The 144,179-nt window shown below is 42.6% G+C and overlaps 1 protein-coding gene across 3 annotated transcripts; it reads left to right on the top strand.

The window, feature by feature from the left end:
• The first annotated feature begins 28,441 nt into the window (after nt 1-28,441).
• PTCH1 (patched 1) lies at nt 28,442-132,025 on the top strand. 3 transcript variants are annotated; one of them, XM_063129420.1, is made up of 24 exons: nt 28,442-28,585; nt 30,224-30,416; nt 64,788-64,977; nt 66,844-66,913; nt 67,022-67,113; nt 69,856-70,054; nt 71,451-71,572; nt 73,367-73,514; nt 74,614-74,745; nt 75,223-75,378; nt 76,097-76,195; nt 77,185-77,310; nt 89,200-89,318; nt 91,010-91,412; nt 93,566-93,875; nt 96,769-96,917; nt 99,832-100,006; nt 103,765-104,045; nt 106,249-106,386; nt 107,368-107,510; nt 111,269-111,368; nt 123,302-123,556; nt 125,123-125,654; nt 128,047-132,025. In XM_063129420.1, exons 3-23 carry the CDS (start codon nt 64,847-64,849, stop codon nt 125,651-125,653), a joined length of 3,879 nt encoding a protein of 1,292 aa, XP_062985490.1. In that variant the 5' UTR covers nt 28,442-28,585; nt 30,224-30,416; nt 64,788-64,846; the 3' UTR covers nt 125,654; nt 128,047-132,025. The 3 variants fall into 3 exon arrangements, with proteins under 3 accessions (XP_062985490.1, XP_062985491.1, XP_062985492.1); XM_063129421.1 differs by lacking the exon at nt 28,442-28,585 and adding an exon at nt 29,924-29,969; XM_063129422.1 differs by lacking the exons at nt 28,442-28,585; nt 30,224-30,416 and adding an exon at nt 53,123-53,498.
• Nucleotides 132,026-144,179: the final 12,154 nt, after the last annotated feature.

The raw sequence follows: 144,179 nt of genomic DNA, 5'->3' as shown, positions 1-144,179 counted from the left end.
TGTCTGTTATGATATTAGACTTGCAGATTGGCAATACTTGCTAATGAAACTGTTTCAAATGTAAGTATGCGCAGGTCTTTGTGCCAGTAAATGTGTAATAATTGCTAATTGCAGGAAGGCCAGGTCATGAACTTTCAGCCAATTCTGAGATTTTGCTCAGCTCATTCCTTTGAGGCAGACTGAACGTGATAATAAAAGTAACTCATGGGCCAAAGTCATACCACACCTGAGATATACCCTCTTCCTATAGCGGGAGCAGGAGCAGAGTGTGCATCTGTAAATCTAACTGGAGAAATCAATTATACATTGTACTGTACCAGTGATTGCTGTGCAGTCACAAATGAGGTAGTAGAGCTCATGCAGACCTATCCCAGAACAGTTCCACAGTGCCATGGTTCGACATTGAAATGTGTGAAGCGGCAAGTCTGGCCCAAGATATTTTGCTGCTTGTGGTGGAGCAGCAAATGGTGCCCCGGAGTACCCAAAGCCAGACACGTTCATTTGGCACGAGGCAGAAAATCCCTCAAGCATCACTCCTCGTCCCTTGCAGTAACACTACAATAACAAATTAAATCACTAACAACTTGCTGCTCTTTCATGACACCCAAAATCTGCTGCCTGTGTTGACCAGCCACCTCATGGCCTTTTGAAGTGGTAATAAAGGTAAAGTACTTTTGGAAGAAACTATATACTCTAAATTATATACTCTAAATAAAGTGGACAATGCAAAAGCAAAAAATGCCCAGGGATTAATTAGTATCAGGTAGGATAAAATAGATGTGGCTGTGTTGGTCCAAGGCTTGTCTAGACCAAGGGTTTGCCTCAGGCTGGATTCGGAGCGGCGGCAGGTCATTCTACATGATGCAGTCGCCATTGTGAAGCCATGCAGGGGCAAACCCCGAAGCTCCACTTTAAAGAAGTTGGTCACTTACCCCGACTTTTCCCATTCAGCAAGGCTCAGACGTGAATTTGCTGTCTGTCACCTTGCTTCGGAGCTGCTTCCGAGGTGTGACTGAGCAGATGGCAAATCCTGATTGGTCACCGGGGGGGTGGGCCAGCGAGCCAAATGGCCACTACCCTGCCTCTGCACTTCTCCGGCACAGAGAGAAGCCAAAAGAAGTTTGAAAAAAGAAATGAAGAGGGATACCAGGAGGTGCGGCCTCCCCATGCCCTGGGCGCCCGCACCTCCTCTAAAGCAAACAAAAACAAAACGAGGATGCGAGGAGACACAGCGCCCTGTGTACGCGCACTCCTCCTCGCTTGCAAACCCCCGCACTCGTGCTCCTTTGCATGTGGATGATGCGAAGTAATGCAAATGTGGGGGTCTGGGGGCTCGCAGCACTGTTTTACAGCACAGAGGGAATTGGCTTCCTAGAGTAGTAATGGCGAGCAATTGTCAGTATTAGTTGCCCAATGAGAAGTGTTTCTCAGAGGTACGAAAACGTTGGTATATTCTAGCAGGGCAACATATCTTCTTGAGACGATTTTGTGTGCCTGAGGAAAATTGTTGAGCAACTGACATGTTTATGAAAACTCATCCTGTATTTCGGCACCATTTTGGGACTTGCCTCTGCTGTTGTTTTACTGCAGTGATTTTCTTTCTTTCTTTTTTCTAAAGTAATAAATTAATATGAAACTTCTCACTAGACAGCAATCACCCGCCTTTATATGCACATACATAATTTTATTTAGATTTATGAACCAGCAAGCTAAAACATTTCGGAATTTGGTCCTGAAAGCAAATGTGTTTTTCATTCACTGTACGTCCTGTATTATCTACAATCACAGCAACCCCGTTAATTTGGTTGGGACAAAAGAAGTCAAGAATTGGGCTTAATGAGTTTCCATTCCTCATCCTTATAGGGTTTATTAACTGGAAACTGTTAATGAAACAATACTACATAGATCACTTAGGAGCCAAGTTTGAAAGGGTCTCATTAGTTGACAAGGAGTTATTGAGAACAAGTACAAAAGAAATACATTCATAAACGAAACATGCTTGCAAAACTGAAACTGGCACTAAAAGGGAAGACAACCATTTTGTAAAAGGCCTTGCATGTGACTGAGTGAGCTCATTCTCTAAGAAAATTGTTGCAGCGGGTGTCAGCAAGAGAAAACCGTGCTCTGCTTCAGACATCAAGACCTGGCAGCAAGCGCAACCAAGAATGAGTGCTACGCCAGCAAAAATGGGACATATTCGCATTAGTGTTTACAGTATGATCTGTCAATGTACGCAAAGATGTTGCCACCTTCAGTCACCACCTCTAAAGCCTTTCATTTGAAGAAAAACCATAATTGAAGAATGTAATTTGGGATATGCTGTCTAGTACCATAATTGCAGACAATGGAGAGTTATAATGAACGTTTAAACAGGAGACATACTGTTCTTTGCTGAGAATTATACCCTTTTATGAACTCTTTTCCAGCTGATATTTTAAATCGTCCTTTATACTATAGGCATGCAAGGGAAGTAAATCAATGCAAGTGACTTGATAACACTCGACTTTCGCTGGATTGGGCCCTGAGTTGTTATCTTTGTGGACTTGGGGAAAGGTCTGCTTTTCATTTTCTATGGGTGTTCCTAGCTATAACCATCAGAGAGTATGTATTGTGCAGTATTCTGACTTTTCCCCCTTAGATGACAAGGTCATCTGAACCCCCCCACCCCCATAAAATTCTGTGAATGAGGCAATGTGACAGCAGAGAAGATAGTCTGGCTGGCCTTCCTACATGGCTAGAGGCTACAGAGTACTGCTGCTATGCATGCTCTGCTTTTATGTGGTTATTGTGTGGTTACCAATCTTATGTTTCCATTAGAGATGTGCAATCGCAATCACACACACACACACACACACACACCTTCAATTTGGGCCCCAGTACGGCACTTCAGAAAACCACCTGATTCAGCTCGGAATGATTTGGAGTTCATCTGCTTCCAGTGTTGTTGTTTTTAATGTCTATAACTGCTTTCTCTTAGAATTCGATAATAATTTCATACAGAGTAGACCCTTAGGAGGAGATTACACCTGCTAAATGTAAGAAAACTAGGTGCAGAGGATGTTGTCCAACATGCCATTATATTTTTTCCAAGGGTACTGCGCAGAAAATGTTGTTCATATCTTCTAAAGTATTAGCTAGCCTACCCAATTCTGTGTCATCTGCAAATTTGATAAGCATTTCCCCCACCTCCTCCTCCATGTCATTAATAAAAATGTTGAAGAATACAGGGCTCAGGACAGAGCCCTGCAGCAGCCTGCTCAATACCTACCTACCTCCAGTTTGATGAGGACCCAGTGATGAGCGTTTTTTGAATATGGTTCTTTCCCCCTCCCCCCCCGTTGTAGATGCACCTACTAGTAATGCCCTCCAGCCCACACTTAACTGGCTTGCTGATTTTGCCACTACCCAATCTCTGTGATCATCAGAAAGAGTACCTCTGAGGGTACCACACACTCCTGGCGTTTGTCTTGGGACCAGTTGCAATAGAGCATTTAGTGTTGCAACACCGACCCTCTGGAACACATTACCAATTGACATTAGCCAGGACCCAACAGTTCTGCCATTCAGACATCTTCTTAAAACCCATCTTTTTACAGAGGCTTTCCCTGATTTGTCGCAGCCACCTAAGGTTTGCAGCACACAGAGTGTACGGTTTTATTGCTGATTCATTTGCATTGTGTTGTTTTTATTGTTATATTTAATGTTGCTTCTGTGTCATTGTATTTTATGTTCACCACTTCAATACTTCTGTGGAAAGTGGTATACAAATTTGTATCATAATTATCATAGAATTATAGAATAGTAGAGTTGGAACAGGCCTATAAGGCCATTGAGTCCAACCCCCAGCTCAATGCAGGAATCCACTTCAAAGCATCCCTAACTGATGGTTGTCCAGCTGCCTCTTGAATGCCTCTAGTGTGGGAGAGAACTTGCAGGGCATGTCCGAGGAATTGTGCACTTTCTGGAAGCCCTGTAAATAAGGTTTTGCCTTCCCCCTTCCCTGCACCAATTGTGGCCTTAAAGGCCCTCAAGAGGGCCTTTAAGGCCATGATCGACATGGGGGGGGGGCATCTGTGGCCCTTGCAGGCCGAGGCAGATTTTCGCCCCATTGCTAATCATCACCATCATCATACATTAATAATTAGTCCTGGGGCACTTTGTCAAATGCCTTGCTGAATTCAAGATATATTATGTCCACAGCATGTCCACAATCTACTAAGAAAATTACCTGATTAAAAAAAGGGGGGGAGTTTAGTCTGGCAGGAGTTGTTCTTGACAAATCCATGCTGACTTCCAAAGATCATTGCATTAGTGTCAAGGTGCCTACAGATCAAGCACTTTATAATCTGCTCTAGAATCTTCCCAGGTATTGACGTCAGATATTTTGGATTACAATTCCCAGCGTTCCTGACCACAAGCCAGGCTGGCTGAGGCTGATAGAAGTGCCTGTAGGGCACCAGGTTAGGGAAGGCTGAGCTACATAAACAGATGCCTTTCGAGGTTATCATATCGAACTAATGAAGCATAGTGGGGTAGTTCCTCGTCTGTGAGATCCTACCGCACTCTTCCTCATGTGTTCCTTCTGGGAAGGCCAAACTTTCCACCATGACCTTGTGGGAAGAAAAGGACAAAGACATTCTTTCTTTCCCATAAAAATAACCTTTAAAAAGAAAAGAGCCTTTAAAACAATTTCAATAACATTCCATTAATCCCACATTTATTCCAGCACTCCATCCTTTCAGTAGGGCTTTATGCCTGCTGACTGTTAAAAAGCAGCCTTTACATTTCAAAGCTGCAGTTTAGTTTCATGAAGCACTAAGGTGAAGCAACTATTGAAAGTCACTCAACCAATGCTAGCCAAATAGACCCATTAGTCAGAGCTATTTGCCTCTTAATGTTAGGAACTGAAAGTCCTAAGAAGACCCTGGTGTATTTTTCGTTTAGTTTTGCTTCCTCATCCATTATTGTTAACCTGTAGTGTCTTCTGCTTCTTCACTGGAGAAAACTGTCTCCTTGAATTGTGCCAAATCCCAAATGATTATATACAGTGCTGACTCCAGGTTTTGGAGCACCCTTGGGCAATGGGCCCCTCCTTCAGTGAGTCTACCTTCTCACCACCATTGTGAGCAGCTGCTATGGTTCCTTTATTTGGGATGGCTTTAAAAGTGGGTTAGATAAATTCCTGGAGGCTATCAACGGCTACTAGTCGTGATGGCTATGTGCTACCTCCAGTATCAGAGGCAGTAAGCCGTTATGCACCAGTTGCTGGGAAACATGGGCAAAAAGGTGCTCTTGCACCCATTTCCTGCTCGTGGGTTCCTGGTCGACAGCTGGTTGGCCGCTGTGTGAACAGAGTATTGGACTAGATGGACCCTTGGTCTGATCCAACGTGGGTGTTCTTATGTTGTCATCCTCCTTCTCAGCATTGCTATCACTATTGAGCTATGGAAAAGCCATTCCTCTTCTCGATGCCGCTATTGTCTGAGCCAAAGTGGGAGGCAGGATTAGGATTAACAGTATGAGGTTTAGGGCAGGACCTGATACTGCCCTAGAGGGAGGGAGGAGGGAGAGGAAGTATAGCATAGCAGAAAATCAACGTTCAAGAAAATCCAATGAGCCTGAGGCCATGGCTAGACCAGGCCTATATCCTGGGATCATCCCTGTGCATCCAAGTGACACACAGGGGATCCTGGGAGCAGGCAGGGACAACCCTTCCATTTGCCTGGGATAATCTGTAGGTCTAGCTAAGGCCTGAGTCACAACATCAGGAGTGTAGTTTGATGCACAGCAAGGAATAATGGGGTGACTTGGAAATAAACAAAAGGATTCCAGGCCACCCCTTGCCAGTCAAGAATGTCTCTACATTAAATTAAAAAAACCACACTCTTACCAGGCTTTCTCCTTCCAGAGTCTTTCCAGTAGGGGTGTGCACGGACCCCCCCGCTCCGCCCCGCGGGCCGATCCGAAAATTTCGGATCGGCCCACTCCGCCCCGTGCCGCTCCGCCCATACTCTGCTCCTCTTCACCGCGGAGCTCCGGCTCCGAATCGGAGCTCCGCAGTGGAGGGGAGTGGCACCAGGTAAGGCCGGGAGAGGAGGGCGGGGGGTTTACCGGGCCCTGCTGCCATCGCCGCCCGTGCAGCGATGGCAGCAGAGCCCTGTAAGGGACCAAGGGGGAGGGGGGCCTTACCTGCCTCCGTCTGCGGTCCGTCAGCTTCAATTGAGCCCGTGGTCCTGGTTGAACCGCAGGCTCAATTGAAGAAGCCGACGGACCGCGGACGGAGGCAGGTAAGGGAGAGGAGGGCGGGGGGTTACCGGGCCCTGCCGCCGTCGCCGCCCATGAGGCGACGGCGGCAGAGCCCGGTAAGGGACCAAGTGGGAGGGGAGCCTTACCTGCGTCCGTCCACGGTCCGTCGGCTTCTTCAATTGAGCCCGCGCAGGCTCAATTGAAGAAGCCGACGGACCGCGGACAGAGGCAGGTAAGGGAAAGGAGGGGGGGTTTACCAGGCCCTGCCGCTGTCGCTGCATGGGCGACAGCGACAGCAGCAGGGCCCAGTAAACCCCACTTACCTTTCTGGCAGAGCTCCGGATCGAGGCGAAGGATCCGCCTTCACCTCGATCCTCTTCGCCACGCTCCGCCGGCCCCCCAATCCTCTTCGCCTCCGCTTTAAGGGCGGGCAAAGCCCCCTGCTCCGCTCCTGCTTCTCCGGTTCGAGGAGAAGCGGAGCACATCCCTATTTTCCAGGTTTATGACAGGCTCCTTTATATGGTGACCACGTGATTTGGAGTTTAAAACCTTCCCTCTTAATAATGCTCTATATATTCAATGAAACATTGCCATCTAGTGGCTGTATTATAGCATAACACCGGCTTTACACAGTGCAGATTTCCCACAATAATTTTAATTACTGCATTATCTCCAATATTTTTAAATGCAAGATTACAAGGGGGAAAGTGCAGCAGATGTTCCGGAGGTTGACAATGTCTTGTCAAGGACCCACAAACTTCCATGAGTGGCAAATCATGTGCATACAATAAATCTCTCATGTACAGAAGCTGTGAGTGTTCGCTACCTTTTGACTGGATTCACATGCAAGCATGACTGAGATTGTAGAAGGAAGATCACAGCCAAGTTTCCTTCCAAGGGGAAGGTGTACAAGAGAAGATGCTAGCATCATTTAAAAAAAAATATTTATGTATTGTGGGAATTTATTTATTTATTTATTACGTTTATATACCATCCCATAGCCGAAGCTCTCTGGGCGGTTTACAAAAGTTAAAAACAATGAACATTAAAAACAAACATACAAAAATTTAAAAGCATAAAAACAGCAATATCTATTAAAAACAGCTATTCTGGGGTCAGTTAAAAAACTTAGCATATGTTGTTAACTGCATGGGAGAAGAGAAAAGTCTTAACCTGGCGCCAAAAAGATAACAATGTTGGTGCCAGGCGAGCCTCATTGAGGAAATTATTCCATAATTGGGGGGCCACCACTGAAAAGGCCCTCTCCCTTGTTGCCATCCTCTGAGCTTCCCTCAGAGTAGGCACACGGAGGAGGACTTGCAGTATATAAAACAGTAGTAAATGTATTCTTAAACTAAGGGCCTTCCTAGACGAGGGTTTAGCCCGGTGCAAGGCCCGGGCTCCCTGCTGTACGTGCAGATGACGCACAGGGGACCCGGGGTCAGGCCGGGCTAAACCCTCCCTTGACCCAGGATAACCGGATCCACTTCTGGCCCGGTTTTTCCGCCGCCCCAGGCTGAGCCCGGGAAAGTCTAGCTGGTTCCACAGCTTTTCCCAGCTGCTCGTTTACTCGCGAGTAGCCAGGAGAAGCTGTGCCCATCGGGTCGGGGGCGAGGGAATTGCGGGGGGGGGAGTGATGGGGGCCAGGGGGGAAAGAGCGGACCCGGCAGGAGAGATGGGGGGGAAGAGCGGAGCCAGGGTGGGGAGATCACGGCCAGGGTGGTGGTGGAGGGGGCATTGGACATGGTGAGCGGGGGTGGTGAGGGGGTCGAGTGAGCAGGCGAGCAAGGGGGTGAGCAAACGGGCGAGCGGGGGGGGCATCAAACATTGGGGGAATCAGGGGCAGGGGGAGCAGGAAACCCTTTATTTTTTTAAAAAAGCCACTTACCTTTTCGTTGGTGCGCTCCTGCGCACATGGCCCCTTTAACTTTTTTTAAAATGCAGCACGCGACGGGGCTTTCCTTTCCCCATCGCGTCTGATGTCTGGATAGGTGCGACGGCCCGTGCTAATTGTAGCACGGGCTCGCCGTGCCTGAAGGCCGGATTTAAAGGTAGGTATAGCAAGGCCCTAAATAACGAGAAACCTGTTTTAAGAGGCAAGATTGATAGTGTTGCCTAAAACTAATGAGACAGCTAGAAAATGAGGAATTCCATTCATTGATGATCCTCTGGGGGAAGTTCCAAACAATTACCACCAAGACCACCATTGAAAAGCCCTTTTCTATAATCTAGCTGTTATGGACGGGACCTAGAATGAGGCCTTGACATGCCTATTGAGCCATTCCCAAATAATCAGTACCCTGCCAAGGAGTAGGTGCACAATATTCATGGATCCTGGCCTTGTTTTTTTAAAATAATAATAATAATAATAATAATAATAATAATAATAATATAATGCCTTGTGCCAAAATTAGAAGAAGAAAATACAAAGCATGGCCTTTCTTTCCAGTAATGAAGCATAACGTTTGCTTTGGTTTCTACTCCATAGTTTTTACTATTCTTTTGTTTCTCTGTTGATGTTTTAAAATAATTTAAACTGTTGTTTTGTACACTGCCTTGAGGGTTTATGGCTGAAAGGGGGGCTATTAATATTTCAATAAATAAGCGTTGAATTGCAAGTCCTTGAGAAAAACTGTCCCGTCCCTCAAAAAGTGCATTGCTACAAGATATCTATCTATTATCTGTTGACTTAAAGGCAGGCAGATGTTTTGACTAAAATTGTTTAAGCCATTGACAGTTAATTTGTATAAAATTATTTCTACTTAAAGTGCACTTGATCAAGATGCCAAGATGATTTCAAAAGTAATAAATTCAAGTTATAGCCTCCTAACTAAGTGTTTAGGATAGAAGGAGATTGTTTTAGAGCAGGGATGGGCCCTGTTTCTCTCCAGAATTGACTGGTGGCGGTGGCAATGCCAAGGCGGAAATTAAGAACGGGGTGGGATAGCAGATCACCTGTGGAGACCTCCAAGAGCCACGGGTGCCCCTCCTGCTGCTACCATCACCAGCAGCCAATTCTGTTGAGAAACAGTGCCTGGGGCTGGCTGTACTCATGCTGGGAAATAGAGCATGCAGGGATGGCTGTCCTCCCACACCCTGTTTCTCAACAGCAGTCCTGTGTGTGTGTGTGTGTGTGTGTGTGTGTGTGTGTGTGTGTGTAGAGAGGGGGGGGGGAGAGAAAAGCTTCAATAGCACCAAGAAGGCACTTAAAAGAGTGGTGACAGCCCAGATCCAGGCACATTTCTAGATCAATTTCACTCTGAATTCAGAACTGGTTTTGGTACCAAATTGGTCTTGGCTGCCCTGGTGCAGAATAGTTACCTTGTTACTCTTGATCGAACTCTCCATGGCTTTTGATACTATTGACCATGGTATCCTTTTGGACCATCTCCATGTTTTGGGGGGTGGGGGTAGGGGACATCGTTTTACAGCAGTTCCGCTCTTACTTGTGGGGCAGTTGCAGCAAGTAGCATTGGGTGATTACTTTTTGTTCCCCTACCACTTGTGCCAAGGAGTGCCACAAGGTACTATCTTGTCCTCAAAGCTACTGAACATCTGTATGAAGCCATTAGGAGATTTGGATTATGGTGTCTCCAGAGCCCCTGGTAAAATGTGTCCCAGGATTAGAAGGTGGATTTGTCAGTCACTCAACTGCACTCCCTCCATCTGTAAATGGTTAAGAGAAACAGAAACAAAAGATGCTATTTGGAGACATAGGGCTTTTCTACATGAGGAATTTATCATGCATTCATCATTCCCTACTCGTGGTTATTTACATGTTCTTTAGATGACCCTTCAGTATCATTTCTGTGTCTAACCTGCACTTTCCATGGGTTTCTTATATCAGGGAAAATGCAGCATTTAATTGTGATAATGAAAGAAAGTACGGTTTTCTCTTGTGTATTTGTGCTATTCTGTTACACCACAGTGCCTCTTAGAGGTTATGTAACAGAAAGGCAGGAAAGGAAATACTCCTTGTGTAGTGTTCAGATCTCACTTCTGTGATGAAGTTGAAAGTAGATACTGCGGATTAACAGCTGATTAACATCCTAGTAAATAAAAGCTCATAAAGTCTGACACTGATGAAGCTTTGTTCTGGGGCATCTTCTGTTGGCTTTACAGAGAAACCCACTTAGTTTCAGGACGCAACAGATCCAGACCAAGTGGTCTTAACTGCTGGGACTTTGGACTTCATCCAGTTCTGATGCACAAGGGGGTATTCCACTTACTACACTTGTGTAATGTCACAAGCTGCAATTTAGAAAGGACATAACAGTGGTGCCCCAGGTAGGTACAACACCATGCTATAATACTCCATGCACAAAACAGGAGACCTTTAAAATGATAATATAAATATAAACTGTGCAAATTCATAACTGTATTAGCTGTACATTCAATTCTTTATTGACATAACACATATATGTATGACCATTAAATATTGCAGGAATTTTTATATATAATATCAAAGCAACTTTTTTGCTGTAAGAACAATGCACAGAGTGATATCTATACATATAAAAGCCCAGAAGCCTCCTCCAAGCCACTTATGCAAATAGGAGAGAAGGCAGAGGCAGTGGATTGGCCTACTGGTTGGTGATGTCACAATGACATCGCCAACCAGTAGGCCAATCCACTGCCTCTGCCTTCTCTCCTATTTCCATGTTCTCTCCTATTTGCACTTATAGGCCAATCCACTGCCTCTGTGTTCTCTCCTATTTGCATGTTCAAAAATTCTGAGCTCACAGGGCCTTCTATGGAAATTCCAAGAAAAATAACTGCCATCTAGGGAAGTTCCAAGATAGAAGGCCAGAGGGGAGCGCTCCTCCAAGCCACTTCTAAGTTTTGCCCTCTGGCGGCATCTGGCGATGTTTCTCGGAACTTCAGCCTTCTATGGAAGTTCCAAGTTCCGAAGAAAGATAACTGCCAGGACCTTCGGGCCTAGCAGAGGGGCCAAAACCCACTAACCTCCTCACCAGACTGCTCCTCTACACCTGTTGTATGACGGGCTTTTTTGCTAGTATTATTATAAACCAACATATTTGCTATGAAAACACTGCACAAAGTGAAATGACTACTCCAGGTTACATTTAATATTTCATTACTTCATCAGTCAACTCTGTTACAAGAAACTTTAATTCATATAAGGTGCTCCATATCTTTCTCACTTCCCTCTCACTGAGCGCTGTAGATAAAGCTACAAGCACAAAGGTGATAATTATTGAGCTCATTCCTGCAAAACTTACTGAAAGGTTTCTTTAATCTTTTATTAAGGTATTCTGAAACAAGTTACCTTCCTACATTAGGACTTTTGAATTTCTGAGAACCAAGCTTCAGTAATGTTCTGCAGGATCTCACCTACAGGCAAAATTAAAAGGTGAGACAATTATAAATTTAACCATTCTTTTTTAATGCATTATATATCAAATAACTTGCCTGTAAAATCCACGATGTGCTGAGCTAATCTTGACCAACGTTAGGGAGGAAGTGAGTTACTGATAGGAAGAGGCACCAAAATATATAGTGTGATTTATTGCAAACAGCTGCGTTAATAAGACCATTTGGTCAGATGAAATTATTTAAATTTAATTACGGTCATAGTGAGGGCTGGAAATTAGCTAACAATTAAAAGGACAATAAGATATGTGTATATATTTAATAATTAAATAAAGTGAGTGCATTTAATAACTTACATACTTTTAATAATTGATTGAAATTTATAATATGTCCAACGGGTACCAATTATACCCTAAATGAAGTTCTGTTACAAGAAACTTTAATTCGTACACCTGGGAGCTTTTTGTTTGAGGCTTCTGTAACAGAGGTGGGCAGACGGTAGATCTGCATGTTCAGGAATGCTTGGAGATCAAGTCTAAAACATTTGAATATCTACTTTCTGCCTATCACTGTTCTATAACAATATTTTTTAGAAATTCACTAATATTAGAATCAATTCAGTTGGCCATTTTGAAGTAATTAGCTGGGGGAGTGGGGGTGCGTGCAGTTTGACTTCTTTCTCCTATAGGTCCAAGGTGACACATAACACCTTCAATATCAACCCAGATCCTTAATTTGTATCCTGCTGTCATACTTGACCACTCCTGTGAATGGGGCAATCACATTAAACCCATCTTAAATACATGGAAACAAATGGCATAGAAATCAATAGGTTTACAGTCCATTTCAAACTCGAGGATTTGCTTAAAACCAGGATCACAGTCCAGCATACAAATATGAAAGTTTAAAGGCCATTACAATCAGTGGGCTGTGGCCTAAATATTTTAGGTTCAGGATATTAGTCCTAGATTATTTATTTAGACCCAACATTTGTGTTTGCTCGTGAAGTTTTAGAATAAGAACAGGGCCAGGACTGACTAGACATCCACCACAGACATTGGAACATAGGAAGTTGCCTTTTACTGAGTCAGACTATCGATCTAGCCCAGTTTTTGACACAGGCTATTTATTTATTTATTTATTTATTTATTTATTTATTTATTGCATTTCTATTCTGCCCAATACCCAGAGCTCTCTGGGCGGTTCACAAAAATTAAAAACATTCAAAGTATAAAACAACAGTATAAAACCATAATATAAAATACAATACAATATAAAATAAAATAAAATATAAATACTAGCAACAGTTTTCCTGAGTTTCAGGCAGGAGCATTTCCATCCCTACCTGGAGATGCTGGGTACCGAACCTGGGACCTTCTGCATGCAAACCGTGTGCTCTGCCTCTAAGCTACATCCTTTCCCCAATACTAGGGATATTCCAGATGCCAGAAGTATAGCATGAGTCTGAGCTGTCCCATTGCTTCCAGCATGGCTGACCCATGCAAACAGAGGGGGTATCCCAGAATTCACGGTAATGATCCAGAAGGTTCTGTGGCACACTCCAAATTCATGTGGCTACCTACAGCAAGAAAAGAAAAGAAAACCTTGTGGTGGCATTGTAGCCAAAGGAACTTTCCAACTCCCCCCCCCCCCTCTTCCAGTGAGGTAACCGTTGTTCTCATTTTACAGATGGAAAACTGAGGTGGAAAGGAACTGCCATCTTTCCCATCTCCACTCGCTGCTGCTATCTCTTTCCCAGAGGCCATTGGAACCAACTGTTCTGAGCCTGTCATCTGCACAAGGCCATCCATCCCTGACCCGAGGCCTTTCCTGCTGTGGCAATGAGAAGGCAGCAGGTTCCAACAACGCCCCCCCCCCCCCCGGGTGGCTGAAGCCCTACCCTATAAGGCCATCAAATTCCAGCCACTTCCACAGGCAGGGTACCAGACTGTTCCCCGAAGGCCCACCTAGCCCTGATTCTGAATTGTGAGCAGCCCATGGCAACAAGTCTATCTGCTCAGACCAGCATGTCATCTTGCAACTAAGAAGTAGTTCCTGAGTTTGCTTTTTCGCTTTTTCTTCCTCCCTCGCAATCCCTTTTCTTTTGTGTCATGTCTTTTAAAGTCCCTGACAGCAGGAACTGTCATTATTGATCTTTCTGTGTCCCTCTGGGAGCCTTTTTCAGCTGAAAAGTAAGGTAAAAATGCTTTGATTGGTAGGTAGTTAGGTAGATAAATAGATAGACCTGACCTAAGCTACCTAATGAAAGTCCTTTTACCTGGGAATACCTGTCCAAATTCATCTACAGGAGTCCATCAGTTCACTGAGAAGGACTAACTGTTACTGCCAAAACAATAATTCAGCAAAAAAAAAAATAATAATCTTATAAAACTTTTAAAACAATTTTTGTTTAAAATCTTTTAAACAAATCTTTTTAACAAATTCATGCTTGCAAAAAAAAAAAATCAGAACAAAGCTTTATGTTTTCACATTTCTGAAACAGCAACCTTCTACATTTGAGCCACAGAGGTTTTTGGTTTTTTGGTGTTTTGGGGTTTTTTATCATAAGGATGTTGCTCCCGTTGAACAAAGCACACGAAGTTTGTTGTCTGTGATCAAACTAAAAGGAAACATACTGCTGAAGTGGTACCTCAAATAATCCCTTCCAGATTTCAGAATGATATATTGCTACCAGTTGCCACAAGACAGTTCTGATTCCTATATTTGCATCAGTGAAATAAGATGTACTTCAAAACACAAACACACGCTCACACACACCGTCTTATCATAACAGTATTGTAACCTCCAAGTTAGATTACTACAAAGTGCTCTACGTGGGACTGCCTTTGATGATGATTCAGAAGCTGCAGCTTGTGAAAATGTGGTGGCCAGATTGATAACAGGGACCAGGATGTCTGAACATATGATCCTGATTCTGCCCAGTTGCACTAGCTGCCTCTAAATTTCCATGTCCAATTCAAGGTGCTGGTTTTGATCTATAAAGCCTTACAGAGTTCAGGACCGCAATACCTAATGGTGTTCCTCTCCTGGCATGAACCTACCGATATACTATGTTCATCATCTAAAGCTTTGTTCTGGGTGCCTCCTCCAAGGGAAGATGGGAAGGTGGCAACAAGAGAGAGGGCCTTCTCAGTATTGGCCCCTCAATTGTGGAGCGATCTCCCCTATTGGGTCAACCTGTGTCAACATTGTTATTTTCCACACCAGGCATTTGACAGCATATAAGGTTTTGAATAGTATCCTAGGATTTCTTACTGTTGATGGTTAAAATTGTTCAGATGTGTGTCTGTCTTTTGTATGTTTATATGTTTGTATGTCAATGGTGGTGTTGTTGTTTTAATATTATGTGCAATATTGTATTTTTAGGATTTTTAATCTCTGTAAACTGCCCAGAGAGATTTGGCCATTGAGTAGTATACAAATATAAGAAATGCAATGAAATGCAATTGTACATCCATTTGCTGCCAACTGAACGTTAGGCAAAATATATCATACAATGTATTTTTCTTCTCTCCCCCCACTCTCAAATATCAAAAACGTAAATGAATTACTGGCAGAACAGACAAAAAAGTCATGATCAGATATCTTTGATCACTGGGCTAGCCATTTTGCTTTGTATTGTGTGTTTCCCACCTTGGAGGCAAATACCTTCCTAGTGAACCTTGTTGGGGGTGGGGGTGGGGGTGGGATGGCAAGGATTAACAAAAATCCTGCAGGGCCAAAACATTTGTAAACCAAGCGCTGAGTGGAATGGGTAAACATTTCAACAGAGGGAAAACTCTGGTCCCCCTTTTCTCTTCATTTTACATTCAACCCTGTATTTATTTTAACAAGGGTACTGCATTCCAGCACCTGCCCCCCCCTTCAAACCACGCAAGGGGGGGGAAAGGGGGGGGACCCAGCACATTATTTTGCTTCCCAACTGGACAAAAAAGGAACTGAGGAGCCTAACATGAACTATGCACACGAATGAAATAAAATCTGCATGTTCTGTTAAGATAGGTGATGATTTCAAATGAACATAGAGAGAAAGAGAGACAGAGGAAGGACTGTTGGAGAGAGAGAGAGAGAGAGAGAGAGAGAGAGAGAGAGAGAGGCTGTTGCGGCCACTTGGTCGATTTCATGCCCGGAACCCGCTCCAGGGACCGTCTCAGAGCGGCTGCCTGGCTGTTTACCCAAGCGGGGCTGTGCTGATAGCACGTTACTTTGGTTTACTTTGCTTTCCTTGAGTTTATTGTAAAAAGGGTAAAGTTTTTCGGATCCATCACGTGACCCTGACAGGTCCTGCCTATTGAGAAAGCCAAGACCACCCACATGGAGAGGACGATGGAGCGCGTAATAGAAACAGGCATGCAATTGTGAGACTTCTCAGCACTCTGCACACTGCCTGCAACCCAGAAGGATTATTATTTTCATTATTTTTTATTATTATTGTACACTTTCTGTTCCAGGGTGGTGGCGGGGGGGGGGGGGAGGGAGTCACGGAGCGGCAGGAGAAAGGTTTGAGGGCAAGCAGGAAAGGATCAGGAAAAAAGCAATTTGATGTACTCCTATGAACGTCCTCTGCCTCCGCGGCGGCGGCGGCGGCGGCGGCACTGAATGAAATTGACCAGCCCCACCAGGAGCTCACCCTGCCCCATCGAGGGGTTTAGGGGGGAGATGGTAAGTAAAAGATGCAACGATCGCCGGGGGAGGGGAGGGGAAGGGAGGGAGTGCGGCCTCTGATCCGGAAAATAAGACAGAACGGGGAGGGGAGATGCGTGAACCGACGTGGAGATCCTGGCAGATGGCAAATCCTTGAGCGAGGTGGCATCGGATTCAGTGGGATAACGCATGGGGAGCTGCTGGGGGGGGGGGGGGGGGGGAATGTAACAAGAGGAAGGAAATCCAGGGCGGCTTTTTACAGGGGGGAGAGAGAGAGAGAGAGAGATGCTTCGCCTCGCTCCTGTCACCACACACGCACACACGCACACACACTCACACGCCAACTTCTCTTTTTCCGGCTGTGGTGAGGGCTGCTGCTGCCGCTGGGGGGTGGCAGCAGGGATAAAATTGATCGGTGATAATTCGCGTCCAGGAGGGTTCTCTTGGATCCCATTCTCACGCTCGGAAGGGTCGCCACCTTGCCTTCCGCTAACCAGCCCCCTACCCCCACCCCACCCGGGCTACTGATTCCGGGCGAGGAGGAGTGTGCGCGCGTGTGTAAGCGAGAGGAGGGGAGAAGGACGGAAAGCAGAGTTTCTTTCTGGCAGTGAACATTGTTGGCCTGAGCGTTGGATTTTTGCGTTGTTTACGGGGGTGGGGGGAGTGTGGCAAACAAACAACGACAACAAAAAGGCGTGTGTTTCTCCTGGCATTGCTTCTCCTCCATCCGCCCCCGTCCTCCAATACGCTTAGTATTAGGTCTCTGCCTGCGGAATACTACAAAATGTGTACCGGCCAACTTTGGGAGGGCTTCCCCATGAGCTGGCATCAGCCCCTCAGACTTCTCTGAGACGACTCTAGAGTAAGCAATTTGGAGCAGCCCGGTTTTGTCTTTCCGAGGGGCGCGATCCACAAACCACGCGTTTGGAAGTCAGATCTATTCACACAGAAGGGGGATTGAGGATTGAGGCGCTGCTGCCACCATCACCAGACAAATATGATTCAGGTACACTTTCCGGACGGCCACTGGGAGATCCGCAGGCTGGTTGGAAGCGGGGACCGGTGTGTGTAGAGGGGGAGGGGTTGATCCAGCCACGGTTCACTGCTCGTTAGTGGCAGGGATCTTTTGAACTTTATCTTTAGGAGCCTCCAATGCTTTACAGCTTAGTACTTAACAACCTCCTCCTCGACAGAAAGGAACATTTCATCGTGAAACCTGAAGCCCAAGTTTGTGAGGTAACAGAAAACCAGCGATTAAAAAGAGAACCTTACTGGTTGTTTGAATTCCTCTTATTTAATACCTGATGCCTTACTCCCCAGCCTCCAATCGTCACGCTACATACAGAAGATTCGTATTTTATATACCTTAGTCATGGTAACATGTGAAACTGCATTTATGAATGGTGAGGATTGGGACCCCCTGTAGTAACAGCAGTACTAGTAGTAGTAGTAGTAACAGCAGCAGCAGTAGTTAACACTCCTTTAGCAATGTTGATGTTGGCCCTGAGATGAAAAAGGTCTTGAATATCAGCCATGCTTTGGTTTATTTTTGCACAGCCTATTGTGTTCAATAGGACTTATCCCCAGGTAAAGATGAGTAAGACCTCAGCTTGAAACCTTTTGAGCGAAAAGAGCTTTACAAATACAATGCAGTATTTATTTGTTTAATCCTGACAACAGCCCCAATAACAGGTCATTATTCCCATTTTACAATTGGGATGCTGGGGTTTGGGCTAACCAACTAAGCATACTTGGTAGACACAGTCAATTCTATTGAAATCAATTAGAATCCCAAGTGAGTATGTTTAGGATGGAGTGTTAGAGGCAGTGATTTCTTCTGGGCCACCCAGTGAGATTTGTGGGTGCCCTCAAGGCATGGAACCCAGTGTCCTCCTCCTGGGTCCTAGTCCAACTCTCTGGACCACACTGTCAGTGTGGGTGGTTTGGGAACCATTCAAAATATGTTAAATATTGGAGCCTCACAACCAGACCTTGGCTTCAGTGAAACCTGTCTTCCTTCTTGGCTGTTGGTATCACTGCTAGAGCAGGAAAGTTTTGAACACTGACTTGTATTCCCATCCTGATTTCTGTTTTCCTCAAGCAAACTGAGTGTCCCCAGTTTACAGGGCCCAGTGTGTTCAGTGGGTGTCCCTGCATTCCAAATCCATCAGGAATCAATGGATGTTTTGTCTGTAGAAGCTTCCATAGGACAGTCTGGGCTTTCTTGCTAGAAAATAGATTTTTAAAAAATACATCTGGCATTAGATTCAAAAGTAGTTAAAATAAAACCAGGTCAGGGGAGCATCCTCATAGCCTTTGGTTAATGGACAACATACACATTCCTATGTAAGGGCCACTCTAAACAAAGTTTCTAATTTCTGGGTTTGTTTATTTGCAAGCTGTGACATGGAATTCTAATAATCTTACAAGGAATTGGAAAGGGAGGTTCCTTTTTACATGGGAGCATGGGGGAGGGGGAGGGAGGGAAGGAGAACTACCCCCCTTTCCCTTTTCCTAATTGTTTTCAGGACACAGCAGATGGGAAATGACAAGGCAGATCCTTATGAATAAAAATATATCAGTCTCCTCTGATGTTATCCTTATCGCACAAGTGTGTGCATGCACACACCCCTACCTTTTATTTCCTCTGCTTCTACCACAGTGTATATAAAGCCCTATTGAGAGATGGAGGCGTGATGTGTAAACCGGATTAGCAGCCGTATGAAAGAAAGGCAGACACTGTGTCTGAATTGTTTTACTTCCTTTTCATTTCTCTTGCCTGTATCTCTCATAAATGTGTTGATCCTGCAGTGAGTCAAAGAGATTGTGTTGCTAGGGTCCTCCCCAAATATGACTGGACTCCATTAAAATTAATAACCTGCCTTTTGCCAAATGAGAGGCAGGGTGAGAAAGCAAAACAGAAGAGCTTTACCCAGGAAAGTTTTAGCCCACTGGCTGGTAGTACTTCTAACTTCTCTTTCAGCCAAGCTTAGATCTAGTGTTGTTTGGCATTACTAAGTGAGCCACAAACACTTCCTCCCCTGCAGATTTTGTATTTGCAAAAAACATGGTACTAGAATTCTAGACTGGATTGTTTCTGACTACAGGTGGTATGTATCATATTATTGGAAGGCTTACATAGCAGGGGACAGGTAGAAACATCTCCCCTCTTTGTTCACCTAATTGCTTCCAATGCAATTAAAGGTGCAGTTTCGGGAAGCATTAAAAATGGGACCACCGCCACCCACATGCAGTGTGAAATTATACAAAATGCTGTGCCCATTTAATTGACCACCTTCATTCTGTGGGGTGCACAGCTCAGCTCAGCTCTGGGAGTTGATTGGCCCCAGGAATAGAATGTGAGCCCACCTGCCCCTCAGCCTGGGTAAACTGATGAGGGCCACTTTAATTTATACAATCAGTAAGGCAGTAGATCTGTTCCTGGCTACAGATAATGGTATTTTGTGTTTGAGAGCTTTACCATCCAAAGGAAAACAAAGGGGAGGGGGGAACTCACTAACTTTCCCTGCGCATAAAAAAAATGTATGTCAGGGGGAAGATGGGCTGTTCCCATCACTTTGACATCTTACTTTTCTATATGCAGTATGATTCCCCCACCTCTAACACAAAGTGGTACACTCCAGGGGAAAAAAAACACATTGCTATTTAATTCTAATGACCCTGATGGTGCTGGAAAGCACTGTATAATTTTCATAGCCTTTTCACTTTATTAGGGACTTTAATGTGGGCTTTGTTTCCTCCTTCTCTCCCTTTTCATTTTATTCTTGCAAGCCAGGAGATAAGTGACTGCCTGTGACATCAGCTAAGTCATCATTATTTAACTTACACTTACAAGTTCAAGCAGGGAGGCCCAGGGTTATAAAGTTTGGACTAACAGAAGATTGGATCTACCTCTCTTCTCAATTTTATTCTGGTGTGCCTGAGTGAGTGAGAATGTGTGAAGATTTGTCACACTTGAGGCATGCAGGGATAGTTTAAAATACTGACTTTCGATTTGGGTTGGCCAAATATATACCCATCCCACAAACCCACACATTTTTCTATGGGTCATATCTCAGTGCTTATCATGTGAAGACATATCATGTGAAGGATTTATTTTTAAGTAGATAGTACCTCTGAGAATTTGCAGAATATCTAATAACCACAACAAAGTAGCCAAAACCATCTTTTGGTCCTGGAGATTAGGGAAAGGAGCTCTCAAGCCTGAAGGCTAACTTCTAGGATGACTTGGGTCTGGATCTTCTCATACAGGAAACAAGTACCACAATTTATTTCTTAATACAGCCTAGAGACATCAGACTTTTTTTAAAAAAAAAGACTGAGCTTCTAGTCATCATGGTAGCAAGGCCATTTTGTGCAACGCAGAGTAGCTGAGGGAGGGCTTTGCACCTAGGCAGAATATATGCTCCTGTATGACACCCCTATGGGGGTGTGGTGTTACATCCTAGAGTAGCAGCCTTCAACTTTTTCGGATCCCATCTGCCTTTAATTCCAAACAACAACATGTTCCTCACTGTTTTGTGATAGTGGCTGGGTTCACATGTAATGCTAAACCATGATGGATTGCTAACCACTTTACATTGTAGATTATGCAAACATAATCTATGCCATTTTGCAGAACATGGGTTTTCAGAGTAGGGTGTTTGAGTGGATTAACCCATCATAGGTGGTGGAAACATCCCACAGACGACATACGAACCCATCCTGGGTTTCTCCAGAAAATAAATCATCATGGCTTAGTGTGTTGTGTGAACCCAGCCAATATCTTTCACCTCCTTTCCCTTGTAATCACATGCAAAGTGGGATGGCACTCCTGTACATTAAACATTTTCACAGTGGAGTTGATTTGGCCTGATGCTACATGTTATGAATATGTTAGAACAGCTACAGTGGCCAAAAATCCCAGCTTCCACATAATCTAATACAAAGGAGCCCTGTCTTCCTTTCTGTCTGTATCTTTTCTAGTTCCTCTTTTTTATTTATTTGTAAAAATCTAAACATCTTGAGGACTAGAAGCTCCATTTTTAAAATCAAAATCCAGCACTCCTTTGACTATATGAAGTACCAACATTTTTGTTGCAATGATTTTATTGAGAAGAGCCAATCTCAAACCTTCCTGGAAACCCAGCTTAGATCAGAGTGAGATACTCCTGTGGATCCTGACTCACCATCCCCCATGGGTTTCAGTAACGGATATCTCCACCTTAAGGCCTTCTGATGCCGTTTCCCATACTCCTTAGCGTAGGGGCCTCCTATCCTGATGAACCCCCTCCCACCTTTTGGTGAACCTGGGGCTCTCTGGGACCTTGGTGGCACATTCGCCCACAGATCTCTGCAGGGCGACATGCCTGCTCCCCTGCGTCTATGTGCTGTAGATCCCTCATTTGCTCCTTTGTGGCGTGCGAAGCAGCTCTCTATTAAAGGAGATCAGGGGTAATTAGCCGCATTATTTTGACAAGTTGGCTCGAGCAGTTCCCTTTCTTGCACTCCCGAGGAGGGGACAGAGAAGGAAGGCGGGAGGGGGCTGAGCCGAGTGTGGTGTGATTCATGCAGTTTGGGGGCCTTTCCCAAGCCCTGGCTTGCACTTTGCAAATGCCTCTCTTGAAACTGCATCTCCATCTGCTGCTGCAGCCACTAAGGATGATGAAGTAGAAGCCAAACAAACAAAGGTGGAAGACGCAAGCAATGTTTTTTCATCTGACAAACAAGAAAGAGAACATTATTTGGACTGTACTAAATGATACTAAAAAGCAGTTATTTGCTTTGGAAGTGTGTGTGTACATATGTGAACAGCAAAGACACACATGCACATAGAGGCATTTCTAAAACTGCCCAGTACACATTTTGTTGTCTTAAGCCCATGATATTAGTATGCATGCTTATTTGGAAGAAAATTTAATCCTAGCTGATGGACCTTGAATGGGGGAGCAACCAAATTTACTTGGAATCAATTTACTATTGATTTGAATGAAAGTTACTTTTAAACTGATGTGGGACTTATTCCCAAGTTAAAGTATGTCTACTTAAAGGTAGCCCTTATTGGTCTGATTTAACTCACCCACACCCTGTAGCAAAGGACCACAACAATAGGTTCCCAATTTATGTTCACTTACTCAGGAGTACACTTCATTGAAATGCTTCCAAGTAAGCAGGCATGGGAAGGAGCTGCCAGAGTTATCCATTTGCATACAACCTTTGGATAACAGTAATGTGAAAGTGGAATATTTTTTACTCCATCAGGCAGTAATTATTATTTTTAATGAACCACGCTAGTCTGCAGCAGGAAGACCAATAGCATGGTGCTTTATGGATGATGTGATGGATTGAGGCAAGAGCTTTTCTGAATAACAGACCCTACTCTGTCCTATGCCTTAAGTAGATTGAAAGAATGGTTGAGCCAGATCACTTACTGCTGGGTTCAAATCTGACTAGACAAAAGCACATCTAATACTGGAAGGCCTGCCCACACATCCCATTGTGTGTCTGATGACACACAATGCAGCAGTCAACCTGGGTCTGGCCAGTAAGGCCACTGAGAGACTCATAAATAAATCAGTGAGAGAAATACACTCTGCACATGCTCAGAGGAAATTTGGTCTTTATTATTCCCGAGTATATTATCTTCACTTAGCCCAGGGATATCCTGGAGTTGCCAACAAGCATTGACCAACCCTGGTGCAAAGAAACCCCTGAGAAGAAAGAAAACAAACTCTTCATGATGTGAGAGGCCATACGGCCCAATATTTATCACACACAGGCATTTTGTTGACCCAGATCTCTCTTCTGTCCCATCTCTGCCAGGGACCCACTGGCCGTAATCCACTCAACAAGTAGAGTGATTTATCCATGGTTATTGTTGTAAAAGGACTTTTATTGTTATTTTTTAAGCTGCCTGTAGAGAGAGCTTTGCAAATTACAATATTAAAGATCAAAAGAAGAAAAATATAAATGAAATAATATAAAGAGCAATCTTACACACAATTAAATACAGTGGGCCTAATTCCCAGGAAACATGCCAATTGGATCAGGCTACCCACCTACCTATCCGACAGTACACAATATATACACAAGCACAACTAAATGAGATATCCAGGCATTCTAGTCAATTACTTGTTGCAACTGTTTCATGTCTTGCCTCCCCCACCCGCTATTAAGGCAGGTGGTTTATTTCAACGACGTCTGGTGTATGAATGTAACCGGATGCTGCAAGGCCCTGCTGCAACGTTCTTTATGATCTATCGAAACCCAGGCAGCATCGTGCCACCTAGGAGGACTTCTCTATGGTGGTACATGTGCGTGCGTGCGTGCGTGTACATGACGTTGTTTATTTGCGCGCTGCTGGAAGGGTTATTGTGGCGCCAGTGCTGGTTTCTAATGACATGCAGATACTATATATGTATATATGTGTGTGTGTGTGTGTGATCTACAGCGTGAGCCCTGGAAGAAGAGGCCTACTGGTCCATACGCGCGGAAGGCTTCCTTTGAGGGCCTCTGGCCACGTGGAAAGGCAAGGGCTAAAGAACGCCAGGCGGATCCTAGGAAACCAACGCGTACTCCGACAGGCCTCCATCCCTACATTAAAAAAAAAAGAGGTATTTCTTAAATCCACAGGATCCTGGTGATTCGGAAGCCGGGGGAAAAAAAACCCTGCTGTCCAGGCGCAGCCACATGCATATTAAAGGTAACAATGCTTACAAATGTAAATAAGGAGGACAGATTGATTAGGAGCAACATTATCGCTGTGAATGCTGCAGCCCCTTTTCGCGTGCATCAGCAATGAGGCAAATTGGGGGCATCCCCCACTCTGACCACCCAAGTTGAGACGAGACTTTTACACTGACACTTCTTCCTTCAGAGAGAGAGAGAGAGAATATCACAGAAACAAGACCAATTAGATCCCCTCGGTAATTCATCTCTTGTGTATAAAACGAACCAGACCACAGGGAGTGATGGGGCCAGCGTGGGGGGAGTGATATTAAGATAAAGCTTGTTAAATCTGAGCCTCCAGATTGAGTTTTGGAACCAACTTTTTTCCTTTTTTAAAAAAAAAACACATAGGAAGAGGGCTTTTTAAAGGGAGGAAGGGGTAGAAAGGGTGCTGCAACATGGAGCTACGGGAAATGAGCCCAAGACGGCAGAAGCGTGCCTGCCCCAGTCCGGCTTTCGAGCTCGACCCCTAGCTGTTTACTCTGAAGTAAGCCCCTTTCCAGGATCGGAAATACTTGGATGCCTCAATACGCTTTGTGATTGAGGATGCATCTTGTGAACCATAGAACAAAAAATGAGAAAAGAATGGGACACCGGACGATGACATCACCTAATGGATACAAAGGCTGGTGTGTGCCCACATTCCCATGAGATCATCCCGCTTAATGCAACTACACACGAACAGTTTCTACCCCGGGTTCTTCTGTATCTATCTATATCTCCGTGCAATTCTCGGTGTGCTTACCTGGTCATAGGCAGACATAGGAATAAACCACATAAGGAGCTGCTCTATACCAGTTCGGACCAGCAATTGTGTCGAAAATGACTTGCAACGGCTCTCCAAGGTTTCAGGCAGGATTCTTTACTTTCCCTGTCAGGATCTACACTACTGCTTATAATGGTTTATAAGGATTATGACAACTGTTCAGGCCCAGGACACATTACATATACTGTTTTAAAAGTGCTATATCCTGCTTGGTGTAGATTGCCCCCCCCCCCCCCCCGTCTGGAGATGCTGGGGATGGAACCTGGATGCATCCCTTTTCCAGTTAAAACCACTTTGGGGTTGACTGTAGAATCAATGCGAACAGGATCGGGGTGCACAGCTGTGAAGTTTATACGGGACTCATCCTGATTCCAATAGGCACCCGGCAGATTGTTGAAAGTGGCTTTAGTCCACCACAGTGATACTCACGACTTCTAGACACACCGTTACTTCATTCGACAAGCACACCTCTCTCTCTCTCTCCAATTCAAGTTCCAGTGGGAGAACATTGTAGTCAGTTAATCCTACTTAGAGTAGACCCACTGCGTGGGACTTAAGTTACACTAACATTGGAGATAACGAGCTTGTGGGGTACTACTACCCACTGTTGGTATCTGCTCCGGCGTAAGTGGTTGCGGATCGTGGCCTTAGTGCGATTCCCACCGCAACGTTAACGCCTCCCTTGGGACAACGTTTGCCAGGCCGTGTTCGTTTGTGTGTTGCGAGCAGCTGAGCATCCGCCTCTTCTCGGGGCTCACAGGTGTCTTTGGAAGGACCTAAACTCCTTTGGATCCCAGCGCGCTTTTTACGCGTCTGCCCCGGGTGTCGAAGCGGGAAGGATGAGACCTCTACCAGAGAAACTTTTATCATGAGATCTGTCATCCCCACACCGATTACATTTCAGAGACGATGTCTAGGGTGAACCCGTGTGTATTTTGAGAGAGCGAAGGCGGCGAGGGAAACTGGTCCTCGGGGCACGTCTGCCGGGGGCGGCTAATCACCACCCCTAAGATGTGGCCCAGATCTGAATGGAAACGTCCTCTCCCCTCCCGCCATTGGGCAGCCGGAATCGACGCGACTTGCTATTGGGCGACGTAAAGGGGAGAGACCTCCTTTAGGAATGTACTATGGCTTGTCTGGTATTTTTCTCCCCTGGCGGGTGGGGAGGTTCGGTTAGTAGCGGCGCCCTTCCCTTGCGCTTCGCGGCTAAGCCCACGCTCTTGCTCGGAGCTGGATTAGGCGCTTGAAACTTCCTCTGCCTGGCTTCGGCTCTGTTTGGGCGCCGCTAAGTCAAGGGGCGGCCGCGGTAGCAGCGCCAGATTTCGTGCGGAGGGGAAGCCCGGCCTTGTTTGCACAACCCACAGCCAGTCACGTGACACCCTTAGCCCGCCTCTACGGCCTTCCCCCTTTTCTCTGAATGTGCGGTCCTTTCACTCTCCCTCCACCACCACCACCCCGCCCGCTCCGATTTTCCTTCAATGAATACACACAAGCTTTCTCCTTAAAGCGACACTCCCTCATTTCACTCTTTCAATCAACACCAAACTCTTGCAACTTTTCGGAGCGGAGAACTGGGAGAGAGACAGAGAGAACGAACTGATGGAAAGAAGAAAGCTCACGAAGGCGGGGAGGCAAGAGCATACACACGACACGATGTTCTTGCATTTTCCCCGAGGCAGAATTCTTTCCGCCACTGTCTTAAACATTCTTCCACGGGGCGGCGGGGGGGCAAGTAAAGATCAAAGAACCAGGACAGGCACGTGCAAATTTCACTCATAATTAACATCAATACTGTAGCGCATTAAACTTTTGACCAAAAATGGGAAACATACACACACGTTTACGGGTACGGCAATCGTGTTCCCACTGTGGGAAATATTTAAAGTTACACTAAACTCGCTAATGAAGCGCACACGACCAGCTTTCAACGAGTCTGTTTGTAACAACAACCGTTGCTGATTTTAAATACACGGAAATACAGTTAGTGCAAAATTTCTAAAACGGTCTAAGCGTTTTAAAGTATCCGCCAGCCCCACTTTTGCTCTTAAGGCTTATTAAGCTGGAATTCCTCTTGAGTTTAAGCGAACAACTTGGGTACTTCAGGATTTAAATATCTTATTTCAAGTATTAAAGTTTCATTGTGGTCTTTTTCTTAATGCAGCTGGCTGTTTTCTTGTTCGGGAACGAAGGCTTCTCTTTGGTTCAAAAAGGGGGAGAGAGAAGGTGGGAGGGAGTTCAGGCTCTGCGCACCGCAATATCAACCACCCTGTCATTATTTGTGCAACCCTGGGAATTCAGCTTGGACCTCCCAGTATTCGTTGCAGCTTGAGGCCAAAGTGCCTCTAAAAGGATTTTCTTTTAAGGGCTTCGGAAATCGTTCCGTCTGTCTCGCCCCCCCCCTCCAACTTTCGCCTTAATGAAAACAATAATCTATATTTTAGCATGTCGATCGTGAAGAAATTGTGTATGTCTTGTCGAGGGGAAGCAAAAAAACAGCGTCTCCCTCTCTTTCACGCTCTTCTCTTAAAAACACACACCAACAACAACCCGTTCTTGAAAAGGAAGGGAAAAGAAATGAGGGGGTGGGGAGAAAAGAGAAGCATTCCTTAATGGAAGTATTGCATGGAAAGAAGGCTGGATCTCTTTAAGGCTCCCCCGAAGTTGGAGATGCACACACAAGGGTTGCCTGCCTGGGTGGTCTCTCTACTTTGGTGAGCTGTTGCTAAGCAGCTAATAATAGTCATGTTTGCTGAGTAATTTCTGCCCTCTTCGAGCCAATCGCAGTCCAGAAACCCAAGCCATCTGACAGCCCCAGGGGCGGGATTTCAGCTCTCTTTTCTCTCTCTCTCTCTCTCTTCCCCCCCTCTCCCTTTCACCCCTCCTCCTCCTCTTTATCCAAATGGAGAGAGTTCTTTTTTTCTCTCCCCCTTCTTCATCTCATCTATTGAAGCGAGGGAGCTGCTGCTGGCTGCTGCATACACGCCGAGGAAGAAAGGGTGAGCGACACACGCATCGAGAGGCGAGAGGGAGCCCGGAGCGAGCTTCAGAGACAGCTCTGCACTCAGACAGAATGATAGAGCAGCACGCCGAGACGGAGCAGCAGCAGCAGCATTGAGATCAAGGCTCTCTCCAATCTTCCTTTGCTTTGGCGAGAAAAAGCGACCGGGGGGGAGTCTGGGTTTTCTTCCAGCGGCCGGACGGTGAAGAGCCTGGAGAACAATCCCAGCCCGAGAAGCCGAGAGGTGGGGGGAAGGCGAGCCCGCTGAGATTCCCTGGCCTCGCTCGCACTTTCGCACACTGGATGTGGGAAGCGGCCGCGGCGAAGACCTCCGGATCATCACGAAATGTTGCAATGGAAGGCTCGGGGTCTGACTCGCCGGGAGCAGCTACCGCAGCAGCAGCAGCAGCCGGAGCAGCCAACGCGGTATGAAGAAGTGGTCTGTCAGCAGCAGCAGCAGAGAATCTCCGTCGAGCCAGCCAGCCCCCGGTCCCCCTGGATCCCCCCAAAGCGGCAGCTCCAGCGCGCTGGGGCGAACCGCAGAGGACCCAGCCTCTGGGTCGCCAGAACAACAGCCGCGGCAGCCCCGGCTCTGCGGCGGCAACATGGCCTCAGCTGTTAATGCCTCGGAGCCGGAGAACAGCGGCGGCGGCGGCGGAGGTGATGGTGGCGGCGGCGGCGGCGGCGGCGGCGGCTGTTGTAGAGAGCCAGATCGGCCGGGGAGAAGCGGCAGCAGGAGGCGGAGAAGGACCGGCGGCGGGAACAGACGCGCCGCGCCGCCTGATCTGGAATATCTGCAGCGGCCGAGCTACTGCGATGCAGGGTTCGCCTTGGAGCAGATAGCGAAGGTGCTTGACCGAGATCTCGCTTCTTCCTCGCCCGAATCTCTCTCTTTTTTTCTCCTTCTCCCAAACGGTGGCGGCGGCAGCGAAAAAGGAAGGACCATCAGTAAAAGGCTGGGAGAAAGTTATGCATGTGTGCAGGGGGTGTGTGGATATCCGCGTCTTCTTAGTGGTAGAGAGGCCAGTCTTCCTCCTCCTCCCCTCCTGTACCTACTTTTCCTGGAGTGTGTGTTTGCGCTTTGCAATCCCCTAATTAAACTTACCCGGGATAGCTTAGAGAGAGACTTCCTATCCGTTCCCCTTTCTCTCCTTTGATTCCCTTCCGCTTTGCTTTTCTGTCCAAGCTCTGCAAAATTTTCGACCAAGAAAAAGAATCCTAACGCGTTGCCTTTCTCCGCGCCACACACACACACACACTTACTTTGCTCTGATATTCTCCCGGGTTTCAGTGTAAGAATCTGTCTTTTCCTTAGGAAAGCAATCACACCGCATGCCATGTCTGACCTCCAGCGACAGAGAGGAGAGTGAAAGTTGTAAACAAATTGCTATCTTAAATCTTCCCCATTCTGGTCAAGAGTGAACATCTCCTCCACCACCCCGCTCCCCAACTCGGCTCCCCGCTTCGCCTAGATCCTCGGGGAAAGTAACAAGTCTGGCAAAGTTAACTTTGCAGGAGACAGGGAGAACCAGAGGGAGATGTTCAAAGGGAATAGCACTGCTTTTCTTCATCGATCGTTTTGTTTCAGTGAGCAGACCTTGTTGTTGTTGTTATTATTTAGGCTGTGGAGTTTGGGGGGATGTAGAGAGACCAAGAAACCCATGTGGCTACCCTCTTCTGTTCGCAAATATTGTAACTTACAGATGTCTGCTCTGCTTCGTAATTCAGATCACACCGGGTTTCCAACCCGTATGGCAATGCATAACTATAAGCTTAGGATGTTAACAGCGCGGTGGACCACGTGGGCCATGCATTTCCTACGAAGGTTGGGGCTTAAGGGCCGGGAACGCAAGCAATGGCTGGGGACCATTTGTGATAAAGTTGGCTTCCTCTCCCCTCCCCCAATAAGCCCTCCAGAACAAGTGATGGAGGGGAGAGCGCCTTCTCCCTCCCGCCCCCCATCTCCGCACACCCCCACCATAGCTTGACAGGTCTCTTTAGATTCACGTGCTCTGTTTATTTCTCCCAGCGTTCCCTCGCTTTTTCGGCTTGAATGAGTTTTTGGCCAATGGAACCGGCAGGGGTGACTTGGTCTGGAGGAGGCAGGGGATAGGTTGCTTTAGATAAGGGAGCGTGTACGGGCTGTCTTATTCATACAGAGCTCCAGCTGTGATGTAATCCAGCAGTCTGAGCTGATTTATGAATAAGGAAAGCCATCAGCAAAACCACACCGTGTTTTTGCTTTGCGAGTCAGGGCGCGAGTGGCCCAGTGGCTGGGCGCTGCAGCTGAGTTTTGCAGCCATGATCATCCGATGCCCTGGTCTGTCGTGTTACCGTCACTGGGATGCTTTTTAAAAACCCATACTGTTTTGTGCATGCGTATGAGTCCAGTTCATTTGCAACACACGCACAACACAGGCCAGCGTGCCTTGTGTCTGCGATGCTCCGCAAGGCCCTTCATTTATAAACCTTTCCTTTCATTGCAGGGAAAGGCTACTGGAAGGAAAGCACCGCTGTGGCTAAGAGCAAAGTTTCAGAGACTGTTATTTAAACTGGGCTGTTACATTCAAAAAAACTGCGGGAAATTTTTGGTGGTTGGCCTTCTGATATTCGGGGCTTTTGCTGTGGGATTAAGAGCAGCCAATCTCGAAACCAATGTGGAGGAGCTCTGGGTAGAAGGTAAGGTTTGATTCCCCCCCCCCCTTGCTTATTCTCCCTAAATTGCAGTGTATTACGTGTGTGTTTTAGTTTGCACCTTAAAAAAAACACCCCAAAAAACCTTTCCCCCCAGAAAGGGGGAATGGTTGTTTTTTCAGAAGTGTTGGCTGGGCGCCAGATCGACTGCATAGAGAGCGGTAATCCATTCTGGAGGGTAATGTTTTGTGAGGTGCAGTTGGAGGGAGGGAGGGGGGGCTACAGTGTGTGGTAAAATAAAGAAGAGACCCTCACTGTGTACCCCACAAAATGCACCCACCACAATCTGCCTCTGTCTCTGCCTGTGTGTCCTGTGAGAAGGAGATCATGGTGTCAGGGCAGGGGTGGGTTGTGTGAGTTGACTATTTCTTTCCTCTCAACTGCATGAAAGGAAAGTCTGTCTGGAAAGCAGCCCACCCCCTCCGCCATTTTGTGTGTGTGTGTGTGTGTGTGTCCGTTAGCAGCAGCAGGAACAGGCGGAACGTGATCAGCACAGCTCGGTAGGGCTGTGCTTGTGTGTGGTCCTGTTTTTTTGGACAACTTTCAGCTTTGAGGGGGGAAAACATTTGTCTCAAGGTAAAAAAAAATGGAAAACTGAAGCACAGACTGGAACACATGTTGGAATGTTTGCAAAGCAGATTACTGGTTTCCCTCAGTGGGGGCTGGGGGGGGCAATAAACGGGGGGGTTTCGTTTTTTATTTTTAAAGGAGAAAGATTATTTTTAAACAAGATTAATTTTGTTTAGAGCTTTTTTTTTTTTTTACAAATGTTAATTGATCTAAACTTCTTTTATTTACAGCGAGCAGGGCAGAAACATAGGCTAGGTTTAGAGTAAAATTGTTACATTTGTTTAAAATTCTCTGATTTTCATGAGTGGCATTTGCAAACTGGATTAAGAGACTGTTTTGGTAGCCTTATTCTCTGAAACCTTCCCTGGCAATATTTTTAAGAAAACATTTTAAGGGATTCTTTCCTCAGTTACAGAGTTTTATACAAAAATAGGCATTTGGAATGAATGGCATCTCTTTGGATTTGCATCACAGGAATAGAGTGCAGACCTTTTCAGTACAATCTTAGAGTATTTATTCAGAAGTAAATTCAAGTGGGTTCCGTGGAATGTATTCCAAAGTAAGTGTGCAGCCGTGTTTTTCCGTGTTTGAGTAAAATAGTATTAGCTTAGTAAAGACGTGTGCTGTCTTTTGATCACCATGAAGTTGGCATGGACTTATTAAAATTATGAAAGAGTCTGGTAGTGCACAATGGTAATATGGCAGTCTAATGATCATTCCAGACAGGGTGTGTGTGTGTGTGTTTTCAGAAAGCTGTGGTAGATCAAAAATATTCCTCCCCCCTCCCCCAGACAAAAGGAGGAAGCTTTCCTTGCTTCATGAAGAGAGAGCTAGATTCCAATGGCAAAGGTGGTGTTAATATTAACAAGACCCATTTTAAAGAGTTTTTAGAAAAGAAAATGATGTAATCTTGTAAATTTATGCAGAAGAACCTTAATGTGTACATTCAGGCAATGTTAATTGCAATGGATCAAGTACTGCAGGCCTAGTAAGTGGTTAGTTAATGTAGGCATTCTAGAAATAATAATTAATGCAGGAATTAAATCAGGATTTTCTGAAGTGTGCTGGCTGACACATATTTCCACTCACTTCCTTGTGAAAAAGAACATGAAAGATGAGAACAGTCAGGAGGACTTTCGCCCGGATAGTCTATAGCAACCCCAAGCCTAGTTGCGTGAGTGGCAAATAGTGTGTGGGGGTAGACTGCACGAACAGTCTGGCCAGTACATGATGGTGTCTCACACTGGGCCTGGATCTGTAAAGAGCTATGAGGACATAAACTTTGGGAAGCCCTAGCTCAGAAATGAAGGTTCCCCCAATGATCCAAGGGTAAGGATGAGTACTGAGGTGGGCCAAGTTTCCAGATGACACCAAATTATTCAGGATGATGAATATCCAACGAAGACTGCAAGAGCTCCAAAATAATATTTTTCAAACTGGGTGAATGGGCAATAAGAGGCAAATGTGTTTCATTGTAAGCAAGTGTAAAGGGATGCATCTAGGGGTAATCCCTCCCAACTTTACCTATAAAGTGATGGGCTCTGAACTGGCCATAACTAACTATGGTGGTCATGGTGGATAGCTCAATGAAGAAATCAACCCATTATGTAGTTACTATGGGAAAAGCAAATTACATATCTGTGGAGGAGGAAGAGGTGTCATTAGGAAAGAGATCAGAAATACAATTGCTAGTATCATAAAGCACTTCAGAAAATCTATGGCATGGCCAAACATGTTGGAATATTGTGTACAGTTCAGGTTGCTACAACTCAAAAAGTATATTGTAGCGCTAGAAAAAAAAGGTACAGAAAAGGGCAACCAAAATGACCGAGGGACTGGAGCACTTCCACTTTGTGGGAAAACAACATTTTCAACTTTTCAGTTCAGAAAGCAAGGCAGCTTAGAAATAGGGACATCATAGAAGTTCATAAAATTAAACATGGTGTTCTGCTTGGGTATCCCAGAAGCAACTGGTTGGCCACTGTGGATGCTGGAATAGATGGACCAATGATCTGATAGGACTCTTCTTATTTTCTTATGATTAGTGTGCAGATAGAATGTGGGTGTGGAAGCCATGGTAGCAGATGGCCTTAGAATCCAATTAAAATGTTGCTCTTATTATCAGTTTGTAGAGTCTGTGCTTTTTATTCAGACCGCTTCAGTGGAGCCTGGACAGTAAATTCATTCAGTTCTTAATTTACAGTAGGTTAATATTTTTGGCCAAATGTTAAAATGCTATTTCTAGCTATTTTAGATTGTGGTCCTGAGCTAATTTGCACATTCATAAATCTAGTTGACTGCAATTGGGCTTGCAAGAATGCAGATCGTTTTAGGTCTGAAGCTGACTTGTCTTGGCTGACTTGAATAATCCATCATTCAAGATAGATGGCCCCATCTCTTACCACCTACTTTTCCTGACAGTTTAATGCCTGCAACATCCTGATTACTGTAGTGACAATTCCTCTGTGATTGAATGTATAATATAAATATTACTCTCGGGAAAGAAAAAAAATGATTTACAAAATAGCTGCTTGGTTTGCCACTGTTCTGACCTCTTTATGATACTCCTCCACTTCTTCTACTATCAAAGTTAGATGAAGTTAGCTTTAATAATTTCTGTTCTCTAATGCATTAAGGTGCACTCCTATGCACCTTTCAACAACAGCAAAAGTCCTACAACTCCCAACATTCACCAGCCAGTCATGCTGTCTGGGGAATGCTGGGCGTGTTAGGAACATTTTTCTATCAAAACTTGCATAGGATTGCGCCATTAGTAATGATGTTTTTTGCAGTTTATTAAATCTCAATATGCCACTCAGCATAAAAATTGTAACTCTAAATTTAGAAGTCCATATGTCTCTAAGAGAGTTGATTTAGGAGTCCATATGTCTCTAAGAGGCACTTAATTTAAATTGGTTCCCAGTCCCTTTAGCCTACTCTGCCACAGGTAGCAATAGCAAAATGTCTGGTGATATTGTGTGTGTTTGTCCTCAGTGGAGAGTACTATATAAACATTATGGCCATGAACAGGGGTGATATGCAAATAAACTAGATGAGTAGCAGTTGCATATTTCCATGAGTAAAAGAATAAACAGAAGTGAGTATGAAGTGGAGAACTGAGTGGGAAGAGTTGGCTTAGAAAATATGGCTCTTACTTTGCATAAGTGCTGAAAATGATAACATCTATATTTTTGTTGCTGTCTGTATGGATGCAGAGGGTCTAATCCAGCCTTTCCCAACCTGGTGTCCTCCAGTTGTTTTGGACTTCAATTCTCATTAGCCCTTGCCAGCATGGACACTGATCAGGAATGCTGGGAGTTGAAGTCCAAAACATTTGGAGGGCATCAGGATGGGGAAGACTGGTCTAATGCACTGGAAATGTCTTGTTCTTCTCAAATGAATGGAAACTCTTACATAGTGTTCATTCTTTTGAGCAGGAATTGCATTTAACATGCTCCTGTATATTGAGCTCCATCACATGTGGGAAAACACGCTCCCTGCCGCCACTTCTCTAATCCTGTTTTCGTTGCTCGTTTACTTCCTGTTTCAAAACAGGAAGTAAACAACGAGCACAAGCCCCATTCAGTAGGCTGTTCTAATCTCGCTGCTTCTCCTGCACACAGCAGGAGAGAGCAGCAACTTCCAGGTTTAAAATTATATTGGACTTTCTTGAGAGAGTTTTTGTCACGCAAGGAAGGCCAGAAGGGGTGGAAGGTGCGCGGGAGGCAGACAACGTAATGTGAGGGACCTGCAAAAAATTCATAAGTGCCCAGTAACAAGCGTGTAATAAAACGCTTGTCTGATGGAGCCTATTGTGTAATATGAAGGATGATCATGATTGCATTAAGACAGAAGAAGGATGTTTTGTGCTTCACATGCCCAATGAAGCTGTTCAGTTTGGACAGGCGTTATAGTATCACTAAATCAGTATTGGACTAAAGTAACATACTGAAGATAACAGGGTGATTTTGTACATTACAGGGGGAAGAGGGTAGGAGAGGAAAGGGTAAGTGCTTTTAGGCATGTATCTTCTTCCACATGGTAAAAGGCATGACTCCAGATGCAAAAATAAGTAAATTATTTTGCCAAGGAAAATGAAGAAGTTACTCTTTTCCACCAGAAGTCTGAAAAGGGGAAGCAAAGCTTATGGCCATGGCAAGACCAGGGCCTGCAGGAGGGAGGATCTCGCCATATGGTGATTGCGAGATCCTCACCCCAGTCTACATGTGGTGCGCGACTTCCCGCCCACCATTTAATTATTATTATTTTATTCAAGATGAGCATTCCAGCGTGAACAGTGAGTTTAAAAAACAAACAAACTTCCCGCTCCCCCCACCCCACTCTCGATGGGCACGGAGTCAGGAGCTCTGTGCCCGGCTTCTCACAGTTACTCACGAGGAGCTGGGACAAAACTGGAATGGGTGCCCACATGTTCCGTGGTCGTGAGATCATCCCGAGACTGCAGGAAAAACTGGGACAAAAGTGGTGCCCATTATCCTGGGGCAAGGGGGGGATCATCCCTCCCTGCCCCTGGGATCCCCTGTGTGTCATGTGGATGCACAGGGATGCTCCTGGGGCAATCCTCAGGATAAACAGTCATCTAGCCATGCCGTACATGTATGTCCTCTCCTTTTACAGAGTGTGGAATGCTGGCCTTTGGGTGGCTTAATTAGCAGTTCTCAACAGTATTGTATTCATAGGAGAGTTAAAAGGATGGATTTTTTCACCCTTTTTCAATTCTTGCTGTTGGGCAAAGTAGGGATTATGGAATAAGGGGATATGGGGACTGTTTGCATTAAATGATCCAGGTGTACGGAATATGATGATGTACAGAAAGAGGAGAGCTACACTCCTCAAAATCACCTTAGTTCCACTGAAAACTCTAGAATAATCCAATAGGTAATAGACCAATCTTACTAACATTATTTCCAAAGAAAATCCTATTCGTTCCAATGGGACTTCCTCCCAAGAGAATGTGCATAGGATTGCACTGGAAATTGTTTAAACCTGTAGTGACTTCATAGGTGCAGTGGGACTAATCTTATCTAGGTTGCTGTCCTTGAGTCACTTTGAAATTGTCTTTTTAACACTATGGGCAGCCGCTAGCTCTGTCAGAGTGAGAGTGGGTTATCATGTTGTGTGAATCCAGAGTGAGAAGGCCTTAGAGGGCAGTGGGATGAAAGGCTGAACTGATTTCTCCTGTCCAATTGCTATTACTGCTTCTCACCTCCTGCTGCCTAGAACCTTCTTTTACCTCTTGTTTAGCAGTTGAAAGGCAGGGAGCACCCTTCAGAAGAACAGAAGTTTCTGGCCTCAACTCTTTCCTGGAGAAAACATATTGAGGCTAGCAGACTTTCTCTTTTCCCTGTCTGAAAGTCTGAATTTGCTGAACAGTATTAGCCAAATAAGGTAAATACTTCAAATGACTTAAAATAGATGTCCATGGCCGTTGCAATAAAGACACTTTATTTTTGTTGTTAAAGCTTTTTCAAAATCATTGCCTCTCAAGAAATTGTCAGTATTTATATTAGAGACCAGTCTGTTTCTTGTAATGTCCGTTGGAGTATTAGGGAACACAATGTCAGAAGGTATCACACCCTTAAAGCCTGCCGCAAGTGAACTATAAACTTACAAAATCCCAGCTGAAACTTCATTGTGAGAATAAAGTTTGAATGTGTTTTAAGATCCTCCAGACTCCAAAGTGAATGATTAGCAGTGTATGTTTAAAGCTATTAGAGTTGAAATATTTATATAAGGGCTGCAAAAACCCACCTGGTGGGTAAATTCTCAGAAGAAGGGGCGGGGGAGGGAATCAGAGACTGAAAAGAAGCGATACTCAAAACCATTTTTCTAATGTTCTTTTCCTACTTTCCAAGTTGGGCCAACACTCTTGGACTTCTGTAAACCTAGTGGTGCTGAGTGGCTTTCCCTTGAATCACTTTTTGGCAGTGTCTTGGATGGAACATATGTTTGTTTATATAATATTCTATGGAACCCTTTTCTTGATCTTAAATCTGCCACTCAAAATATTTCATTTCTCCCCCTGCATGCCCCAAGGTTGCCTTTAATTTGGGCTGCAATCCTAAACACAGTCTATGGAGTAGGCCCAATGGGCCACAGTGGGACTTGCTTCTGAGTAAAAACACACAGGTTTGCTCTGTCAGTCACATTGCCATACTTGGTAACTCATAATTTATCATTTCATAGTTCCCCACATTAAGGGATCATCTTACCTGCCATCTCTTCTCACGCTATTATTTTAAAAAATCAGAGACCTTTAGAAAGATTTATGCAAGAATCTGCATTTTTGTACCTTTGAAAGCTTTTGTATTAACTAAGAGTGCTTTCAAATGCCACTTTCTCCCAGTGAAGGTAGTCCAGCCTTGACTACTGCAATCTGTTAGGCTGCCTTTCAGTGTTACCCTTCCAAGGCAACTCACAGCATGTTGGAACACAAAACTGAAGACCTTTCAAAAATGTCAGTTGCTTCAAAATGGAGTGACTAGGTTACTGGGAAGACTTGTTGTCAGTATTGAAATGGCTACATTCCTGAGCTCAATTTGTGTTTCTTGGTGTTACCCTGGTCCTAAACTGTATAAAGCTTTAAAGGCTATCTCAAAGACCACCCAGTCCTATATGTGTGTGCACTTACATGTGCACACACATTAAGTTCATCCAGTGAGGCCTTTCTCTGTGTCCCCTACCTTCTGAGATACAGGATTGGGGATCTGACACCAGGCTTCTCTTCTGCGGTGGCACCCTGTTTGTGGAATGCCTGCCTTATCTCCGTATGCCAGCTGCTGACACTTACATCCTTCTGATATCAGGAAAAAAATTTTTTCCTGGCTTCTACTTCATTACAAGACTTTCTATGCTAAGCTTTTATTGTGCACTCATGATTGCTCATTCATGATAGTTTTGCAGGTCTTTAACATGACAGCATCATCCAGGGCCTCTCATGTGCTTTGCAACCATTATTGTGTGTTTTCCCCCCTAACAAGGGAAGTGTAATATTTTTTCTGAATGGTGGTATAGAACCCTCATGTAGTTGTGTAATTCTGCTATTCCATACTACCACCTAGTGGTTGTCTAATGGAACATATAGAAAGGCAGAGAAAAAACCCAGGGGGGGGGGACGACACACGTAAAGTAGCCAATCTGGAAGCAGAAGCCTTGCTAAAGGTGTCGGTTAAAAGCCCCATGTAGAAAAGCCTTATGTCAATATATTTAGTGTTTTATTGCTGCTGCCTTTTATTTAATTATATGGATTCACCCCCTGCTGTTGCAATATTATATGTGATTATCTAATTGTTTGGGAACCTAATGGGCATAGAGAATGGGGGGGGGGGGAAGAGAGAGAGAAAGGGGTGGCCATGGCAGAAAAAAGAGAAGGGAAAGTGGCACTGCTCACCTTTGGCTCTGGTCTCATCTACTGTCGGCATGGACTTCCCAACAGATTACACTTGAGCTAATGTTGCCATTGACAGAAAATAGGTTCCCCAACCCTGTCAAGATTCACCAGTTGTGTTACCAGTTGGGCTCACTGGACATTGGAGCAAGTTTCCTTTTTATGGAATGGGACAGAAAAAATTGACTATTTGTTTAAATAGCATTTTTGCCCAGCTTTCTCAGAAGCTTCCAGCGATTTAGCCAACAAGGAGGAGGGCACAGTCTCTGAACAGACTATTCCTGGTAGACTTGTATGCAGTCCTTTTGGCAAAGGTCTGCTGCTGCACTTTACAACTCATGGAAGACAAGCTGGAAGTTGAGCCTAGGAACCACCCTTGTCTGAAAGGAGCCAAAGCAGTGTTTCCCCACAGAGCTTCAAAGAAGTCCACCCCTTTCCCTGAATGGTCAAAAAGATCTGAAGGCAGAATGGGCTAAGCTAGCCAGGATCAAGACAGGCAATTTCTTGGCTAATGAAATATATTTGCTACCTCACAGTATCATGGACCAGCTTAAGGTGTGTCTGTGGACACCATGGATTTGAAAGGTGGGGCAAAGCTGTAAAAGTAAGTAGGGGCAACTAGAGGTCATCAGAAAATCAGTTGCAACTCTGTATTTGCTGGAGCCATTTATCTTTGGATGGATAATTGGCAGCGTTGGACCCATCAGCCAAACAACTCAGGGACTGGCTTTACAAGTTCTCTCTGTCAGCAGCCCTACTGGCTGATGCTATCCAGTTGTAGTCAAGACCAATAGAAGCCAATGTGGCAGCTTGCTGGAATTGGGATGTCAATCCAGGATCCTAGATGGTTAGCCAGCACCTCTTTTGCAGGTGCCACTGCCAAACTGCTTAGAGCATCGCTGGAAGTGGTACAACATTACCTTAGCTCCTGCAAGCCAACATCAATTCAAATGGATATATGGGATCCAGGTCCAAATAGCCACAATCCAGAATACTCACAGGAAGTCAAACCAACCAGCATCTACCTCTGCTTCCTTCATTAAAGTCTCCAAGAAATGATAGTCCTCCTGATGCTAGTCAGGCAAGCCCCAAAGGGCCTATAAGGTTCTGACTTCTTCCTTTTACCCTTATATGGCAGAAGACTGCCTCAGTTGCCTGGGCTTAGCAATCAGTTACCTGAGGCAATGCACTCAAGCTTGAACATTGCTCTTGGAACAAGTTCATGGCCGCTCCAAAGTCCAAGAACTCCACCAAACACTGAATGTTTCAGCATCTACTGGACATTCAGGCTATAGAGCCTGTTCTACAGGACCAAAGGAGATCAGGGATTTATTCATTTTTTCCTTGGGGGTGTAGAAGAATGGAAACATGAGTATTATTTTGAACTTGAAGTGGCTAAACAAGTTCCTTCTCTAGAAAAGAGAACTTCAAAATCCATAGCAAACTGGTATAAGGAGGACTTCTTAACATCCTTAGACCTCTTTGAGTCATACCTTCATGTCCCAATCAGATCCAAACATCAGAAGTGCCTACAGTTCACATATCAAAGGAGGCATTTCCAGCACAGAGCAATGTCCTTCCTCACCTTGGCACCCAAGATCCTGATGCCAGTAGTGGCTTATCTGAGACAAATGGAAACCTGGACAACGATCTAGCCTGAGACAAGGCATTAAGGTATTTCAGTGTCTCTCTCAGGGAACATAGGTTTTCAGTCAATATGTCTTGGGAAACACAGGTTTGCAGACAGCATGCAGAAGAGCTTATTAGAGCCATCACAGCATCTGGAGCACTGGGGAAAGTTCCTGGACATATTGGGACAAGATTCCCAATGGAAGTCCAGGAGATCAAGATCTGCCACCTAGTCTTGGAAGCATGGAGAAAACAAAGGATGGACCTTGTGAGCTTAGGTCAGCTATAAGGATTGATGGCATCCTGCCAGAAGTTGGCTGAGTGGGCTTAATTACACACCAGGCCTTTACAATGCTCTCTACTGTCCTTCCAGGTCACATTAGCATGCAGGATGCACACCAAGATGCACATCAGAAAGACATCTGAACAACCATGGCTGATACTTCCATTGATTGTCTTGGGAAATGTTGCTCTTGACTCCAGAAAGGACTGTCATCTATCAGTGGTTCTGGTTCACCTGGCAGTTTTGTTATGTATTTTATTGTGACATTTTAAGTGTGTAAATGGCTCTGGAGCCAATTTTGGTGGAGGGCAGTTCATTGTTTTGAATATACCTAGTTGTAGTTTATCGATTCAGTTTCCTTCGTACTTTTACACAGTACAGGAATGATGAGGGACTTGGCTCTAAGAGAGTGGAGAACAGTTGTAATGGAATTTTTTAAACAAATATTTCAGTTAATTTAATGGTTTGGGTTCTACAATAAGGTATCAGATTTGATAGAAAGACATGGAGGGGGTGGGGGAAAGAAAGCCAGGAATAAATTACAGAAATTGAGTTACCAGAAAGCAACCTTTATAACTGTTCACAGTTGATATGGAAGTAAAAACTTCAAATCCTATCTGGGGAATGTTGAGCATCTGTCCCTTTGGTGTTCTTAATGTAGCCAGTGGCACCTTTACCATACTTCGTGCAAGTTATTGAACTATTTTCATGATTAGGAAGCTGATTCCCATTGTGGGATAAAGGGGCTGATTCGGCAGTGGCCAGGCTAGGGAGATCTTGATCAGACGTTACCCAGTTTGCACCTCCAAAACTGAACACAGCTTGAACACAATCTGTGGTTGATGTCCATACACTTCCACATTTGCAACGTGATTTGCAGACCCAAAAAAATGCATATGTTTGAAAAATGCACAGTTTTTGAAAAATATGCATAAACATGCACATAAACATGCTTTAATCAATTGGAGAAGAGTGCATACATTTCAAAGATGCACACAACTGATGCATACATTTTGGAAACTAGACATGAAAATACACACAAATTTTCATATGAAAAGAAAAAAGCGCGATCTGATATGGACATGAGATGGAACAAGCTTTGTGGTGGAATCTGGAGCAATCTGAGAAGCTCAAGGTTTGTTTGTGCACACATCCAGGGCTAGACACGTACCTGTTATTGATCTCTCCCACCATTCCCATTTAAATTAGCAATGTAGACATACAATAGTATCAGAAAAGTATAGAAAAGTGGGGTTCAGCACACTGCAGCAGAGTGGAGCATAAAATTTGCCATTTACCTACATTTTCAGTATAGGGCGGATGGTAGCAGTCAGTGACTAATGTAAAAGACGGATGACAGAGATGTTTAGGCTGTCTGAGCTGGGATAAAGAAAGCTGTTTTGGCTTGCAAGAGGATTTCAGTGGGCAAGCAGTGACATATGAGAAGGGGAGTTGGGAGCTCAGGCTGAGAAAGGGGAGGGTGCTGTTGAAGGGATATGGGACAAGATATGAAAGGGTAGCAACTGGAGTTGGATGGTAGTTGGCCACTGGTCCTCCCACTTTCCTTGCAAACAGAATCCTTAACTGCAACCCCAATTGATGGTGGAATTTGGTCTTCCAACCCATTAATGTTTGTCATGCCTGCCCAGTACCAAATGGCGTTGAGTATTATCCAAAAGTTGAATATATGCAGACACTATTTCCTGTTTATATTTCAGAGTAGCAAATACTGACTGTTATAAACTGATAAGACTGGAAAGAAATACATAAATACACTGAAGTTTAGACTGCATACTTGAGGTTCCCAGGTTGTCTTCGGACACAGCTAGACCTAAGGTTTAACCTGGGATCATCCAGTGTTCGCCCCTGCCTGAGCACTGGATCCCCTGTGTGTCACCTAGATGAACAGGTTTGACTCCTGGATGATCCAGGGATAAAACTTAGGTCTAGCTATGGCCTTACTCTCAAGTAACGCCCAGATTCAGTACTGCATCAGATGCCTCCAAGCCTTAAGCATCCAAATAAACAGGGGTCTGCAATGTCATTTACTACAGTGAGTGCTCGGATAGCCTCTGGCAATCATGATGAGCCCTAGGCAACATCCTAGGCATGGAGTTATAGTGGAGAGGGGAATTATCAGAGGAAGCCTGGGATTTGTTTTATGTCTATGTTTGCTGGGTCTGAGCTGGTGTCAGTTTGGCTGTGCACTTCCTAAGTGCTAGTCATGACTAGTAACTGTAGAGCCAAAGAGGGATGTGAGCTTCCCCTCCCCCTCATTATGCACAAGTCCCCCACCCTTGTCCTCTTCCTGAAGCTTGAAGATGGACAGGGCAGCAAAGGATTGTCCTTAAAATTTCAATGCATTTCAGAGGAACAAATCCTCATCCACATGGGGAAAGGGCAAAGTCCTGGCAACCACAGGTTTATTTATTTATTTATTTTATTACATTTATATACTGCCCCCCAGCCGAAGCTCTCTGGGCAGTTTACAACAATTAAAAATAGTAAACATTAAAAGTACACAATTTTTTTTAAAAAACATAAAAACAGTATAAAAACAACAACAGTATCCATTTAAAACAACAATTCTGGGGTCCATTAAAAACAAACTTAACATTAAATGCTGCTTAAAATGGACTTCTAAACTTATTTAATGCATATATATCCCCCCTTTTCCTCCAAGGAGCTTAAAATGGTATACATGGTCCCCCACCCATTTATCCACCTGACAAACTGTGAAGTAGATTAGGCTGAGAGACAGTGACCTGATTCAGATATAACGACAACCCAGAGTTTGGGTTGTTCCCTTACCCAGAGTTTACCCATAATTTATTTAACAGACAACTGTACAAATTGCAGGTTGGTTTTTTAATTCCTGAGTTGTTTTATGCCCTCCTCTTTCATCCACCCCCTCCCTGTATGCAAATATCTTTACAGTGCTGTAGTACTGATTCACAGAGCAGTAAGGTTTTTGTTTTGTTTTTACTATTCTTGCCCACCACATCTGTAACCTGGCAAAATAAAACCATGAACACTCCATGGTTCTGGGTTAGCATGTAACAATAACAACAACAACCACCCAGAATTAAAACAATCCAGAGTTCACAACCCAAGAACAAGTCATGGGTTCTCTTTCTGTGTTGTTTGTCATTAACAACCCATGGTTAACCCAGAGTTCTGGGTTTCCGCATAACAATGACCCAGGATTCAACAAAGCATACTCAACCCATATTCTAGGTTGTCATTATGTGTGACCCAGGTCAGTATGTGGCTGAAATGGTTGGCCTGTTGTTCTTCATATGCCATCAATTGCTGAGAATAATTTTAGCACTGACATTCAAAAAGCTGGGATTGTTTAGGATTGGAGCAGGGGACTTTGTTTACACACACACATTGAGGTAAATTAGCATTTAGAAACAGCATGGACACAACTACATTTAAAGGAATGGGAGCTGGCCTCAGGGCTGCATGCTCTCTTTCCTGAGTCATTAATTAAGAGGATTTATATTTCAACACTTGTTATTTGTTACATTTTATACCCCCCATTAGCCAAAGCTATCTGTGCTGTTCATAAAACAAAACATTAAATCATAAAATACAATGATAAGCAAAAGGTATTATAAAAACCATACATTTAAAATAGAATAAAGGCAAAGATATAAGGCAGCAGCAGTGCAAAGACCTTAAAACACACTAATGCAATTTTTAAAACTGAAGGACTAAAAAGCCTGGGGGGAAAAAAAGATCTTCACCTGATGCTCAAAAGACCACAATGTAGGCACCAGGGAAGTTTCTCTGGGGTGGGCATTCCCCAACCACGATGCCACTACTGGCACGATGCCACTTCCTTAGTAGCCACCTGCCTCACCTCATTTAGTGTGAGTACCTGGAGAAGGCACTGTAAAGATGATCTTAGGATCTGGCAGGTATAGGAGACAGTCCTTCGGTAACCACTTTAAGTGGCTGCTAACATAAAGCTTTAAAACAATTTTAAAAAATCTCTTTCCTCTTCACACATGAGTTCCCTGCTTCCTCCCCTTTTTAGCTGTAGGTTTTTGTTCTTATGTCTGTACCTATAGTCCTATTCATGTGTTACTTGTGCATAGTGCATTTCTTTGTTGAATCAGGAGCAGGGCTGTGCCTTTAGCTTCGTTCTGAAGTCACATATACTTCCTCCAACATCCATGTTGAGCGCAGTAGTCTGCAAAGGAACCCCAACGTGTCAGCCACATGTTGGGGTTCCTTTCCAGATAACTGTGCTCTATATGCAGATGTTGGAGGAAAGAGACACAACATGGGGGAGGAAGCGTTGCCCCACTCCTGCTTCACCATGGAAATGTCCTCCATGTGAGTATCACATGAACAGGGCTTATATTAACTATGATTAACATATTAACCAAGACTTGAAGTTGATTAAAAATCCTGGTGAAAAGTAGACCCTTGCCAGTGTAAGCTGTAGTTAATATTGGTGCAGGCATATCAGCCAACTGTGGTTAACACCAGAGGGTGGGGAAGAAATGAAAGGGAGCATAGCTCATTGAAAGAGCACATACTTTGCATGTAGAGGATTCCAGGTTCAATCCTTGGCATCTGCAAGTAGAGGATCAATGGTATCAGGGCTCAGAAAGACCTCTGCCCAATGTCTTGGGGAGTTGCTTCTAATCAGCATAGTACTGAGCTAGATGTGTTAATGGTCTGACTCTATGTAAGGCAGCTTCCTATGTTCATATGTTAGGAGACAGCTGCACCAGCCACTGGTAAATGATCTACAGTTTACAGGTGGAGATTTTTAAAATGGATCATTTACTTCCACCACTTTAAGCATCTGTTACAGGAAATTACTTAACAATGGGAGTTAAACTGCAAGATGATATGGTGGCTATCATTTAAACTGAAAAAGTGAACGTTAGTTTATTTTCTATGTCTAGTATTCTGTAGTCAGTTTCTGGAACAGACTGGGTAATGTAGATCTATGCATTGGCTTCCTTTTTTGCTTTCAGGAATGTAATTGTTTTTGAGACAGAGGAAAGTAGCATTGCCTTCAATACATTCTTTCACCTCTGCTTTCTGTGCTCCTGTATGTGGTACTTGTGTTTCACAGAATATTTGCAGAAGGCGATTGAGAGGGCACTTTTTATTGTACTGTTTTCTACAGATTAGATACTTGTATGCAAAAATGTACACAATTTAATCAGGACAGAAAAAGTGGTTTCTGCTTATTGAGATATCTGTGGTTACAGAGAAGTCATTGGCCCAGTTCAAATATCATGAACCCAAACCTCTAAACCATGGAGGCCATGTGTGTCACTCCTCCATTTCATGGTTTTCTCTAGCCACAGTTTGCTGCAATGCCCAAATTGGGAAATAAAGGTCAATGCCTTATGTTCCAAGCATGGTTTGCAAACCAGATTTGAAGTGTTTTTTAAAATCCATGCTTTGGAGGCAAGGACTAGCCATTGTTAGCTGCTTGGGATGACAGAGCAAATTAGGGTTAGAGAAAACTAGGAAAGTGGACAAGGAAATCATGTGTGAAAGGGGAGGGACCACACAAGCCTGCATTATATTCACAAACCTTGAAACCATAATTAGGAGATCAAGTCCATAACTTCTGAGCCAGGCCGTTGTGAGATCTAACTCTTTTAAAGGGTATACCAGCTGGTTATTTTTTTGTTTCTGATGCTTAACAGCAGCATAATATCTGCTTGGTTGCCATCTCTTCCTCCTGCCCCTCCTCTCTATATGCAGCAGTCTCCTCTCTCATGGATTCTCCCTTGGAGACTTTGTGAAAACACCTTGTCCAACCCTACCAATCTCATCTTAATGCATCCCCTCTCCCCCGCGTGACACCTTCTATTACTAAACACTGTGTTTGGTGGAGCTGGGGATTAGGATACTTCTCTGTTTGTTCCTACTAGAGTCTTTGACCAGCAGGTTTGAAAGTGCAACTGGATCCTTTGGTTATATGTTCAACTGTTAGGAGACTCCAAAATATGACAACTTCCAGATGTCTGAACTGACTGATCCTTTTGTTTAGATTATGCTCCAAAGCTGATGCCTAGATTAGTGCTGGCTGGATGAAGCTATGGGAGATTTGTCTGGTTTTTCACAATGCCATGTTTATATTTCATATGGATTTCTCCTTCAAAGCTGACCTTTCTGTGACCTGCTAAAACCATGTCCACTAGGATGCCAACTTGGCCACATCAGCTTTCTTTTTTGCATCTATGGGTAGATTGGGGACTCATAATCTTGGATATGTTACCCTACTGATATGAGTTGCATTTTTAAACTCATGGCCAACCAGTTGAGATTATGTTGCTGTAGAGACTCACTCATCCTTGGATTCCATATTGCTCCAAAATGCTGGCAGCCTTTTGTTTCACAAGTTTGCAATAGACTGAGATAATATGATGTTGCATTGTATTAGTCTTTTGAGTTATAAACTCTTGATAATAAAAATCCAATATCAGATAGAACGGTTTGCTGGGTTATGTTGGTAGGAACTACCAGGTGATATATAGTGAATTCAAATATTTGACTGAATCCAGATATTTAGGAGATGTATATAATGGAGGGTTCAATAATAAAATCATGTTCTGATTTACATTTGGCTTCTTTTGATTATTTCCTTGTACATTAAGCAACATATTACTGTTTCTGCTTTGTGTGCATCATACAAGTTATCTAATTGGCAAAGAGTATCTAAGCAAGTTGTCTCTTCGTTACTAGATTTGCATATTACTTTGTATGCCAAGAGTAGAATAGCCCCTGTTTATGCTATGGCAGGAGTAGGCAACCTTGCATCCTCCAGATGTTACAACTCCCATCAACCCCAGACAACATGACCAGTTGTCAGAGATTATGGGCATCATAGTCCAAAACATCTGTAGGGCAATGGGTTGCATACTTTATGGGCATGATCCAGACAAAGCTGAGTATTTTAAAGAGTCATAGGCCGTAGCTAGACCTAAGGTTTATCCCAGGATTGTCCTGGGGTCAAACCTGTTAATCTAAGTGCCACACAGGGCATCCAGCACTCAGGCAGAGATGAACCCTGGATGATCCTGGGATAAACCTTAGGTCTAGCTACAGCCATAGATTCCAGTGGGTGACTTAAGATGACGCTTAAATATCTCTCACTGAAATGGGATGTGTGCGTGCGTGCGTTTTTAAAAAACCCTCTACTATGTCATGTGCTTCTTTTTTTAGCAGACTTGTTCCCTCCATATCAGTTACTCCAAGCATTCCGATAGGAAGAATGAGATCTAAATTTAGGAAAAATTGGGAGGTGGAGGGTGCAGGATGATTAGCAGATTCACGAGGAACCTGTTGAGTTAACAGAAGAACTATACTGGTGTTATTTAAGTTCTTGTTTTTGTTTGGTAATTTCAAATAATATTGTTAATAATATTTCAGTCTTTAAACAAATGTACCAGTTGGGACGGATGAAGGGAACTGGCCATGATGGCTACAGTTTTATTGAACAGAAGGCATTATTCCATCTTTAAAAATACAAGTTTTTTTTTATTATTATTATTATTATTATTATTTATTTATGAGACTTCCATACACCATACAAGCAGGTATCCACAAGTAGAAGCGGATGTTTTTAAGATGCATATTCAGTGGCACGTACCCAAATACTTGTAAATTCTTCTTCATTCAATGGACAATAAAAAAAAAATCAGAAAGAAACAGATTCTCCATTCCCATTTTTGTTTACTGAAGCAGCATATTTGTGCTAGTTCAGTCAATAATCAAAAGTGAAGTGCAGCACATCAGGAACAAGCAATATTAAGTCAACTTGTAGGGTTTCCCCCCTCCCCTTAAATCATTGCTTAAGGGCTTCTGGCCTCTAGCTCAGGAATCCTGCCCAAAAATGCCAGATGTATTACACAGTCAAGTCTTGCAATGTAAACAGTGCTCTGTGCCATGAGAGCAGGGTGGTCCATCTCCCTTTTTTTTTTTAAGAGAAGGGGGGGGGAAATCTCTCTACTCTGAAAAGAGCACAGTAGTTGTAGTGTTGTTTGAGTTCTTGGCTGCACAGCTAGGTTTCTGTAGCTGCAAAAGCCCAGATAAATTAATACTTTGGACTGGCAAGGAGTATCAACTGAAACTGAGATGCTGGAAAGCAAAACGTGGCATTGATTGTGCTCAGTTAATTCAAACAATGATATTTTTAGGATTTTTTTTAGTAAGATTAAAAACTAAACATAAATAAATCGACTATTTAAAATTGTAATTACAGTGCAGACATATGTGTAATCATAATGCAGCAGTCCAATTACAGATAATATGTAAGCATAAACAACACTATTCTTTTGAAGGGATTTTATGTGGTAGTGATGAGTATTTATTCCTGGGCCCATATTGAGCTTACCCACAAAATCAGAAGACTGCCTTTTGCTTACATGAGTTAAACACAAAGAAGAGTCCTTCTGGATCAGACCTAAGGCGTCTCTAGTCCAGCCTTGTTTTTCCTGCAGTGGCCAACTAGATGCTTCTGGGAAGCAGAAGTCCTCTTCTGCTGTGCCTCAGTGATTGGTGTTCAGGAGGTTCCATCTAGCCACCATGACTAGTTGCTATTGATAGCCTTATCCTCCATGAATTTGTCCAACCTCCCTTTAAAGCTATCTAATTGGTGGCCATCACCACATCTTGCAGTAGCAAATTCGTCCATAGTTAAATGCATTTTTTCTGTATTGCAAAGAAGTCCACGATTTTTTAACATATCCTTTTAAAATTACATTAAACCGATATAAAAATTTAAAAACATCTAAACAAATGAACTGTTTTGCTTCATTGACAATTAAGAATTCTGGTAATTTCAGAAGGAAATAAGGCAATGTAAGGGCAGTCATAGGATTTCTCACAGCCTCATGCACATTCGTGAGAAACCTTGGATGCATTATTGCATAATCTGTATCTGGGGCCATATTAAGTAATCCATTGATTAAATGGTTTTATATCCTACTTTGTGTCTAAGAAAGATGTCCTGCCTCCAAGCTGGATAACAGCTTAAAACAGGGGTGAAGAGCCTCAGGCCCAGGGGACAAATCCAGCCCTCTGGGATAGCCAAATTCCCCAGATGGCCATGACCCCTCCCACTCATTGTTGTTGTTTCCCAGCTTTTGTGCAGTTGTTCTCCCATTCCAAAAAGGTTGAAATGCCTCTCCTAAGGCTTAATGACTGGCAGTAAGAGCTTTAAACTAAAATATGCTGGTGTTTTAGCCCCTGCCTCTTTGCCTTCAACTCCACCCACCACTGTGAAACTAAATTCAGTCCTCAGGCACAAAGAGGTTAAACACCCCTGATTTAAAACCATAATCAGACATCCACAAATCCATTTGCCAACGGCGAGTGCCTCCAGGCAAGCAATACCACACCAGATCCCCACGTTGGAGTTTCCATTTCCACTGCAGTTTTCAAGGAGAAGAAATGGCAGGAGCCCCTTTTGAAGAGCAGGAGAGACTCCTGTAGTTTCTTACACTGAGTTCCTTTGCTTCTCTATACTCTGCGCAAAGGGAAGATAGCCCTGTCTCTCTTCCCCAAGCTCTTAGTGCATTCTAGAGCGCACAGGGGAAGAGATTGGTGATGACCACAAATAATAGCTAGGTAGTCAGCCAAGCCAACGTTTGTGAACCCTTGACAACAATAAACAGCTACAACTAATAAGAACCTGCAACACATCACGATCTTTATAAACCATGCAATGGTTAGAGGGTTAGGCTGGGACTTGAGGGATGTGGTTTCTAGTCCCCACTTTAGGACTGTCACTGACTCTCAGTCTAACCTACCTCACATGGTTGCTGTGAGGACAAAAATGGAGATGAGGTGGATCATGTAAACCACGTTGGGTTCCCTGCAAGAGGAAAAAGGGCAGGATATAAATGTAATAATAAATAAATAAAAATGCTTTACGAAAGAGTCACGTCTTAACTACATGGCAAAAGGCAAGTGGAGATGGAGGCACAGCTGTGGTGCCATGACAAGGACAGTCCAGTCCCCCAAACCTGCCCACTGCACCTCAGATGGTGGAGGGCCACTGAGAAGTGCCTCTGTTGTTGACCTGAGTCTTTGAGTGGGCCTATATGAGAGAATGTAGTCCAGAAGCTATCCCAGTCCCAGACCATTTAGGGCAGTCCTCCACAACCTCTTGCCCTCCAGATCTTTGTTGGACTGCAACTCCCATTGTTCCAAGCCAGCATGGCCATTGGCTTTGCTGCATGTTGATGATGAGAATTATATTCCAACATAGTGCGAAGGGCACCAGATTGGAGAAGGGCGATCTAGGGTTTTAAAGGTAAAATCATTTTGAATTGGGTCTAAACTGGTAAATACAGAAGATGATACAGGACTGGAGTAGTATGCTCCATATCCCTTACTCCAGTCAGAACTCTGATCAAGGCTGGTGCCAAGGGTAGGCATGGTCAGGACCTGCCGAGGGCCCATACCCTAGCAGGGGCCAACTGGCAAGAGTCCCCTGGTCTTACTCCTCTTCATCACTGTAACCTGCTTGTTAATTTGCCTTTCACTCTGGCCAGACAATGGTGGTGGTGAGACGGAGCAGTAGATACCACTGCCTACTTGCTCACTGGCTGTCTGCCTGTCTAGAGCTATTGCATGCATTTGGACACTTGTAATATAGTATCTTGCCTTATGAAAAAGTGGAGGCGAAGAGTAAGCAAATGCCTAATATATACATCTGGGGTGAAACAAGCAAGTGTGAAATCATTTTCAAATCAGTTTCAGGTTATCTAATGGGAAATCGCTAGTTATATCAGAGCTTCCTTTGGGGAGTGGAAACGTGAATGGGTTTGTTGGAACATATTTGTATGTGATTAATTATATTAAATACCTGAAGGAAAGGAAGCCAAGTGCCAACTAGGGTTTAGTCATCTCAAATAAGACAGCTTTGGAGGGAATTAGCCCTTAAAATGAAATCATTTTACTCTGTTTTTCCCCTTTCCGTCACTGTTACTATGACTTTCAAAAATGTCACCCCAAGTTTCAATTTCACATTGTACAAGGCCATTCAGCAGCCTTTATTTCTGTTGTGAGAAGGAAGAGTACCATTGTTGTTGTGTGAGTGTCCATGTTTTGGCCTTGTGCAATTGTTGAATTGCATCTTATTCCAATTTCACTTATTTTCATATTTAATTCTGTTTTTAATTCATTTGAGTTTTGTACCAGCTTCAATCAATTACCTTCTGTAAAGTTACTCCCAGGTTACACTAGTACAAAAGGCCCATTATGGTTGCACATTGGTGCACTCCAGGAAAGTAAATCCATGGGAAATGATACTGGGGTGTCAGTTTGAAGCATGCATAAGGTTTGAAAACAAAAAAAAATCACACACACTTGGAAGCTTGTAAAAAGTATCAGTTTAGGAGAATTCTGATCTGGCTTAACTATCTATTAACTGCTTTTTTCCAGAAATTTGGAAAACTAGGATGACCTTCCTTTCTTCCTTTTTTTCTTCCTTCCTTTCTTTTTTTTTTTTAAATAGGCTACAGTTTCACATGCCTTGCAAAAGAAATCTCTCTCCTGTTTTGTTTCCCACACCAATTGATTTATCATTTTGCTTGCAAGCAGACTTAGAATGTTAGGGCAGGAACACACTCACTTTTTTCTCGTAACTTTTTTGTTGCAGACCGAAACCAGTTGACTTGAATAAATTTTTCTGTGCACTGAATGAAGCCAGCAATGTGGAAAAATCTTGCCGTTCAGGGCTGTCTGAATGTACATTTCAACCACACAGTAAGCTGCATTTGTAGGCAGTGGACTGCTAAATACAACCATTTTTTCGCAGCAGAGAGTTAGACAGGTGATTAGCATAATTAGCACAGAGTAGGCTATACATATGGTAATGCTAAGTGTGTAAATGCCAGCTGCGGTGTAAAATTTATGTCAGGGGTCGACAGGGCTGTGCGAAAGTATTGTGTTACAGCTGCAGGTCAAAGCTTCCATTGCTTGGCTCCTTTTCTCTTGTTGGTGAATGTGCTAAACAGAGGAGAAAGACAGGCAGAAATATAACAGATAAGGCTTTGATTGAACAGCCTGGTTTTGTGCAAGTGGAGGTTGCTCTTTAAAAAAATGCACACGTGCGCAGCACACACACACACACAATCTCTCCACTTTTTTCTATAGGATTGTTGTTGGTTTTTACCTTTCTGTACACAATTTTCAAATATGTTACTGATTTGGTTATGTCATGGCTTATGGGGAGGAGTAGAGAAGAGAATTTCATAATTCTAGATTTAAACATAGTTTAATGTTTACCTTCCTCCTCTGGCCCTCACATTCCAGCCATCACTTTCTCTCTCTTTAAAAGAAGTCTGTGGTAGTTACTGCACTTAAGGGGGTTGGAATTAAATGGTCTTGAAGGTGACAGCATTATATGCAATAAAATCTCAATAGTGCAACAATCTTCAAGCTCCATGACTGGTTTTTAGAAGAAGTGCCAAAAAAGTTCCTCTGTGGTTTTGTGTGTGGGTTGCTATATTTATTCCCCAGGTTCCTCCCACCTCCTAAACCACTAAATTCTTTCTAAATTAAAAATGACTAATGCAGGTTCTGTGTGTGTGAGTGTGTGTGTTTTTAAAAATTGTTAAAGGAAACCTGTCCTGATTGCATACATTGATGGGAAAATCTGTAAATCTCTTTCTTGCTGTCAACTGTTTCATTCACATATTTCAGATTTGCAACTTTCTTCTTTTGTGCCTCTTTTTTGTGTAGTTGGCTATAAGGAGTGGTGGTGTTGACAGAATATAGTTCACACCACACTGACCTTGTGATGAAACTTCCTCACAGCCACAGGGGGTCCTTATGAATCGGCCCCTAATCCAGCTAATCCTGATCGCAACAAAATCATGAAAGTGGCTCCCAGTGATGTGTGTTTCCCTGCACAGATGCAGAGAGAAGGAACAGTGCTGAAAATAAATCAGTCCAGTGTGATGTTCCTTGCAGGCTGGGGGAGCCTGTGTGTGAAGCTGAAGACTTCCATTGTGTTCTGCCCCATGCGGCCTCAAGTGGAAAGCCAATGAAAAGGGGACTTGGCTGTATAATGATGAGAAGAGTGCTTAGAGCTAAGAGGTGATGTCAGTTCCACAGAAGCTGAGAGAAGGGAGCTGGGGTTAATGTTATGCAACAAGCTGAATGCTCTGGCACAGTGTGTGTGAGTACTTATCTTGTGTGTGTGTGTGTGTGTGTGTGAGAGAGAGAGAGAGAGAGAGAGAGATTCTAAAGGTTGCAGCTAAGAAATATAGCTTTGTATATTTTTCCTTAACAGACTCCATAGATGGGTTGCATGCTTTGTGGTTATACCTAGGTGGATTCATTTAGTAAAATAAGTGTTTGAAATCCATATCACTTTTTATAGTAGGACTATCAGTACCTCATTGGTTAATAACATGAACAAGTGTTGGTTTATAGTTAATATTAGACTGTCTTACAATGCTTCTGAAAAGAACTTTTGTAATACATTTTGCATTAAATGTAAGATACACACACACATACACTTTTCTATGTGATTAGTTACTAAAGTATGAAAGATTGGTCCTTTGGCAGAAACACGCTCCATCCTGGGAGATGGTGCCCAAGAAGAAAGATCAAGATGGAGGGAGCTGTGACAGGCCACAGGTTGGGGGTGAGAATGGGGGTGGGGGACTACTGACCTGACCTGATTGTGTCCAACAGTGAGAGCAGTTCTGCTTCAAAGCCATTCAAAAAGAAGCTGCTTAGGCAACAACAGATGGTACAGCAAGCAGCTGGTAGAGAATACTTGAAAGAAACTGTACCTTGTTCCATAATATGCTCATTCCTTTTCATTTCCCTGGATGTTAAGTTTTCCTGTGTTTTTCAAATGCCTTTTTGGAAATAGCTATCCTTTAAAAAAAACGGGGGGGGGGGGAATAACCTTCGTATTATACTCTGGTACTATGCATCTTTTAAAAAGTATTTTCAAAGCCTCTGCTATTTGCTGTAAGTATCCTAGTGAGCACAACTTTGAAGACTTTAAAATACTGCACTTAACCACTCAATAAAATAATTACACATTCACAGAAAGGCCACTCAGAGGTTGGGTCTAGGGAGAATCTTATTGCTATGGTACAAAACAGCATTTCCCCCGTTATTTTTCCTGAAGGATGTGTATAAATTTCATATATGGTAGAACAGATTAATCCTTCTTTGTTATTAATTTCTCCCAGTAGTCAATGGAAAAAAATCTTCAGTGGATTTTCCCCCCTTAGAGGTGAAGTTTTCGTGTATAATTGGTGGCACATATAACGCTATTGAAATTAGCATATTTATATACCAGGAAAACCTGGCCTCAACTTGCTGGTCAAAAATTCTCATTAACTACAGGGAGAGTTTGGAGCAAATAAGATGAATCTTTCTACCACATATGAAGCTTTTGGGTTAAAATTGTAAAGATTTCTGAGTTGTTGTTTCACTAAAGAAAATGGACTCCCCAGTTTGTACCAGAATCATGTACCAGAATCATCTCCAGTTAGCCATTCTTTTATGCCTTTATTATACATCCCAATATGCACAGTATTAAGTGCAATGTGGCCTAAATACTACTACTGTATCATAATATCCGTCTCAGTTTACTTTTCAGGCATTTACCGCTCCCAGAGTGGGCCAACTCAAATAGGACCCTTCTCTTTGGAAAACGAATTTGCTCTTTGTGATTCTCTGTTCGTTCTTAATTTGCTCCAAATCCCCAAGCACGTCCTAAGTATACACACCTAGGTGTACACTTTGGCACATGCCAGAAGCCTAGGCGTAGGCTGCTGTAGCTGAAGATATAGGCAGGCACAGGAAGTAGGACTGTGGAAGAGTCAGAGAGTGCAGTGCAAATATTATGCCTAGATAGTAACTTTTTGGAGGACACCTTTGCCAGGTAAGCTGCAATTCCTAGGGAGAAGCGGGAAAGGGTCTCTACAAGAGCGAGAAGCGCTTACTGGAGAGAGAGAGAGAGAGAGAGAGAGAGAAAATCTTCCTCTTTACTCAGTCACTGCCATGCAAAAGCTCATAGGATGCTGTTGCTTAAGATATAGGCAGGCCACAGGAAGCAGGTGGGTGGAAGAGTCAGGCCTAATCTACACCAAACAAGATATTGCTCTACGAAAGCGGTATGAAAGTGGTATATGGTATGTTTCAATGGGCTCCAACAGTTGTCAGTGCACTTCAGTACTGCTATAAAGCAATAGTGTGGCTCCTGCCTTTTATATACCGCTTTCATAGTGCAATATCCTGCTTGGTGTAGATTAGGCCTCAGAGTGCCAATGTTATGCCTAGATAGTCTCTCTTGGAAGACTCTGCATTACCAGGTAAGCTGGAGATCCTAGGGAGAGGCAAGAAAGGGTCTCTACAAGAGTAAGGAGGGATTGTTGAGGTGGGGTGGGGGACCTTCTCCTTCTCCCAGTCATTGCCTAACTCATTTGGAATTAATTGATTATGTAATTTATATCCTGCCTTTCTACCAAAAATAGTGCCCAATCTCTTGGACATATTTGTTCCTTTATGGGTCTTAACCTAAGTCATCTTTGCAGTGTCTAAGCCAGCACTTCCCCCAGCCTTTTTGGACCTGTGAGCACATTTGGGAATTTGAGAAACTGTTGTGGCTACTGTCTCCCACAGAAGATGTGGCTAATCGCGTAATGGCTGCTATGGGGGCCTGGCAAGTCAAAAGTGAGCTCAAGAGGGACGGGGAGAGAAAAAACAAGGGTAGTAAGGGAGAGAAAGAAGACTACCCTAGCATTTTCCAAGGATTTTCTTAAAACATTTTTTTTGAAGGGGGCAGGGAGGGGAAAGCTTCATGAGCGCTGTTGGAGGTCCCCGCAGGAGTCATGGTGCGTCCATGTTGGGGAACCCTGATCTAAGCATTTAAAAACTTCTCATGAGCTTTTGTAATGTGTCATGCAGAGCCCCAACCACTTCTCCATGTCCCCGCCCCCACCAAAATCAAACACTAAAAACTGGTAATAAGTAATTTATTTAGAAATTACAACATACACTAGCAGATATTTTCACCATTTAATAATTATAGCCTGGAATAGGAAGTGGCTAAGGTGGACAGTTGTAAAATGTTGTAGAACCCATGAAAGCTTATACCAGAATAGATGTGTTTGTCTTGAAAGTGCCACAATAGTCATTGTTGGTTTTTCTGGAAATGTCTGTCTTATAATTTCCCCCTTCTTTCCTGATCTTAGAATGGTGTAGGGTGGTGTGCTGAAATTTAGGTAGTGCAAAAGAGGTGATACTGCAGAAACAGTTGCAGTATGGATTTCTTGACCTGGGAGCTGTCTATATGCACGGAAAGCCCCAGGGTGGCTGTACGGTGGCGCTGCATCAATTATATGATGCAGCAGCCACCTTGCAGCCATCACGGGGCTTTCCCACGAAGCTGTGAAGCAAAACAGTCAGGGACTTATCCTGACTTTTTTCTCCATTGTGTAGCAAGTATGGCACATCTGCTGTCTATCCTTGCTCCGGAGTCCCGGCAGATGCTGACCCCTGATTGGATGCCCTCTACCTGGGCAGGGAGCAGGTCCATCCGCCCGAAACCCTGTGCTTTCGCTGCTGCATCGGGATTAGCTGCCGCCACCCTGACGCAGCAAAAGTGCGGGGTTTTGCTTATCACAGCAGCAACCCGCCACCATCTAGGCCGCCCCATGCAAAGTTGCACTTTTAGATAGCTACTCCATCTTTCCCATGTTCTGTGCTTGAAGACTGCTTCAAAAGGAGTAATCTGTTTACTCTCAAAAGGAGGTAGTCATATACAAGATTTCTTGTATTGTAGAAGTCGCTGACATATTCCAACTTCTTCATAAGAGCCCTGCCTGACGGAACTACCTATGATTGGAAAGTCTGAGAGCAAAGCTGCACAGGAATGGGATGATTTGCTGGGGCACAGTAGTGGGCAAGAGAAATGGTGTGTGATCCTTTCCCACAGCTGAAGCTGTCTACCTGCAACTCTAGGGTTCCAGATGGCCTGTTTCTGCTAGCAGACCTGTCAACTGGTTAAAATGAAAAGCATGTCTCTGCATGTCTCCCTGAATGTCAAGCAAAAAGAATACCCTGAATTACAGTCTTCTATCATTTGTTGTGGCGGTCCTTAAAGATGCTGCAAACAGAAGTACCTACACAATGTTAAAAACACTAGCCTCCAATATAAAGTCACTACAGGCAAATATTTTGGATCATGCTATCAGTCACTTTTAGAAACCCATCCAACATGCTAGTTTTCTGCATCTACAAACATTCAGAGAGGGTAGAAGGCCGTTGAGACCTTTGGTTGAGTGACAAATAAGAGTTTCATGCAAGAAATGGAAAACAGCTTTCAGATATTGATGGTTATTTGATCCACCAACATGCATTTACCTGTGTGTTTTATATTAATCTTTAGGCACTTCATAGGTTCATATAGCAAGAACCAATACAAGTTACCTCAAGAGAAATACTCCAGTCTTCTATTAAAATATGCTGAACAAGTTAATTAGCAATATGTATTTTTCTTATCAGTCGTTTTGTATTTAAGGGTTAAGATTTAATGTTGAATGAGTGATGATTCCCCCTCACATATACTGATTTGCTCTATTCATAGACACCTCTGGCTTTTTGAAGCATGTTGTCGAGTTCCTTATGGCTTTAACACTACATAAATGTTTGACAAAATTTGTGAGGCAGCTGGAACTATGACAATGAAAAGTGATAGAATATAAAGGAGGAATGAATTGGCAATTAAATCACTTGCCATTTGCAGTTTCCAAATGATTAAATAGAGAATATAAAACCAAAATTATTAGAGCTTGTATGTATTCTGTAATTCAGGATTTTGCTTCTCCTTGATGATCAAATATGTAGGGTGCTTCCCATTTATGGTATTAAAACCATAAAAAACACTTTTTATGTGTCAATAAGGTACTGAGTGTGGCTGTAGAGCTTGGTAATGGGACACAGAGCCTTTCACCTCTAGGTCACAGGTTCAAATATGCCTCAGGTTAGAATGACTAAAAGCTGTTGCCACCTGGCAGCTGTTCAAGCGCCTGGGAAATAATATGATGGTTTTAATGCAACCTTTTGTGGGCAGGTGTCCACATCATACTTTGTAATCCTTGTGCTTGTTGTAGAAGAGAGGGGTGATATTTAACAACTGGGCCTCCTTTGGAGAAAGAAGAATATGATTGGTTATTTGGTAGCAGGAGATGGAGTTGGAATGAACATCACTTATTTTTTAGTAATAGATTATTACTCGTGGATGTACACAACAAGGTTGCTTGTGCTTGCCATTTGCTGAAATATTCTTTTAGAGCAAATATATCTAATAATTCAGCAGCAAAATGTCTTTGCATGCATGAGTTTTTTGTTTGCTGTGTGCAGTAACTATTTGCATGGTGCCTATTTTACGGTCAATACACAGTCACCCTGCTTTTTTCCAGAATGGTACCCAGTTTCCACCACAGTTGTAGAAACAGATACTCTGAATTACTTGAGCACAGGCCATGAGTCTCCATGCCATGATGAATGTTCCAGTTAGTATTGGGGCATGGCATGCTTGGGCCTAGCAATTCACATCATTCATTTGCCATGGGCATGGTATATTCCAGCAGGTAGAAAAGCAATGCCCAGGATGGTTGGGTGAATTGTATGGATAAGCTTCTATATTAACCTTCCATATATTAAGATCTTCCTTAGTATCTCAGCTTCATGTTCCCCCACTGTCTGAGGTATGGTGGGAAATTAGTTACTTGGGACAGGAATTTCTCAGTAGTGGAGCTCCTTGCTGCAGGGAGGTTCACTCTCAGCTTTATTTTATTCCAGAGAGTGACTGAGGGTATTTAAATTTTCTACTAGTTTTCTGCTACTTAGTTAACTCTGGTGGCTGTATTATAGCTATTTAATGTTTCTCCTGTTTAAATTTTATAACAGTTGAGTTAACCACTTTTGAATGTTTTTAATGAATGGTAGGTTAGAAATCCTTTAATCGTCCTAGAATGGTCAGAATGTGTTGAATTTGTGTGTGTGCGTGCGTGCGTGGGGAGATGTGTTAGTCAGTTTGGATGTATAATAATCTCTCTCTTCACTGGAGGGGTCTGGATGATTCTTTTGCTCTTGGAAAAGTAGGAGCAGGGTTTATAGGGTAACAAATGCATATTTCTAGATTTACCAGAGTACATCGTAGGATCCTTATACCATATCGGTTTTAAAAAATGAATTAAAGCAAATAAAAAGTCCTTGCATGCCTCTCTCCTCCCCCTCCCCTTTTAAACTGTTTGGGGGTCTTGAGAAGTTGTTACTATTGGATATTTATACCCATTCTTAAGCATCCAATATGCATTGCAGCTTTTAATGTCTCTCAAAAACGAACTATATAAATTCTATTCATAATTAGCTTGTACTAAAATATGCTGTGCTAATTGATCATATTCATTTTCATAGTTAAAAACAACAACAATTTTATTTCCATCTGTTTAGTTTTCATTATTCACTTTTCAGTTTTATGGGGAAAAGGAAGAGGCCAGCTTTTCCTGCTGACTATGATGCAATGCTGATTAGCTAAATTTGCCTTGTTAAGTGAGATTAATATAGTTTGACAGCACCTTCAGTAAGAAGTAATAATTTCTGTTGATACTAAACAGTTGGTCACTTTCAGCAGAGATGAGGAATGCTGTCTTTTGTCTTGCACAAGATTTGACCTCTTAGCTGAAATTCGTGTTAGATTCCAGTGATTCCAAAAATAAAATGATGTATGGATTTGGGAATGTATGACAGAGCATGTAATCTACACATAGGGTCTTAGAGATGTTTTGTCATTTGAAATCTAGGTTGGAATAACAAAATGTCATGGTGCCTATGCAAGCTGAATGAAAAGCACTGTTAAAATCACATAGGATATTATCTGGTGAATGAAAAATACTTAGTTTAAATCACACTATTTTGAGATAGAATTTAAAATCAAGCATGAATTAACAATTATACAATTTTTTTAGTTTTCATACATAAAATATTGCATTCTTTCTTCTCTGTGTTAATAAGTGGCAAGTGTGTACACATGCTTGAACACACATATATATACCATGCTTTCATATCTAGGAATATTGGTTTCATTCAAACTACTTATCTACTAGTATATTCAGCTGGAATTCAGTTAGTGGGCTTTACAAGAATATGATTGGATTCAACAGAACTCTGGTCTAAATGTTTCAAAATATCAGACCTATCTTCTCTTGCTATTGGCTGTTCCTGACATGGATTGACTTCCCTCCTGTGAAGCTGAGAAGTTGCACTTGACTAGAGGATAATGTAATATGATAAGCTGAAAAGTTAATCAAGAACTTCCTTTCTAAGTAACAGTTTTTCTTCCCCAAAGAATGAGACTTGCTTCTCATTTAAGTTGATGTTACTTAAAGTTGAATCTACAGTAAATGGAAGAATTCCTATTTTTCTCAGACAAAAGTTCGGTATTTTGCTTTCTGTAACCATATGGGCAACTCCCATACAGCATAAACACATTCATTGACTTAAATGGGACAGCATAGGTCAGAAAAGCTATTCTCAATAGTCTCACAAATGGACAGTTTCCAGGGGTGCTTCCAGACAGACATCTCCTAGTGCTAATAAATCATTGCTCTTCTACTGTATGCTACAAGTGGAATTGTAATTAACTTTCCATACTATTGTGTTTTTGCTGCATACATTCCACTATGTTCTGTTCACACCAGCACCTTTAGTGCTACTCTTTCATCTTTTTAAGGGGTTAGGCTTTGATGTGGGTAGTGATCTATTGGGCAGCTGAACTTAACACAGATCAGAAAATGTTCGTTATATCTTTTACAATGGGTGCCATTTTTATCACCTGTTTATTTTATATCGACCTTATAAATAATGCTAAAACAGCTATATATTTCTCATATAATAGATATGTGTGTGTGTGTGATATATAATAGTGAAATATCACTTAAATGGAAGAGCATTATAGTGTTATACCCTTACTATATTAATACAATGCAACAAAACTCTTTCCATTCAGCACCATTTTAGCAAGGTATTTGATGCTGTTGACTGGAAAAGTTAATATTTGCATTACAGAAGTATCTTGCAATGCCTCTATAATTCTATAATACTTTTTTATTTAAAGTAGTATTATAGCCCTATAGAGGCGTGCAGTTTGTGGCTATCCAGATATATTGGCCTACAACTCCCATCAGGCCTAGCCAGCATAACCAATGATGTTGGGAAGTGTAGACCAGTGTGATAAAGCGCTATAACACTATAATTCTCATTCTAAAAATCATAAAGAAGACCTTTCTAGTCACTGCCATTAGCCACCTTGCTAAAATGATGCTGAATGGAAAGATCTTTTTTATTGTTTTAAAATTGCTTGTATTATAGCATTATAGGGTATAGCTCTTTCATATAAGTGGTTGTTTGCTATTTTAATTTTTAAAACCTAGCCAGGAAAGTGCTGCACACTACTGAAAGGTCAATGAAAAATAAAATAAAATATTTTATGAAAAATAAAATAGTGATAAATATGGTGCCCACCATAAATTATATTGAATGTGTGCTGAGCTACAGTAGGTTCACCTGCCTGAAAGGTTGAATGCCTACATTGAATTCACATCTCTTAAAAAGACAAGAGTAGCCATAATGGCATCTAACCTGTGGAATTCTGTTACCGTTCTGTCCTTCTCAAAGTTGGACTTCTGTGATAAGAAAAAGTCTCTGGGAAAACACAGGAGGGTTATAAATGGCTAATGATATTGTGTGGCTCTCCTGTAAATGTGACTGAACAAGCCATGATGATTCCACAATAAATACCAGGGGTGCTTCCAGATGTGGTTTTTATTGTGCTACTGTCCTACCGCATTCATGGAATTTTACAGGATGTCCAAGTAACAATGTCTTCAATTTGTAACCTTACCATGTTTTCCCACTGCTTCATTCTTGCCAGAAAATAATCTGTCAAGGAGAGAGAGACTGAATAGCTATACAATTCCCTTTGATTGTTAACACTAGGAGCCTTCTGTCTCAAAGCATCACATACACAACACACACACACACACACCCCTTTAAAACCAGTTTAGATATCTTCCAGAAACCGAGTTCATATTTTTGGTGGGAGTATGAAGGGCGACAGCAGCCAGCCTGGGGTCTGAACCGGGTGGAAGTGTCAATTGTATGAAGTTGCACCTCCATCACGTGGGATCTATAGATGCAGCCCCTTGCCGCTGGTATGATTGTGATGACTTAATAAAGGCCAGCTGCAGTCATGCAGAGGGCTGGGGCATGCAATTCCCATGCAGAGGCACCGGCTCAGACAGTCGGCACCATCACAGCCTAGCAGTGGCTCTTCATGTTCCCATGGCTGATTGCAAGTTGTGCGTTTGCACATTTCATTTATTTCATTTCATTTATTACATTTCTATACTGCTCAATAGCCAAAGCTCTCTGGGTGGTTTACAAAGATTAAAAACTTTAAAATACAATATTTCACATAATATTAAAAAATCGACGTACAACATATAAACAGGCAGTACACACAGAGATACATATATTTAAACCATTTTAAACAATCAACAATAACAACAATCCAGGATCTGATTAAAACCTCAGCATACACTGCCAAATGCCCAAGAGAAGAGGGAAGTCTTTATCTGGTGCTGAAAAGATAACAGTGTTAACACCAGGCAGGGCCTCATTGGGGAGATCATTCTACAATTGGGCATCCACCACTGAGAAGACCCTCTCCCTTGTTGCTGCCCTCTGAGTCTTCCTGGGAGGAGGCACCTGGAAGAGGGCCATCAATGTTGAATGTAGTGTACAGGGAGATTCAAGCCAAGAGAAGCACTCCATCAGGTATTGCAGCCCCGAGCCAGATTGCAAGTGTCAAATGAGCCACAAATGTCCCATAGATGGTTGTTGTATATGACATTAAAAAGTGTGTTTGAGCCTCTCACATGCGATTTGCACTACGTTTATTTTTATTTTATTACATTTCTATACTGCCCAAAGTCGAAACTCTCTGGGCGGTTCACAAAATTTGGATAATGTGTGTGTGCAGCGGGAGATAGAACGTGAGAAATCCAAATCTAATGTACATTCTAGCTAAGATTTTACTTGTTCATTATAGACAAGTTTTAAGCATAAACTAATTAATGCTGTCTCGTGTAAAAATGCCCTTAGCTTTTGTTATTGGTGTCCCGTCAATTTGTACAGGGCTATGAGGAAGCGAGGGCTAATGTTGAAGACTGCCTCAGTTCATTGCTTTCAATGAAAGAAACCATTGAGTATTTACAGTAAGTTAGAGAGAGGGAGGGAGAGAGAGGTGCATGGCGTGGTTATAACACCATAATATATGGAATGGGTCAAGTGTTTAAAGGATGCTTTGACAATTCTAATGCACTCTCCCTTAAAACTATTGGCTTGACTCCAAAGTGCACTTCAGCTCAGGCACCGGAAGGTCACTGGTTTCTGCAGATTTCCCCATATGCCATGTCATATGCCAGCTGCATTGCATGCCATTCTGGAGGGTTCCACTCAGGAGAGGATGGGAGAAAGAAAATCTCTGGTGCATCTATGGAACACCATACCCAGTTCTTGGGATACAAGCCATTGCAACTTTTAATGTTAGAGTATAACCCCCTTCCTCACTCCATTTTTAGTTTTTAGCAGTACAATCCTATACATGTCTGCTCTGAAGTAGGTCCCAAGTGGATTTGTTGCATTCCTGTCCCTTCAGCATGTTCCTTGCCATTTCAATTCTTGCCTTGGAATCTAAATTCTGGTACATTGGAGTTCACTGGAGCAATTTTAGACTCTGGATTGCTTAAATGTAGCTGACTCTGTTCCCCTGAACCTGCACCGTTATGTGACCCTAACTTAACAGTATTTTTATGTTTTAACTAGCAGCAGCAAGACATACTAATGCTCATTTACCCTTTCCCTCCTACCTCCTTTTTATGGAAGATAAACATTTCCCCTTCTGCCATTGCCAAATTATTTAGGAGAAGAGTGTAAATTGAAGCCATTTATCTTGAAATGTGCCATTGCAGCAGACTGTTTATACAAGTGTAAGAAATTGTAACATAGAAATATTTGGTCTGGTCTGAAAGGAAAAGGTTTCTTTTCTTTCTTTTTTTTAATAAACTTTCTAAATGTGGAAATTTTGGTGTGATACTGAAAGAACACGTGTTTAGCAGGAATCAACTTAAGACATGGCTCTGTTTGTGGAATTGGTACAATGATTTTTTAAAATAAATAAATAAAGAGAATGTATGTCTTTTGCTGCGCTGTAAATGAAATTAACTCTCTTCAAAGTTGCTTCAGCTCTTAACTGGCTACAGAACATTCCATGCATATGGGAAAGTTTATTGGTGGCCTGTGAGCTCTTAGAATGTGAATCCAGAGTAAGTTATTGTTGGCTGATCCCTGGTTGTAAATATTTGTCTGTCAGTTGGTGGACGAGTGAGTCGGGAGTTAAGTTACACGCGGCAGAAGATTGGAGAAGAGGCCATGTTTAATCCCCAACTCATGATTCAGACACCACAAGAAGACTGCGCTAATGTACTAACAACAGAAGCACTCAGACAGCACCTTGATTCTGCACTTCAAGCCAGCAGGGTACATGTATATATGTACAACAGGTAAGGCAGGAGACAAAAGGTTTTTCCCCCTTCCCCATACCAGGAACTAAGATCAGTGGCCATTACAAAAAAATACAAGCTGATGTGAGAGTGTTATGTTTCCACTTTGTAGTCTTCCACTGTAACTCACAAGTAGAACTGATACAGGGAATATGCACAACCTTCAAATATGCATAAAGCTTGTGTTACATCTCCTGTATGAGTTTCCTTTATTGTGAGAGCACAATAAATGGAAACGCAGTGTACTTGCACATCTGCTTTTCAATATTTACAGCCTACTAGTTTTCCTGGAGGACCACTTTGAAGGAAGCGAGAGGAAATCGGCCAGGGTCTCAACCCCACCCCTGCCTAATTCTTTTAACCACCCCTGCCTAATTCCTCTATAGTATCTCCATTGGCAACTGTTGGGGTTGGGAGGGGGAGGGGAATAGCCAACATTCTTGCCATCTCCAGGTGCTAACCCTAGTTTACTGTGTCTGAAGTTATGGTGTTTGAGAAAATAATCATGTATGCCTATATGATAGGCATGTAGATTTGCTATTGGCTTAAAAGAAAAGAAAACTTCTTATCTTCAACAAGTATTTCTAAAGGTGTTTTAATGGTGTTTTAATTTCCGTTTCTTCTACTGTTTTACTTGTTATGTTCACCCCTCTGGAATCTGTTTCAGATATGGAGCAGTATACAAATTTTGTAAATAAATAAATAAATAAAGGCTTATGCCTTTGAATTTGTTGGGCTGCTGACACATATAAATATAAGCTTGTGGGAGTCAGTAATACTAAACAAAGGTTTTAGTTAAGGTTAATAGTACAGACTTGGATCTAATCTTGAGGTCCTTACAGTGTGTTATCTTGCACAGTCAAAAACACTTTCTGATAGAGTGATGGGAGTCAAAGCACCAGGAAATCCTTTGAGTTCACCAGTTGGTAAGATAATGGTCATGCCAAATAATCATCCATCTACAGCATTCGAAATTTATCTCCAAAAAGTCTCAGTTGTTGTCTGATAATATGAGAGAGTGAGGTGAAATCACTTACATGATTCTAAAGAGAAGAGGAAACATAGTAATTTAACAGTAGAGCCAAAAAGGACAAGAAAGCCATCTAGTCCAACTATTGTAGCCACCATAATTCACCATAATTTAGCCCCTACACCAGTGTGGTGTAGCAGCTAAAGTGTCGGACTGGGAGTTGGGAGATCTGGGTTCTAGTCCCCACTCGGCCATGGAAACCCACTGGATGACTCTGGGCCAATCACAGACTCTCAGCCCAACCTACCTCACAGGGTTGTTGTTATGAGGATAAAACGGAGAGGAGGAGGAGGATTATGTATGCCGCATTGGGTGCCTTGGAGGAAAAAAGGTGAAATATAAATGCAATAATAAAAATAAATAAATAATTCTTCAGGATTTTTGCCCCATTTTGAACTAATGGAATTTAAATTGTATCATGCTATAAGACAGACAAAACAGGAGTGAACACAAGGTTATCTTGTAAAAGATTATGTCAGCAAAAGAGTTGCAGAGGAGCCAAATAGCAAGTTACAAACAAATTGTAATCATCCTCCATTAGGGAAAATCGATAAACTCGAGCACATGCACAAATTGTGTTCTCCACACAGTTCCTACATGATTCCAGGCCTGTTTACAAAGTACTGCTCCCTATAATGAACAGAAACTGCCCTGTTTTGGCTATTGCATAATAGGTCCCTTATTCAGTAAGAGTTAAGACTGTACTTTCTCCGTAGTTTGCAGTTTCGCTAAAACTGGGCCAACTACATGGGAGATATGCATATTGAATAAATATATGCTTGTATTTATGAAAAAAAGAAAGTATTTATGTGATTTGCTCTTAATTTTTTTTTCAGACAATGGAAATTGGAACACTTATGTCACAAATCAGGGGAACCTATCACAGAAACAGGTTACATGGACAAGGTACAGGCAATATATTGTGTTTATGATGTTTTCCTGTATTTTCCTGTATTACAATTTCATCGTGAATTCCTTATAATTCCCTAATTATTTTTTTTAAAACTTTGACAGATTATAGAACACCTTTACCCTTGTTTAATTATCACACCTTTGGACTGCTTCTGGGAGGGTGCAAAGTTACAATCAGGGACTGCATATCTACCGTAAGTAGTGATTGTTGTTTTCTACAATTTGTAACAATTTAAACTATATGGTAGTATTTTGCATTTTTGTTGTTTGTTCTGATGCAACGTTGACAACAAAATATTAGGAGTCACAGATATTAATGTGTGACATTTGTCAAAGCTACACACACATAGATTTGACGGGGTCATCTTGCCATTTTATAATAGATGTGGAGTAACAAGACTAAAGGACCTGTTCAGACATTTGGAAGTCTCTCCATTCTTATGAATGTATTCCCTACATAGGGAAAGTGATATCTGACCCAGCATGTTAACAGATCCAGCTGGAGCAATTTCATATAAGAGTAGCAGCTGCCACACTCATGTGCATTGCCACTTAGAAATAATGTTGGGTCAATTCTTGCTTCCTCCAAGGCTGGTTGGTCTGCTCCATATTGATCAACTTATAAATAATAGGTTGGATCCAGACTAAGTTAGTTGAGCTTACTTCCCATTGAAATCCATGGGATTTTAGCCATGATATATGCCATTAATTTCAATGGGAATGAAGTTCAACTAACTTAATTTGGATCCAAAACAATATCTGAATGGCCTTCAAATTTCATTTGCCACCTCCGTTAGCAACCCCTGGGCATTTATCATTAACATCTGATATTTTTAAAACTTCCACTGAGAGTTGTTTTCTACTGTTGTTTTGAAGACTTATGTTTTCTGTGTCTCGAGATGCACGCAGTGGTAACACTGGAAAGGAACCAAGTATGATTTCTCAGAAATATACTTAGGTGGTCCTGAGTTTTGCACCTTCTCTCAGATTATGTGTTCTGTTCATTGCATCTCAGCTTTTTACACATCTCTGCCCAAGTATCTTCTAAATGAAAATTACCTAGAAAATAACCACTGGACTCTCTTTCTTTTCTCCATGTAAAAGAAAATTCTGAAAATAAGAGAGAATTTTGTCTTTTTAGAGCAAAGATTGAAATACTTGTTCTCCTCCCTGAAAACAAATGCCTCCAAAGGCAGTAAATGTGTGTTTAAGCTACTTCCATCACACTTTAGAATGCCTATGTGTCTTCATCCTGATGTGTACTAAAGATTATTAGGGCAGGCGGGAAATAAACTTTGCTCTCTTCATGCTTTTAATTCAAAAGTACAATAGCACTGATGGCCAAACAATTTTCTTCAGTGAAAGTATATGAATTGTCACCATGAATTAAAGAAATAACAATAATCTCAAGAAGAAACGAATCCTTTGTTTATCAGCTCTTTCACTGACATAAGGTACCTCTTTTGGGAGATTGTTATATACAACGTAATGTGTTCATTGAAGAGTCAATTTTAATCAGTTTAGACATTTTTGGTTAATTATGCAAGACTTAGCTATATTGTGTTATTGTCTTTGCCCTGTTTTGCATGTCTCTGTAAAAGCAATTTGCAATGGCCATCTCTTAACCTTCAACTGAGTTTTTTAGATGGGGGAATACAGGGGTTTGTGTTTTCTGGTTGGTGGAGTTTGAATAATGACTTAAGCCTGGTTAAGCAGATACAGTAGTTTGAACCACAAAATAAGGCAGCCAAAAGCCTTTATGGTCTGTCAACATCACATGAAATCAAACGTGGAAGTGGAACGACAGTCATGATGGTGGCAGCAGCAGCAGCAAGGGCTGAGGGGTTTGCAAGGCTATTGATAAGTTGACAGAGTTTGAAGGAGCACTGGGCTATTAAGTATTAACAATCAGAACGTTGTTGATTACATGTGAAACGTGTTTAAATGAAAGCAATTCCTGATGAGATACAAAATTCTGTCTCATTCTTGAACGCCTCCCCTTCCTTTCATTTATATGGTTTGAATAATTTTTCTTGCTTGGTTGATTACCAGTTTTTGAAATGAGACTATCTAATTAAGAAACCGATAATCTGAGTTTTAACTGTATATAAAAGCCATTTCAGATATGAAGTTTCTTGTCAATTTGGACATCCCTGGCCACATATGTGGACCCAACATGATGTAGGTCCAGTGTAACGTAAGGGGTATTCCAGGATATTCGCCAGTCCAACCTCCATAATCCCCCAGCAACTGGAAAAAGTGTTTGTACAATTATAGAAGTTACTGCTAGGCAATATTTGTTATTACCAGATTTGAACATTACATTCATACCTCTGGACATTTCCTTTGGAATGGGTGGGACTGCTCACATGAACAAGAGATTTAGGCCTAATCTACACCAAGCAGTATATTGTACTATGAAAGTGTTATATAAAAGGCCGGAGACACACCAAGCAGGATATAGCACTATGGAAGCAGTATATGGTATGTGTGTCAATGGGCCCCAACAGTTGTCAGTGCACTTCAATACTGATATAAAACAGTAGTGTGGCTCCTGCATTTTATATACTGCTTTCATACTGCAATATCCTGCTTGGTCTAGATTAGGCCTTAATGTCTGGAAATCAGCCCTAGGATATGACTTCTCAACAGTCTTTTCCAACCAGGGTTAATTTACCACTGTAACCACTAGGACGTGCCACAGAGTCCTAAGTGTGCTTAGTCAGAAGTACGTTCTATTGATTTTCAATGTATTTTGTCCCCGAATAAGTGTGCTTAGGGTTAACTTGGGCTGGATTATGTCCAAAGTTTGTTCTGGCATTGGATATATAAGAGCAGGGATAGGAGGAAGGGAGGGGAATATTTGTGTGAGTCAGTGTGAAGGCTCTCAATGCCTTTTCATCATTCTGTTCCTATTTTTGTTGTTGTTTTTACAGAGGGAAACCCCATTTGCAGTGGACAAACTTTGACCCCTTAGAATTCTTAGAAGAGTTAAAGAAAATAAACTCCCAAGTAGATACATGGGAGGAAATGCTGAATAAGGCAGAAGTTGGTCACGGATATATGGATCGACCTTGCCTGAACCCCGAGGATCCTGACTGTCCAATCACAGCCCCCAACAAAAATTCAACCAAAGTAAGTTAATTTATTTTTTGTTGGCTAAGGGTGCAATCATAGTTCTAGGCCTTTTCTCTGCCTAAACGTGTATATAATTGCTCCTTCACTCAGGAAAATGTGCTAGAAATACCTAAACTTCATATCATATTTCATATTATTTAGTTTCAGGATAAAGTCCTTCCTTTTAAGTCATGTTTGGGCAATATCTTATCTACAGCTCTTGTTAGAAACCTGTCATATTTCATGCCTCTAAAAGAGTACATTTCTATCCCTAATGATCACACAAATAATTTGTAACGTGATTGCAATATATATGTGTTTGTTTGTTTGTTTGTTTCAGTCATAGACCAGCACAGTAGAAAATATCATCACAATAATATTAAAAAACCCAACATACAATAAAATACAAAATACAAAAAACACGGCAGTCTCAGCCTAAGTCTAAGAAGATTCAAGAACTCAGAAGCAAATGAAGTTATGATTCCATGTAGAATACCTTGAACTCTTTGCTACATAAGAGCAGTATATAAATACGACAAGTAAATGTTGGCATGGCCATCTGTGCAGAACAAGTCAACCAGTCTTGTTTTCAGAGTTTTTATTTAAGAACTCCTTTCAACCAGACTTCTGAAAATATACTTGTTTATACAAGCTTTCCCTGGTGTATAATGGATTGTGACTGCTCCATTCGATGGTTACTTTTTATTTATTTGTTGTTGTAAGTTGTTTGTTGTTGTGTTATATTTGTATCTTAGCAATGTTTTTAGTCTTTTTTTTTACGTAAACCACTTCAGAGGTTTTTTTATATCAACCAATATATAAACATTATTAATAAATAAAATAATTAACCAATAAATGGTTTCCCAGCATTTTGATCTGGCACTCTGGGTTGTATGAGGTGGTGTCATTCTGTTAGCGCAAAGCTTCGATCCCTTGCAGATACTACACTTTCATCCCTGTGCAAATTCAATACTTCACTTCTACTTTGGTAAGCTTTAGTGCAAGCTGTTGCTCAAGTCATTACGCCTTCAGTAGGCTAGGTGTTGTTTACACTACTTGTGCTAGTTGTCCCACTAGTGGCTGCAGAAGTGCTAGTTGAACAATGACACCTCTTGTACTCTTTTGTACATGGGATACTACCCTCCTATTGGAATTTCCGTTTTGTGCATTTATTCGTGGATTGTAGACTTCTTCCTGCATGTGTCCATGGAGGAGGAGGAGGAGGAGGAGGATTATTTATCTGGACTTTCTTGTCCTGTTTCAGAGCTTGATGCCAGAGCAGCGCTTATTGCCGGATTCCTATGGGCTACTAAACTTGTCTTCTTGGGGTCTCTAATGTCTCATATAGCTATATGATTGATCTTGTGCTTTTTTGTCATCCTGTGATTCTATAATAGCTTTGTTTATATTTTAGCCTCTTGACGTGGCCCTTGTTTTAAGTGGTGGATGCTATGGGTTGTCCAAAAAATACATGCATTGGCAGGAAGAGCTGATTGTTGGTGGCACAGTTAAAAACGGTACTGGGAAACTTGTCAGGTAAGCGTTCCTAGGCTGGCAATATATTCTTGTCTTCTTTATTTCTTTACCTCCTGTGGGAAAAATATCTGGCATACATTTTTACATGTATAATTTTGCTTTCTTGAATCAGCAGTCTTAGTGTGTAGTATTTTAATCTTGAGTATTTTCCAGTGGTTACATATCCGTGCTGTAAGTAAATATAACAAATGCACTTCCACTTTGGGTGTAACTCATTCTAGAGTTACGGCTTCAGTTCTGATTCAGTAGGGCACGGATGGCCAACCAGCAGTCTGCAAGATTTTAATCAAGGTGTAGCTCACACTTGTGTTCCAACATTTTTTTTTATCACATTCCGCTTGTAAGGAAAAGAAATGGTGAGTCTCTGGGTTGTAGCTGGTTGTGTCCTTCTAGTGATGGAAAGCTCTTTGATCCAGCAGAGGATTCCACCAATGGAACGGGGAGGTAGGTATTTTTGCCAGTTCCCTCTCCCCTTGCACCATTTCCCATGCTGTTCCAAAAGGTTCCTCCAATCAATTGTGTCCTTTTCTGATTCACTGATGGAAACCTCTGCTGGATCAAAGAGCCTTCCGTCAATGGAGGGATACCATTGGATTCAACCCTCTTGTGTTTATGCGATATACATTTTGTTGAATTGCTGTCTCAAGCACATTTTGGAGAAGCAAAGGACTACTTTCCCCTGCTTCCTGAAAGTCCCCCCTCAAGAATCATGCCCATTTCTCAGACACACCCATGCTCCTCGATGGCCTCTTTCACATGTGCACTCTGTAATGCGAGGAGCTGCCATCTTCATTGATATAGCCTTACCATAAGTGAGATAGTCAGATAGTTAGGGCCCCTGGATTAGTATCTGGAGAAGAGGGTAGACTCTGAACATACTGAAGTTGATCATTCCTGTAGTAACGAAACTGGAGTGGGCGGGGAGTGCTCATAACATACTAAATTCCAGTGCATCTGCACCAGTATTGCTTTTACAGAGGATATGTTTAGATTTCACTTTGAGCATGTGCCTATAAGAATATAAAAAATTGTGGCTTCATTTTATTTTCAGTTTCAGTTTTTATTTGTTGACTTTCTAACAAATATGGAAGGTGGCTTTCAGTCAAAATAAAACAATGGTTGCCCAAAATGCATTCAAGAATATGAACATGTAATGCTGTCTTGTGGTCCAGCTAGCCCAGGACTGCCGACTTGCAACAGACCTCCAGGGTCTCCAGCAGAGATCTTTCCTAGTGTTGCTGGGAAGGAAGAGGGTACGTAACTCAGTGGGAAAGCACCTGCTTTGCAATCAGAAGGTCCCAGGCTCAATCCCCGGCTTCTCCAAGTCGGGCTAGGAAGGAATCCTGCCTGAAACCCTTGAGAGCCACTGACAATCAGTGTCAACAATACTGGGTTAGACAGACCAACGTTCTGAGTCAGTATAAAACAGGTTCTGATATTCTAGCTAACCAAAGATGCTTTTGCCCTTTGGATGGCTTTAAAAAGGGATTGGACAAATTCATGGAGGATATGGCAAAAGTGGTTACTAGTACTGATAGCCATATGTTAGTTCCAGTATCAGACTCAGTATGCCTTTGCATACCAGTTGCTGGGGACCTTGGGCAGGAGGGTGTTTTTGCACTCATATTCTGCTTGTGGGTTTCCCATGGGCAGCTGGTTGGCCACTGTGTGAACTGAATGCTGGATTAGATCGACCCTTGGTTTGATCCAGCAGGATTCCTATGTTCTTATGTTCACTGTGCAATGAAAATAGCTTCTTGAAAAACATGAGTTTTATGACCTTTTCTTTTGCAGTGCCCAGGCTTTACAGACCATGTTTCAGCTAATGACTCCTAAGCAAATGTATGAGCACTTCAAGGGCTATGACTATGTCTCGCACATCAACTGGAATGAGGACAAAGCAGCTGCAATTCTGGAAGCCTGGCAGAGGATGTATGTTGAGGTAAAATAGAAACATACCTGGAGATCCATTTATGGTTTACCTTTAGTTATTATTATTATTTATTTATTTATTTATTTATTTATTTATGTAGCACCATCAATGTACATGGTGCTGTACAGCGTAAAACAGTAAATAGCAAGACCCTGCCGCATAGGCTTACATTCTACTAAAATCATAGTTTAGTGTAGCCTAGTATGTGTTGCCAGCAAATTCTTTCAGTGAAGTCCCTTAAAGTACCACTTACTGTCTGGATGGATGTGTGCTCAGTTTCAAACAAAAAATTATTTAGAGCAGCAAACAATTTAAATTTCCAGATTTACCTTTATTTCAGTCTAAATGGGAAAAGTGCCAACCCCTGCTATGAGTGACACTAAAGAGAAATACACCTTTGTTTTAACTCATGGACTTTAAAACTCAGCACACTCTCTTCTGATTTGCTGGTCTGACAGTGAATTGCCATAGCTTAAAGAGTTAGGCTGGTTTTAAAAACAGTTGGTCAGTGTGATTCTCCAGCTAAGGTGTCTGGAAAACATTAGCCAGCCATAGAATCTGTTCACAGCTGCAGTCCCATTGGTGAGGTCATGTGACATTATCTGGCCTTTGTTTCCCAGGCATTGACCTCTGCCGAGCTGCTTGTGACCTCTCTGAAGTGTCCAGCCAATGAAGAAAGAGAGGATTGCTCTTAAGAATTTGTTGTTTTAGATTAGAGGCACAACTGATATAACAACAAATCAGTTGTAGACGTAGGGATAGAGAAAGCAGGAAAGGAGTGGGGGAGCAGGGGAGAGTGAGCCATGAACCTTCTACAGTTTCACTATTTTAAATTAATTGCAATTTTCCTCTCCTCTGAAGCACACATTTTTATTTGATCTGTAGCAGCCTGCTGTGCCTCTGTACCAAGTATGGCAATTATGTAACAAAGGGTCAATGACACGTCCTCTACAGTGTGTTTGTGTGTGTGTGTGTGTGTGTGTGTTAGAGAGAGAGAGAGTGTGAGAGAGAGAGAGAGAAATAAAAGCTGGTTTTAAACTGTATCTGCTACAGGAATGTATCATATAGTCTCCTTTTATGTGATCACACTTCCAATCTTTTTATGCAGGTTGTTCATCAAAGTGTTGCACAAAACTCTACTCAGAAGGTGCTTTCCTTTACTACAACTACTTTGGAGGATATCCTTAAATCATTTTCGGATGTCAGTGTTATCAGAGTTGCCAGTGGCTACCTATTAATGGTAAAATGGATAGAAGATTAATTTCTTGATTCACGACGTACTTGTGTGTTATTTCATAGTAAGCCATCATCATAATAGGAATCATTCTTGTAGCGATCTTGAACAGCTCTAAAATCTGTAGTTTAAGGCCATTTGTTCATTCATGTAAAATATATCTGAGGGAGGATCTGTGGTTCATTAAGGGGAGCACGTACTCATCATGGATGGGGCCACAAGTTTGATCTCTGTGGTTTTCAGTTAAATGGTAACAGAACTGGAGAGACGTCTGCCTGAGACTTGCAGAGCTGGGTTTTGGACCTACTGGTATGATCAGGCGAGAGAATCCATTAGTCTGCCTCAGTGCAAAGCAGCACTTTTGCAGTGCCTTTATTTTGTCAAAAGGTATTTCGTAGGTGAATATTTTGTTTAGAAAAAGGAAACATTTAATACGTGGTTTGCTCTGATGTTTTGCTTCATTTTTTTTTGTTCTGCTTGCAGCTTGCCTACGCCTGTTTAACCATGCTGCGGTGGGACTGTGCTAAGTCCCAGGGTGCCGTGGGGCTGGCAGGAGTCTTGTTAGTTGCACTCTCAGTAGCTGCAGGATTGGGGCTGTGCTCATTGATTGGGATTTCCTTTAATGCTGCCACAACTCAGGTATTAACGGAAGAACGCAACAAATTGTTTGTCACAATGAATCATATGAAGTGGGGAGGGGGCTGGAATGTAAAGAGCTCTGAAATATTGGTTTTTAGTACTTGCAGTTGTACCTTTGTTGGCCTGCCAAGCAGTTAACATTTCATATGCTTCACCTGAGACAGTAATACTACTTATGGTTGTTCAGGACATAGATCTGAGTAGAGACTGTGTTTCTGTGGGATTTTTATTTACATTTCACACATTTACCAGTTTTAATATTGGATATACATGAGTAGAAGCATCCAGTAAGGTACAAGTGGCAGAAGAGTGTCTTTATCATTTGCTTTGCAAACTTTGGGTCTTCTCCCAATCTCAGCCTGGAGCTGAAGTATCATCTGAACAAGCTGGAACCCTGAAATCAACTTTACAAGGTGGTTCTCACAAGTATGAATGGAGAGAAGGACATTTTGCAACCTACTATAAAACTTGCAATGAGGTGGGGAGTGGGGAATATAAAAGAGAAACAGTAAATCTAATTCACATTTTCAGTGAAACCAAAGTTTTCATCAAACATTCATAGTCTGAGGTAAAAAGATCAGAATCTTCACTAAAAGACCATGTGTAGCTATAAATAGGGTATAAGAATATACAATATTATCTTAGTTAGCTGACTAATATTCTGGTAGGACATAAGACTCCTGTAACTGTCTTTGGTTCCTGTTTCCTTTTTATGCAGGTTTTACCCTTTCTTGCTCTAGGAGTTGGTGTAGACGATGTCTTCCTTTTGGCACATGCATTTAGTGAAACTGGGCAGAACAAGAGAATTCCATTTGAGGTAAAAGAAAATTACTTGGGGCAATTCTTTCCGAGCCAGGGATGTGTATAATTCATCATGCAGGGAACCAGGATTAATGGTGTCTTCTCTATTTTTTGTCTCGAATGAAATGTCTAAGATTATTTATTTATTTATTATTAAGATTGGAAAACTTTGGTGACAAGGAGCTTCTTTGTCATTTTCTCATCCACATAAACACATTTTTGGAGAGGGCAATGAGATACTGGAGAAGTGGGTTCCTGCTGGAAAGGAATTTCACATCTTTTGTAGAGTCTTCTCTGATCCTGGTGTTAGCATTTCTGTCTAGTCCTGGTAGAGGAGAGAGATGTTTTCAGACTCACAGTTCAGGGCTAAAGGAAAAGGCCACCACTAACACCACTAGATTAACAGAGTGCTCCTAATACTACCAAAAAGGGGGCATTTTGTACCTATTTTGTTGTTGCCCCCTTAATGGATTTTTTCCAGTAAGAAAAAAGGTTGGAAGAAGCCATGTGAGAACAGTGGAGGGTTACAAATGGAAGATTACTTCATCTGGACCTTCCATGCAATTCTGTGTTTGAGGCAGGGCAATCATAGGATCAAAGCTGTGTCTGGAAGCACCCTTAGTGCTTATTTAATACAATTAAGGCTTAATGTACGTTTTTTATGCCTTGCAAATTGTTTAAATTAAAACCCTGATGGACTGATACTTCCCTTTGGCTTTGCATTGTGAAGCCAGGCTAAACATACTAGAGTCTGTCTTGCTAAATAGCTGGTAGGTAGTTCCTGCCAAAAGCTATTGCCCTGCAGAATTATATTTTGAGCATGTATTTTTAATGCCAGTATGACAACAATAATATGGTAGTATCATCACTTCGTATATATGAAGTATTGATTGTACCCTGCAGGTGGACATGCACAATCTTGATTTCTAGTATGCAACACTCTGTCTTGTATATTGTATGCTGTTTAATTCCTCATGTACTCTACAACTTCATATGTAATTTCAGGACAGAACAGGGGAATGTTTGAAACGCACCGGGGCAAGTGTGGCCCTTACATCTATCAGTAATGTTACTGCATTCTTCATGGCTGCCTTAATTCCCATTCCTGCTCTACGGGCATTTTCACTCCAAGTAAGTTAATAAAGCTTGTTCAATGTTGGTACTATTTATTATCATTATGCTGACTGTTGCTGACAATTTCATCTGAGAAGCAGTATGGGCCAGGGGTTACTGTTTGACTTAGGGGAACATTGCAGAAATTCCCTGTCACTGGGTGGTTCTTCCTAGAGTGAAATGACTTACATCACAGCTAGTTCAGTGCTAGCATGGACAACATATCCTGCACCTAGAGTCACATCAGAGGTGTATAAGTTAGGAAGCATATTAAATTTTAAATGTGCTTACTTTCACATACATAGTTTTGGGGAAACTGCCCTTATTTTAAACATTGCCCTAATTCAACAGTGCTTTTGTTTAAAAACTGATACGTGGGTTTTTAAAAGTTGAAAAAACTTGATAAAAATCATAAGTTGAAAGTGAGACGTTTGGCTTCTTTTTGTATATGTACTTCAAAAAGTTTGAAAATGTGTTGATTACATTTTCTGCAGTTTTAGGAGTAGAAGTGTACTGTTTTAGACAAAAGGTGGGGATCAACAAGTTGCCTATGGGCTACAGAGTGCCTTGAGTCCTCCATCCCTATATTAGTAATTGTGTCTTATGACAAGAAGGCAAAACAGCATCCTACCATAAGGGGGGTGTCTTCACAGCACCACGTTCCTCGAAAACCCTGCACTTTCCCTCCCACAAGGCGGCGTTGGATAATCCCGACACCAAGGAGGGAGTATGGAGTTTCTGGGTGGCCATCCAGGAACCGGAGCCGCCTCTGCCCTCTTCCTGGTGGAAGGCGACCAATCTCAGGTTGCCTTCCAGCAGGCACTGCCTGGCCACTGCTCTGCTGTGACTCTGGAGCGAGGCTTTGGGGCTGTCTTGACGCTGCCTTGTGCAACCTCGCCTCACTCTGAAGAAAAAAGGGCAACTAAAATGATCAAGGGGCTGGAGCATCTCTCCTATGAGGGAAGATTACATCAACTGGGATTGTTTAGCTTGGAAAAAAGGAGGCAAACGGGAGACGTGATAGAAGTGTACAAAATTTTGCATGGTATGGAGAATGTGGATAGGGAGACATTTTTCTCTTTCTCTCAAAATACTAGAACTCAAGGTCATCCCATGAAGCTGATAGGTGGGGGATCCAGGACAAATAAAAAGAAGTACCTCTTCACACAGCACATAGTTAAATTATGGAACTCACTACCACAGGATGCAGTGATGGCCACCAATTTGGATGGCTTTAAAAGGGGGTTGGATGAATTCCTGGAGGCAAAGGCTATCAGTGGCTACTAACCCTGATAGTTGTGTGCTATCTCCAGTATTTGAGGCAGTAAGCCTATGTGAACCAGTTGCTGGGGAACATGGGTGGGAGGGTGCTGTTGCACCATGTCCTGCTTTGTTGGTCCCTGGCCGACGGCTGGTTGGCCACTGTGTGATCAGAGTGCTGGACTAGATGGACCCTGGGTCTGGTCCAGCATCAGGGCACTTCTTATGGTCTCATGTTCCTACTTTATTAGACCAACTCAAAGGGCACAAAAATGTGCAAGCTTTCAAGTCAAGATCTCCACATCTCTTAATCAGGAAAGATGTTACAAAAAGCAAGTGGGGAGAATGGGGTGGGGTGGGGAAGAGACTGATGGCATTAAAGTCATGAAGTCCATTATGACATTGCCAGGCAACACAGATCATTGCTTCTTATCACCTTGACCAATTGCCCAGTAATAAAGATATCATATTTTTGTTAGCATCAGAACTGAATGTATGAACTCATTCTGAAGACTGATTCATTTGCCTGAATAAAAGCTCATACTTGTAGTCTACCCTTGTCAATAGTGGGTAGTTCTCCTAAGCTTCTCTGATCAGATTAATATTCCAGAAGTATGAGCTGCCACTGATACAAATCAGGGTGAATTTATAATATATGAGTGGGCTCTGATTTGACAGTGTATAATAGTGGAAAACATTGCCCCTGTAAATTAGGGCTATCTCTTTCTTGGAGCTACGGTATGCCCATGGTACTGTGGGTAACAATGTAAGTGCTGCTTTCACAGGCGTGAGTACTACGTTAACATGCAGGCAGCTTTCTGTCACTGAGTGCAACAGATCTTCATGAGCTCATGAAGTAGTTTCCCTTGCCATAGCTGATAAAACAGAGCCCTACTACATGCATGGACTGATGCTTCTGGATCATAGCCAATATCTCTTCAATAAGGCCCTTCCGCCACCTGTTCTCTCTCTCTTTCCCCCTCCCCCACCCAAAAATGGTAGCTGTGCATCTCACATGGTGTGTGAGTGTGTATGTGCACTGTATTTTTCTTCTTCCTAGCTATAATTGTGATCTTATTTTTCCAAAGACAATATTAAAAGTCACTGATGGTTACTGCTTCTACTAGGGAAGAGCTCTTTGAAGAGAGCTCTGGGAGGCTGTCCTTTGGCATTGCTCCAACACAGAAACGATTTATAGCACACTCTGACCTTGGTAAAGACTTTGGTAACTGTACTTTCTCAGCAGTCATTTTTCTTCTCTTGTTGTCTGGTTCACCAATCATTTTTCACTCTACTTGATCCTTGACCTAACTAGAGGAAGCAAGAATTACAATTTTTCGTAATACCTGTTGCAACTATTGTGATTTTTTTTTTGAGATTTGAGTACAGCAGTTAGTAAGCAGTGCTGTAGAAAGGAAGTTGCTATCCACTGCCTAAAGCCAATGTTTCCTTGTGATCTCTTCTCACTGTTGCAAGCTCATGCCCAAGGTCTGAAATCCACAAGGCAAAGTAGGAGAGGCACTGTACACAAGCATGTAATCCTTGGCTAAATGCATCTTGTTAGGGTATGAATGTCCCATGACTTTTTCTTTTGATAAGACTATTGAATGCTTACTACTTTATCTTTTCCTCCATACTTGTAAGTCAATCTGCTACGCAACCAATAATTTTACTGTAAATGAAATCAGTATTTGAAAGGAATGCATCTGTTTTCAAATCCATCAATCTTCCATCCTTGGGAAAGGTGCTAGAGCATGTGGTGGCTTCTCATCTCCAGGGATTTCTAGATTAGGCGGATTATCAAAATCAATTTCAGTCTAGCTTCAGGTTTGGTTATTGGACAGAGACTGTTTTAGTTGCCTTGTTAGACGATCTACACAAGGAACTGGACTGAGGGAGTGTGTCTGAGTTGGTTCTGCTTGACCTATCAGTGACTTTTGATACCATCAGCCATGGCATCCTTCTGAAGCATCTATCTGAAATCGGGCTGGAAGGCACTGTTATAGGGTGTCTCCAGTCTTTCTTGGAAGGGCTATTTCAGAGGGTGGTGTTGGAGGATTCCTGTTCAACTCCATGGCTGTTGGCCTGTGGTGTCCAACAAGGCTGTATCTTATCCCCCATGCTATTTAACATATACATGAAATGGCTGGGAGGGGTTGTCTGGAGTTTTGGGGTTCAGTTGCACCAGTACCCTGATGACATCCAACTCTATATCTCCTTTCCATCTAAAGCCAAAAAAGCTCTTCTTGTTCCGAATCAGTGTCTGGTGTTTATAATGGATTGAATGAGGGAGAACAAATTGAAGCTTAATCCAGATAAGACAGTCAAAAGGCAGATCAGGGTATAGGGACCCAATCTGTGCTGGATAGGTTGCATTCTCCCTGAAGTTCCAGGCTTTTAGCTTGGGTATACTCCTAGACTTAGCCCTGAACCTGGATGCCTAGGTCATGGAGGTGGCCAGGAGTATATTTGCCCACCTGAGGCTAATGTGCCAACTACGCCTGTTCCTAGAGGTGTCTGATCTGGCCATGGTCACACATGCTTTAGGGCTTTTCTACACAAGTGATTTATTGCATGCTTGTGATTGGTCACTCATGGAAGTTAGCAGGTCCTTTAAATGACATTGTCAACCTCCAGGACATCTCCTGCACTTTCCCCCCTTTATCATGTTTTCAAAAAGATTGGAGATAACGCGAAAAGGGATGTCATTCTGATCTATCAGCTCTGAGAAATGCTGACGTACTGCTATAATGACAGCACCATCTAGTGGCTGTAAATTGAAATGCATAGAATCATATAGAACTTGCCAAGGAAGGACTTCCCTCGATTCAAACCATATGCCTGCCATGTAAAGAAGCCCATTGTAATCCCACAGAGAAACTGAACGCAGAAAGCCCTGGTAAGAATGAGAAGCTCTTACATCCCATTTGGACTACAGTAACACGCTGTACATGGGACGGCCTTTGAAAACTGTTCAGAAATTTCAGCTAGTCCAGAATGCTGCTCCCAGACTGTTGACCAGAGCCAGTTACAGGGACCGTGTGACAACCTTGCTATAATAGCTTCACTGTCTACTGGTCTGTTTCCGGGCAGAATTGTGCTGACAAGGACCTTTAAAGCCATATACAGCTTGGGGCTGGCTACCTAGAAGACTATTGAATCCCATATGAGCCTGCCTGGGTTTTAAGGTCTTTGGGGGAGTCTCTTCTCTCCGTAGCACTGCCTTCAAAGGCATGTTTAGTGATAATGTGAGGGCCTTTTCAGTGGTTGCTCCCAGGCTATGGCATTCCCTGCCAAGCGGGGCTAGGTTGGCTCCTTTTCTGCTGTCTTTCATCCAGCAAGTAATGGTATTTCCGTTCAAGCAGATCTTAAGCTTCTAAAATGATCTGCTGGACTAGATGCATCATTATTACCTGCCTTGAGTGCCATTTTCTTCATAAACAAATTCTCATTCATTTGGTCATCATTAGTTATTTCTCTCATAAACAATACTTACATTTTTGTGCACCACCCACATTTGTCACAGCAGATCTTAGCAGTAAACAACTTTTTACACTTGGATTTTTGTTGTTGTTGTTGCTAAGTTTGTCCTTCAGAGCTCGGAGCTGCTACACTGAAACTAAGTAAAGCAATAATGAATGAGTACTATGCTCACATTTATTTATTTATTTATTACATTTTTATACCGCCCAATAGCCAAAGCTCTCTGGGCAGTTCACAAAAATTAAAACCATAATAAAACAACCAACAGGTTAAAAGCACAAATACAAAATACAGTATAAAAAGCACAACCAGGATAAAACCACGCAGCAAAATTGATATAAGATTAAAATACAGAGTTAGAACAGTAAAATTTAAATTTAAGTTAAAATTAAGTGTTAAAATACTGAGAGAATAAAAAGGTCTTCAGCTGGCGACGAAAGCCGTACAGTGTAGGTGCCAGGCGGACCTCTCTGGGGAGCTCATTTCACAACCGGGGTGCCACAGCGGAGAAAGCCCTCCTTCTAGTAGCCACCTGCCTCACTTCCTTTGGCAGGGGCTCACGGAGAAGGGCTCCTGTAGATGATCTTAAGGTCCAGGCAGGTACATATGGGAGGAGGCGTTCCTTCAAATAACATGCTGTGATACAAAACATATCACCCTAATCACATTGCGTGTGGCGGGTGGAATAATATGCAAGAGTTTTGTATTTAGAATCTTTAATTATTGAGCATATAAGAAAAAACAGACAGAAGCAAAACAAATATTTTCTTGCCAGGACTTGGTATATCTCTGATTTGTTCCTTATAGCTTTGCCAGGTGTAGCCAAATTCAGGTGATGCATTTAATTTCAGTATTAGGAATCAGCTGACCATGCAAGCAGCTTTTGGGTGGTCTGCTTTTAAATGTGGATATCTCCACGTTTACTGTCCTTCACCCTTTCTTTGTCTCATTCAGATTTGTTTAATGAAGAATTCCTGTCTGTCTCGGAAATCTTCCGCAACCACGTTAAGAAAGCATAGAAATATAACAGCCGACCCCCACCTTTTTTGGGGGGGGGGCTTTACAGCAATGTTTATTTCTGTTCATCTAGATGGGAGTCCACTAGCAGATGGGCTTAAACAAAATGTTGCTTTGACTTTCCTCTATCTTTGTCACTTTCCTCGAGACATTATAAGATAACAATCAAAGCTTCATTTGCTTTTGAGCCTCAATATCTGTAAAATAATCCAGCTGCTTAGAGAGAATAAATGGCTTCCTGAGAGGGTGAAAACCTAACTTTCAGCCTTGCATATCAGCAGTTATTTCTGAACTTCTTCTGTTTGTGGCAAGGTGGTACATTCTCTATACCGCCAGGCTGTTGATTTAGTTCAGTTCAAATGACTATCAAAGGAAGTGTTGATGTTTCAAATGTGTCTGGTGGATCTTTCTGAAACTTTCACTGGATTTGCTTTTGTTGTCCAATAACCTAGTGCTACCAGTGTGCAAGTTGGATTCTCAGATGTAATTATCTATGTAGCTATACTTTAATTTGTGCATATTTATCAGCCCTCCCCCACCTCTGCTGAGCACCCAGTGAAATGCTTACTTTTGGAACTCTTTAGCATCTAGTTGGATTAGATTGATCATCTCCAGATCAACGTAATGTAATTCTCCTAAAACGAATCTAAACAGAAATCAGTTGTAAATATTTGCACACATGTATTCCTTGTGCAAGTTTTCAAAAATAACACTTTATATTGCCGTTTCGCCAAGAGGGAAAATCCTGCTGAAGATGAAACCGGGGGGCAAAGGAAGAAACATATTAGTTATGTGTGTGTTTTTAAACTCGTCTAGTCTAGATAAATTTATGAGGTGTGTTCAGTCTGGAAACAAGAGGAAGTGAGTCTAGAAAAAAAATACTGAATATTATGTACTTAATCCAGGACTGAATTTTATCCTTGGCCTGTAAGAAAATAGTAGGCATTGCTCAAGGTTAAAATGAAACTGTGTTTGTACCAGCATCTTACATAATGTTTTAATACTTAACTGGTCACAATGTATGTCTACCAGAGAAGTGTTTGCATGTATTTGTAGTAAGTGTTGTGTTTAAAAGACAATGTAGAGCTTGTTCAGACAAAACTTCTCTCACTGAACATTCGGGGCCTTTTTACATAATGCGCTCCCCCTCCCTCTAATGCTCATGTGCACACATGCACATTTCAGAACATCCAGGTCCTTTTTGGTTTGTGCAGTCCCCCACCCTGCTCCCACTCCACAACTAAACACATCCCTACTCCCACTCCAGGGCCTCTCCTCTCTCCCTTCCCACTTCAGAACCTCTACACATACTTGATTAGGATGTGTATCTGCATCTACACACTGCATATACAGTGGCCCCATTCAGAAGACACCTTAAACCACGGCTTTTACCACGGTGGTTAAGCCAGAAAGCCAGGCTGTGTTCAGAAGACACCTTAAACCACAGCTTTAACCACGGTGGTTAAGCCATAAAGCCAGGCTGTGTTCAGAAGACACCTTAAACCACAGCTTTAACCACGGTGGTTTAGCAAGAAAGCCTTATTCATCTTGGTTAAAGCCATGGTTTAAGGTGTCTTCTGAACACAGCCTGGCTGTCTGGCTTAACCACCATGGTTAAAGCCATTGTTTAAGGAGTCTTCTGAATGAGGCCGCTGTAATGCATATAGGGTGTAATTATCTGAATGTGGGATCTCCCTGATCAAGGAATTTGGATAATGGGGTAAGGGAGATCTCGCATTAAATTAAGCATAGTATCTCTTGCTTCAAGGGTTACATTCTGCACACTGTGAGTCTGCCCATCAGCTTGAGACTAGTTCCTACTTTCATATCTGGATACTGGATATCTGGATATCTACTGGATATCTTCTTAAAAAGCCCTCTGTCAACAAAGTTGTCACAGAATAACAACTTAAACTCACCAGGATCAATTTCCACCCTCCTTTCTCCCGTCCAAAGCTGTTTAGCAAACAATATGGCATCGTCTTTTTCCTGTAGTGAGAGCCTTCATGCAAACATAAATGACTGTATCTCCTTCTCTGTGAACACTTGCTTCATGATACATAGTGTCCCATTTGTCTTTAAGAAATATGTGTACTTAGTGGGAGAAACAATGCAGACTGTTCAGAACTCATTCGTTATCTTACTCCTAGCTTAAATGGAAAGATCTAAATCTCCCCTCTACACGCAGCTCCTTAAGCTTCTTTGTTCTTGTCAAAAAGTCTTTACTTTTGCTTGTAAAGTCTGGGGGGTGGGGTGAGAGGGGAGGAAAATACAACACTTGAATGCCATTAGAAGGGAGTTGCAGATAGATAGCAGTAAAGCGAAAGACTGCACAACAGGCCTCCTCATCTGCTCATCATCTCTTGCTATACAATGCGCCCTGCTCTCCTTGGGTGGTCTGCAAGGAATGGCGAATAGCAGCACTTACCTTGGTCAGGGCCTCAACCTCACCAGGCTTTCTCCCTCAGTGACTCCAGCACAGACGTCCATTATTATATTTCAGCTAACACATGCAACAGCAGCCACATTTTGAATCAGCAGATTACTGAGAGGTTCATTTGATTAAAAAAAAATAGCTCTGTTTATAAGTGAAGGACATACACAGAATTTCTGCAAAAATATGTTGGGGGTGGTGCAGGATGTATTTTGATGTTTTCAACTAAATTGAACCCTTTCTTTCTGCGCTGGCAACTTAGCCACAACTCATTCACAAACTCCTGGATTAAGGCCTCAGCCCCCAACAGCTTTGTTTATTTCCAGGGAGGGGGGTGTTTGAGGCCCTTCGGTTCACCCTTCTCTCTGAGGGCTGCTTTATGTGAGAAGGGAGGACGACATGAGGGCCCTTTCCCATTCCTAGCCACCCTGAGGTTGAGTAACTTTTCAGCAGACTCCACTGACTTTTCCTGCTAATCTATTCCAGTTCTTTGTCCTGGGGCTACATTTACATTAAGAGATAACTTTAAATTTACAGTTGAGTGAAGGCTGTTCACCATAATCAAGGAAATTGCTAATGACATTAAACTATCATGCACTTCTGTACCAAAACATAACATTCAGTGTGCCCATGGATCACTAAACAGAACAGAATAGCACTAGAGGGAGGATTCTCCCTCTGTGTGTGTGTGTGTGTGTGTGTGTGTGTATGTGTGTGTAGGAATTGGTAATAGATTGTTTTGAAGTCCCCAGCAGAGGACCAGCTCCAGGATCCTCAGTAAAGTGTCCTCTGGCAGACTTCCTCCTATGCGAGTGAGCCCTGGTGGGCTTCCTTGGCAGTGGTAGGCAACAGGTGTTCCACATAGCACATATCAGCTATGGGCCACCATTTTATTTTTCCACTGTGCCCCACAGCAATGCTACATCAGGGGCATTGTAGGAAATTAAAACAGTGTCCCCCAGAGCCAGCTGCTTATTGCGGCGCTGAGATTTTTTTTTTAAAAAAAAGAGGGCCTGGAGATGGTATCAGCGATGGGTCTTGCAGCTGCCCAAGGATGCCACATGCTGATACCTGGCCGGCCAACATATTTAGACATGTAGTGAGATGGAGGTTCACAATAACCTGAAAAGCATATGGAAAATGGCTTAAAGCAGTAGGAAGTCTCAGTATTGCTGTGTGTCTTTGAGGCACAGCATTCCCGTGACTACTCACTTTAAAAAAGCAAACAAACAAATGTGATGACTTTGCCATGTCTGCTGTTATCTTCTTTTTTGGGCTTTTATGTGGGCTATAAGGTTGCTGATTTTTGAATCAGCCCCTATAGCTGTCCCTTTAGCAGCTGTTTGATTTGCAGCAGTTAGCGGACCATGATAATATTTATCTCCACACTAAGGCATGGTCTGAAGGCACATGACGTAGTGTTCTTAGTAATGTCAAGTAGGTTTGGTAAGTGTTTGAATGGGAGAAATCCTGGGAGCCCTTTCTACACAACTCTGAATTCCATCAAAGAAGAGTAGCCGGATATATAAATATAATACAACCATAGCATAGTAAAGTTGGAAGGGACCTATAAGGCCATTGAGTCCAACCCCTTACTCAATGCAGGAATCCACATGGAAAGCTTCACCTGTTATTTTCTGCACATCAAACCTGTTAAAGGCTGCTATTATTATTATTATTATTATTATTATTATTATTATTATTATTATTATTATTATCATGTCAGCAACCCTAGTTAGTAGACATCTGCTGAAGATAGATTATGTACAAGATACTTATTTGGTACATGAGTTCTGCTTGCAGTATTGTGGAGTTGGAAACTCGGAGAGGTTATTTAACCCTGCCACTTGCCCTGAGACAGGACATCTAGAGCAAGTAAAACCTGTGCAAATTGAACTGAAAACTTCCAGTGGAGGAGTTTGCACAACTTTCTATAGGTGCCTTCATCTGAATCTGAATTCATAGCTAGGTTCCCTTTCCTAATGCTTAACATAAATCTATCTTTCCTGATTTTAAGCATTGCTCTGTGTCCTAACTTCAACTCAGCTGCTTTAGAAAAATCTAGAATGAGGACCCCAGCACAATTCAGTAGCTGCTTAATGGTTTAAAACAGCATGAAAATCCACCCAAAGCCATTCTTTATCTGCTCCTTGTCCTATGCGAAAAAACGTAGAGGTACCATCTTCATGGAAGATAAGGCTATCAAGTCTGCTCGGCATGATGCCTATATATTATCTCCTGTATCAGAAGTAGTATGCTTCTAAGTATCAGTTGCTAAGGAACATGACCAGGCCAGTGCTATTGCAGTCTTAGCCTGCTGTGGGCTTCTTATAGGCATTTATATGGCAGTTGTGGGAGTAAAATACTGAAGTAGATAGGCCTTTGGTCAGGTCCAGCAGTGCTCTTATGTTCTCCCATGGAACAAAATGCAACTCCTGGTTGTTTGGGGAGCAATTCAGAGGACTACACTGACAATAATTGGAGCAGCTGCTTATGTTTTTCATTATAAAATGGGAAACACATTTTTCATTATAAAAAGTGAAAGTCGTTTTGTCCTTCAGGAGTTTAATACTACTATCTATCTGGGTGAAACTACGATTTGAAGGAGAGCTGTTTATTAAGCAATATGGATGTAGAAAACTACACAATTATTTTGGGCCTATTTTAAAAATGGTTTGTAGATATTTTCTCCACCAAAATGCTGAAATCATTGACCAAATAATACAATGAAACGCTTATGTCCTAGGCATAGTTTCTTGTATAAAATGTTGATTATCTCCCTCCACACTTGCCCTGCTTTAGATACAAAATAGTACTAAGAAGCAGCAATGGGTTCCCATTAGTGCTTCCTTGGTGCCTTGGGAGTCTTGTGCTTGGCTAAATGTAACTAAAAAAAACCCACCATAGGATCTAGCGTGACAAGGAAAGGAAAGGAACCTCTCATGCAAGCACTTGAGTCATTGCTGACTCCTAGAGGGACGCCTGCTTTCACTGACGTTTTCTTGGCAGACTTTGTAACGGGGTGGTTTGCCATTGCCTTCCCCAGTTGCAGTTACCTTTCCCCCAGCTAGCTGGATACTCATTTTACTGACCTCAGAAGGATGGAAGGCTGAGTCGACCTGAGCCGGCTGCCTGAGAACCAGCTTCCGCTGGGATCGAACTCAGGCTGTGGGGAGAGTTTCGGCTGCAGTAACTGCCGCTTACCACTCTGCACCACACAAGGCTCAGTGTGACAAGAGATTCCTCATAATCTTACAAGGTGGATCTTTGTTTTTCCTAGTTTACACATGAGGAATGGAGGTTGAGATGTACTGACATGTGTCTCTATCAGTTGACTCTAAGAGTTCATCACTAAAATCATATCCAATTTAATATAACTGTAATTATATACTGTCCAATGCAACACCACGGCGAATGTAAATTACACTGCGCTCGCGTAAGCGACTTCTATCACAACACCAACAGCACTTGCTGGCACAATGGGAAACGCTTTGTGCCAGCAAGGGCTATTTGTATTGAGCTAGAGGTCATTTACTCTGGTGCAACGAAATTGATGTTGATGGTAGTGTCGTACTGAATACTGCCCATGATGTGCCATGATGAAATACAGCTGCCAAATAAAAGAAGTGTTGTTTTTGTGTTAATTTAAACTCCTTGTTGTACATGCATCAACCTTGCTGACGTTCTCTCCCTTTCTCTGTTTGATTATATAGGCTGCTGTAGTCGTGGTATTTAACTTTGCCATGGTTCTGTTAATTTTTCCTGCTATTTTGAGTATGGATCTGTACCGTCGTGAAGACCGGAGATTGGATATATTCTGCTGCTTTACAAGGTGAGGTAGTAGGATTACTGTATACATTGCATCATTTTGATCAGATATTTTACCATTGACTCCATGGATTATACACATTCTTAGGGAGGAAACACATTAAATTTACTGTGCACCAATGGCATGGACAGCCAGTTGTCTGAAGACTCTTAAGTGTGTGAAGAACTGAGCATTGTATCACTACTAGTGTCCATGATTTCCTAAAACCTGGAATGTGCTGGTACTTTAATTGCTACATGGCTGGAAAGTACAGATGACCAGTTTCTGCCATAGTTAGGTCAACCATGTGGAAAGGTCTAAAACCAGCCACAATACAGTGACTGGCTTCGTACGATCACCACATCCTACCATAGATGATTTAATCCACAGTGGGCTGCAGTGTGCGCTGATGGCCATTTTGAATATTCAAGCCCCAATGGGGGTTTGCCATGGTTTGCCATGTCATTCAAACCCAGGTGGCAGGGGTTGTTTGAGGTTAAACGGCCCTCAGATAACCCTACAACAGCTGTCCGGGTTCAGACGTCACAATAAATTATGGCAACACCCCAACAGGGTACTGTGATTATGCAAACTGGCCCAATAAGACAGGGGTGGCCAATTTGTTGCCTTCCAGATGTTTTGGCTTACAACTCCATCAGCCCTCATCACCAGCTATACTGGCTAAGACTAATGGGAGTTTTAGGCCAAAACAACTGGAGGGCCACAAGTTGTCCACCCTGCAGTACGAAGTTGATTAATTCCACTCTTACAATGATCAGCCCACTAAGCTATTAACTGAATGCTTCCTGTGTGAATGGTTTTTGTTGCCAAGACTAAGCCTAGCATCTACTCTCTTCTATTGTTTTTGTTTTTCTCCCAGCCAGTGTTACAAATTGGTAACCTCTTGCACATTCGCAATCAAACAGAGGTTTGCTTCCCAATGCAAATATCGCTGCTTTTTTAGAAAAATAAATCAGCAAGGCTTCAAGCTTTAAATAATTAATCAGTTCGATTAATCAACTACAGGCTTGATTGTGATTAAAATTTGCTCCTGATTAATTGGGAAGGATGATAAAAAGAAATATTCTGATCTGTGGGATTTTGAAGCTCCAGCTATCCCTGTACCACATTTATTGGAGACAATGAAGATGGAGGAGGAATTCCTACCTGAGCTTTCCTTCCAGTTTCTATTCATGGATGGCACATGATTTGCTTTTCAGGATGAAACCATCATGACTTTCCTTTGAACCATTAAGGCTGCTTCACATACAACACGTTCCTATATGCCTATCACTTTCTTCGTAGCAAAGCTGCATATATGTTTTATATAATATGACAAGCGTACATGTGTCTGTTTAGTTGTGTATGTTACACATCACATACATCACATACGTATACTGGAAGGCCTGGCCAGATGTCATTTCCTTCTGCATGTATATGTGGCCAAATAAGATAGAGTCTGCTTGTCACATATGATTTTGTACAAGCACTTTTTCCTGTTTGATTTATATTTCCAGATTTTACGAAAAAGAAAATATTGAAGATGTGATTTCTTTCCAGCAACATATGTTCTCCTATACTTGCTAATAACCATCCACATCTGTGTTGATGATACTTGATACAGAAATAAACGATTAAAAATAATAAATAATCTGCCATAAATGTTCTGGTTACAATCACAGTGCATATCAATATTTCCCCCACTTTTCTTTCAGCCCATGTGTCAGCAGAGTAATTCAGATTGAACCTCAAGCATATGCAGAAGCTGGTGACAACACACGCTACAGCCCTCCGCCTCCCTACAGCAGCCACAGTTTTGCACATGAAACTCAAATCACAATGCAGTCCACAGTCCAGCTGCGCACTGAATATGACCCTCACACCCAGGTTTACTATACCACAGCAGAACCTCGTTCAGAAATCTCGGTGCAGCCAGTCACAGTAACACAAGATAACCTCAGCTGCCAGAGCCCAGAAAGCACAAGTTCAACCAGAGATCTCCTTTCCCAGTTCTCCGAATCTACACTGCATTGTCTTGAGCCACCCTGTACAAAATGGACACTTGCCTCTTTTGCTGAAAAGCAGTATGCTCCATTCCTGTTGAAACCAAAAGCCAAGGTAACATCTGTTTGTTTTGCAGTAAGAACACTGCGTGCCCCACCCTTCTTTGAGGATAGCTTGAATATATCCACTATTTGTAGCCCATTCAGTTGTAGGGGGGAGGCATCATTTGATGACTTGGGGGGATGAAAACGCATCTTCCCTAAGAGCCCCCAAATTCCTTGGCTGTTTATCTAAAGATTCAGGTTGGAGATTCAGGCTGGATTCTGCCTCCATATACAAATCCCTCAATAAAAGCCTGGGTCCTGATTATCTCGGGGAACATCTGCTCCTGTATGAGCCTTCTTGGTATTTAAGATCTGCAAATGAGGCCCTGTTTCAAATTCCATCCAATGTGGACGTCAGATTGGCCTCCATAAGATGTAAGGTCATTTCTGTTGTAAACCCAGTGCTGTATAATGCCTTTTCCTCCCAGCTGTCTTTTCTCTTCCAAAATGCTTTTGAAATTTTGATTAGTTTAGTTGCTGTTTGTCTTTTGTACTGGTGGCTATTGATTTTAGTTGATGCTATATGCATTAAAAAAAATTAACTTTGTATAAACCATTTTCCAATTTTTAAAAATGAAAAACCACATAAAATATGTTAAAAGAAAAACAAACAAACATAGTACCTCTAAAGGTTTAGGCTTGTTAACCTCCAGCCTATTGTGGATGCTCAGTTCTCCTGTTATTATCTCTCTAATCCCTGCTCTCCCCTCCCATCCTCAATAACAGGTGGTAGGAGGTTGCACATCTGTCCATTCAGATTTTCCCTACTATTCCTAGCCACTCTGGCATTTCATAGAATCATAGAATAGAAGAGTTGGAAGGGGCCTCTAAGGCCATCGAGTCCAACCCCCTGCTCAGTGCAGGAATCCACCTTAAAGCGTACCTGACAGATCGTTGTCCAGCTGCATCTTGAATGCCCCTAGTGTGGGAGAAACCACTACTTCCCTAGGTAATTGGTTCTGCTTGTACAGCCATGGCCAGGCCGATGCATGACTGCCTGAATCTTGTCCTTAGCTGAATTATTCTATGAGGGAATCTTCCTTTGCAATTCTATTAACATCTGGCATACCCAGAGATACTTAGAGTTTGTGTACTTTTAAATTTGCTTATTTAATGAAACCTTAGTGAGCTGGTCTAAGGATAGAGACATAAACCTGGTTCTCACACAGCAACAACCCAGGCACGATCATTCCTGCTGCCAGCAGGAACAGCTAAACAACCCAAGGACATGCTGCCCCTGGGTTGTTTATCATGACGTCGGGAACTGAAACTTGGGCTTGTCTTTCCTGTAATGCTTGCCAGGGGAGAGGCTTGTCGAGGGAGGAACAAGCCAGAGTTCCAAGTGCTGACATCATGCTAACCAAGCCAGGGATGCAGCATCCCTGGATTCTTTAGCCACTCCTTCTGGCAGGAGGAACCAAGCAGAAGATATCTGGATTATGTACACCACCTTAGGTTCCTTAGAGGAAAAAAGGTAGGATATAAATGTAATAAATAAATTAATAAATATAGAGATCGTGCCACCGTGATTAGCAGACTGGCGCATTCATGACAAGCCAGGATTAAAAACAAAACCCTGGGTTGTCATTACATGCAAATCAGGTCATTGTTTCCTGAAATACTAGACCTTAAAACATGTCAGATTTAATGCAGCCTAACTAAACTGGTGAGGCAGTTATGTCCCATAGTTTCATAAATTTAGTCCTAGCTTCAATCATTTTGCAAACAAAAATGGCCACCATCGAGTGATGTGCCTCTCAGACTACTTCAATGTGGCATGAAGACATGAGCTTAAATATTTCTTTTTGCTAGTTCCCATGAAAATAGCCAACTGAACGTGAGAATAAATAAGCCAGACCATGAGAGGCCTGAGAGGGGGTTGTTGTCTTGATGCTCAACTCAAGCCGCTAAGACAGACAGACACACTGAGCTGGGGTGTTAGGCAGTGAGTCTGTTGGCACTGCTGAGAGTAATTTACAGAAGATGAGAAATCACACGGTCTATGCATAAGCCATGGGGCTGTGTGCTAGAAGAAATAGTTCCCTATTTCCCTTAATAACGCATCTTAAGGAGATGCGGCCTTAAGTAGCTTGTAGCATGAAACTCTTCTAAATGCTATCACTTCTTTACTTGTGTAAGATGATATTATTTATTTATTTGCAGATCGTGGTCATTTTTCTTTTTCTGGGCTTACTTGGCCTCAGTCTTTATGGAACTACCCGTGTGAGGGATGGCCTGGATCTTACAGACATCGTGCCACGGGAAACACGGGAATATGACTTCATTGCAGCCCAGTTCAAGTATTTCTCATTCTACCACATGTACGTAGTTACACAGAAAGCGGATTATCCCAACATCCAGCACTTACTTTATGAACTTCACAAAAGTTTCAGCAACGTGACGTATGTTTTGTTGGAAGAAAACAAGCAGCTTCCCAAAATGTGGTTGCACTACTTTAGAGACTGGCTGCAAGGTAAACTAACACAGCAACTAACACAGATTTTCCATGAATGTATTTATCTCTCTTTATTTCTTTTATCGCAATAGTAGCATCCTTTCTTTTTCCCCCTGTGCAGAATCCCTTTGCGTTTTATTTATTGGGATTTCTTTCCATAGGAAAGGACATTATAGCCTCCTTTCAAGTTGATTGTCACATACCTTCACTGATTTCATATGAGTTAACCATTTATTTGTTTATGGTACAATCCTATGCATGTTTAAACAGAGCAAAGTCCTACAACTCCCAGCACTCCCCAGGCAGCCATGCTGGGAGTCGTAAAATTTGTCTTAACTAAACATGCATAGGATTGCACCCTAAATTAGTTAGATTTATAGCCTGTTGTATTCTCAGGGCTCGGGGCATATTACACTGAATATGCACATGCTAATAACATAAACCCATACTCCCAATCAATTAATGTACTTGAATTACTTAAAAAAAAACTTTACAGGAAGAACAGATATGTATTTTTCCAGTCCTAAGTTTGTCTTATTCCAAGCGCCCTCAGCAACCAAAGTTTTCTTAGTGGGTGCTTTGAAGCCTTGCAGATGGTATTAGAATAACTAGATGTCAATAGTCGCTCTGTGCTTCTGGCCAGGTGCTGGAGGGCCGAATGTGCCATGTTTGGCTGGCTTCGCTGCTTTTGTTCTGAACCTGTTTGGCTTAAGGAGTGAGTTTTTTATTGCAGCTTTCTACATGGGGGGCGGGGGGGGGGCAAACTTTAAACGAAATCAAGGAAGGGTTTGTAAATGTGAATGAGCATCCAGAGCCCAAGGCTGTGTCATTTAGGCCATGTTTTCTCTTCCAACACTCTTATCTCTTTATAGCTGCAGCTAACCTATCAGATCTGTAATGATGGTTTTGATTACAGCTTCTCAGTGCAGCTGTGAGGTGGGTCGGTGGATGCCCCCCCCTCTCTTTCCCTCTCTCTCCCGCTTCCCTTCCCTTCCTTAGACATGTGGTTCGTTCATCTGTACTCATACAGCCTCCTTGTGCTGGGCTGCGGCTTCCTGTTCTAAATCTGATCCAAATTTGTGCTGTGAGGTATTTTTGCCCACCCTCCCCCTTGCGCGGGGTGGCAAAGAGGAAAATAACAGTTGAGAGTGAATAGGTGTTGGCTGTGATCTTTACACGTGCTGGCAGCAGATCCCACAACTTGTATTAGCTACACAAGTTGAACAGATGGAACAAATTGACAAAATCGTGTTCACTCACGCTGTGCTCAAGAAGGAGCTGAGTTGCTGTTTGAAGTCTGAAAGTTGGAGTGTGGGTTTCTTTTTCCTCCGGCTTTGTGGTGGAATTTCTGGTCATGTTGTCGTGTAACCTATGGCTTCAGCACCTAGCGGTAGCTGAAACAACAGAGTGCTGGGTGTCTCCTCCCCATAGTGTCATTCATTTGGGGGCTATGAGTGAGTACAGCTTTATTTTAGACAACGGAGTGAATTCCTTCCAGACTGTTATTGCGGTCAGGGGGCATCATCCTCCAGGTACATCTTTTGCACAGCTCCATTAATTTCAGAGGCAGTAATCCTATATACACCAGTTGCAGGGGAATATGGGTGGGAGGGTGCTGTTGCACCGTGTCCTGCTTGTGGGTCCCTGGTCGACAGCTGGTTGGTCACTGTGTGAACAGAATGCTGGACTCGGTGGACCCTCAGTCTAATCCAGCATGGCTCTTATGTTCTTATGTTCAGTGGTGTTTGTGCAGGAGAAATTGGTAGAATGAAGCTAGGGATGATCAGAGGGACCATCTGTTTTATGCCTGGAGAGAAGGTGTGTGTGTGTGTTTCAATATCTATTGGAATGACTGCTGCTGAATGTTTTGTTTGATTTGGGGTTTTGTGTACATGTTCAGTGCTGAATTGAGATTTATCGAGATATTGTTTCATGCTCCTCCCACCTTCTTCCTTTTGCTTTTTTAAAAAAGTATTCCCATGTATGTGATGATTGCGCTATCCCATAGAAGTGTGTTCGAAGTCATAACACATTCCTTACTCAGGGGGAGTAAATTCTTTTCCTGGAATTATGTTCTGCAAATTACTTGCAACTCAGCTCTTCCTGCCAATGCATTGTGGGAGTCAGAGCAATGTACGTCCTCCTTTTCCCCATTAGTGTGGCATGTCCAGGACACAATCCTTGTTCTGCTTACCTGATTTCTAGCACAATGCATGGAGCTTTAACATAGCCATTTTGTGCATTAGATTTCTTACCAAAGGGCCAGTTCAAACTTACAGAGTCCGCTTTCCATGTGTAAACATGAATGTCTGAATGCGCAGCTATAAAAGTCTTTCCAAACACAAGACACACGTGGAGTTCCTGCTATTTCCCCCACCCCCTTCCTCTTAGATACGGGCCATGTGTTCAGCCACACACAGTAGTATTATGATGTCAGAATATTTTCACGTGTGGTGGAGTTTAGCTAAGTGGGTGTGGGAGGATTGGCCAGTTCGGAGGCAGCAGGAGGACTGTCTGGAACTCCAGCCTGGCAGTCTTCCACAGACTAGCTGGAAGGTGGGAAAGACAGGCTATGCAAGCTCTCGAGTTCTGGGAGGCCGGTGTCTCAGGCCTGTGGCATCCTCCCAAACATCTGCTTGGGAGGCAGGTGACAGTACTCCAGCCAGGCTCTGCTTGTTCCAGAGCGATGGGGTGGAAGCAGAAGTAAGAGTCAAAAAGCGCTCTAGGAAAGTGGTGGTGATGTTGCACATAGCTTGTCAGCACTTACTCAGGGACTGAAAACTGCAAAGTCCTGCAACCTCTTCATTAAGAGTTTAAAGGAAAGCTTTTCTACTTTACTTTCTTTCTCTTTATTTACAAGCTGGGTGAATGATACCCTTAAAAAAACCCCTGTTCTCTCACCTTCCAACAGGGCTTCAGGAGGCTTTTGACAGTGACTGGAAATCTGGGAAGATCACGCTCAACAATTACAAAAATGGATCTGAAGACGCTGTTCTGGCTTACAAGCTTCTGGTTCAAACCATTTCAGGCATCCGGGATAAACCCATTAATATTAGCCAGGTACTTAAAAAAATACTATTGTGGCTCTGTTTAAATGTAATAATGCAAATGATGAGTATTTATTTATTTTATTTCTGTTACTTACTGCTAAAGACCTAACGTGGGTGGTTGACCTAAAGTTAACTTGGGTGGTTGACACAATTCATTTCATTCATTCCATTTATTGTATTTCTATACTTCCCCATGACTGAAGCTCTTTGGGTGGTTCACAAAAATTAAAAACCATTAAAATACATTATAAATTATATATTAAAAAATTCATGTAAGGACATAAACAGATAGCACTCACAATAACAACAACAACAACAACATATATCTAAAACAATTTAGTTTTGAGGTGCCCTCCCTTGCATGCATCTCTTTGGTACACTAGAGTGCTATGGACAGCAGTGCAGAAGGGATGATGGCTTAAACAATGGTGCCAAAAAATGCTTTATGAATCCCAACATGCACAGGGAAGAGCACGTTTGAAGCCAAACAACTGCACAATAGGGACACCACTGCACCTGCATCGTGCTGCCTAGAGAAGCTATTCTTAAGGCTCACTACTACCTGGCCACAGGAATGAACCCACTGAATCTATGGTGGCCTACTGTGATATGTTCTCTAGGCACTTTTCCGCTAAAATCCCTTGCATTGCCCCTCAGTTGGATGCCATATTAAGTACAGGTCTGTGCATGTGCCCACTGACTCCACTGATCATGGTTGCTAGGCTGAGTTCCATTTAATTTCAGCTGAGGATGTGGACAGAATCTTCGGGAATGTCTGGCTTGTGCACTTTGACCATGCTTTTCCTGGCTGTTTGTAACCAACTGTCTTATGCTGACTGGCTCGGCCATGCAGTGATCAATACATTTTTTGGGTGGTGGGGTAGTTGCTGCCCTCATGAAGGAGACAATGGATGGTTGCAGAAACCATCTGTGGATCCTCTCAGTCTAGGCAATTACTAGCCAGTTTTCAATAGTAATTAAAAACTAGAGGCATTCCCACACAACAGGCATTCAAGAGGCAGCTGATCAACCATCTGTCAGATATGCTTTAGGGTGGATTCCTGCATTGAGCGGGGGTGGGTGGGGGTGGACTCGATAGCCTCATAGGCCCCTTCTAACTCTACTATTCTATGTTTCTATGAATATACCTGTTGTGGAAGTACTGCTACAGAAGGATACTTAATCTGAATATCCCTGTAGGCTAGGGATGGGCTACGGACTGCCCAAAGGGTCCAAGCTGCAGCCTGGAATTCTGCTGCTTTCCAGCAGGCCCAAACTGGGAGCAAATCCTGCTTGGGGTATGTTTGTGGAAAGGTAGGAGCAGGAAGCAACCTGGAGGAGGAGGTTAGAAAAGCTGGCAGGGGAAGAAGACAAGAGAGGATTAGAAAAGCTAGGCAGTAGTATCTGGGGATGTACCTTGCAGGGTGGATGGGACAGATGTATGGTCTTTGTATGATGAATGAACGGGGTGTGTTGGCAACATATGGTGGCTTGTGTGTGTGTGTTGTGTTTAAGGGGAAACGGTTTGAGTGACATCCTAATTTTGGGAAATATTTTTTGGGGAAATATTTTTAGAATAATTGATTTATAGGTGATTTGGGGAAATTGGTTTGCCTTTCTGAGAATAATTCTTCAATTATTATTTTTTTGAAGAGCTGCCTCTTTTCTTCCATTCCTTATTTCGGGTGGGGGTGGGAGGGAGGCATACTCAAAAGTAAGATTTAGAGTACTATGAACAAAGTCATACTGGATCTTTCAAAACCCAGTATTGCTTTGTGCAACATGCAGTATGTTGCTAGGTATTACTGCCTTCATCAAGGAATCATGCAAGAGGAGAGAAAACCACAGTCAGGCACCCCAACTGATTTATTTAATGTTTTGGGAAGCAAACACCAAGTACACGATGGAACAAATATTATTGACCCCTGGCTCTGGTATCATTCCCTTTGCCTGGAAGGCATAAGTGCACTGCTGCACCCACAGGGCCCACAAGTTGTGCTCTGCAGTTCCAAAGACAATTTGAAGACCTACAGTTGTTGCATATCCTGTGGATTAATTGAATCCAGATCTCTAACTTCTAGTGTTTTTTTAAAGACTGTTGTCATTGTTGGTTTTTTCACATGATGAGAAAGACCTGAAAATAAGAGTTGGGGCAAAATAAAAAATAAACAAAAGAAAACAAAAAATCCATGGTGGTGATGTTTTTCCTTCCCAGCGCCTTTTGTAGGTTGCTCTATTTGTATGGCAAGACCGTCTTTGTTCCAGAATCCTGGAATATCTGATTCAAAGTCCCCAAATTCATTTGCCCATGTGACCTCAGCAAGAGTGCACTCATCTGGTTTTTGGTGCTGGGCATTTTCTGAATACATAGGTCATAGGAGGCAAGTGTTAGCAAAATTTATACAGATGTTGTTTTATTTTTATAGCTCTCCTCCATTTACTGGGTGGTATTTCCTTCAGTGTTAACAACAGAGGTTAACTGCACACAGACGTCTATAGGATTCTTGCCAGATTCCTTTTCTTTTCTCCCCACACCCCCTTCCTTCAAAAAACCACCTTTAAATATGTTTCTCCAACTTGGTCGTTTTCCCTTCTTGGTTGCATACAGCTTTTTAGAATTCATGTTTAATTGGCTAGGTCTTCATCTGGAACCTTCTGCTGATTTTAATGTTTTCTAATGAACTGCATGCAAAGCAAAATGCCTTGAAAAGATTAGATATATAAAAAATGTTGTTCTCTCCCATATGATCAACGATAGTTTTGTCTATGGCATCACTGTTAAGCATGAAGTTTCTGACATGAGCTGTGATTCTGTTTTACATGCTGTTGGGTGCTGCGTGTTCCAGCCTTTCTCTGTGTTAAAGACCTGAGCAAGAGCTCTAAAAGTCAAGCTCCATTCTGATAGACTTCTTTCCTTTTTGCAGTTGGCTAAACAGCGCCTGGTGGATGCAGATGGAATCATTAACCCCAAGGCTTTCTACATCTATCTGACAGCCTGGGTTAGCAATGACCCTGTGGCTTACGCTGCCTCTCAGGCCAACATCCGGCCCCACCGTCCAGAATGGGTCCATGATAAAGCAGACTATATGCCAGTAACCAGTAAGGAACATTTCACTTTAATGTCTTATGGTTTATATAAGTGCCTCAGCTCTTCTCTCGAGGCCTAGCAGTTCTCCAGTCAGTTGACACTGCACAGGACTCAGACCGTAAACAGAACAATATATTGTGTTACTTCGCAAAAACTCAGGAGACAGATGTACTTGTGTAATGTAGTAGAGGAATGCCGTACCTCAGTAGCCGTTCATGATTTTGGAAAATGAATTCTTTAAAAGTTTATATCGGGGTATGAAGCTTGCATTAGACATTTGATTTTAATGAGGCACACTCATTTTATGCACAAGGGAAGCCTTCAGTTCCCATGATGTGCTTTGCTGCCTTTGCAAGTGCACAGTTGTTGTTTTTCTTTTATCATTGGGAATTATATTGTGTTTATTTTAAATCTGACAGCCCAGCAAGCAAAGAATTTCTGGCAAATTAGGTCATTCCCCAACACCTGCATTGTGACGAAGTTGTTTAGGTGGGAAAGAGATCTGTATACATACAAGAGTATCCTCTTTCCTTCCTCGACTCACCTACTTGCATTCCTAATGGCGATACCAATTTGATTTTATTTGCTTTTGCACTGGATTTATTGGGTGGGCTGCTAGCTGGTTATTGGGTGGCAGGAGTGAGGAGAGAAGAAGACTGGTGTTCTTGAAAATTCAACTGGAGAACAAGTAAAACTGTGCCTTGGTGTATCCGAATCCTAAAGCTTTAGGGCACACAGCCAAGTCTTGTCTTAATGGAAATTTATAGTTGAGATTATAATAGGGGAAATCATGTTTAGCAAGTCAACTGAATGACCCTGCAGGGTCCGGAACACACAGCAGCAGAAACTGAATGCTCATTGTAGAAAGGTTTTTTTGGGTGGGGGTGGGAGCACTGCTTTCAAAAAAGAGAGCATAGAAAATGTGAGTGTTTCATGTCATTAAAGGATAAAAATGATGCATTTCCTGAATCAGCCATTTGAAGTGGTTAATGTTCCTTTGATTGACTGGAACATGCTCTAAAGCTCATTTTCCATAACCAGGGAAAATGTAACAAATTTACTGGCCAGCTTTATCGTTCAAAGTATTTAACTGATTACAAATGCTGGCCCTGACTCACTGCTTCATTTTATTTTATTTTTTTTTTATTTTTTTTATTTAAGGATTTTTATGCCGCCGTTCAGCCAAAAAAGGCTCTCATGGCGGCTTACAAAAGTATTTCTTGACAGTTGTTGGAATTCCAATGCTGTCAGCTATGCAATGATTTCAAAAGTATTACCCGTATAGCAGGGTAGTGTAAAAGTTCTTGAGGTTTTGTCATTCTCTCTCTAGTCCAGATTTTAGACCCATCCATTTTAATATCCAAATGTTGGCTAGCTGTCGTTCTGATTGTGCTTATACAGATTCCTATCAGCAAATGCTAGTGTAGTAGACGCAATGGAATGGGTTTTTGAAAACCTTTGTTTATACAGCAGTGGTTGGGTCTCATAGATTACAAGCTAAAATTCTCTTCACATAGGTACTTGATACCTTAACAGTTTTGAACTGAAATAATATAATTAATGTTAAGCTATGAAGCACTATGTATTTATTCTATGTTGACAGCAGGCATTAAAGATCCCATGGAGTGTGTGGCGTGTGTGTGTGTGTGTGTGTGTGTGAGAGAGAGAGAGAGAGAGAGAGAGAGAGAAACAGTCTATAATAATAAGAAAAGGATGGGCTGTTTCGCATGTCACAATAAGCCATGGTGGGTTAATTAACTTATTGTTGTTTAATCAAGTAACTCATGACGCTCAGGTTCACACAACATGACAAGCCATGGCGTGCCCCAACCCCCATGCCTTGCATATTCAAAATGGCAGCCGGCACACATCTTGGAACCCCACATGTTAATTAGCCCACGTTGGTTTACCATGATGTGCGAACTGGCCCGAAGTGTGGCTGTCCATCCATCTGTCAATGCCATAGCATCAAGACCATTAAAGCTAGACACTTGATAGTTGGCATGCATACTAAGGGGACTCTAGAGGTGTGTACATCAAGATTGTTTTTAGAATGCATTAATTAATATTAATATTAATGTGTTCATGTGATTAAAGCCTGTAGTAACATCATCAGCCACTAGAGGCAGACGTCTCTAACTAACATGTAGCTTTGTAGTCCATATACAGTTTGAGACCAGGGAGATTAGTAGGCTGAGGCACAGAGTTATGGGCCTGCTTCTTCATCCTTACTGTGGGTCAGGGGCTATAGGGGTGTACTATAGCACAGACCATACCTAGGGGTGGCAGCAGACATGGTTTCATTCAGACGGGGTGGGCACAATATGTCCAACTCTGACAGGTGTGTAAGCTTTCTTGAAGGTTTAGCTGTATCAAAGTAAGGGCCCTTCCAACCCGTGTGAAGCTGGGTCCATTCGTTAGTGTAGAATAATGATGAAGAACTTTGTGGAATCTTAAACACTATGATTTATCGAGGCATTGAGTGTTCATGGACAAGTCCACAAAAGCTTCCATCGCAATAAATCTGTTAGCCTTCACAGTGCTACAGAACTCTTTGTTTTTCCTGCAGCAGACTAACACAAGTACCCGTCTGAAAGCTCTTTCTTTCAATGTACAATAATGACAGTGTGAAAACATAGTGTGTGATAAAAGGCCAACCCTGGAGGATCTGGCATGCCATAGGACAAGAAAAGCATTCCAGCTACAAAGAGCAGTAGTTTTAGGAATGCTGCTATTTCCCATGACGGTATTCTTTTGGGTTTCTTTGTATATTATTATTATTATTATTATTATTATTATTATTATTATTTATATCCAGCCTTTTCCCCAGTACTGGAACTCAAGCTGGTTTACATGATTAAAACATGTACAATTAAAACAAATAAATATAAATTTACAAAAGTTAAAATGGAATTAAAGCTGCAGTAAAATTAAAAACATTAAAAAAAATTAAAACAGTAACAGATTAAAAAAAATCCAATACATTAACACAGGTCCAGAGTAGTTCCAAAAGCCTGACGGAACAAAAAGTTTTTGCCTGCCTCCAAAAGTGTAGCACAGAGGGAGCCACCCTAGCCTCCCTGGGAAGGGAGTTCCAGAGCCTTGGAGCACCCACCGAGAAGGCCCTCTCCCACGTACCCATCAGGCGTGCCTGGGATGTTGGTGGGACTGAGAGAAAGGCCTCCCCAGAAGATCTCAGAGCATGGGCAGGCTCATATGGGAGAATACAGTCTTTTAGATACCTGGACCCGAGCTGTAGAGGGCTTTATAAGTGATAACCAGCACTTTAAATTGTGTCCAGAAACATACCAGAAGCCAGTGAAGCTGTTGTAACAGGGGAGTTGTATAGCATGATGTTACCACAATGGGAATGTTTACCTGTATGAAATCTGACATGCACTACACCTCTTTATAATACAGTGAACTGTTGTGCTGTATTTCATTGGCATATATGAATGAAAAATTATGAAAAATAATATACTTTAGTATTCCAGCACAGGGAAGCTAAAGTGCTGCATTTATCTATGTTTCATTCTGTATTAAAAAGCAAAAGCAACAAGAAGGAGAGGCCTTAAGGAAGAACACTAAACAAATCATTGAACCCTCAATATAACAAAGAAACTTGAGATAACAATGTATTATCAAATAACTCACGTTTCCTTATTATATTGAGGGTCTGTTGATTTGTTTGGTGTCACTCTGTATTCAGACATATATTTCCCAAAATATAGTTATGTAACATTATTATTATTATTATTTTTCTTCTCAGTCCCAGAAGCTGAGCCTATTGAATATGCTCAGTTCCCCTTCTACCTCAATGGACTGCGTGATACTTCTGATTTTGTGGAAGCTATAGAGAAAGTGAGAGCAATCTGCGACAACTACACCAGCCTTGGGGTACCCAGTTACCCAAATGGATATCCCTTCCTCTTTTGGGAACAATACATTGGCCTTCGTCATTGGCTCCTCTTGTCCATTAGCGTGGTTCTGGCCTGCACATTTCTGGTGTGTGCCCTCTTCCTTCTGAATCCCTGGACGGCTGGGATCATTGTAAGTCTTTGTTGAAGTCAAATTCCTTTCAACATAGCTCTTGCTACAGTCGGGAAGGTTTTGTTTATGTCTGGGCTACTGATGGAGTATGCATATTGCATCATTCATGTTATATTTATTCAACTTGAAGGGGGTAGGGTTCGTGGTAAAGGTATAAGCTTTAATAACCTTAATCCTTGCCCCTACTCTATTAGCTGGAGTTTAAAAATAAAAAATAAAGGTGTCTAAAATTTTGTCCTCATTCTCATACCTAGAAGAAAAAATGCAGGAAAATTATTACATCTCTTCTGTAAAAAATATTTTATTATTTTTTATAGAAGACATATTATTTTATTATTATTAATATTATTATCATTGGGTCATATTCAATGTTAGCCTAATTTTAGCCCATTCATTTCAATGGATCTACTCTAAGTAGAACATACATTGGCTATAACCCATTGTTTATTGTGTTCTAGAAATGACTCTGGCACTGTTTACTTGGCAAATAAGTCCCATGGACTTTTCGCAAGTGATTTAAGAATCATAGCTCAGGTCTATATAACTTTTTTGCAAGTGAATCCCAAGGATCCTAGGCAAGTGATGAGAGATACTCCTGAAAGTATGGTCCTCCTTGAAACTTCGGTGGAGCTTCTTTACCTGTTGAACCCCAGAGGGGTGATAAACATAAATTGGGTAGACAGGTCTTTATGTATTCTGCACTAGACATCTTTCAGTATACAGGCATTCTTTTCAAATGGAATGCTGATGTTATTCTATTTAAACTTTACGAACTTCTCTCTAGCTTATAAAATGGTAGAAGTGGAAAGCAATTACAAGGTTTGGGTCATATAGATTGTACAGCAGGTATGTTAAAAAGGTAAATGTTTAGTCTAGAATAGCTTTCAAAGGACATAGGCTATATATGTTATCATTCATGAGTCATTAGCTTATAAAATAATTTATTGTAGTTCCTACAGGAGGTGGGATTTGCTTATAGAAAAGGATTTTTCTCTTCATGCTTCCTTCTTTTTGCAGTTCTCTCATTTTGATTCCTATTTTGTGTTTCCTCTACTTGCTGCCTTTAAAAAAAATATTACAAGGTAGATGAAGAAAAATAACACTCCTGCCATTAACTTCTACTGTTTATTTTGCCCATGTCAATCCCTACAAATTCTTCAAAGCTAGAAAGCCCTTTGTAACTTGACACCCATCAGCTGATTATAGCATTCACTTTTTTCTTTGCATTAGCTAGTCAGGAGTCATCATCACTTGCTCTATAATTTGGTCAAAGGGGTGGGAGAGGAGAAAGCCCAAATCCGGTATCTTCCCTTGGATTAATCACTGTCCTTGAAATACATTACGTGGAGGTGGAATGTTGGCAAGAAGCATGGATTAGCCAACTAGATTTCAGGTTACATTGCCGAACTACAAGCAAAACAAAAATAAATACATTGGGCCGGGGTGCTAGCGCAACCTAATTTATGTTAGCCATTGCATCCTTTTGGATACTACCCTTTGATTAACACTTGTCTTCAGAGGAAATAATTCACCTAGAGTCTTTGAAGGGTGTAGATCAGGCTTCTCCAACCTGGCACCCTCCAGATGTTTTGGCCATCAGTCCCAACCACCATAGCCAATGGTCAGGAATGCTGGGAGTTGTAGTCGAAAACATCTAGAGGATACCAAGTTGGAGAAGGCTGGTGTAGATGCTTAATTCAGCAATTTAAGAATAAAGAAAAACCCTAGCATTTCATTTCTCTGACCCTGTTCAGATAACATGCTAAGCCACGGTGGTTAAGCATTTGAGCTAAGCTTTATGGCTTATTGTGTTGTGTGAACCATGACTTAGCATATCATGTGATCTGACTCTATACTGTTTAGCTTCACCCCACCCGGTGCCTGTTTACACTTCCCTGTGCCTGCTTGCATTCTCTTTCCCTCCTTATTGTTTACTACAACTTTATTAGATTGTAAGCCTATGCGGCAGGGTCTTGCTATTTACTGTGTAATCTGTACAGCACCATGTACATTGATGGTGCTATATAAATAAATAATAATAATAACAGTAATAATAACTATGGTGCTACATAACCACAGTTTAAACATGCTCACTAACCATTTGTTGCAAAAGGGTTAGCAGCCTATCCATGGCTTAGTGTGTCATCTGAACAGGCCCTCTCTCTAGCTGCTTAGTTTCTAACCACTATTTTCATCCTTTCAGGTGGTGGTGCTGGCTCTGATGACAGTGGAACTCTTTGGCATGATGGGTCTGATTGGAATAAAGCTGAGCGCAGTACCTGTAGTGATCCTGATTGCTTCTGTTGGAATTGGAGTGGAGTTTACTGTCCACATTGCCTTGGTAGGTGGCATCTGGGTAGCATTTTTTTTAATAACACAAAAATTAAGCAAATTCAGCTATTTGTTGTGCCAGGTTGGTTTAGTTCTCTCAGAACTGTATTACTTTCAAAATGCAGATGTATGAGGAAGTTTTCATGTTGGAATACTCCCCCATGCCAACAATATCTTACACTTGGAAAGCTAGCACCTCCAGAGGAAGGTTAGGCTAGATTCTCCTCTATGTATTGCTAGTTCTCAACATTAAGGAAACCTTTGATAGAGGGGAATGAAGCATTTAAACATGCAGCCCCCACCCACCCACATTTTGAAGTAGTACTATTACAGGCTGGTTGTATGTTGTACTTTTTTCCGAGCATTTGCATTGACCAGGGGTGGGTAATCTTTTTGAGTTGTATTGTAGCAATCCTCGTAATATCTCTATCTAAATAATTCTATACTGACTGGAAGCAACCCCAAAACAAATAAAACACTTATAGGGTGCAATGCTGTGCATATTTAGTCAGAAAAAAGGTCCCACAACTCCCAGCATTGCTCAGGCCCCATGGAGTTGTAGGACTTTTTCTGTCTAAACATGCCTAGGTTTGCCCCCATCCATGGTCTGAGAACAGGCATTTGTATATAATCATCATTATGCTTATTATTCCACATTAGCTGGGACTAAGATGTAGAGTACTTATAACTCATAAGTGTGCGTCCATCGCTTGCCTTAAAACATTTGGGATTGGGGAAAGGGGTTCCAATGAGATAGCATGATTTCCAAGTTGTGATGGATCCTTGCATCTCTCCTTTAATAAATGAAATTTTCTGACAGATTACAAAATGAAAGTCTTTCTTAAATTCTAATTAGCCCAATGGTTATATACAGCAAGAAACAGCTAGTGGCTGGGTTTAAATTGTACACCTTTTTCTCTTCTGGAGAAAAGCAAGAATCCCCATATGCTGTACACACTAATCTGATGGCATGAACGCCATTCTTTTCCAGGCATTTCTGACTGCAATAGGAGACAAGAATCGCAGGGCTGTTCTTGCGTTAGAACACATGTTTGCACCCGTGTTGGATGGAGCTGTGTCTACACTGCTTGGTGTATTAATGCTTGCAGGATCTGAGTTTGACTTTATTGTCAGGTAAAACATGTTTGACTTTATCGTCAGGTAAAACGTGTGTGCATCCTGCCTTTCACCGCACGGAACCTCTTTTATCTGACTAGTTGGATAACCAGAAATGTGGTTAAGAAAATTGGGCTACGCTGGGGCACCTCAAGGAATCTGGGTTGTCATAATATCAGATAAGTGAGATTCCTTTCATGGGAGCATTGCACATTTCTGTTTACCTGCTGCTCTTGTAATGCTTTGCATTATGTGCTGTGTTGTGCCTGCTTATCTCATGGCTTCATTTTCACTGTGCTTTACTAACTGCTAGTTACATTTTAGTAGCTGTTCTCATTTATATTGCAGGCTGTGGATTTTTCCCCTCAAAATTTTGATTTCAGCTGAGAAATGGTCTTCTTTCTTAGCTTGTTCAATAACAAAATTAAGTTAGTCCCAAAGAGCCAGTATTTGTCTAGTGGTTAGCTGGAGATGACCTTTAACCTAACCACTCTTCGAAACTATTTACATGCAGAGTGCTTCGAATAGGGAAGCCTGAAAAACTATAAACATCCTGAAACTGAAACTCTCCTTCCCCGCCATTCCTCCCCCACCCAACCCCACCCCTGTTTGAAGCTTATGGAAAACTTTGGCTGACCAAAAGAAAAAAGAAAAAAAGTCCTGTGTAAAATGTGGACAGGCACCTACCACATCACTGAATGTAACATAAAATCCATAACGTAAAGCCCAAAGGCCTTTCTGTCTGAAGCTAAAGGGAGCCTGTTTTCTTGCGTATTTAATTAAGAATGTGAATTCGGCAGAATTGGGAGGGAATTTGAGAGGAGTGATGAAATGAATCCTATTTTCCTCCTAACAAGCTCTGCAGAGTTGCTGTGAGGAAAGGCAACCATCTCTCTGTAGGTTTGCATGGCAAATAAACAAAGCAAAAGAACAAAATAGCAGGAGCCACAAATTACACTGGGCTCCTCAGGTTGACGTGAGCTAGATTGATAAATGAAAAACAGGAAACATCAATACTTAAACTAAAGCCTGTAAATGGTAGTAAAGGGAAGAACAGCATTGCAGAAACATCTATTATAGCAATCTCTCAACATGTTTTGAAATCATACCCTCTTTCTACATTGACCCAATATAGAAGCTAGTTTTAAACCTGGTTCTGTTACACACACACACACACACCTCTGTCGCACTCTTTTCCCCACCCACCTGTTCCTAAATGTCTCCCTGCACCACTTCTCACCTAGGCTTTTGCATAAAGTTCCCCCTCCATCCCAAAAAGACTTACCTTCAGCATGACATAATTGAGAATACGGCAGTTGAAGGCACAAATCCAGCATTTGGAAAACTCTGCACCTTAACTGTGCTTATAGGGCTGTTACCAAAAAGTCATATCAATTTTGTTTATGCCCCCTGTTGATACCCTACAACACATCCACCACCACCCCAAGTTGGATCTAGAGAGCTGTGAGCAGAATCTTGCCCATGGAACTGGGTCCTCTTGGGTCTCAGCTCCCCCTCCCCTGCTTTATCCTGTGGTACATGCACCCTCTGAAAATCTGCTCCAGAGGTTTGTGGAACAGCATGGGAGATGGATGCCAGTTCCCCCATTCCATGAGCAGAAGCCTCTGCTGGATCTAAAGGTGAATCCAATCCACTGTGCTTTCGCTGTATAGGCACATGTGTGTTTGAGAGGGAGACAGAAACAGTGAGTACTGGCAGGACCAGATGTACCAGTGAGGCATGTGTTAAATGCTGGTTGTGGTGGTAACAGCAGCCAGGCAGAGTGATGAGTGAGCAGCAAGGGCTTGGAGGGCAGAGCTGTGTCCCACACATTACTTTCCCTGCACCCCCCTAATCTTGCCGGCTTCCCTCAGAGGCCATAGAAGATGTTGTCCTTCATCAGTGCTGAAGTAACTTTTAAGTGCCAGCTTCTGTCATCTCATGCAATAAAATGTCTTGGTCTGGCCCTGGAACAGCTGAAGAAAGCTTGGAGGCAAGTCTATCAGACACTGTTGATGTGCAGGCCCCACTCATTTCAGTGGGGCTTCTGCTTTTTGTATTATTGGGCAGGGGAAGAGGGGAATGAATGCTACACATTGCAAGTGTCTTGGTGGATCTCACCTACTGTCCCCTAGTTAACAAGGATTGTATCTGTGCAGCATTTTTTCCCAAGAGGAATTAGAAGTTTGCTTTCAAAATATAAAGATCAGTATTTCAGCACTTTAAAACTTTGTCTGTACTCACTTGGCCATCTCATTTTGTAGCGCAATCTGGGCTTAGTTTCTCGGGGGTGGGGATTGAAGATGGATCTAAAGTAAATGAGCAAAGCTTGGGCATTTTTTCAAGGGCTGATGAAGGCTCCAAACCTCTGGCAAGGAATAGGTTTTTAGCCCAACAGCACGTCTGGGTAGAAGTTTTGTATACTCAAAGTGGTCAGATCTATAATCAGCCTGTTTATTCTTGAGCTAGACTGATGAGATGCAAATGTCTCCAGCGCCTCTTGTTGATGGTGTTTCCCAGTTTAAAGCTGCGTTAGTTTACATTAGGGTAAGAGATTAGTTTGTTGATTCCCCCGCCCACTTCTGCTAATGCAGACCAGAAATTCCCAGATGTAATCCTGGATGATGGTTGTAGCTTTCCATGTTGATAGATTTGATCAGATGAGTGTTTCCTGTTTAAACCATGTAGCCAACAGTGACATGGCATCTTCCCCTTCTGGCCCTTTCACCTCCAAACTGTTGCCTAAGACCCAAAGTCCCCCAATCCATTAGCTATAAAATGCATGTCTGCGCTTCACCTCTGTGTCCCGCCTGCCCTCCCCCTCCGAGGCTGGATACCATCTAGCCAGGCTTCCCTCTGGCTGGCAGGTTTGCCATCTTATTCATGAAGGATACCAGACCTTAGCCCTCAATGGTGGGAAAGGACAACCACTTGTGCACTCTCCTCTTCTTCCACAGTACTTCAGCCTTTATGTTTGAATTGGCTGACACAAAACAAGAGCATTCAGAGATGCTAAATTGTTCAACAAAAGATTAGCCTGCAATGCAGCTCTGCTATTGTAAAGTGCTCTTACTCAGCACAATGCTCGAGCTTACCACAGAATGGCCCGCATTTTCTTTGCAAAAAGCTGGTTCCTGTGTCTAAAAAGGTTGCAATTTGAGCTATTTGGTAAAACTGGAACTCACAGAATTCAAGGCGGAAAGTTGTGATTAATGAATGGCGAGGGAAAGCCTTACCTGATACACTAGAGATTTAATTAGAGATTCTGCTGTTAGGCGCAGAAGCATTTCACAGTGGATTAGCTGCTGGGAGAAGTGGGCTTCTTTTTCCTTCTAGGCTAAATTGTTTAAATTCTACACCCTTCACTTCATTTGTTTGCTTCTGCTGGGTTTTCGCTAATGGGGGCCCCTTTTCATTGTATTTGTGCTTTCAATCTGTTCAGTCATTCAGTTCACATTCCATATTTTTGTGTTTGTGTAACACATTCATAAATAACATTACATGCTGCAAGATTTCGGTAAATTAACAAGCTTTTTTTTTTCTTTCCTTTTTTGAACTAACACTTTGGGTTGTGGAATGTAGCCTCTCTAATCTAAAAGGTAAAAAGAAAAAGAAAAAAGCATGCTGACTTTGTACATTAAACAAAAACAATTTTGAATGTTATGTTGATACAGTTATTTCAGAACTTTAATAAAATATGTTTCATTTTTGTTATCTGTTTTTTAAAATTTAACACACTTCCTGCTTTTAACGTTTAATATATTAAAATATTTCAGGTATTTCTTTGCTGTTTTGGCAATTTTAACCATCTTGGGTGCTTTGAATGGATTGGTGCTACTTCCTGTTCTCCTTTCCCTGTTTGGACCATATCCTGAGGTCAGTATTGTATCCCTTGGAAATTATTGTATTTTTTTTTTCTCAGCTGATATGATTTTATGTATTTTTCAGATGGGCTACTTTTAATTATTTTGCATTGTAATATTTGGCACTTTAGCACAGCAATCCATTTTTGTTTTTGTTTTCATTGAAAATAAGTTTAAGTATCTGAAATCTGGTTTGGTTGTACAGATCTTACTTCTTTAATTGCTTGATGCTGAAAAGTAAACTGTGGTGTAATTCCTGGCCTTAAGACCACAACATTTGTCATCAGACAACAAAGATGTCAATGTATAAATGACCCATCATCTTTCTCTCCTAATATCCAAATCCATTCATATGCTTATTTTCATCAGAACAGAGTGCCAAGATACAAATCATACTACAGCTCGTAAATTCTAAGTTGCAAACCTGGAAAACAACATGTTCCCAAGCTTTAAGAGGCATCTATTATTGGATGATACAATCAGATCCCTTGTTGTGGAGCTCTTTGTAGGCATGTGCTTCCCCGCTTTCCTCTAAGGGCCAGGGAATGCTCCCTTCCTGCGGTGCGAGAGTCCCGTATGTGCATCAAGTATTCTTTCTTTATAAAAGAGAAAGGAAGCCCCTGTGCACATGGGAGGAATGTTGACATTTGATCAGTGGCATTTGTAAAGATGAGCACCCTGATCAAATGCGCTACTTCTGCTCCAACCATGTAGTCCAGCCTCCCCTAACCTGGGGCCTTCCACTTACGTTGGGCTGTAACTCCCATCATCCCCAACCAGCAATGGACTTGCTGGCTGAGGTGATGAGAGTTTTACTCCAATATATCTGGGGGGTACCAGGTTGGGGAAGGCCTGGCCAAGCGCAGGGATACTCATGAATCCCTAGCACATAGGACTTTGGATCATGCCCAGGGAGACAAGAATTCTGTGTTAAAATCCCAGAAAACCGAAATTATATTACTGGAATGATTAATAAAACTTAAACAGATTTACATATTTCATTCAATTTGTTTTCAGTAGCAGAATTTGCTTGAGATTCTTTTACATTATTTTTAATTAATTAACAATCAATCAAGAAAAGAGCATTGGGGAAAGCTACTGTAAATTAGGGGTGTGCACGGACCCCCCGCTCCGCTTCACTTGCAGATCCGCCATTTTTCGGAGCGGGTCGCTCCGCCCCGCCCCCGCTCCGCCCACTTCCGCTCCGCTCCGCTCGGAGCTCCGGATCCGGATCCGGAGCTCCGTTTTTGCCCCCCCATAGGGTTGCATTGAAAGCTAAAAAAGTAAACAACTTTTTTTCCGTTGAAGTTAGAAACCTCACGTTTGGCACCATGACACCTCATGGGCGTATACACACACACGCCAAGTTTCAAGGCAATCCCATCATCCCCTGATTTTTGGCGAATTTTTGAAAATCGGGCACCCCATTCACACCCCTTGGGATAGCTCCGTCAATTTGCATGTTAGAAACCTCAAACTCGGCACCAGGGCAGCTTATCCATGTGTCCACATGCACGCCAAGTTGCAAGCAAATCCCATCATCCCCTGATTTTTGGCGCGGCTCTACCCTCTAACGCACCTCCCATAACCCTAATTCACACCCCTTTAGATAGCTCCGTCAATTTGCACGTTAGAAACCTCAAACTCAGCACCATGATAGCTTATCCACGTGTCCACATGCACGCCAAGTTTCAAGGCAATCCCATCATCCCCTGATTTTTGGGGAATTTATGAAAATCGGGCACCCCATTCACACCCCTTGGGATAGCTCCGTCAATTTGCATGTTAGAAACCTCAAACTCGGCACCAGGGCAGCTTATCCATGTGTCCACATGCACGCCAAGTTGCAAGCAAATCCCATCATCCCCTGATTTTTGGCATGGCTTAACTCACCCCAAATTGTCCCATTCTACAACTACGTCAATTTGCACGTTAGAAACCTCAAACTCAGCACCATGATAGCTTATCCACGTGTCCACATGCACGCCAAGTTTCAAGGCAATCCCATCATCCCCTGATTTTTGGGGAATTTATGAAAATCGGGCACCCCATTCACACCCCTTGGGATAGCTCCGTCAATTTGCATGTTAGAAACCTCAAACTCGGCACCATGAGAGCTTATCCATGTGTCCACATGCACGCCAAGTTGCAAGCAAATCCCATCATCCCCTGATTTTTGGCGCGGCTTAAACTTTTTAACTCACCCCAAATCAAGTCCCATTCTACAACTACGTCAATTTGCACGTTAGAAACCTATCCTTTGGTCCCATGACAGCTTACCCATGTGTCCCCATGGACACCAAGTTTCAAGGCAATCCCATCATCCCCTGATGTTAGGGGAACTTTTGAAATTTGAACACTCCAGTATGTCAGGGATTTAAAGTTGCAATTGCAGACAGCTCAATGGGGCCAGTTCCAAGGCAATCCCAACATGCCACGAGATAACCCTAAATCTTCTGGCACATTTGAAAAAGGGATTATTGAATTTGATAAAGTCTAAGTGAGCGCAGGAAGGACTTCTCCCCTTAGTCAAAGCAAGACACATACACCATCGCTGCAAGGCGGGAAGGGGAGAAGGGAGGGAAAGCAGGCAGGCAGCATGCATTGTAGTGCCGCAAGGATGGCTTGAGCACTAACGCATAGCAAACCAACCCATAAGTGGGCGCAAAGTGAGGCAAAGATGGCTGGTTCTTTCTTTCTAAGCCAGCAGTTACGCCTTGAGGGGCACAGAGGAGGACGATTGGGAGCAAACCAGGCACCAGGCGGGCAGAGAGGCAGGCAGAGTAGGCGAGGAGTCAGTCCTGGCAGATGCCCCACCACAGCAGCACCCCGGGGGAGGCGGGCAGACAGGCAGGCAGGCATGGGTTGGCGGGCCCAGAAAAGCTGGTACCTTGCACAAGTAAGCCATAGATCTGTGGGGGAGTCAGTCCCAGCAGATCCAGCTACCTCACAAGGATGGCTCCCAGGCAGGCGGGCAGGCGCCTCCACTGTAGTGGCTGTGCTCAACTCGGCGGGCGCACTACAAGACGAGTTGAAGTGAGAGCTCACTTCTCAGGAAACGTAGTGGCTGTGCTACGGGAGATCGGTGGACTGCTGGAGCTTAGCTTTTTCTCTGAGGGGAAGTCCATGAGTTGAAGTGACAGCTTGCTTCTCAAAGACAGGGTTACAGCGGAAGAGGGGTGGGACGAGACCGGGGAGACAAGCTCGACCAGTGACTACTACTAATCCCCACATCCTGGAGGACCACAGCATCCCACACAAAGTGGCTGTGGTGAAGTCAATGGCTGTCATGAGTCGAAGTGAGTGCTGACTTCTCAGGAGGAAACTTAAACTGTCCCTAGTATGCACTAAGTGGCTGTGCTATGGGAGTTCGGTGGACTGTTGGAGTACCAGCCGCAATTGGGGAAGTGAATGAGTTTCAGTGAAAGGTTGCTTCTCAAAATCAGCACACAGATCAAGGACTCCATTTGATCCCCGAGCTATCTAAAGGGTGACCCGTGGACTGCTGGAGTTTTCCTCCGGTTCCCGGTGGCTGGGATGGGTCTCGGCTTCTCAAAGCCATGGCACTGCTGCATATGCAGTGCAGCTTCTCGAAAGAGAGCTGTCCCACGGAAAAACGGTGCATTACTGGAGCTTAGCTTTTTCTCAAAGGGGAAGTCAATGAGTTGAAGTGAAAGGTTGCTTCGGAAGTCTATGGCTTTCATGAGTTTCAGTGACAGCTTGCTTCTCAAAGAGGGCGTTACAGCGGAAGAGGGGTGGGACGAGACCAGGGAGAGGAGCTCGACCAGCTGCTGCGACTAATCCTCACCCACATCCTGGAGGACCACAGCATCCGCAGTAGTGGCTGTGGTGAAGTCAATGGCTGTCATGAGTTGAAGTGAGTGCTCACTTCTCAGGAGGAAACTTAAACTGTCCCTATGCACTAAGTGGCTGTGCTATGGGAGTTCGGTGGACTACTGGAGTACCAGCCGCAATTGGGGAAGTGAATGAGTTTCAGTGAAAGGTTGCTTCTCAAAATCAGCACACTGATCGGGTCACCCAGAGGTCCACAGCCTCTACGTAGTGGCTGTGCTGAAGTCAATGACTTCCATGAGTTTAAGTGAAAGGTTGCTTCTCAAAGGCGAGGACTTGCCTGTTTCATTTTCGCAGCGAGACAGGCAGCTGCAGTAACACTCACAACCACACACACAAGGACAGCTTTTGCACAGAGGCTCATGAGTTCAAGTGACAGCTTACTTCTCAAAACCATACTTCGGGATCAGGGAGTACGTCTTCCACTCCCAGGGCACTCCAAAGGGCGACCCGTGGACTGCTGGACTTTACCTCCCTCAGTTGGGGAAGTGAATGATGAGTTTAAGTGAAAGCTTGCTTCTCAAAGACGGGTTACAGCAGAAGGGGAAGAGGAAGAGGATGAGACTGAGGAGAGAGAGGTTGCTTCGGAAGTCTATGGCTTTCATGAGTTTCATGAGTTGAAGTGAGTGCTCACTTCTCAGGAAAATTAAACTGTCCGTACACACTAAGTGGCTGTTCTATGGGCGATCGGTCGACTGCTGGAGTACCTCCCACACATAGGGGAAGTCCATGAGTCGAAGTGAAAGCTCACTTCTCAGATAACTTGAATTGCGAGACTGGGGAGAGACGCTCGGCCAGCTGCTGCAACTAATCCTCCTCACCCACATCCTGGTGGAACAAAGCATCCACCGAGAAGTGGCTGTGGTGAAGTCAATGGCTGTCATGAGTCGAAGTGAAAGCTCACTTCTCAGGAGGAAACTTAAACTGTCCCTATGCACTAAGTGGCTGTGATATGGGCGTTCGGTGGACTGTTGGAGTACCAGCCGCAATTGGGGAAGTCCATGAGTTGAAGTGAGTGCTCACTTCTCAGGAAAATTAAACTGTCCGTACACACAAAGTGGCTGTGGTATGGGCGATCGGTGGACACCTGGAGTACCACCCGCACATAGGGGAAGTCCATGAGTTGAAGTGACAGCTTGCTTCTCAGGAGGAAACTTAAACTGTCCCTACGCACTAAGTGGCTGTGCTATGGGCGATCGGTCGACTACTGGAGTACCACCCGCACATAGGGGAAGTCCATGAGTTGAAGTGACAGCTTGCTTCTCAAAGACAGGGTTACAGCGGAAGAGGGGTGGGACGAGACCGGGGAGAGAAGCTCGACCAGCGACTGTTACTTATCCCCACATCCTGGAGGACCACAGCATCCACAGTAGTGGCTGTGGTGAAGTCAATGGCTGTCATGAGTTGAAGTGAGTGCTCACTTCTCAGGAGGAAACTTAAACTGTCCCTGTGCAGTCAGTGGTTGGGGAGAGAGGCACGGCCAGCTGTGCCTCCACCGTAGGGGCTGTGCTCAAGTGTCTGAACTTGAAGTCGAAGTGAGAGCTCAAAATTGCTCCATATGAGACTGGGGAGAGAAGCTCGACCAGCGACTGCTACTTATCCCCACATCCTGGAGGACCACAGCATCCGCAGTAGTGGCTGTGGTGAAGTCAATGGCTGTCATGAGTTGAAGTGAGTGCTCACTTCTCAGGAGGAAACTTAAACTGTCCCTATGCACTAAGTGGCTGTGCTATGGGCGTTCGGTGGACTGTTGGAGTACCAGCCGCAATTGGGGAAGTGAATGAGTTTCAGTGAAAGGTTGCTTCTCAAAATCAGCACACAGATCAAGGACTCCATTTGATCCCCGAGCTATCTAAAGGGCGACCCGTGGACTGCTGGAGTGTAACCTCCCTCACCCTCAATTGGGGAAGTGAATGAGTTTCAGTGAAAGGTTGCTTCTCAAAATCAGCACACTGATGGAGTCACCCAGAGGTCCACAGCCTCTATGTAGTGGCTGTGCTGAAGTCAATGACTTCCATGAGTTCAAGTGAAAGGTTGCTTCTCAAAGGCGAGGACTCGCCTGTTTGCTTCTCAAAAAACCATACTTCTGGATCAGGGAGTACGTCTTCCACTCCCAGGGCACTCCAAAGGGCGACCCGTGGACTGCTGGAGAGAGGCAGCCTGGCTAGTGGTGGTGGTGGTGCCAGGCATTGCCTTGCCCCCTGCTTGCACCTCACCTAAACGTGCAGTCAATCATGGACAAACGGTTGTAAACCGCCCAGAGAGCTTTGGCTGTGGGGCGGTATATAAATGTAATTAATTAAATAAATAAATAAATAAATAAATAAATAAATGGAGTCTTTTGGAACTGGGTGGAAAACTATCCGGATGAGTTGACTAAGCTGTACCGGACGCCACAGAAATGAAATGAACTCAAGTGCGGTGCTTTGCCCTCACAGTCAGTCACACACACGCACGGTGACAAACTCTGCCTAGTGCCTACAGAGAAAAAACCAGCCTGCCTGAACTGTAGTGTGCCTGCCAACCCAAGGAGGGGTGGAATTAAAGGGAGCCTGCCTGTCACTCCCACGAGGGCTTGAGGGTGGGGTATCCCAGCAGGGGGAGATTGCCCTTCAGAAAGACCAGCTGCTCCACCAAGTCCGGCTCCAAGCGAGAGCGGTGAGGGGTCACTATGTCGCCCGCCATAGAGAACACCCTCTCGCTTGGAACACTGGTGGGTGGGCAGCTGAGTCGATCCATGGCCACCCGCGCCAGGTCCGGCCAAATCTGAAAACGGGATGACCAGTAGGCCAGGGGGTCCATGGAGGAGTCCTCGATGGGCTCTGACAGGTAACGCTGCACGGTGGTTGCAGCGTCATCCTGGCTGGTGGCTGGGGAGGGTCTCTGCCCAAACACGGTGTGCAGAGCCTCTTCCCAATACCCCTCGCCTGTGCTGCTGCTGGGAGGGATGCAGGTGAGGCTGCTGCTGGTGCTGCTGGTGCTGCTGCGGGGAGGGGTGGCCTGCTCCTCTGCCTCACTCTGCCCCACCCTCTTGGCCCATGCCGCCCGCACTTCGCCCACCAGCGTTTCCACCCAGTGCTGCCTGCTATTTGGCCCACAAAGCCCATCCTTCACACGAGGGTCGCACATGGCTGCCAACATGTGGACCCTGTCGGTTTGGATGGGCTCCAGCCTCCGCGTCACGCCGTCCCTCAGCCTAGTCACCGCTTCGCGGACCTCGGGCTCGAAGCGCCTGCCGGTGACGGGATCCCTGTACTCCAGAAAGTCGCCCATCTGTTTCTGGAGATGCCTGCATACAGGGATCACCTGGCTGAGGAGGGCAGAGCTTTTGCTCAGGGTCTCGGTGGCGTTCAGGAACGGCTTGAGGACCGCCACCAGCTGGGACATGGCGTCCCACTGCTGCTTGCCCAGGTGGTGGACGCCCATGTCCCTGACCCTGAACAAGTCGTGGATGGCACGCTGTTGCTCCACCATCCGCTCCAGCATCAGGTAGGTGGAGTTCCAGCGTGTCACCACATCCTGCACTAGCCTGTGCTGCGGGAGATTCAACTCCTCCTGCTTCTCCCGCAGCAAGCGACTGCCCTTGACGCTGTGGTGGAAATGGCCTGCCACCTTTCTGCAGCTCTCCAGGAGGTTACGGATCCCGGACAGGGGACCGAGGTTGGGCTTGCTGCTGCCCATCCCAAGGCCATCCCTCACCACCAGGTTCAAGACGTGCGCGATGCAGCGGACGCCCTCGAATCCGCCGTCGCGCACCGCCTTCACCATGTTGGCTCCCCCGTCCGTGACCATGTAACCGCGGGTGACCTTCTGCCCAGCTAGCCACCCATCCACCATGCGGTTCATGGCCTCCGTAATCTCCCCTGCCGTGTGGGACTGGTCCATCACTTGCGTGTGGAGGAGGGCCCAGCAGTAGCCCTCCTTGCCAGTCCCTGTAGTGCTGGATCCTTCCTGCCCCACGGCTGCCCACCAGTGTGCCGTCAGGGACAGGTAAGCGTGCACTCCGCCCTCGCTGGACCAAATGTCCGAGGTGAAGTGCACCATCCGTGCCTCTGCCTGGCACAGACGACCCAGCACTAACTCCCTGCAGGAACGGTACAGGGAAGGCACCACCCGCCTGCTCAGGGTGGTGCGACACGGCAGCTTGTAGTATGGCACCACAAGCGCCATCAGCCTCTTGAAGCCTGCGTTGTCGACGAGGCTGAATGGCTGGTCGTCCAACGCCACCATCTCACCGATTGACGTGGTGATCTGGGAGGGCGTTGGAAAACGCCATCTTGTGGTTCCATACTTCCCCCACCCCATTTCCGGCAGGGTTGCCTGCCTAACCCTTGTGGGGATGGGAGATGGAGAGCTGAGACTGGAAGTGCCAGCAGCAGCAGCAGCAGCAGCAGCAGCAGCAGCCGCCGCCTTCGGCTTTCCCCTGGAACCAGTCGCCTTGCCCGCCTCTTTCCCCAGCAAGACCGACTGGTGCTGCCTCTTAAGATGCATCTTCATGCTGCTGGTTCCATAATGCCCTGTCGATGAACCCCTGCTTAGGCTGAGTTTGCAGTGGCGACAGACAGCAAAGCGGGGATCCGCTCCCAACTCAAAGTGGTCCCACACGATGCTTGTCTTTCGTTTCCGTGGTGACACCACCAATTGCCCGCCTGAGCTCTCTGGTGTTGCCACAGAAACAGGGGTGTGGGATGAGACTGGGGAGAGAGCCTCGGCCTGCTGCTGCTCCTCCTCAGCCCCCACATCCTGGAGGCCCACCGCCTCCTCCTCCTCCTCCCCCCCCTCCACTGTGCTGAGGACCTCGTCTAGGTCCATCATCGGGCTCGTGGGCTGAAAGGAGAATGAAGGAGTTGGGGATACTCCTCCTCCTCTAATGGCACTGCTGCCACGTGCCTCTTGCAAACGGGCACTTTTCCCATTCCCACCCTCAAAAAGAGAACGCCGGGCACAAGTTGCAGAAGAGAGTGGCTCTGCCTGCTGCTTGTCCTGCTTCTGTTTTGGAGCAGTCAGCCAAGGAGTTGCCCGTTTGAGTTTCACAGGAGGAGAGGAAGCCTGCTTACTGCTGGCAGACTGAGCCTTGCTGCTTTCAGCACGCCTGCTTCCTCTTTTCATGATGACTAACAAAATATTAATACTACTAATACTATGTATAAGGTACTACTAAGAATATGTATAAGAAGATATAATATGTTTAAATGTAGGGAAATGGGACAAGAACAATAAAATATACTACTACTAATATGTATGAGAATATACTAATATATATATATATATCTACTACTAAGAATATCTACAAGAATATAATAATATGTTTAAGAATATTACTAATAAATGTAGGGAAATGGGACAAGAAATGGGACAACCACTACTATAACAAGAACAAAATATGAATACTACTACTACTAATATGTATGAGAATGTATACTAATAGACTACTAAGACTATGTCAAAGAATATAATATAATATGTTTAAGAATAGGGAAATGGTGTGCGTATGCTTTCCCCAAAATGCTCAATCTGTGGCTGCCTGTTGAACTTGACAAAAGCAGCCCACTCCGTCGAAGTTACACAGAGAAGAAAAAGAGAATCCAATTTTTTTGGTATATTTGGTATATAGAAGATAGAAGGAAACACAATCAGGATTTAAGAGAGGGGAGGGGGGAAAAGAACCAACCACTACTATAATATGTATGAGAATGTATACTAATAGACTACTAAGACTATGTCAAAGAATATAATAATAATATGTTTAAGAATAGGGAAATGGTGTGCGTATGCTTTCCCCAAAATGCTCAATCTGTGGCTGCCTGTTGAACTTGACAAAAGCAGCCCACTCCGTCGAAGTTACACAGAGAAGAAAAAGAGAATCCAATTTTTTTGGTATATTTGGTATATAGAAGATAGAAGGAAACACAATCAGGATTTAAGAGAGGGGAGGGGGGAAAAGAACCAACCACTACTATAAGAAGAACAAAATATGAATACTAATATAATATGTATGAGAATATATACTAATGGACTATGTGAAAGAATATAATAAAATATGTTTAAGAATATAAATGTAGGGAAATGGGACAAAAACTGTGTGTATGCTTTCAAAAGAAAGCTTTCACAAAAGCAGAACAGTCAGGCTTTAATACAGGGAAGGGGGGGGCAACCAACCCAACCACACACTCCAAAATTCAAAAATAAAGTTTATATTAAATCAAAGTAAGGGGAAAACACAGGGCAAACTAAGCTACAAGTCAGAAAGAAGCAAACAAACACACACACGCGCCAAACTAAACCTATATTAAATTAATCTATCTCCAAAGCAGGAGCACTAGCTAAGTAAGTGTTCCCTCCACGAACGCCAACCCACAAAGAGACACAAAACAGAAAGTTCTCAGGGTGGGTCTGCCTTAGTCCCCCCTCCAACGCTGGGATTGGAGGAGGATGCTTTCTGAGGAGATCAATTCTCATCAGGATTGGGAGTTGAATGTGCCTGTCATCGCTTCCAAAAAAATAAAAAAAAAAAAATAAAAAAAACCCAAACCCCGATTTTTAAAAAAATATTGCACGTGAACCACAGCACGCAGAAAGTTGAGAGTGGTCTCAAAATGACCCCCATCCACGACTCTCTGTGCACAAGAATTTTCAGAACGATAGCTTAAACCCCCCCCCAGTTATCCCCGATTCTTTCCCTCAATGCAATCCTATGGGCGAAAAGCCGAAACGGAGCCCCGCGGTTGACCCGATTTTTAAAAAAATATTGCACGTGAACCACAGCACGCAGAAAGTTGAGAGTGGTCTCAAAATGACCCCCATCCACGACTCTCTGTGCACAAGAATTTTCAGAACGATAGCTTAAACCCCCCCCCAGTTATCCCCGATTCTTTCCCTCAATGCAATCCTATGGGCGAAAAGCCGAAACGCAGTTTGAGCCCCGCGGTTGACCCGATTTTTAAAAAAATATTGCACGTGAACCACAGCACGCAGAGAGGTGAGAGTGGTCTCAAAATGACCCCCATCCACGACTCTCTGTGCACAAGAATTTCCAGAACGATAGCTTCAAAAACAACGTAGTTATGCGCGATTATTTGCCGCAATGCAATCCTATGGCGAAATGTTTTCAAGATGGCGACCGGAGCGCTCCGCCTGAACTCGGAGCTCCGAAAAATGGTCGCTTCTCTTCGCCTTGCTTCTAGGGGGTCCGCGGTCCGCTCCTACTCCGCCTCTGGGTAAGGCGGAGCAGGCCAATCCGCTACTGCTTCTACGCTCCTAATCGGAGCGGAGCACATCCCTACTGTAAATATTATGTGACTGATGATAGGAAGAGAAAAATCCCACCATACTTCAGGGGATGGAGGCACAAGTTGTAGGGTTTATGTGAGGTTGATGTGTGGTTACATAAGGGAGAAGGCAATCCTTGGGGTGTTTAGGTCTTTCGAGGTAAGAATGAGCACCTTGAGCTGGACCCAGAAATTAATGGTTAGTGCAGATGGAATAAAATCAGCTTCAAATTCCATCCACCTGCATCCAGCCGAAAGTCTAACAGCTATATTTTACAGCAGCTAAAGTTTCTGAATACTTTTCAAAGGCATAGATATTGTATGTATATAATATAAGCCAAAAGGGCAGATCTACATATCACAAACAGTAACAGGATTTCAGTAAAAGGGTATCAAGTACAGTTTAATAAAAGGTATCAAGTCCAGACATGTTTCATGCTGCTGTACTCTTCATTAGGGGATATCAGAATATATATAGATATATACATACATACACACACACACACACACACACACACACTGGAAGCAATTTGACTATAATTCTTCAATAGCAAGATATGTGTTTCTTCAGGACCTGAAAATTAGCCTAAGGCTTTTATGGACATCCAATTTTGTCCCTTTCCTACTTCTTCCCCCCTCCCTCGATTTTAATTTTAAAATTTTATTAAATTTCATTTTACATTTCTAGATTGTACAGGGTTGTTTTATTGTTTTGCCCTTTGTACAGTGCCATGTATGTTTATGGAATAATAATAATAATAATAATAATAATAATAATAATAATAATAATAATAATAATATATAATTTTTGAACTATCCTCCTTAGGTTTCTCCATCTGATGGAAGGAGCAGGTTACCTACCCCCTCTTCTGAGCCTCCCCCAAGCATTGTGAGGTTTGCCATCCCACCAGGGCACGCTCAGAATGGGTCAGATTCTTCTGATTCTGAGTATAGTTCTCAGACCACAGTGTCCGGAATCAGCGAGGAGCTCCATCAGTATGAGGCCACCCAAAGAACCGGTGCCCCAGTCCACCAAGTCATTGTCGAAGCAACTGAAAATCCAGTATTTGCCAGATCCACTGTAAGTCATCCCCCCTCCTTCCTGTTTTCTTGTCTAGCTATCTCATGTAGATTCAGCCGCTTAACTGGTTTGACAGAAGCTGCCACATGTATGTGGAGCCACATGCATCCCAAACTCGCACATGCTTGGTAGTGCTTGGTTTGAATTTAGCAGAGCAACAACGAGATGTCAGGCTGAGCTCCAAAACATGCCAGTGTAAATAAAGAGCTGGTTCACTCAAAGAGCGGAGCCCATTTTCTCTTTGTGGTTGTACACTTGAGAAACCTTTAGTTTGAATCCCTCACTTGCATGGGAACACCTACAGGCATTCCTATGATGGCAGCTGCTGCAGTTCAAGGAAATGGCTGCAGCAGCTTGCTCACAGTTCACTTTCTTTACAAAGCTGTATATTTGAGTACACAATTGCAAGGAGAGAATAAATGCTGCCTCTTTTGTGACCTGGTCCTTAATTATCTTTATTTCTGGCCCTACCTGGTACAAATCTTAAAAGCATTTCAGGAAAGGAAGTGTTGGAACCAATTCAGTACTGAAAAAATGTAGACATTTTTCATTTGCACATGGTTCCCTTCCCCGCAAAGTTTCCGGAGTTTGGGAGCAGGGGGATCAGATTGGCACAGCCTGGTGATATTGTCCTTAGTCCAAAAGACAAGGCTGGAATTTCCCAGGTTCTTCCTCATCCCTTCCAAGTAGGTTTGTAAAATAAACAATGAAAAACAGAGTGTCTTAAAAAAATTAAGAAATCCATCCAAGACATAGGATGGCATAAACCATGAATATTTCATCAAAGTTGTACAAAACCATATCCTATTCTGAAATAACCGAGATGGGGAAAATTATTCCCTCCTCCCTCTCCTTTTGCTCTCTTCAATGCTGCATCTGGGATGAAATGCAAATAAGTAGAAGCCTAAAAATAGGTACAAGCAAAACCACATTTTAAGTTGGTCATGGTTGTTTGATTTATTTGACTGTTGTGCTTCACGCTTTTTACTACGATCCCAAAAACCAGATTCTTACAACTGACATCCCAGATTCTTTATATCCCACTAACATCCTGTGTACACATACCCGAGCTGAACCATAACTTCTGCCAAAACCCAACAGTGTGGTTAGGAAGCTACTTGAGAAAGTGTTTCCATCCACCCTCTTGAAAGAGACTGATAAACATGCTAAATTTGTGGGAAGTGTGTCTGTGTTCTCCTAGGAACATTGGAGTTAGACTATTGTTCCATCCCATCCGGTATGATCGACATTGACTGACAGAGGCTCTCCAGAGTTCTGGGTAGGAATTTTTCCAGCCCTTCCTGGAGATGCTGGGATTGAACCTGGGACCTTCTGCATGCAAAGCTGGTGCTCTATCACTGAGCCACGAACCCTACTGTGATGATATACTTTGCCACATGTTATGATTTTCAGAAATCACAGTGTAGTGAAAACACAATAACACTGTCAGGATTACTTTGGGAATGCTTGATTTGTTGCTATGACATGGAAGAGTCTCATCCAGCAGGTGCAACTATTTTCTTTCATGGTTGCATTCAAAGGCTTTGCTGCCCGTTTCATTTCCAGGTGGTCCAGCCAGAGATGAGATACGCTCCGCCAAGTCCAAGATTACAGACTAACCAAGAGCCTGGATCCCAGCAAACATGGCATCAAAATAAGAAACCCAAAAGAGAACCAAGGGAAGGACTCCGGCCGCCCCCTTATCGACCACGCAGGGATGCTTTTGAAACTTCTACTGATGGGCATTCTTGCCCTAATAATAGGGACTTTTCTGGCCAGAGAGCTCGGTCTCAGAACATCAGAAATCCCCCCTTTGCTGCCACGGGCACTTCAGTGCCACCTTACTGCCAGCCGATCACTACTGTGACTGCCTCCGCTTCAGTTACCGTGGCTGTGCATCCGGCCGTGCACAGCCACAATACTCGTGGAGGAGGCTTTCCATCATACGAGGGATACCATGAAACCGACCATGGACAATTTGAGGACCCTCATGTGCCTTTCAATGTCCGGTGTGAGAGGAGGAACTCTAAAGTAGAAGTAATAGAACTGCAAGATGTTGAATGTGAAGAAAGGACTCGTGGCAACAGCTCAGATTAAGGTAGGGCTTTTTATTCCCGCTGGGTAACACTGCCTATTCCATCTGCAAGCATGCAGAAATCTAAAATCATGTGCATAAAGATCTCTTATCTTGGGAGCCTGCTCAAACTTCCAAAAATCAATAGCTCTAGCTTACTATATATAAATTTTTTTTCAGAAAGTACGCTTAAAAAAGTAAGCATGGTGGATCTGGACTCTATTGAGCCCCTCAGGAACCTGTGGCCTTCCAGATATTGTTGGACTACAACACCCATAATCCCTGACCATTAGTCATGCTGGCTGGGGCTGATAGGAGTTAGAGTCCAACTACATCTGGTGGACCGCAGATTCTTCAGCCCAGCCCTAGGCAATATCCTAAGCAATAGTCTCTCCAGGTTCACTGAGCAGTGCCTGGTGAGATGGTACACTGAGAAGCAAGAGGTTTCCTGCCCATAAGAACACAAGAAGAGCCATCCTGGATCAGACCAAGGGTCCATCTAGTCCAGCACTCTGTTCGCACAGTGGCCAACTAGCAGTCCAACAGGGACCCACAAGCAGGACACGGTGCAACAGCACCCTCCCACTCATGTTCCTCAGCAACTGGTGCATAAAGGCTTACAGCATCTGAGACTGGAGGTAGCACATAGCCATGATGGCTAAGCCATCAGGACTAGTAGCCTCCAGGAATTTATCCAACCCCTTTTTAAAGCCATCCAAATTGGTGGCCATCACTACATCTTGTGGTAGCGAATTCTGTAGTTCAACTATGCACTGTGTGAAGAAGTACTTCCTTTTTTCTGCCCTGAATCTCTCAGCTTCATGGGATGACTTTGGGTTCTAGTATTACGGGAGAGGGAGAGAAATGTCTCCTTATTCACATTTTCCACACCATGCATAATTCTGTACACCTCTATCAGGTCTCCCCTTAGCCTCCTTTTTTCCAAGCCAAACAATCCCAGCTGTTGACATTTTCCCTTATAGGGGAGGTGCTCCAGCCCCTTGATCATTTGAGTTGCCCTTTTCTGCCCTTACTGATGGTAACCTAGCAGCCCCCATGGCTCTGCTCCACCTTGTAGTGCTCCTATGGTAAGTGTGTTGGGTCCCCCTCAGTTGCAGTAGCTTATTAGTGATATCCTCTTGCTTCCTGGCACATAACCTTTCCTCTTCCCACTGAATGCACTGTATAGGTACAGTAGCATGCATGCAGGGTAGAAGAACCTATTGCAGCATTCTGTCTGTGGTTATTAGAGCCCTTTCTGCCATTTTAAGTAAGTAACACAATGGGAGTGGGAATCAGGGTGTACTTAATTAGTGGCCGGAATGCCACATTGGATCTTGACCTCTTGTGCATAATAGTGCTGTGCACCAGGGCCTGGAGACTTCGGTCTAGACTCATTTCAGATGAAACTCAGATGGTTTGGCATCTGGTCCAAAATGGAGCCTGGTTTACATACATGTACTATATAGTTAAGCATTATGTGCACAAATCTTGGACCCATGAACTCATCTCTCCCCTCTCTTTTTCCGTGGTGGCCATAAGGAGATAGGAAGCATGAACTTCCATTTTCAATTAATACTGGTGTGTTAAGTCCAAACTGAGAACTGTGGTTAGTGTAAATTATGAGACAAGTCAGGATCATTAATCTTGGTTTAATTTTGCTTGCATCAATAAACTCTAAATAGTTTTTCTGGGTTTGGACATAACAACAAACTGTGGTTAGTTGAAAACAGAAGCAAAGGCTTTTGATGTCTTGGGGAAGTGCATGAGCCTGGGGCTAATCCACATAATGCTAAACAAAGCTTAAAAAGAGCAGTTGTTCACTGGATCTACGGAAGGGAGGACAAAGAAGGAGTAGGCTTAAAGAACAGGAAAGCGGTTGTAGAAAAAGTGGCATAAAATCATTTTAATTATGGAAACACTAAATTAAAGGGACTGTGGAGATGCTTTCCTTGGAGACATTTATGAAAAGCCTGGATGGGCATAGATTTGGGCAAGCCTGCCTTAGAATAGTTCCACAGACTGAATACCCTGTGACTTTCTTTCACCTCTGGGATTCCAGGGGCAGTGAATGTAGGAAAATCCAGGCATTATTTTTTTAATGGTGCTCATTTACTTTGGAAGTTGGTACTAACTTGAGAAAAGTATGACCTGCATCTATCAGTTGTGATAGTAAACCTGGGCAAAGGTGTGTCATGTCAGATATCTAGAAATGAAAATATTGAAAATTAAGAAGGCTTTAAAAAAAGAAGAAGCTGTTTAAAGCATTTGGTCACAGGAAGCTGGAAAAAGAACATAGGCCTCTTAGCTTTTAATTGCAGGACTTGTCAGATGACTTGGGGCTGAGGTGATTTATTTATCTTTGCTGAACTTTAGGTGAACAGTGGGGCTCCTTTTTTTGTCTCTATTTGTACAGGGAAATAACTGAAGCAAAGAAGAGGCCAAAGATGGGAAACCTGCTCTTTCCAGAACTGCTTGAAGAGAAACTGCTTGAAGTTATGGAAAAGGACAATGCTGCATCAGGACAACAGTTCCCCATTACTGTAACCTATTGTATTATTTTGTGAAATATTTCTATAAATATTTAAAAGATGTACACATGTGTAATATACAAGAGAAACCGTGTAAAGTAGTATAATCTGGAGTTGTTTTAACTCCTGTTTAACAGAGTGGGGACTATTGTTTGTACTCTGTACTTTATTGTACATTGATTTCTGTGCCACAACTAAGCTTAATCTAGTCGTAAATTTCAGCATATGTTGCTGCTGCTTAAATATTGTATAATTTACATGTATAATTCTATGCAAATATTGCTAATGTATTAGGATTTGTTTTTGGTAAAGGTTTGTGTGTGTGTATGTGTGTGTGTGTGTTAAAGTATTTTAAAATTTCCATATCACAGCCCTGTGGTAGTATGAAATGTTTGTGTTAACTTTCAAACACGCTATGCGTGATAATTTTTTCTTCTGTTTTTTTCTGTCTGTGTGTTTTTTATGAGCAGATATGAAGAGCAGTGGGTTAACCTTGGTGTGTGAAGTAAGCGTAATTGTGCGTGGGTTTTTGTTGTGACGTGTGTGTTTGGGTACTGTAATGACTTTGTGGAGCACAGACTATCGTGAATGCCAACACATGCCTCACTGAAATAAATGTGCAGGGGCATGGCTCTCCAATCCATAATCAACGGCTCATTTGCAAGAGATTTCCCAAAACGGTTGTGCTCATCGTAGTCATCCTTCTCGGCTAATGCTACAGTCTTGTACACATTTGCTTGTGAAGACCTGACACTGAAATCAGTGGGACTTCCATGTGTGCAACTGTATGCAGGTTTGCAGCCAGTCTTGTAGAGAACTAGTGAAAATATTATTGGAGCTTAACCACTGCTACTGGCACCATCAAAGGACAGAGATAAAGCAGAAGAATGGAGAGTTTCAGAATCAGTATTCATGTATTGTAGTTTTGTCACTTCAGTTGTACTGCATTTGTCTCTTTAGGGAAACTACTTTACCTGCCTGTGTCTCTGCTTATGAATCACACCACCTAAACAATAAGAAGACTTGCTTGAAGCTAAAGGCTTTTGAAAGCCAACTAGTGAAAGCCTTGGCAAATGCTGATAATTGCATTTTGATAATCAAGATAAAGAAAGTCATTGCTGAACATAATTGGCATGGATGATAGTCTTCATACCCATAGTTTTGTGAAAAATTCTAGTAAATAAAAGGCAGCTTCAATTTAGATGGTAATTAATTGGTTTCTTAATGCATCCAAGCTACTAACAATGAATGCTTGCATCATGAACTCTTCCTTTTTCAAATATATTGTACTGGATTTTTTAATAATGAAAAGATGCCATGGATTAGGAATAGAAGAACAGAAAGTAACTTTTTTAAATTTACACACATGCTTTTATGTCCTTTCCCCACCCTTTCTCAGAGCTAGGGGTTAACCAATAGTCATATTTAAAACAATCAGGGAGAAAAAGAGTCAGCACCAAACAAAATCATTAATGGTACTGAGAAATATATGTGAAATTGAATAAAACAGTAAAATGCCCAGCATGTTTCAATGAAGAACTTTTTCAGGGCCACAAGAAAACTAGAAAATGGTATTCTTGTGCCCCTAAGAAAGTCTTAACTGAAATGCATTGGGTATAATATCTTTCATTAAATATTATGTTTTTTCAGTATCATTTTAAAGCTTTGCCCATTTGGGGGCTTTCTTTTAAAACAAACAAACCCATTTTGTATCTGGCAAATATGCAAAGGGCATGAAGTCAGCACAGTTGACCTACCCTCTTTGTTAAACACAGCATGTTATCTAGATGCAGCAAAAAAAAAAAAGGCTGGTTACATGAATTTTCTATACTGGCTCTCAGTCTCATGTAAAGGGGGAACTCTTGCATTTCTCCCATGAGAAGGTGCATGAGTTCTCCTTGTAGCAGGAGCACATCTTTCACCTCGATGGGTACCTATGGTATTTTTTTCCTTTATGTAAGACCCTGAAGCATGTATTGATAAGATGTGAAGCACTCACCAATCTTCTGTGCACTTTGGGTTAATGTAAGGCCGCCCATATAATTGAAGTGGAATGATCTTGATAATGTGCAGCCTGCCAGTTACTCCTGATTCTCTTAGACAAGTCCCATTAATTTCAGTGAGGCTTTGGCAGAAGTTCCCAACTGGATTTGCTTCCGAATTGTACTTATTGATGGGTTGGCCAACTTGCTGTAGACAAGGTAATCCAGAAAAGAGGCCATGTGTACAGACCTCACCAAATTGGTCCAGAGGGGCTCTCAGTTTAGGAAAATGGCAAATGGTTCTGCCTCAGACCACTGTAATGATCACGAGATGTTACAGTTATGGGGAGGGGGGGGGTTGTCCTGCAAATTTGGCTTTGCTTTGAGGAATGCCAGTGTGTCACAGTCAACCCCCTGGTGGCCCATATTGGGCTAACCAGAGGTGTCAACAGTTAAACCTTTCACTTCAGCATTATTTGAATGGAAGTATGCTCCTCCTAGGTTCAGCTTTTGCCTGCAGATCTTCAGCCCTGCTAGCTATGTGTCATTCTAATGTATGAACCAATACGCTTTTTTCTGTCCCTGGCCTCTAAAATATTTTGATGCGAGATAGCTGTTTACATATATCTAATGTGTACATTCTTAAGAGAGCAAGAAGGCATCTCATTGTTACATAGCACATATCCTACCCTTTAGTAGGGCAGCAAAGTACTGGTCTAGTTTCCTGTCGTAACATAACAACACTTTGTGGCAAAAAGACACCAGGCCCCAACTCAGCACTGGCAGAGTGGTGATGTCAATATTTTTTTAAAACCCTCTGCAACAGAACTGTATGATACTAATTGCAAGCTACCTTCCACCACCAAGTCCTGAAGCATCAGAGATCATGGTGCTTTACCACTGATATTGCTTTCGGATCTATCAGTCAGTCAATCCCACTCTGGTCCCATTAAAAAAAACAGGAATAGAAGGAGAAAGTAAAAAGAGCATTGATGTTCAATAGCCCCTTCACCTTAGCCTTCCCATGTATGTGTGTAAGGGTGTGTGTGCATGTGTATGAGAGAGATAGAGAGATTCCCTTGGGTTGCCTGCTCCTCGGTGCATAGTATAGACCATTTTCTCTTCTTGTCACATTGGCAAAAGGAGATTTCAGTGGCTGGCTGTTTTGTTTTTAACTTTAATTGTTGTTGATATTTATATTTTTGTATCATAAGGAGGTTTTCTTACAGTATTTGTCATGCCAGTTTATAACAAACACAATGCAGGGATTTTATTTCTATTGTAAACACTATTACAGCTATGTTTTTACTTTTTAATTGAATTTTTATTTGTATAGAATGCTTACTAATGTTAAATAGGAAGAGAGTATATAACATTTACATTAAGGACTCATTTTGTAGCTTTTTAGAGCAAGGAGTTAAAAGGAAAAAAAATATTCAGACGGTCTCATTGTCTGCCTGTTGTTGTTTTTAGCAGGAATGGGTTTTTGTTTCAGTTACAAAGATAAAAGTATGCCATATAATTTATTTATATGAAAATTTATTTTTGTAGTGTACATAGTAGTCCTCAATTCTTTTGACAGAATTATATTTTTAAAGAGTTTATATGTAATGATGATACCATTATGTTTTGGAACATTGCTGAGACATAAATACAATGCACACTTTTCATAACAAATCCCATTTGCAAACGAAGAAAAGGTTAACAGTGTTAAAAGAGAGTGTGGATATTTCATGTCATTCTGAACTGTTTTAGGTTTACCATTTTGTGATCTAGTGTGGTTCTCAATTTTAAATCATGAGTGGAAATTTGTACAAACTCTCTAAACATTAATGTTCAAACACTGATAGAAATTCTAACATGAATAAAAAATATTATAACTTATTGCTTACGTATTTCGTTGTTTGTGGAATGTTTATTTTTAAAAATGGAGATTTGTATCTTTTGCATTTTGAGCCAAACAACCTAGCAGGAACAGTACTATTGGCAATCTTTTAAATATAAGGACTATCAATGTGCAGCATGAAATATTTACTGGGGGATTTTAATTTTTTTGAATAAAGGCTATTTCAAAAAGTTGTGACACATCATTGGGGTATGCCGGGGGTGCAGAAACTTAGGCCTTATCGGCAAAATCCAGACCACCTGATGGCCAAATCCAGCCACGGCACCTCTCCCCCAACCACCAATCATCTGGTGATTTTCCAGCTTTTTACAGTATTTTCATCATTCTAAAAGGTTGAAATTCCTCCCTGAAGACTTCACTCTTCTTTGTGGTCTCTGTGCCTCACACTTATGGCTCTGCACCTGGTGGAGCCGTTTTTCAGGAAACTTCTAACGCTGCCACATGTAACACATTTTCAATGTCATACGCCCCAGAAGGAAGGTCAAAAAGCAGAAGATAACGATGAAATTTTTTAGATTTTTTTTTAAATTTGAAAAAGAGAGTTGAAAGCAAAGAAGAAGGAAATACTTCAATAAGCGTCCTCAAAGATCTATAATAACTATATTTATGAAAGTGACGTTTCCATGATGTGTCCAGTAAGTTGGTCGAAGAGAACTGAGGAGATGGGCACAAACCCGTTAGGACATGAGCAGTAGGATGGTGGGGAAGGGGTTCCCGCAGAAAAAAATAATTACTCAGCTTTAGAAGTTTCCTGAAAAGTGGCTCCATGCAGGCACAGAGCCCAAATGTGTGACTGCGCAGATGACCACTCGAAGAACTACAGTTACAGGTAAGCAACCTGCCTTTACTGGCAGTAACTAACCATTAAGCTACAAAATGCTGACATTTTTGCCCCACCCTCTTTCCCCTTGGCCCTGCTCACTACTGGAACATGGCCTCCCAGAGTAGGGGCATAGACTTCTCAATTTCCCAGTGTTAGAAAAATTGTGGATTACAACCCAATTAAATCAAATAAAAAGGCATCCGGATGCAGTTTCAAAAGGAAAGTTTATTTTTTCCACCTCAGGTACCAAAAATCCCTTTGTACAAAGGTTCCTTTCCCTTACCAATGTAAAGGAAAAGGCCCGGAACAGAAGTTTACGTTTCATTTTATACAGGGGGAAACATTGTACACAAATAATTGGTTGCTAGCTCAAATCGTCACAGCTGATCCTCCTCCCTGTTTTCTTGACATGCCCAGATGGGGAGAGACCCTGTTGACCTTGCAAAACTCCATTATCACATGATTCTCTTAGTAATGAATCCTGGGACCTTCCTGGCACGTATTCCATTGTCTTTAACTAATCCCTGTCCACCACTCCCTCCCTTTGTAATGTCCCCCGTGGCAGAAACCTTTCCGCTTCACCTTCCCTTCCCAAATTCCCACCGGATCGTGTGGAAAGGAAGGTGAAGAAGAAGCCCCCAGCCCTCAAGATGGCGCCTGACATTCCTTTCGATGGGCAAGCTTCCCACCTCTTATTTCTTTCCACCTGGTTTCCCGCTGAGCTGTGGGGAAAGGAAATAAGAGGTGTGTGTGTGTATGCCAGCTGCGCAAGCAAGCGCCTGGCGATTTAACCAGCAGCTAGGGCTCGTCCTTTACACCCGAGTAGGCCACCTTACCCAAATAGGTAAATGGGACTTTTCTCTCCTACCTGGGAATAGAGGGTCTATTCTACTCATCTAAATCACTTAGAAATCACCCAAGGATGGCATTTTGGGAAAGGGAAATGAGGGATCTTGGAAGAAGGACGGGAGAGAAGAGATGGGCAAAGGGAGTAGTGGGAAATCAGTTATTTTCCCATAACAACAGGAGGGGGGACATGGGGCTAAACCTGGGGAAGGGAGCCAGGCTTGTTTAAATTTATGTATATATTTGTATTTATATTTCTGGAAACCATCATTCAATGGATCCTAGATTGTTTAAAGCTACATATTAAAATAACCAGTACTCAACAAAAAATATTACATTTTAATTATGATAGTTTACACATTACCCCACCATTCATAATCCTATACAATATGCCATCTAGGTTGAAGCCCAAAATAAAAATCAACAAACACTTTCAATGAATTAAAACAAATTTATTATAGCTAACCTGAGGGAGCACTGAAGGGTAGGTAACTAAACAAAGCACCAAGGAGAAGAATTCAGGGTACACTGCTGCCAAGTGAGTAAGGCTATGAGCTTGCTTATGTTACCTGGTTAGGCATTGCCCCTCTGGGAAATTTGGGGAAGGGGACATTGCCCTCCCCTGGGAAATCCCAGAGGGGGCTTGCCCCCCCCCCACACACACTTTATGCCCCTGCCCCAGAGCTCGTCCAAAATGGAATTTGGCCATTGGGCTGAAAAAGGTTCAATGCCCCTCATGTTTGGTCACAGCTCTCTCTTTGGTAGACTGTGGCCTGAGGCTTTTCTACTGCCTAGAGAACGTAGACAGCTCTGCTTTTGATTCTCTGGCACCATACCAGAGAAGCAGCCGGGATAGTTTGTATCAAAACAACAACAAGGGAGAGTCTTGTGGCACATTAATGACTAAGAAATATGAGGTGGCATAAGCTTTCATAGACCAGACTCCATATCCTGCATCTGACAAAGCCAAGTGTACACTAGTACACAAAAGCTGATGCCATACATTTGGGCCTCCTTTATTGATATCTTTTGGGCATATGGCAAACTCCATCCAGTTCTCTTGAGTTTTTAATGGCATTTGCTTTGCTTTATGGTTTGCCTAGCTCTTCCTTTCACCTTTGTGTATGTTCCCTACTGTTTTTAATTTGCTATTTTTTCTTTGTTTTTATTTATATTGTTGTTAACTGCCTTGAGGCTTCAGCAATCAGGAAGGGTCTAAATCTCGGTATGAATAAAAAATAAATATTTTTTTTTTTTGTTAGACTTTGAGGCGCCACAAGGACATTGCTTCTAGCATCAGAGAAGTACTGCTCTGGGATTCAGATGGTGAGGGTGAGAGTAGTGTCAGTTAATGGATGAAAACGGGAAGGAACACAAGAATGTAAATGATCAAAAGTATTCTGAATGAGCGCAGAAGATATTGCTGGATGGAAGTAGAATGGAAAGACAAGTAGTGGAGCACCAGTTGTTCATCTCATCTTTTTAAAAATAACTTAATACAGAAAGCAGCTCTTATTCTCTTAACTGAGAGATAACCACCAATTGATTGAATTACCTAGTGGTTAATCTCTAAAGATATCGACCTACATTATTTGTAGTAGCCGGTGAAGGATAAACATGATACCTTATCAATTATATTCTAATCTACACTCATGTGGCACTTTAAGGACTAGCAGATATTTAAAATACCTCAGAATTCTTCTGGTGTTTGTGGTTGTGCTGTAATACACAAGGACAGGATCTACACTACTGCTCTATAAAGGTACTGAAATGCACTGACAATTGTTGGGGCCCATGACACATTCCATATGCCATTTTCAAACCACTTTCAGAGTGTTATATCCTGCTTGGTGTAGATCTGGCCTAGCATAGCTATGTGTGTGGAATATGTTGCTTATAGCTGTTATCCTTTTATCTGTGCATCAACACTTCTGGAGAGGTTATGAAGGCCAAATAAATCTGATATACGTTTATCTGGGCGTAAGTGCCATGGAACTCACTGGGACTTAATGATTGTTGAGATGAATAAAAAGTGAATCTAAATGTAGTTTTGTCTGCCTAAACAGCTAATAGTGTTCACTTTACTTCGTGTAAGTTTTTGAGGAAAACTGATTAGCTTTGGGGGAGCCTCCAGCTTGCCTCTTATGGTGACTAGAGCAGGATCTACACTACTACTTTAAAATGGTTTATAACAGTAGTGACAACTGTTGGGGTCCAGGACACACTCCATATAAAGTTTTCAAAACGTTTTGAAAGTGTCTTATCCTGCTTAAGTGTAGATCTGGGACTGCTCAAATGCAGGAGATAGAACCACAAATTAAAAAAAGAAAAACATTCGAGGAATGATATGAAGAGAAGAGGAAAGGACTGTGAAGACTGACCCACTTCTGTGGCCCCACAGTTTCTCACCGCCTCTTAGTTCACCCTACCTTCTGAGTGAGAGGAATTTCAAGAGTTGCAAGTTAATTTCTGTCCTGGAATGAAGGAATTACCAGCTAATACTCCCACCAGCAGCGAGCATGTTCAAACTATTTTCTTCTTACCTTCCATTGGTCAAAGTGTGTAGTATGAAAGTGCAATCTGGCATGCAGGAGAAAGATCCTTGAGTTGTTGAAAATATACAGTCAACTCCCCAGATTCCAAAGTAAGAAGCGTTATTGAGATTAGGGATGGCGGTATAAGTGATGTGGGGGAATGCAGATAGCTAACATAAAAAACCCAAAAAAGTTTTTTCTCTGCTATCCTGTCTACATTTAGAGGGGGGAAAGTCCTACAATTCCCAGCATGATTAAAAAAGCATAGGATAGTTCCCTAAGAGAGCAATCCTATGTCCCCTAGACAGTGTCTGAGGGACATACAAATACGCAGAGTGATCATTGACACCTTTCAACAACCCAGGAAGGTAGAAGTGAAAGGTGAGGACTGTGAGATTTCCAAACCTGCAACTAGTAGACAAAATCAAATCTCTCTCAATCTCTCTCTTTCTGTGTATATATGTATGGGGGGGCGGGGCATAGGTGAAGCTTGGCTGTTGTGCCAGGGACATAGCATTTTTAAAGTAAAAAGCATTTTAATCTTAGACCTTTCTCCACAAGAATGTTGTATAAATTATTCTCTCACTCTGACAGTGACCCCACCCCATACACACACTATACTTTTCAAATCATTCTTTACAACTGGACCTGTATTCATGTTTGTGAATGGCACTAGTAACCAATAGATTAATCTGATTGAATTAATATATCAATGTTGTAAGATTCATGATTTATAAAGCACCATCAGTGTACACCACTGCCATTTCCAAACTCAGGGTCTGCAGTGTGCAATTAAAGAAAAACAACACTACCTTGGAGGTATCCATCCTGGAGAAGGTAATATGCAGCACTGAAATTAATATATGGGCAGTGACAGCATTTTATTTATTTATTTATTTATTTCCCGCCTCTCCCTTTGGATGAAGGCAGGGAAGAACATTAATAGAGCAATACAACAATTTGATTAATACAAACAAATGCATAAAACTAATTACAACAGCATATAAAACCAATACAATGTTAAAAATAACAATCAGGGCATTTTAAAATTCTTAAATTTAAAATTCATCTGGTAGGCCTGCCAAAAGAGACTAGTTCCACGATATCTATCTATAGATATTTAGCTATACTTCTTTTTGAGCAAGAGTGAAACATGCTTCCAATTTTAATCCAGGAGAAAAGAAACGAAGCCATAAGTATTTTTTTTCTTTTTTATTGTGAATATCAACAAACAAAACAAAAAATACATTGGAAAAATAGGAGGGGGGGACCCATAGATTGAGTATATAAAATTATCATTTTCCATTGTATGTACCACTAAAAAAAAGGAGAGAATTATACAAAGGTTTCAAGAAACGCAGACCAGATATCTGTATGTTTATCCACTTGCAAGTTGCGTCTATATAACACTCGTTCAAAAGTTGACAATGTTATTAGGTCCTCGATCCATTGCATTATGGGAGATGTGAATTTGTCCTTCCAATGTGTTAGTATAACTCTTTTGGGAGACATTGAACAGACCACCACGGCTTATCTAAGCCATGCTGGGTTGTGGCCTGAGCATGCCCTAGTGGCCATTTTGAATATTCAAGTCATGATCTGTGTCATGCGAACCAGTGGACTTTGGTTATGCAAGGATTAAACAACCCTCACATAACCCAACAAGAGACTATAGGTTATGCAAGGGTTGTTTAACAGTGACCGGGTCTGCATGATATGGCAAACCGCAGTTGCAGCTTGAAAACTCAAAAACCAACCAGCACATACCGCAACTCGCCGTGGTCTCAACAAGCCATGGTGGGCAGTGGTGATTGTTTGAATTGGGTCACAGTGACAGACCTGGGAAAGATTGCCTCTAGTGGTAGCTAGATGGAAGTCACCCAATGGTTACAAAACAAAATTACTGATGCTAACTGAGGACACTGAACCATGTGATAAACACCAATCAAATTAAACACAAGGAATTTGTTTAGGAATCAAACTACTCTATTTGGGAGTAGCTGAAAGAGCCCTAAGAACTTTAAGGAGAGAAAATGGGATTAAGTGAGAAATCTATAGCTTGAAAGCCTGAGGCACAAACCAGTTCATAATGAGGATGATGCAATGGAAAGTAACATGGCCAGGCCTGATTAGCAGAAAATGCCAATATGGCCATTCTAGTCACAATTATGGCTGAAATTATTCCTTCCAGCATCATCAAGCTGGAAAAAGTATTAATTTGGAGACAGTTCCTTTCCCTTAGATTCATTAATATTCCATTTTTTATGGTAATAAATATAACTTCTTGCTTTACATTAAAGCCTACCTATGTTTCTTATGAACATATTTTCTTACTTACAGTCTAATTAACTTCAGGTTAAAAAAAAGTAATCATTTTTTTTTGTCAGAGACCAGAAATATTTGTTCAGGACTAAAGTAAACACACGGCTAATTTTTTTTGGCATAATGTATATAGCAGCTTCAGGAATGCCACTCATTGAGAAACTGCAGCGGCATTGATGTATAAACAGGTGTTCCCTTTTTAGCAATTCAGGTAAGTTACACCTCTGAGAAGAATCTGAAACAGAGGCTGTTTATATCCGAATAATCACATGCGTGCCAAACTTTAATTGCTTTTAATGACCAGCACAAATAATGAGAACAATTCCTAGTCCCATAATTCATAGAATAAATTCCTGCTCTAATTGTTGGAGTCGCAGTGGACCCCATTAGTGGAACAGGATGCATGCCAGGAAATGTGGCATAAATGGCTTAAAAATGTTTTTCCCGTTCTAACTTTACAGAGTTGATTTGAGCTAATAAAAGCTCTGGGGAAGTCGTGTGCGCTCTTGGTTTCTGAAACCTTAAAGCTTCAAGGGGGTTATTGTCAAACCAAGGTGAAATCTTCAGATTTGCAGCAAAATTTATGCAATAACATGAAAAGTTGAGTGAGATTGTGAATTAGCACTTATTATACTTGCTTATTTTGATATATTTTCCTTAATTTTGTATCAAAATTGAATAAAATAATTAATGAGGGTATAGGGAAACCCATAGGCTCACTGTGAATACTTTGCTTCGGGGTGGGTGATCAAACCTTTAAAACATGAATTTCATGGGAGTCACACCAGGATTAACAATTTGCCATATTTTAATCATGAGAGAATGGAAAACAAATAAATATCAAGTTACATGATGAATTTACAATAATCAACCATAGTTTAGATCAGGGTGAGCAACATTTGGTCCACAAGCTCCATGCATCCCTGGTCTTTTTTTCACCCCTGCTGCTCCCCAAGCTGCTGTCACCACATTGCCATTGAGTTTCAGCGGTGTGGTTATGGCAGCAGCAAAAAAAAGCTACATTTTCACTTTAAAACAAGGCACACAAGGAGCTTATGCTTTATTATAATGCAAATGTGTGTGTGTGCGCACATGCACCCACCCACCCACACTGAAACTTTAGGAGCACCATTTTTCATTAGAACGAGGCCTGCATTCCCTGCCTGCCTTGTTAAATTGAGAATTTTTTTGCTAGTATTGAATTGCTGCTGAAATTCAAATCCAGCAGCGATTTCAGCTCTATGTTTGTGTGTGTGTTTGTGTTTGTGTGTGTGTGGCCCCTGATGTGTTCTGTTGATCAGAAATCTCACTCCCTGTACACTCTGAAATTCCCACCTCTGATTTAGGTTGTCTAAACCAGTGCAGGACAGGCCTCAGGCTTGCAAGATCTACTTTGTTTTTTAACTTGAACTCCAAGATTCATTAACCTAGGCTGACCATATGAAAAAGGAGGACAGGGCTCCTGTATCTTTAACAGTTGTATTGAAAAGGGATTTTCAGCAGGTGTCATTTGTATATATGGAGAACCTGGTGAAATTCCCTCTTCATCACAACAGTTAAAGGTGCAGGAGCTATACTAGAGTGACCAGATTTAAAAGAGGGCAGGACACCTGCAGCTTTAACTTTATTAGATTGTAAGCCTATGCGGCAGGGTCTTGCTATTTACTGTGTTATCTGTACAGCACCATGTACATTGATGGTGCTATATAAATAAATAAATAATAATAATAATAACTGTTTTGATGAAGAGGAAATTTCACCAGGTTCTCCATATATACAAATGCTACCTGCAGAAATTCCCTTTTCAATACAACTGTTAAAGATACAGGAGCCTTGTCCTCCTTTTCATATGGTCAACCTACATATACTTAGAATTTAAAAAGTCCAAGCCCAGGAATTTCTTCTGTGTACCAGAACTTAATGGAACTCCCAGTCCTTCCACACAAAAATCCACTCCTGGTCACCTTATACTTTCTTCATTTCACCAGTATAATTTAAGGTAGTGAGACGGGAGAAGAGTAATTTTGTGGCCACTATTGTTAAACGATTGGCAGTAGAAATCCTTGCTAATCTACTGCAAATCAACTAGAAATTTAAGCCAATCACCACAAGGAGTACTTGAGCATCTGCTAGGGCTCAAGCACCCTGGCACAGAAGGGCACTCTTGATGCTGTCTGTCTCTCTCTCTCTCTATATATATGATTGTTTTGGCACTTTGGTGCTCAGTGACTTCTAGAGTAGTCATGTGTCCTACTTTACAGAGGACAGCCCTCTATTTGAAGGACTTCCAGACAGCAGCCCTCTATTTTAAGGCATCCTTTATTTGTAGAGCTGCCCAATTTAAAGATATGGTTTAAAGATAAAGAACCATCAAACAGGAAGGCAGGGAGTTGAAGTTGCCCATCAACAGGTAGCACCCAAACTGCAGAATGAGCAGGAACACAGGTCACTTGGGCTGTCTCTGCACTAGACATTTATTATGCACTCATGGTTGTTCACTCACAGAGGTTTGTGGGTCCTTTTCATGACATTGTCAACCTCTGATGCCTCTCCTCACATTTTCAAGTGGGAACCATCCATTTTATAAGTCACTGACAATGCAATAATAAATCTAAATTGCACAATATAGCAATGCCATCTGCTGGCAGTATAAATGAAGGATATGGGAAGGAACTGGCAAAAACAGGGAGGGGGCAAAAGCACATGCCAGTCATGAACCTACAGAGACTCCAGTAGACAAAGCCCTGGTAAGACTGAGGGATTTTTGCTTATTGTAGCAAGCTTTTGGTCACGCTATTCCCCACTATGATGAAATGTATTGCACATCCATTTAAATTATAGTAATTATTTCCACATCTGTATTTATACCTATACATTAGCATATACAAATCTATTTTCCTTTTTGTACTTTTTTGGGGGATACATTTCCTCTTTATTAGCAATGTGTAAATGCCACCCTAACAACCTCTGGCAACCATCTTTTTTTGCCCCCAGTTTCCTGGAAGTTAATTCTGGAGCATTGTGGTGGGGAAAAAAAGGCCACTACCCACCCACCACACACACGTTGGCCACCCCCCTTTTTTTATGGTGGTGGACATTTTTTCCTCCTCGAAGGCTACAGAATTACTTAACTTTCAGAGGTTTGGGAGCAATTCCAAGATGGTGGCCAGAAACTGAATGACCCTGGACTGACTACCCCCATTAAAAAAATGCTGCCTAAGGCATGACCCACAAGACAAGACTTTGCTGCAGGTCACCTCAAACCTGGCACCAAACCTGATCTAAGCTGGGAAAGTGAGTGAAACAGAAGGCTAGTGTCTTTTTTGAGCCCCTAATTACCAAATATGTGATCACTTGTTAGGTGGGCAAGGAAGTATAAGTGACTGGATTGAGTCTGACACCTTTTTCTCCCCACCCCTTTCCTCCTACCTAACGTTGCCACTATGCTGATTCTTTAATTTAGGAAAGGAAATATATTTAAATAATTAAATATGCTATTGTTTGAGGGGGGGGGGACAGGGGAGCAACAAAATAAATTAGGCAAAACAGAAACTGATCCTAGATTATCTTTTGCAATCCCAGTGGTACTGAATTCAATTGACACATGGAAACCTCTTTGCACATGAATAGTAATTGTGAGGAAATAGTGTTCTCTGCATACCATGACCTGGCTTCCATGTCCTGCCAGAATTTCCTAGGTTGTTTAACCCAGAAATTGCAGGCATGAGCAAAGTGTGCAAGCTGTTTCTGTTTTTAATTAACAATCCAGGAACGCTCCCTTCCTATATTTTTTTCTTGATGTGCAAACCCGGAACTCTGGGTAGTTTATGGGGTAAACAACCAGACAATTAACCCAACAATTCCCCATGGTTTGTTGTTGAGTTAAACTCTGGGTTGTTTAACCCATAAAATTTCTAGGTTCACACATCACAAAAAATCCCTATTCCTGGGTTAATTAAAAGTAGCGATGAATGGTGTGCCTCACTTGTCCCTGCAATTCCTGAGTGAAACAACCCAGGAATTGCCACTGTGATGTACAAACTATGTCTTCGTGTTGTTGTTGTTGTGTAAGGATGGTAGAAGGAGAGTCAGATTGTGACACAGTTCGCAGATTGACTTTACCAAAGGAAGCATCACAGTCAATTGTTTGCTGGTAACTGATTTTATTATTTATTGCTATTTTTATAATTGATCATTTTAGACTTCTATAAAAAACACTTTGAGATGTCAGCCTCAAAAGTAGTATAGAAAGAAGTATAATCAATTTGTGCCATGATGTTGTGTATGTTTCAGGGAGTTAGTGCCTTGCTTAACAGCTGCTCCTACATCCATGTTGAGGTCACCTTTGCACTCTGGAAAAAAGCGGCTTATTGTGTGTGTCTGGGCATTAAGCTATCTTCCATGGATATTCATTAACAGGCTGCAATGCTCCACGGTAACCGTTACAGACCATTGATTCAGTAGTCCACGAAGTACGAAGGATTTACACGTTCATCAGTTATGGTTCCTTGGGAACTGTTAAATGTTTTCAAACATTTCCTTGCTGAACTGTGGCTACAAGGTGTATCACTGAGACTTATACTAAATAGTGTAGGAAATTAACTATTTTCTGCCTTGGTCATCACCCCCAGGCCAGCAAAATTATTTATAGCTTCAGTACATCAAGAGATGTACAAGCAGTCCTATTCCATTATTTATTTATTTAAAATATTTATTTTAAATATTTACACATGCACACACCTTTCCTCATATAGTTGTATATCAGGTGGGTCAAATTCTTACCTGAATTGCTTTCTTTTATTATCATATTTTATGAATGTATTAGTAAGCATTCATCCATTCCCTGGACATACGAAGTCCAAGAGCAGCACATCAGGATTTAATTTCCTTTGGATGAGAGTACAACAGAGATATATAGTACCTTTGCAATATCCATTTAATTTTATAAGCATAGCAGAGTGGAAGCAACTAGATACTCCTATGGCAGGAACCAAATTCATCCATCTTGCATACAATTCCTAGAGAGACCTCCTGCACACCGTGCTTCACCTTCAGAAAATGCAGACCTCCAAACTCTCTCTCTCCTAATCAAACCCCCTTAACTGTCTCCAAACTATTTCCTTCCACTGCCCAGAGGGTGTCATATTCTCAAACTCCAATGGGTATTATAGTCCAAACACTGGATAAAGATAATGATGTTCTCTCTTTACACATGCTTCCCTTCTGCCAACCCCTTTTCCCCATGAATTCTATATTTTTGATTTATACAGCCACAAAATGGTGCTATCGTCTGCCTCTTCTTATAGCATGATTTCCTCTTTTTATGGTGAAACGGAAAATGTGTCTTTTTGTTACTATTATATTCCTGTTTCAAATTAAGCCATGGAAATCCCTGGAAATTACGAGAAGTGCTAAAGGTTGGCAGCATCATATAATCGACCCACAAACTTCTGTGAGTGGCCAGTCTGCTATAAATCGCTCGTTTAGAGAAGCCCAGTCACTGAATGCCAGTAAAGTAAAAGGCTATGCTGTTGTTTTTTATACTCCGAATATTCGATGCACTGATGAAGAGTTCAGTGTAACTGAACCTTTGCGTTCGGATACT

This window comes from Elgaria multicarinata, chromosome 6, assembly GCF_023053635.1.
Source record: "Elgaria multicarinata webbii isolate HBS135686 ecotype San Diego chromosome 6, rElgMul1.1.pri, whole genome shotgun sequence".
In the NCBI taxonomy this organism is placed as follows: domain Eukaryota; kingdom Metazoa; phylum Chordata; class Lepidosauria; order Squamata; family Anguidae; genus Elgaria; species Elgaria multicarinata.
This window is presented reverse-complemented; position numbering and strand designations above follow the sequence as displayed.

What these genes read in the sequence shown, in the direction of transcription:
- PTCH1 (XM_063129421.1), top strand. Translation starts at nt 29,937, where the DNA reads ATGAATAAGGAAAGCCATCAGCAAAACCACACC. An exon ending in CATGTATATATGTACAACAG is followed by an intron (nt 64,978 to 66,843) that starts GTAAGGCAGGAG and finishes TTTTTTTTTCAG; the next exon opens with ACAATGGAAATTGGAACACT. An exon ending in TACGGGCATTTTCACTCCAA is followed by an intron (nt 77,311 to 89,199) that starts GTAAGTTAATAA and finishes TTGATTATATAG; the next exon opens with GCTGCTGTAGTCGTGGTATT.